The 144,179-nt window shown below is 36.2% G+C and overlaps 1 long non-coding RNA gene and 1 pseudogene across 1 annotated transcript; both read right to left on the bottom strand.

Annotated features, from left to right (window-relative positions):
• Positions 1-29,352: 29,352 nt before the first annotated feature.
• On the bottom strand, positions 29,353-124,354 carry LOC149529051 (uncharacterized). The gene is made up of 2 exons (XR_016358755.1): positions 123,778-124,354; positions 29,353-29,738 (listed from the first exon to the last, which is right to left on the bottom strand). It is a non-coding gene; the product is annotated as an uncharacterized LOC149529051 (long non-coding RNA).
• LOC149529052 (histone-lysine N-methyltransferase, H3 lysine-9 specific SUVH5-like) lies at positions 92,731-96,286 on the bottom strand (annotated as a pseudogene).
• Positions 124,355-144,179: the final 19,825 nt, after the last annotated feature.

Genomic DNA, 144,179 nt, shown 5'->3' with positions numbered 1-144,179 from the left:
GAGCCTCCTTCTATTTTGCACAAAAAATTCTCCTCTCCTGAGGATGAGGATGACATGCAAGCTGGATTAACATTAATTACATGTCATGGAATGTGTGGGGGCTAACAGACCTCCCTAGAAAATATTTTGTGCATGATACCAAGCGTCAGTTTGATCTTGATGTGCCTTGCCTCGAGGAAGTTAAAGTTTCTAGGTTTCTTCTTACCTCAACCTATCATGTTATTTGGTGAGATAGTGTTCTCAACATGAAGGTGGTCAAGGTGGTATTGTTACTCTTCTCTCCCCTCGTTTAATTTCCTTTGTTGTTTCACATGGTTCTAACCCTTTGCACAAGGTGGTTTGGATTTTGTTGTCTTTTTAGAATAATTCTTTTGGTATTGTTAACATTTATGCTCCCAATGATGTTGAACGTTCAGACCTATAGCATTGGTTGGCAGATCATTTGCCACTTGCAACATGGGTTTTTTTTGTGGGGACTTCAATATGGTTGAGCTAGCCTCTAACAAGGAGGCCTTCTGCCCTTTAGATGGGCAGCTGGTGAATGAGAGGCTTGGTTTTACATGCAAAACAAATTAGGATTTTTTGATCCTAATGTTACTCGTCGTCACCCTGATGGGATTTGGCATACTTGGTCCAATTTTTGAGCTGGATCTGATAGAGTTTTTAAAAGACTTGACAGGGCTATGATTTCTGCGTAGTCCTTTTTTTCCTTTTCTCAAAAGCATACCTTGCCTATCATTCCTCTGCCTGATGTGACATTTTCAAATCACTTCCCCATCCTCTTTTCCATCATTTGGTAGTCAACTTAGCCTCGCCTGAATAAAACCCAATTTTACCTCAACACTTCTTTGTCATCCCATCTACCAATTGTTGCTTCGTCCTACATGTCTAGAATCTTGAGCCTTGACTCTTCAATCACTATAGATGGATTAAATGGTGGAATGTCATTATCTTTCATACTATGAGACTTCTTTGCATTTATGACAGACAACTAGCTATGTATCGTAGGAGATCTTATGAAGCCACTACTCTCAATCTGCGTATGGCCTCTAAGGCTCTTGTCATTAATCCATTTGATATGGATCTCTAGGTTTAGCTTGCCAACCTTCAACACTAGAAATAGGTTATAGATAGTTATGCTATTAGGGGAGCTCAAATCAAAGCCTGTCTCCATTGGTTGGAGGTCGGCGATCATGCTTCCAAGGAATTTTTTAGTGTGTTGAGGGTTTGTCATTCTATTGTGGGTATCAAATGCATCTGAGAGGATCATCAGGTTCTCACTGACCTACCAAATATTCTCCAAGCTTTTGTGTGTCATTATGAGCAAGTTTTTACAGCTCAGGGGCCCTCTATTGTGCATGATCATGTGTTGCAATCCTACCTTGATGTTACTCCCAATAGGCTTGTGCCTAAGAAGTATGCCTTTTGTGAACAATAGCTTACTCTTGCAAACTTAAAGGAAGCTATCTTATCCATGGCTAATGACAAAGCCCTTGAATGTGATGGCTTCCCTTGTGAGTTTTACAAGATGCTTTGGGATGACATTGGCCCTGATTTTCTTCAGGTTTATTTTGAAGCTTACAATTCTAATTCATTGTGCAACTTCATCAACAAAGGGAATATTAAATTCATACCTAAAGCTAGAGATCCTGAAGAAATCTGCAATTGGAGGCCCATCACTTTGTTGAATGTCTCCTACAAAATCATTGCCAAAGCCCTTTGTCTTGAAATTTGACATTTGCTCCCTCAAATTACATTCAACCTGAACCAACTGCATTCATTAAGTCTCACTATATCTTGGACAACATCATTGTTGTTTGGGCAGGAATGGAATGGGCCAGGCAATACAAATAGTAGGCCTTTTTCCTAAAGATTGATTTCGCCAAAGCATATGACCGTATTGCATGGCCCTTTATTCTTGCTATGCTTCAAGCTCTAGGCTTTCACCTATTTTTTATCAATCAATGCAAATGCTATTTGACTATGCCTCTGCTTGCATCACTATTAATGGTCATTAGTCTAAAGCTTTTGGGCTCTTCAGATCTATCTGTCAAGGTTGTCCTCTAGCATCTTCTCTCTATGTTTTGGCAACTGTGGGCTTTGGTTATCTGTTGGCCAATGCCATCTCATGAGGTCTAGTGCATGGTATTTCTTTACCAGAGTTGACCACTCAACTGGTTAAAGGTCATTTTGCAGATGTTTCCTTCCACACGTTGATTGAGGATGAGGAAAATATTACAAATTCTTTGCAATGTTTAGATACTTTTTGTCTTGCTTCAGGGTTGGTTATCCAATAGCACAAAACCCTTTACCACTGACAATCTTTTTTGCCAGGCCCTCACTGGTTGCAGCAATATGGATGGAAACAGGTCCAACATGGGGAAATTTTTTAATTTTTGGGAATTCCCTTTTCTTTTCAAGCATCTCCTATGGAGTTGTGGAATGTTGTCCTTGATTGAATTGAGAAGAAGCTGGAATATTGGATCACTAAGCCCCTTTCACTTGTAGGAAAGTTTCAAATATGCTCCAAAGTGCTTGTTGCTTCTCGTGTTTATTATTCTTCTTGTTGGGCTCCTTCCAAAGCCTCGTACCTTAATCTCGAATGTCTTCTTAAGGACTTTCCTTGTGCCTCTGATGTTGTGCAATATGGCTTTCATAGAGTGGTTTGCAACTTCTATTGTTTACCCAAGGATTCTAGTGGTCTTGACTTGCTTTATGCTCACAAGCAGGGGATAACCCTCTATGCCAAATGGGTCATACAAGCTCTCACTAGAGATGAGGCTTGGAAAATTTTGTTACTTCAGTACATTACTTCAAGATTTCTTGGCAACTACCAAGCTTGGAAGGGGATTGGTTTTCAAACCCTTCTTATGACTTTTGAACCTCTTCAGATTCAGGGCACTTTTGTTGCTAAGAGCATTTGGAAATCTCAAGAAGCCATTAAACATTGGCTTTGTTGGGTCAGTAATGGATTCAAAGATGGGCTCTCTATGAATCATCAAAACCTTTGGTGGTCACCCTTATTTGCCACTCAAGGGGTGCCTTTAGCCAAGCCTCAAGGAACTAGTGCTTTGCATTTATTTTGCAAGGGTATCAAAAAACCTAAAGATTTATTCTCTAGGGTTACAATGAGCCTTCACTCATGGGAGAATTTGTAGGTATAGTTTAGGCTTATCTATCTAGACCGATAGACAATTGATCTTCTAGTTTCTGCAGTTCCTCCCAATTTGTTACACAAGCTTGGAATTCACTCATCCCACTCTTGGTGGAAAGATTGAAAATGGTACCCTGCCACTCTAATGGCTAGTTATAAGCCCAGACTGGGGTATCAGTGGCTGGTGCCCCATCTTCTAATGGTTGATACCCTCAATCAGTGTTGGCATTTGTATTCTTTGCATAAGACTTGGAGCCTTAGATTTGCCACTATTTGGCATACTATCATTGAGCCAAAGATAGCTTACTTCACCTGGTGTCTCCTCTTCCAAGGCTTGCCTTTGGGTCCTCGAATCTGGCATCTGGGAGTTCCTGATCCTAGATGCCCTATTTATGGCCAACATGAAAGATTTCTGTATATTTTTTGGATTTGCAAAAGAGCTCAAAATTACTAGCTCTAGATTTTTTATTTCTTCAAGCCTTTTCATCCCGAGGCCTTCACTTGGCATATGATGGTTCTAGGGTGATGCTCCCAGACTTTGTTATAGATATGCCCAAATTGGGCATGATTTCAAAATGGAGTTGTTAAAAATTTGGAAAGATCACAATGTTTTTTCATTCTCTCACAACTTTATTGATATTTATGTTGCAATGTACTCTAAAACACATATATGTAATAATGTCATGATGCAGATTCAAGTACAAACTGGTAAAGTCATGCGAGAAGTGGCTCACCTGTAGGAGCTACTTGCTCACTTGAGAAATGCCTCTTATACAGTTGCTTGAGTGCCTCTAGATGCTTTTTCTAATGACTGTACTCCTCCTCGCAGTCGCCAGAGAGGCGAAAGAAATTCTACTCACCTCTCACTGACCCCTAGGTTGCAACCTCATCACCGCTCTCCCAGTAGTGGCTCTCATGGCCATCACTGCTCGGCCTCACCTCCTCGGAGGTTAGGCTTGAGTTGGTTCTCAGGGGCTCCCCTTGTTGCCGCTAGTACGAGTTAGTCATCTGCTCACCATGACCCCACGTGGGCTTTCCCCCAGTTGGATTTAGCCATTTCTCCTCCCAGGGTACAAGAAGATACAGACAAGGATAAAGATGTTGCTGTTGTTGATGGTTGGGCTCCCCCTAAGCCAACCAATAACCCCAAAGATTTCTAGGGTTCTGATGACAAAGACCCTCCTTCAGCTAGCACTGCTCTTGTAGCCTAAAGTTTTATATTTATGTTCATATATGTTTTTTGATGAATAGTTGATCTCTGGCCTTGGGCCATTTGAACTTGCGTGGTGATCCTATATCCCTCGGCCCTTTTTTGTGAATATGTATCTTTAAAGTTTTAAATAAATGGAAAAGGTCTATTCATCCAAAAAAAACTACAAGTCTTTCTCCGCATATCAGAAATATTAATTATCAATTAAGTATTTTATAATCTCAATTCATAAGGCAAGAGCCTACAACATAATGGTAAATTGTGAGCCTCTTATCAAAGAGGTCTTCAGTTCGACTCTACACAAGTTTAATAATTAATAATAAATCACATAATAATAATGAACTTTGGCTTCGACCTCTTACCGATCCAAAAAAAAAATCTCAATTTGTAATTTTTATTAATCACATTAATATCATGTAATTACCATCTTAAAATATAATATTATTTTATTATAATTACATAAATAATATATCTTAGTATTTAGTAAATAGTGAGAACCACTGCTTATAAAAAACCTTGAAATAAAATGATGTAATAATAAAATAAAAATTATTTATGATTTTAATTATATTTCTTAATAATATAAGGATAATTTTTAAATAAATATCTAAGCATTGTTTTCATGTTATGATAATATTGGTTTATCTAATCAACAATGGGGTTCAATTTTGTGTAAAATCGAGTGAGCTTCTTTTGGGCTTTAATGTTGCTCTCACTTGTATGTCTTGAGCTAGTATAGAATCATAGTATTATGTTCATATTAGTCATAGGGTGGTAGTCTTATCAGGGTTTGGTATACTCTTTGGGTCTATGTACATTTGTATTTCAGTTGAGAAGGGAGTTTCTTCACTACTTCTTTCCTCCTGAAGCCTCATTGAAGCAGGTAAATAAATTAATAAAAAAATGATGGCACTACCTTTTTTACCAAAAAAATTAAAAGTTTAATAAATATAATTTAAACATAAACTAATTTACAAAAAATATTCATTTACACATACGACTATGGAGTTCAATTTGGAAAAAATATCAAAATTTCTAAAGGAGATGACACATTTCATCTCTAACTATATTTGGTGGAGATGATGCATGTCAACATTTGTATCTATGTTTTCAAGCTAGTCTTGACAATTACCTCACTCTTTCTAGTTTTTACTAGATAGTAAATAACTCTTATATCTCTCATATTATTCTCCAAATAAGGGTATTAGCCAACAATGTCAAGATGAGCTAGATACATGCTTGCAATTACAGAAGAAATAACCTAAATATTTGTATTTACATTCAATATAGGTATATTGTGATTTTTTTGTTATGCACAAATATGTATTTAGATATCTATAGCCAAAAAAATACAAATACCTTATTTAATGTCACAACCATCAATCGTGTGTGACTGGAAGTCAAATTTGAGAAAACCTTTCCTTCACATTTGATTGATTGTCTAGAATATGTTATGGGTTCCCCTTTTATGCTCATCCATCCCCTTAGTAGTGTTTATTTATGAATACAATAGAAAAGATGAATGATGATTTGAAGCTACTAATGATTGATTAACCACCTCAACATGACTTCGAAATTGTGTCAAAAGTGATGTAAAACTGAAGTAGAGAAAATAAAAATTAGAAACAAGGTAGCTAGAAGCAAGATATCATATGTATTTGATCTCTAGGAAGACAAGATAATTTTATCTATTAAAATTCAAACAAATGTGTTGTGACCCATTTAAGAAGAAATATGCCACCATCAAATGAACAATCAATAGCTTTGACAATAACATCATGGTAATAGTCTCTTAAACAAGAAAGATAGATTTATTGACTAAATTCAAAATAATCTAACAAATTTTCCAAATACTTTATAAAATTAATTATTAAAAAATAATTGATAATGAAACGTAATTAATATGTGTAATAAATGTAATGATTAAAACATATCAAATTATATAAACAAGTAAAAATAACAATCAATATTATAGAAATAATTAAATCAAAAAAAGTAAATTATATAATAAATTAATAAATCAAAATTTTACTATATATTGTATTATTCTTTTATTTTTGATTAAATTATATATTTTAATTAAATAATAATTTATTTTTAAATTAATAATAAATTATTATTATTATTATGTCAACTATTTTTTTAAGTCATTACATTATTATTTTGTAAATTAATTTATTTACAACATGAATTTACAATTAAAAAAAGTTGCGTGTACAATAAACTTATAATTAAAATATTTATTATTATATCAATTATATATTTTAAATCATACTAAATTATATACTATATTAGTAATAAAATGGCATTCTTTTATTCATTGTCCAACATTTGGAGATCAACCCTTAGTGCGGACTACTCCTTGATATCACTTGTTAAGGTAAGAGATTGGTGAATTAATATTTTTCATCTTTTTGTGAATTCGTTTCATTGCATTTGATATGTAAATTTAACAAGATTTTCCATGCTTCAGGAATAAGCGTGCAATGTCGATGACTAGGGCATCATGCATTGAAACAATTGTAAAATGATGTTTACAGAAGTTAATAAATCTTCTAAAATCTCTTAAAATATGTTAGTTATATATGATCGACAACAGGGGTCCAAATAAGAAATCTTATAATAAATAAAAATGGCACAACAACTGCAATATCCCCCAATTTCCAAATACAAGGAACGACAGGAGAACGTCCCCTTAACATCTCGCCATCTCAGAAACATCTAGGGCACTGGGATGTTGCTTTCAAGAAAGTGATGCATATTAGGTTCTTGTGTCAAAATTTTTGAAGACTGCATACCGGGGACTACAACTAGATTTTTGACAAAATACCAAGAAGGGAACACCAATATGACAGAGAGAAAATCACAAATAGAGTAATCGTGCTATGTGAAAGGTAGTTTTGGAATTAAGATCCAATCGATTCGATTTCCACACTGTACATATCTGCTGAATTGCCGATAATATTTCTAGCATTGAGCCACATGTTGCCTTCGTATAATACAAATGACAAGTAATTCAAATAGAAAATATAGGCCACATAATCGACCTAAAATATGAAATTGTAGTATATATGGATTTGTCACCGAATATATTAAGGGTATTCATGATGCATGAAAGAGGCTTCAGGCATCCTCATCAGTCTCCAATTACTTCAAGAATAATTCATCAATTTTGATGGAATGCGAAGAACCATAGGGATCGATTACTTCTAAAAGGAATATGGGGACTGTCCACAAACTTGGGAAAGTAATTGATGAGGCAGGTCGTCTTCCCAGGCTTCGATTTAGTGGTGAAGTTCAAAATTTGATTAAACTTTTCCCAAAAACAAGACAAATAAGGGTGTCCTCTACAACTGTTCATGCAGGGGTTGGGATATATTTCCACTTCCCACCTCGGGCTCAGGTCTAATTATCTAAATATTAGAAAAATACCAGAATCAGAACCGTAATATAACTTAGCATTTGGAGGTAACGCAAAATTCCTCAAGGACAGGCGCATTTAAAAAAAAAAAAAAAAATTCCTCAAGGTCAGCAAGCACAACAAATAGGTAGTTTGATTGGTAATTAATCATTAACAAAATCCAATTAACCACTATGGAAAATATCAGAATAATTAATAAGAATTGGTAGTTGAAAGGAATAATCATCTAAAGCAGCCCACGATAGGAATAATCATTCCATTCCTGGCACACACTCTTCTAAACAACAGTCACGGGGAGATTTAAGATCTCACGTCTTTGGATTCTCAAATGCTCCCGCACATCTTTCCTTCATGGAACGAGACATGGATGATTCTAAGGTAGAATCACCTATTTCGTAGGCTAAGCATAACAGTTTGAGTAAACAAACAATTCCAGATAATTCGTTGGATAAGTCTATTCATCGAATTTAACAAAAAGTTTGCACTTCTTCAAAGGGGATCATGAATTACAGAGAAGAAATTCTCAAGAGGAGGTCTACCAGACAGAGAATGCTTCCAGCCAAATTCTCTGATTATGAGTTATTATACTGCAGAGATGCATAACCCAAATTATTGATCTCTGATCAAATTGCAGCTTGAGGCATAAATTGTGTTCATGAATACTTCCAATTTATCAAGAAGCATACTTGAATACAATTATCTTCTCTATATTGTTCTTGCCTATGTTCCGATGCTTACTTTGTAATGAAAACAAAAGGGTACTACATCTATGAAGGATGTGGAACATCTGAAAGAAGGCTTAAACTTACAAGGATGAATTTAAGAGAATCTCGTGCTAATTTGAAACCAAAATATGATTTGTTATTAACTCAAATATCTGATTTGGGTTTTAGTCTACAAGGCACTGCACGTAGGGATAAAAGTAGGAAATCTCTTCTTTACCGTCCATTTGTGTTTCTCCTTTGCTCCTAAAGGGATACTCAGGTTTAAGAGAGGTAAGGCTTGGTCAAAACTTTAAGTCAGATATAAACAAATTATATCTTAGCGGCATGGATGTTCGAGAAGATTTTACTATCTACTTTGGTGTTTTACTCCTCGCGACGTTCAACCTCAGAACCCAATCCATTTGTGTTTTAGTCCTTAGTCCATCACATCACCCATACACATTAAAACTCACTCAGCTATGCATATATACACTGACATGAAGATCTAGATACCTAAAGTACCATTCTGGTAGAAAGCAACCTGAATTATGTTTGCTTTAAAATGTCGAACTGAATAATTGCAATTAATGCAAAACACTTTAAATGTTCTTATCCTTTGCGCTGGGTAGAGTGTATATACAGAATGATCTTTGTCAACAACCAATCTTAAGTAAATTAGAAAAATAAGAATAGAGCGTTGGCAGCCTGCCAACTATTGGAATGGCCACTACTCTGCCAAAGTATGGATATTCCATTATTAAGTCCAATTGAAACAACTCAATTATTGCTTAATTTCATTTACCGGTATAAATGATGGTATAACTGTACTCAACTCTATTCAAAGAAAGGTGTTGCGTTGAACTACCCTAATGTTTGGCTCTAGCAAGAAAATACAGATTATATCAGTTGCAAACACTGGTCAAATACGTCTGTGAGTATGTTATAAAAGAGAAGCGACAATTGATAACTGGGAATTAAAAGAATGTGCGCCTCAAGAATCAAGGATCTTCTTGGCATTACTATGAATATCTATATGTAATATTTTTTAAAATTATAGCATCTTGCTACTGTTGTTTTTAAACATTATTGTTCCCCAAGAAGCTATAGCGAGTAACCTTAAGAGTTACAACATGCTTGTAGATTGATTAAACTAAATTAACTTTGATGAGAATTTGTGGGAAGGATTATTAAGCCGAGAGGCTTCTACAATGGGAGCACATTTTGCTGTAAACAATCTAACATTTTAAAAAAATTTGACAGGTAGTTGAACAGTTATACCACGTCCTTTATTGAAATTCCATTCGGACTTGACCAGCAATGCTTAACATTGACGCTTCCCATTCCCTCATTAACCACACTGTATTTTTGGTTTGAAGGATTCGATATTTCCAAACACTAAACACGCGTCCTACGAGTACGTAATTTCAAACATCAGGTAATTGCAAACGTTAGGTGAAGTCGGGTCGTCATCAAATAACAGTTTATTGTTGACAGTGTGAAGACACATTCAAATGTTTCTAAATATATTTCTTCATCATTCACTCCAGCAAGAAGAAAGCCAATAATCTGTTATGACAAGAAAACCAAATGTCTTGCCTTATGCTTCATTTTGACGCGTTACATGTTTTCAATTCTTTGAAGTTGAACCATCACACATCAACATTAATCTGTTATGACAAGAAAACCAAACGTCTTGCCTTATGCTCAATTTTTACGCGTTACATGTTTTCAGTTCTTTGAAGTTGAACCATCATACATCAACATTATATATGGCAAGAGCCTATTTTGTTTTCTATTCAACATTGTATTGAATGACAGGATTGATATTCTGATTTCTATTCAACATTGGATTGAGTAACAGGATCAATATTCTGATTTCTATTCAACATTGGATTGAGCAACAGGATCATTATTTTGAGTATGTATGTTTATGTGTTTTGATTTCTTCTATTTAAGAAACTTTTATTGTGTTGTTTTTTCTTATTTTCAAAGCTCTATAATTTCCTTAATTTTCCTTAGAAACTTTGATAGAATAGAAATTATTCTCAATTAGAAACATTGCAGATTTGTACTTCTTCCATTTTAGAAACTTTTATTGTGTAATTTTTTCCTATTTTGAAATCTGCATAGTTTCCTTAAATTTTCTTAGAAACTTTGATAGAATAGAAATTCTTCTCAATTAGAAACATTGCAGATTTGTATTTCTTCCATTTTAGAAACTTTTATTGTGTAGTTTTTTCCTATTTTGAAATTTGCATAGTTTCCTTAAATTTCCTTAGAAACTTTGTTATATTAGAAATTCTACTCAATTGGAAAATTGCAGATTTCTTTCTATTTCTTTCTCTTCATTCAAAACATTAGATTTTTAGAATTTAGATATTATAGTATTAATTAATCTGACTTTTTCATTAGATTATTTGAATCAATGATTATATTCCTCTATCTATTATTAAAATAACATTACAAAGCTATTGGAAAATGGAAAACGCATGATAGATGATTTAGACACAGAGCTTTCAAAGTTTTAGGTTTTAACCATGGGATATATAATTAAGTTTCTAACATCCTTCTTTTAGAGCCAAAAATAGCAGGATTAATAATTTGGTTTAAGAATCTAGGAAGCGGATTAATAATGGTAATTGTTTGCAATTTTTTATAATTATATGTTTTACAATTTTAAAAAAAATTTAAATAAATAATTTGTTGTCAAGAAATATATTAGTATAAAATTATGATTTAGTTAAATTAATATTCAAAATATTTTAACAAGAATAAAAAATGTAGTAGTAGATGGGTTCAATGTTGTTTTTAGATTTGATCTTGTAAGATTTTAATTCTTTATATAAGTGATGCATTCTATGAACTATCATCATCATGTTGAAGAGCAATAGATAGATTTTAGATTAACGAATTATATAGTATGGGTCATGTGAACTATTATCATGATGTTAAATAAAAGTAGATGAGATTTATATTAGTTATAGCTCCTACAAGCTATTATTAAGATTTTCAAAAAAATAGAAGAATTTTTAATCGACTAATTATATGCTATAGGTCCTATGAACTATTATTGTACTATTAAATAAAAGTAGATGGATTTGAGATTAGCTAATTATACTATTATAGGTTTTATCAACTACTATCATGATATTAAATAGTAGTAGAATAATTTAGATAAGCTCATTATACATCATGAAGCAATTTAAATCTAATACTTTAAAGAAACTCTTTAATAAAAATAGGAGTTATTTTTTTTAAAAAATCGAAAATTGATTTGAAACCAATCCATTATATAGTTTATCAAACATCCAAGTTTAGATAAATAAACATATATACACATGTACAATTATAATTAATTTATATATTTATAATGCATGATACATTAATTTTTATTAATGAGTAGTAATCATTTTAATAGATAGATCATTTTTCATATATAAAATTTTAGATTATACTATTTTTCATGTTATATTGTTAAAATTCAGATATGCTCTCAAATTATTGATATTAGAAAACCTTTTAATTTGTTTAGATTTATTTACTATATGGAGTAGGAAGAGTTGGGGTAATTTAGTTTTTAGGGAATTCTATTATTATTTGTCATTTTGATACTAACCATTTTAAATCCTTACATTATAGATATCAGAAAAAAAATTACCTATGGATGCTCCACAAAATAATTTTGAAAACACTATCACAAGCCCACTTCTTGCAGACGACTCAGTGCAATCAAATCAAATTGCTCAAAATTATTTGGATAGATTGGGAACAATCATTTCTAAGTCTTGTAAAAAAATTACAGGTGAAATTCATACTGCGAGCTTTCATGTTCGAGGTGTTCAAGATTCTCAAATCTTACAGATGGGACAATATACAAAGGAAATTCATGAGGCATGGAAGAAATCATTTGGGTTCTTTGAATTTATGAAAGACATTCTAGAAATTCTAGAAAAGAAATTCTAGAAAAGGGAATGAATGTCAAGGACTTTTGGTGTAGATATGAATGGCAACATAGGGGGTCCCCACACATACATGGATTCATATGGATTAAAGGAGCACCTGATGTGGATAAAATTGACTGGTCAAATGAGGAGGAAAAAAGAAGTGCTGAAAGATATTTTCACTCCATTGTTCATGCATGGAACCCTAGAAATGATCCTCATCAACGAAATATATAGGCATGTTAATAAATATTTATACATATTCATGTAATGTGATATTAATTAGTGTACTTATCTTTTCTTACCTTCAATTGTAGGCATTGGTCAATTTTCAACAACATCCATGTCTCAAAAACACAAGACAACTTGCAGAGGTGGATTTGGACCGTGACTATGAGGAAATATTAAATTGTGTGGAGCGACACACAATTTGTAAGGAGGGTGCATGCCTACGAAAAAAAAGGGAAAGATGGTTTGAAAGTAATTATTTCATCCCAATGAATATTTATTAAATATATATATAAATAATTACTACAAAATGACAGGGCTTAATATAATATTTCTTACATGGAGTGTAGGTATAATACTCCCTGGCCATTAAACCTGGGGCAATCAAAATTATATGAAGACATGGAAACAAGGGAAAAGAAATTTGAACCAATGAGAAATGATGATAGAGTCAATTCACATAATCACCACATGCTACAATTATGGAGAGCAAATATAGATTGGCAACCTGTTCTTTCCAAACATGTTGTCATAAAATATATCGCCAAGTATGGAGCAAAAGCAGAGAAAAGCTCAGAAACATACCAGCAAATGTTGATGCGTCTATCCAATATGGAAAATTTAGATGATTTAGTAGCACGGTCATATAGGAGGCTTCTAACTGAGAAAATTATAGAAAGAGACATTGGTGCTCAAGAAACTTGCCATATGTTATTAGAGCTTCCATTGGTGGAGTGTAGTAGAAGATTTGTCAATCTAAATGTCTCACTTGAGATGTTCAAACCTGTAACTCTAAATAATGAAAATTAAAATGATGAAGAGAATAATGAAGAACAAACAAAATCTTTCATTGATGGTTATAAAAAAAGGCCATTATGTATGGAAGGTGTTACATTAATTGATGCAGCTAGATCATGGATATATAATCCTAAGAGAAAAAGAGACAACAAATGGGAGCCTAGGGAAAAAGCTGCAATTGTTAGAGTATTTCCTAGGTTTGTATCTATCCCTTCACATGAGTGAGGTAAATGGATCGAGTTTTGTTTATCAGAGTTACTTCTCTACAAGCCATTCCGTGATATTGAACGGGATATTGGTCATGATGATGCCTCTATCATACAAAGTTGGGAGACATTCACTTACAACCCTTGGCATGTTCAACGTACAATGTTTGTAGAAAATGTTGAAAACCCAAATGATTCTGAAATTGAAGATAATGAAGATGTTCATAGAAATACTACAGAACATGAATGGGAGATTATATCTAGGTTGCACCAGGGTCAAAATATACATTGCTCAGAAATAGACATGTTGGGGAGAAAAGATGTTGATAGACAAACAAATTGGTCCGTTGATTAAGGAGAAGAGTACACTTCCAGAGCAATCAATTTCATAAGTAACATGAAGAATCATGGGTGCCTTATCTATGATGAAATTCCTCAATGCATAAACTACATGACCCTTGGTGAGAAACAAAAAAAGGCAGTCAACATAATCATGATGCACTACCACAGAAATCAAAATGTAGAACCATTGTTTTTGATAATTCAAGGAACAAAAGGAACAGGAAAATCATATCTAATTGGTGCCATTAGTTAATCTCTTCAAAATGTTGCAATGCCCTCCCATTCTCCACTTCTATTACTTGCACCAACAGGAGTTGCAACATTCGATATAGGAGCTTTTACAATTCATTCAAAATTGAAGATACCAATAAGAGATTTTTCTGAGCTAGGAGCAAGACTCACAAGTTTTCAAGAAGAAATGTCACATATAAAATATATTTTGATTGATGAAATGAGCTTCATTTCTCAAAACATGTTGGAAAATATAGATTCACGACTAGGCCAAGCATTCCCACAATTTGCACATATAAGCTTTGGAGGTAAAGATTCTATTTTTGCATCATGAATAGCTTACTCATGTGTGAAATATACTATATTTGAATCAAATTTATGAATTAATACATATTTTTAAAAATAATTATTTTTGTCAATTGTATTTCAGGTGTATCTATAATATTGGTGGGAGATTTGGGCCAGTTGCCTCCTGTCAATGATAGAGCAGCATATGACAGTAATAAGTGTGCAAAGTTGCTATGGCAAGAATTCAAGACTATTGTCACATTAGATAAGATATTTAGACAAGATGGCGAAGATATTGACCAACAAAGATTTCGACAACTTTTGACGAATCTAAGAGATGCAAACCCACAAATTGATGATTGGAGGTTGCTAATGTCAAGGACCCCTATCAACATAGATATTGCAACAAATTTTGAATTTGATAATGATGTTCATTTGTTCTCAAAAAATGAAAATGTTCATGCTCATAATAAAAAAATGCTACATTCATTGAAGCATCCTGTTGCACGTTGTGTTGCATCAAAAGCAGGTACTATTAATACAATAGATGACTGTTCAAATGATGAGCTTGATCTAGAGTTGTTAATATGTAAGGATTCAAGGGTCATGCTAACTTCAAATGTATGGATAGAGGCTAGTCTTGTAAATGGGGCTCTTGGATACATTCGAAAAATTGTCTACAAGCAAGGCAGTGCTCCACCTGAGCCTCCAACATATGTGATGGTTGAGTTTGATGGTTATTCAGGGTTACCATTTGAAGATCATAATCCTAAGATAATTCCAATACCACCAATACAGAAGGGTAGAACACTTCAACTGCCACTGAGGTTGGCATGGGCATTAACTATTCACAAATCTCAAGGATTGACTCTTCCCAAAGCAACAATTGATATAGGATCCAGAGAAAGAGTAGGATTGACATTTGTGGCAGTTTCACGTGTAAAATTTCTCCAGTGTTTGAGAATAATGCCTCCTTTCACATATGATCGTTATGAGAAAATGAAAAAGGGTAGACAAATTTCGAAGCACAAGGATGAGGAAAATAGACTTAAGCGCCTTGGAGATAGTTGATGTGATATGTTATTCTTAAATGTTATGTCTGTAAAAATCTTTTTGGACACATTAGTATTTTGTTTGTAACACTTCCTACTATATTCCATGTTTTAAAAATGTCTCTATTATACAATGATAAATGATAAAAATAACTTTTTTCATTTTAATTTATTCCATTTTGAGAAATCCTATCTTTTTTTCATGATATTTTATTTTTATATATCTTAATTAATTGTAATGATGTATTAAGTAATAATTATATCTTAACTAATTGTACTTATGTTTTAAGTAATTATTGTACTGATTCATTCAGTGATATCACTTTATGTTTACAAATTATATTTACTTTTGCTTCAATGTCTCTTAATATTTGATGACAATATTATGGATAACTTTTCTTTATTTAAACTATTAAATAAAAGATTCATTATATAATTTGAAAGAAAAAAAACCAATGAATATAATTTACTTATTCTAATTATCATCCAATATTAATTTGATTTTGTTTTATACTTTTAAAATTAGTGAACTGAACTTTATTTGTATTGACTTTATTTGGTCTATATTTAAGTATAAGTGCTAGATTTAATTTGTGTGTTCTATATTTGATTATATCTTATTATGGTTTTATATATTTTTATATTGATATTTTAAAAAAAAAATTGCAGCATATCATCTGAGCTATGGATTCTTCTATTGGAGAGTCAAATATCATTGTTACGAGTCCTGTTGCTTCCATAACCTCCAATAATTTCTTTGAGACTGATTTAGATAAATGTAAATGAATAATCTAGGAATCGTGCTCACATATAATCAAAGCTTTGGAGAATGCTAGATTGTCAATTGATACTATTGATGAACTAGAAATAATGGAAATGGTAGATGTTGCCAAAGTTGTGCGTGACACATCTGCAAAAACAGATGCATTTCTAGAAATGATGAAAGAAGTCTTCCACAATCATTGCTCTAATAAAGGTCGCAACACCATCCTTATCACTGAGGAATATGTGATGCAACTACATCATTATGGAGAAATGTTCCTTTTTTAGTTTCTTCTCATATTTCCTATACTTCATTTGAATACTTCTACTTGGGCTTATATTTGCTATTTCATCTATGCAAGTTTTATGAACAACAACATGAATAAGTTATTTTCACTATTCAACTCATGAACACATATTTTTTTCATCTATGTGAATTTATGAACAACAAAACAAATAAATAAATTCCACTCTTCAAATGATGTTTAAAGGTATACTTACGATATTTGATGTTACATTTTCTATGCATAATCATCAACACTAATAATAATATTTATGAAATTGCTGACATTGATATGTATATTATGTATAAAATTTATGCTCTCATTCATATCTTAGATGCCATATTATCTATGCACAATTATCAAAACTAATAATAAAATGTATAAAAATATAAAATTGATACTAACCCTTTAAAAGATTAACATTTTATCAAGTTGTTCAAAATTAATTATTCAAATGCATTATTCCAAATTTTATTTTAATATTTATTAATAATTAAAGTTATTAATTCTAATAATTAAATAACCTTAATAAATTAAAATAATATTTTAAAAAATAAAAATAATAATAGAAAAATAATATAATATATTTAAACAAATAATATTATTAATTGTGTGCCGCGTTGCTACTAGCTTATATATATTTATATATATATATATATATATATATATATATATATATATATATATATATATATATATATATATATATATATATATATAAAAGCCGAGAGTTATCCTTCTCGAGGTGCCTATTTTTATAATCTAACTAAGTGCAATAGGCGCCTCGAGAAGGATAACTCGGCTTTTATATATATATAAAAATATATATAAGCTAGTTTTCACCTCAAATGCTAAGATAATGTATCTTTGTGTTTCTTCCACCATCGTTGTTGGAGAAATACTTTATTGGGATAAAATATAATATAATGTATAAGAAATTATTCTGGACATTTCGTACATAATAAGAAAAAGAGCAGCTTTGATTTAAAGACCATGTTGTTTTTACAAAAAAAAAAAAAAAAAACTGAAGAAAGTTTGCTCTTCACATATGCTTGAATATAATTGATATTGAAAACGAATACAGGAGAAACGATTATGTGTTTGCCATTTTTGATAATGACATGCTCTTCAAAGTTTGATATATGATTCAATTTTAAACACCAACCTAAAGTAAATTATTTTTTGTTTAGCAATGTTTTAGATGTTTTGATTTTGTCCTTTGTTTTTTTATGGTTTTGCTGGAGTATAATTGTATGGATGAATGACTTTATGCTCAGTTGTGTACAGGTTGAGGGCCAAGGCGAAGAGGCTATATTTGACCATTTACATGCAATTGCATTCCAGTACAGTCCTTTGGGAAGAACAATTATAGGGCCCGCAAAAAAAAATCAAGAAAATTACAAAATCTCATTTGGAGCAGTACATTTCCACACATTACACAGCTCCTAGAATGGTAAGATGGTTTTGATTTTATCATTGTCTCATGTTGTTAGTGTGGGAGAATTCACAGCTAGCTATGTTTGCATGACTTGTATAGTGGTTTAAGATTAATCTAAAAGTAACATCAAGACTTGGGCCTGAGTCTTTTAGTGATTACAATGTTTATTTTGATGGATCATATAGGTTATTTCTGTAGCTGGTGCTATGAAACATGAGGAAATTGTCGATCTAGTGAAGAAACTATTAAGTACTCTACCAACAAGTGGGATAACTTCAAATCAGCTGGTAGAGAAAGAGCCTCTCATCTTCACTGGATCATAGGTTAGTATGATTATATTGATTTGGATTTTTTTTAAACCATTTATTTCGAATGAGTGTGTTTAGATGCTAAAAGTCAAATATCAATTTCAAGGGTACATGGTAATGTGTTTGGAAGTTCTTGCCTGTTTTCTTGCACTGAGGATGTCTTGTGTCCCCAAGCCATCCCTAAAATTTTCCAAAGCATCTGGGATGTTTTTGAAATGGGGGGATGGCCTGGGGACAATTTGGGGACAGCTATGCTAGAAATATATGTTAAAAATTTATATCTCACAACCCTAACTCCAAAAATCTTTGCTCGGCACTTAAATATTTGCTCGGCACATGAAGGTGCCGAGTGCCAGTTTTGGTCGGCACCTGAAGGTGCCGAGTGCCAGAAAGAAAAATAGGTGTCGAGTGACAAATAGAAAATAGGTGCCGAGTTAGCTCGGCACAAGGAAGCCGAGTAAGCTCGACACACAAAAAGGCAATGTTCGGCCACAATGAAAATGCTTGGCACCAATGGATGCCGAGTGAGCTCGGCTCCAAATAGATTTATCACTTAGAAAATATTAACAAAAAAGAGGATGCCGAGTGTTCTATTTCAAACTGAAAATATTATAACTTAGCGAAATTCAACATGAATGCTTTCACCATTAAAATCAGAAAGCCAAAGCTTTAACCTTTCAACCAAACTTGTCGAATGCAATGAATAGAAGAGGAAGATAGATTCAAGTATGTCTACTTGCTTTCTATTCAATCTTTCATTAACTTATTACAAAATCTGGGAGCATTCGGCTTCAACCAGAAAACCCTAAAATAACCCTAAACTAGTAAAACTTCAAACAAATTTAATACCTCAAAAACTTTAAACCTGCAACTCTAATGGCTGCATACAATGGTGCCTGAAGCAATCACTACTTCAACAGGACAAGTTCAAGAATAATAAACTTATAGAGAGAATAGGGGAAACACGTGCAACTACAGGCACAAACTTCTTTTCTTCTTCCTTCTTTTGCTCTGCTTTGCAACTACTGATCTGCTTAATATGCTTGAACTCTCTAAATGAATGAATAAACATTCCTTTTTGTCACATTCCATTTTTCCCCTCTTTTTTTGATTTGAAAAATCTCACCTACCCATATTAATGTTTCTATCTGTTCTAGACGTCAAGGGGGTAAGTAAGCGTTTGGCTCTAGGGAGAAAATGTATGCTGCATTTAAATATTCCAACACTCCCCCTTTCTCCCGAGCCAAACAAACAAGGATCAGTGCTGATCCAAATCAATTACACCAAGACACTCTCTTAGGTGTACAAAAGGTCCAATGCCTAAAGGCTTAGTAAAAATGTCTGCTAGCTGCTGCTCAAACTTGCAAAAATCCATCTTGATATCCCCATTCTCCACCAGCTCTCTGATGAAGTGATATCTGATCTCTATGTGTTTGCTTCTCCCATGGAAGACAGGATTCTTAAACAATGCAATTGATGAGATGTTGTCACAATAAATTGTGGTTCCATCCTCTTGCCTTTCATTCAAATCTGTCAAGATCCTCCTTAACCAAATAGCTTGACATGCTGCTGCATTTGCTGCTATGTATTCAACTTCTGTTGTAGATTGAGCAACAATAGGTTGCTTCTTGGATGCCCATGAAATTGCACCCGATCCCATATGAAACATGTATCCGGAAGTGCTCTTTCTATCATCTATACTTCCAGCCCAATCACTATCTGTGTAACCAACCAACTTGAAATCATCATTTGCAATATACAAAATTCCAAATCCCTTGGTACCTATAACATACCTTAGGATCCTCTTTCCCGCTTGCCAATGAAAATTCTTTGGTGTTTCCATAAATTTGGAAATCAGACTTATTGCATGCATTAGGTCTAGCCGAGTTGCAGTCAAATACATTAAACTTCCAACCATACTCTTGTATATTGTTGGATCCACTCTCTTGCTAGAGTATTCCTTGCTCAATTTCAGACCTACTGCTATTGGTGTGGGAGCTGCCTTACTATTCTGCATTTTAAATCTCTCCAAGATTTTCCCTGCATACTTTTCTTGAGAGATGAAAATGTCATCATGCATTTGTTTTACTTCTATGCCTAGAAAATATTTCAAGAGACCTAGGTCTATCATTTCAAATTCACTTTTCATGGCCTCTTTAAACTCACCAATTAGAGCATTGTCATTTCCAGTAAAAATTAAGTCATCTACATACAAGACAACAATCAATACATTACCATTTGTTGCCTTGATGTAAAGAGTGGGCTCACCATTGCTTTTGCTAAATCCATTGCTCATCAAATATGAGTCAATTCTACTGTACCATGCCCATGGAGCTTGCTTGAGCCCATAAAGAGCTCTCTTCAATCTATATACTTTGTGTTCTTCACCTGCAACTTCATAACCAGGTGGTTGCTCCACATATACTTCTTCTTTTAATACACCATTAAGGAAGGCAGACTTCACATCCATTTGAAATACCTTCCACTTGTGTTGAGCTGTAATTGCTATGATAGCATGCACGGTTTCCATTCTTGCAACAGGGGCATATGTCTCATCATAGTCTTTTCCATACTGCTGTTTGTAGCCCTTGACTACCAGCCTTGCCTTATGCCTATCAATCTTGCCTTCAGCATTGCATTTGGTTTTATAGACCCATTTCACTCCAATCACTTGCTTCTTTGGAGGCAATTCAATTAGCTTCCATGTCTCATTTCTTTCTATAGCATCTATTTCCTCATCCATGGCCTTACACCATTTCTTCTCTTTGATTGCTTCTTCAAAATATATTGGATCACTATGAGAAAATAATGCAAAATTAACACTCTCATCATAATCTTCATACCTTTCATCTTGGTATATCTCCCTAAGACTCTTAGTCTTTCTTGGTAATAGGGAGGAGAGTGTGGGATCAAAGTCTTCACTGCTGCTGCATTGCCGACTAGCTCGGTATTCACTGGTACTCGGTACTAACACTCGATCATGCCTAGAGGAGCTCGGCAATGATTGAACCTGCTTTCCTTTTCTTCTATTTGCTCCTCCTTCTTGTTGTTCATCAGTGTCTTCTTCACTCATAATTGGCACTTTACTTGAAGTGCTCAGTGACTCATCGGTTGGACTATACCAAGACTAATTTTTAAGAAATTCCACATCTCTTGAAAGACTCATCTTGTTGTTCAATGGGTCATACAATCTGTATGCCTTTGATTCTAAGTTGTACCCTGTGAAGATGCACTTCACACCTTTGTCATCCAATTTCTGCCTTTGCTCTTTAGGCACATGTGCATATGCAACACATCCAAACACCCTTAGGTGTTCAACTGTCCATCTTCCTCGTGACCATGCTTCCATTGGAATTCTGTCACGAACTGCCTTTGTAGGACACCTATTAATTAGGTAAACTGTTGTTGCCACAGCCTCTCCCCAAAATTCAGTTAGGAGACCTTTCTCTTTCATCATGCTCCTTGCCATTTCAACAATGGTCCTATTCTTTCTTTCAGCCACTCCATTCTGCTGTGGTGTATAGTTGGTTGTGAGCTCTTTCTTTATGCCATGTTTCCTGCAAAAATTTACAAAAGAATTGGAGGTATACTCCCCTCCTCTATCTGACCTTAGGACCTTGATATAGTGTCCATATTCTCTTTCAGCCTGGGCTTTAAATTCTACAAATTTATCAAATGCTTCAGATTTATTCTTTAAGAAATACACCCATGTCCTACAACTGAAATCATTAATGAATGTCATGAAATAAGTACCCCCCCCAATGGAAGTAACTTGCATAGGACCGACTAGGTCGGTATGCACTAACTCTAATGGATATCTAGCCCTCCTAAAATTTTCAGAATTAAAAGGAAGCCTGTGTTGCTTACCCAAAATACAAGCCTCACACTTGTCACAAGAATTTCTTACACGTGACAAACCATCTACCATTCTTTTATTTGAAAATAAATTTAAACCAGCATAGCCAAGATGACTATACCTAAGATGCCACAACCGTGAAGGGTCTTCAATCACACTCCTTAGAGCTAATTGTGTGTGAGGTGCAGCACAAACTTGAGATGAGAAACATGTCTCTATCCTCAAGGGAAACATTTTGTTCTTTGTCATTTGAACTGCTGCAAGTAAGTACTTGCTCCCATCTTTTTCATGAATGACACAGATGTCATTCTCCATTAGTACCTTGTATCCATTTTGAATGAGCTGACCAATGCTCATCAAATTGTGCTTCATACCAGAGGCGAAATACACATTTTGTATTTCCTTCTTCTCACCTTTCTTAGTGCAGACCATAATAGATCCTTTGCCCACAACTGGTAGGGTTCCATTGTTACCCATCTTAATTTCTAATTTGAAACTCTTGTCAATGAATGAAAACAAGATCTCATTGCCACTCATGTGGTTGCTACATCCACTGTCGAGGTACCAAACCTCAGGGCTTCCTTCTTCACCAACATTACACATGATGAAGGCAGTGTTTTCACTTCCCATATTCACGTCAGCCACATTTTCTTATCTAGATTGATATTTATGCTTCTTCTAATATTCATTTGCATAATGCCCATATTTATGATAGTAGTAGCATTCTACATTACTCTTATTTGAGTTGTAGTTTTTCTTACCTCCTCTTGAAGTATTTTGTGAGCTAGTTGCTCCGTCTGCTCTTCCTGAGCTTTTTGCTGCAGCATTTCTTTGTCCTCCATTACCTCGGCCTCTACCTCTAGAGTTTCTGCCTAAGCCATTTCTTCCTCTCCCCCTTCCTCTTGGGAAGATGAAGAAGTAGATCTGTTGATTCTATGCTCATGGGTTTAAAGTGTACCCATCAACTCATCCATTGTCAAAACAATGAGGTCTTTTGCCTCTTCTATGGTCATGACCAAATTGTCATATTTATGAGATAAACTCCTCAATATCTTTTCCACTATCCTCTGCTCTTGATAGTCTTCTCCATTTGACTTCAGTTGGTTAATCACATTGGAGGTCCTTGAACTGAAGTCTGCAATTGATTCATTTTCCTTCATCTGAAGGTTCTCAAACTCCCTTCTTATATTCTGTAGCTTTATAGTGCAGACTTTATCAGTCCCCTTGAAGTTCATCTCAAGAATATAACATGCTTCTTTTGCATAATTTGCTTCTGCAATCTTTGAAAAAATTGTCTCTGTCATTGCTGCTTCAATAAGACTTAATGCCTTAGCATCCTTCCTCCTTGACTCTTTCAAATGAGTGTTCTGTGCATTTGTGAAGGCAGCATATTGAGTTGGATCAGTCACATCATTGAATCCATTAACTACAAACTCTCACAAATCATTTGCAACCATTATGGTCTTCATCTTCTTTGCCCATGTATCATAATTTTGCCCATTAAAGGATGGTGGTTGCTGCCATATCTTTCCTGCATCTCCTGCCATGTCAAATATCCCAAGAAAACAAATGCCCTAACTCACAGTGGATGTGGGGCCTCAATGCTCTGATACCATGCTAGAAATATAAGTTAAAAATTTATATCTCACAACCCTAACTCCAAAAATCTTTGCTTGGAACTTAAATATTTTCTCGGCACATGAAGGTGTCAAGTGCCAATTTTGGTCTGCACCTGAAGGTGCCGAGTGCCAGAAAGAAAAACAGGTGTCGAGTAACAAACAAAAAATAGGTGTCAAGTTAGCTTGGCACAAGGAAGCCGAGTAAGCTCGGCACACAAAAAGGCAATGCTCGGCCACAATGAAAATGCTCGACACCAATGGATGCCGAGTGAGCTCGGCTCCAACTAGATTTATAACTTAGAAAATATTAACAACAAAGAGGATGCCGAGTGTTTTGTTTCAAATTGAAAATATTATAACTTAGACAAATTCAACGTGAATGCTTTCACCATTAAAACCAGAAAGCCAAAGCTTTAACATTTCAACCAAACTTGTCGAATGCAATGAATAGAAGAGGAAGATAGATTCAAGTATGCCTGCTTTCTTTCTATTCAATCTTTCATTAACTTATTACAAAATCTGGGAGCATTCGGCTTCAACCAGAAAACCCTAAAATAACTCTAAACTGGTAAAACTTCAAACAACTTTAATACCTCAAAATCTTTAAACCTGCAACTCTAATGGCTGTATACAATGGTGCCTGGAGCAATCACTGCTTCAACAGGACAAGTTCAACAATAATAAATTTACAGAGAAAATAGGGGAAACACATGCAACTGCAAGCACAAACTTCTTTTTTTCTTCCTTCTTCTGCTCTGCTCTGCAACTACTGATCTACTGAATATGCTTGAAATCTCTAAATGAATGAATGAACATTCCTTTTTGTCACATTCCATTTTCCCCCTCTTTTTTTGATTTGAAAAATCTCAACTACCTGTATTAAAGTTTCTATCTGTTCTGGACATCAGGGGGATAGGTGAGCATTTGGCTCCAGGGAGAAAACGTACGCTAAATTTAAATATTCCAACAAGCTAGCCATTTCCAAGACATGATGGTGATGAATAAGACATCTCCAACTACTCCATTTTCTACAGTGCATAGAAAACAAAAAAATGTTTGCACCTTAAAAACATTTCCAAACTTTGATACTTAATTACATAGTCACTCAGATTCCAATTTAGGAACCAAGCCATACTACTTATGTAATACTGTGGAGAGACATAATTATATATTGGATCACTTGTTATTAGCTGAACCTTACTCTGCCATAATAATTTAAAATGTTTACTAGACCTTAGTTTTTATGTATGACAACATTTGCAATTATTATAATAGAAATGTGGAGGACTACTGCGACAAAATCAATCTAATAAGGCTTTGGATATGCTCACAATTCTCCAATTATATTACATTCCACAGTACTCAAATAAAATGACAAAAACAAAAAGTTATAGAAATCTTAGTAAAGATGAAGCAATCTTCTTTTTAATGGTAAAGGTTAAGTCTTTAATAACTCTCATGTGTGAAGAAAATCAAAATAAAAAAGTACATGTAGTTTGTAATTTGTATTTAATAATTTTTGCATAGTACCTTGAGAGTACTATGACTAGTATGTGGTTGGGACATTTGTACACAAATTCAACAAAATGCAATGTCCCCTTTTTGGATATTCCCAAAATACGATCTAAAACCACAAATGCAATTAAAAATATGACATTAAATAAATTAAGGAGTTCTAGGTTTACCAATTTAAATGCTCTTTATAAGAGAATTTATGTTCAAGGTTGAAAATACTATATTCTTTTTAGTGTTCTTTAAATACATGTCATGGCTTTCTTTTGACCTATTGTTCTAAAGCTATTTGGATAGATTGGCTATTAACTTTTATTATTATTATTAACTTTTTATTTATTTATGTAACTTGTATTTAAATATTATGTTTGGTGTCATTTAAATTGAATGTGTGTGTGTGTAACATTTGTATAAATGTCTTATAAGTTGGTACAAGGCATATATTTGTATTATAGAACTAAGTATAAGTGTGGGATCCAATAAATATTATTATGAGAGCATTTCAAAGGCATATTGTTTGTGTTGTTATATAGATTCAGCCTTATGGAATGCCATGTTTTTTTGTTTTTCCCCAACATGGACATTGTAGCAATGCTCTATAGATATTTGAGAAAATGTAACAAGTAGGTGTAAAGCCTAATCATGATGCACTAGATAAGCATGTGCATAGCGTGGAAAAGTCATCACCATTAACATTCAAAGGAGAGAGTGGTTGGTTTTTTGTTTCCTCTATTTCATTGAGTCAGAGAGATTCACGTAGCACTGCACTTGAAAAGATAAATTACATAGATGAAGGTAAGATTTTCTCATTTTCACTTCTTTAATTTTTTTTTAAAATGGTATATTCAACACTATTTAGTTCTTTTAATAAGTCGGACTTACAGTGGAATATGGAACTTAAAAAAGTGCATTTTTTAAACATTGTTTTACATTATACACCTCTTTATCTTTAGAAAGAAATCCTATTAATACATTGTTGTGCTAAATTAAAGATTTTGTGGAGGGGGCATTCACTAAATTTAGTAGTATTTAGTCTTGTCCTCTTGAGTTCCTTGAAAGGGTGTTACATTATTCCTTTCTGATGATAGTAGTTAACCCAAGATCATGTGTAGCATAGGGAAACACTTCCCTCAAGACTTAATAAAATTCAAAAATATTGAAAATGTAGAAGAAATATAGAAAGAGACCACCTTAGCTGAAGAAGGGATTAAAGACTTCATTTGGAACTTAGCATTAATGTTTCATCCAAATTCCTTCATCTCTATATCTATAAAAAAAAGACTCTAACCATCTTTTTGAGGAAGAATTTATACTAGATTTTTGACCCAATGATGTACTGTCATTACCCCTTCCTCAAACTTCACTAGTGAAATCAATTTATTCTTAAAACTCACTTCTATTATACGTATTACTTTCTTTACTTGCAAGATCCACTTGTGCAAAACAATCATCCAAACGAACACTAGTAGGTCCTTATTTTATGAACCTTCCTAATGTATTTCGCATGCCTTTTGGCTCCTTCACACCTGCTTCTCTAGTGGCACTCAATCTCATACTTGTCCTGTCATGATCTAATTCATCACTACAAAAAGCACGAACTATAAGCCCATGATTACCTAGCACAAAAAAAGTTGTTTGAAGTTCCCACCATGTTCCCTTTCCAATGCATCAATCGCCTAGCCACCCCCAAGCTAATGAACTAAAATTGCAGATAGGAGGAAAATGGCTAGAAGTTGAATATGAAGAACTCTCTCTACCAGTTGATGAAGGTTCCATATTCGATTAGGAAGAGTGCATTTCAAGAGTCACATATTGATTATGAAATGGTTTAGATTGCAGTATATATGTGCCTTCCAAAGTGAACATGAACAAAGAATTGGCACTAGAGAACTTTCTTGTTTTTGATCTAAGAGCTGGTGTATAGAATTTTGGCTTGGCTAAGTTTTGCATATGGTCCTCTCGTGAAGCAAGTTGTTGTGGAGAAACTGGCAGTGATAACGAGCTAGCAATCAAAGCTTAATTTGGAAGATCATTCTAAAGAGGAACAAATAAAGCCTCACAACTGTGGAAAGAAAAAGTAAAAGGTCTATTTTATGTTAGAGGGAATCCTCCTTGACTACTGTCGGGTCTAACTGTACTAGGCCCCAACTATTCAACTGTCGTATGGGAAAAGACTCTGTCCTCGTCCTCAAAATTAGAAACGCGGTCAATTGTGCCTAACTATAACCAAAGGTATCTATTGCAACAAAAACTATCACAAAACTAATATACAGATAAACAAATATTCTACGTCCAAACAAATTAACACAATAACCACCTGATAAACCATTCTTCCCGCAACACTAGACCTGGAACCATTTCAATCCAACGACTGCCAAATATTCAAAAAAACTCATGAAACCAATGCACATAGTCATGCACAATTCAAAGTTCTTATCCCTTGATGACTCCTTAATGAAGAAAATAACCTAGTATATCCATAAAGGTTCTTTAAACCCAATATATCATATCAACTAACTAGGAAATTTTGAAGTCTTATATTTTCAACCACCTAGAATACCGTAATTTTCGTCTAGAACATCTATTCAGTTAAAAAGACACAAGATATCTATATTTTTTTATTAGTATACAATATTCCTTGGGAAACAAATAGGAGAAGTGAATAAAATATATTAGGACAATAACATAAACATACACATGTAACTATACCGAGTAAACAAACCTATTTTTTGTATGTTAATCTGAAATGCAACAACTCCTAGCTTACATAAATTAACAAGGCATGTGCAATCCATCAAACATAGAAAACTATTCAAATAGCAATGCAAGAAGCCTAAATTCTTCCAATCCAAAATCGATGATCAAGCATATAAAGACAACGAATTATATCATCACAAGATGTTTGACATCTAAATAATTCAATTTCTACAAAACAAGGTTCGAGAAAGTCTACATGCCTTACAAAATTGAGAATAATTTTTAGGCTCGATCACTTTAATTTTGTGATTAAAAAAGAGAAAGTGAATTCAAGAAATCTAAGAAAGAAGAAAACATGGCTGAGATGAAGTGCTTTTAGCGATAATTTCTTCCTAAAAATAGCTTATTTGGCTTACTAGATTTCAACCAAATGTTATCAAATTTGGAAGATTATGTTGGAAAATGTTTATAGCTTCTTTCAAGATTCATGCCAAGGGCTTAACCACCTCCTATTTATTATAAGTTGAGTCATTGTATCACGTATTGACATATCAGTTTTTAGCTGCAACAAAAACCCCACTCTAATAAATGGTATCAAAGCAATTCAAATCCTCATACCCTCGAGTAATGTTAAGGGGGAGATTGTTGGAAAAAATATTCAGCACTCCCCTTTAGATTTGCGAAAAGCGCTTAATTGTCTCCTATGTACTATAAGTTGACTGGTTGTATCATGCATTGACAGATCAATCTTTTGATGCAACGAAAACCCCACTCTAACAATTTAGGCATTCACAATCCAGTCAGTTCTTGTACCAGTTAGTTGATAATAGATGTTTTAATAGTTATTTGATCAAAAAGTAGAATCTTCTTTCTAGGGAATTATTAGAATTTTAGTTTTGTATATGATAGTTTAGGCAATATCCTTGTCATTCATAAGAGCATCAAAAAATTATGATATTGCTATCAGAATTTGACTAGCTAGTTTTCAAGTCAAACTTATTGACCCATGTTTTATAAGTAGTGGTTCACAAGAACCCATCTTTTAGGGAATGAATGGAACACTTAAACACTTGTTAAATCGAGGTGATTGGCACAAGGGTGAAGTGTTGGGCTTTTCAAGGAGTTAACATGTTGCAATACATGTAGTTCAAATGTGCTTAGCTGTGGAGTTTCTTCCAAGGTTAAGCCCTCTTAGTTTGCTACCACAATTGCAAAATTTTCATCGAATGTTGTATCTTATGAACCATTTATATAGAGAACCTTTAACTCATCAAATGATGAGTAGGTGATAGATTCCGCAATAAGTCAAATTATGATTTTATTTTTTAGGATTCAAATGTGATTTTTGAGTCAAACTCATTGATCCATTTAGTATAATATTCACATTAATGCAACATTGAGTAGAGAGAATTAGAGGTGGATTTTTACTAGCAGCCGTGAATTGGCATGGCTTCCTTCTGGGAGGTCAATGGTTCAAATCTCGCATTGTCAAATATTAAAAGAAAAACATTGAATAGAGAGAATTAGAGGTAGATTTTTACTTAGCACATATGATAATAGCTTGTGACGTTTCTAGTCCTCTCCTTATTAAATAATCCAACATCTTCTCTCAAAACAACTTTTTGATACCTTACATGCATAGAAAATGCCTCTCTCTAGTCTGTGTCCAACAAAATCCTTCTACAAACTGTAGAAACAAAAAAAAAAAGAATTAAACTCATTAGTTCACTTACAATACCACCCAAGTCAAATTATGCCCCCCAAAAAATATGCCATCCATACTGCTATTCTAGTATAGCCATAGTGTAGAGTATACCACAAAAAATATAATTGATAACTAACTACAATTTTTTTTAATCTCAATGCATGGTAGTGAATAGACTAAATATGCAAAGTTAATGTTCATTAAGCCTAAATTTTTGGTTGTTGATGAAACAGTTACTATCACAATAACTTTGAATTACAACAATATTAGTTGCTAAAGAACTTTGATTTTTTTATGAACCCATAACAAGAGTACAAGTCTAGCTGGAAAAGAGAAGAAAAACATGGAGGAATTTTTTTTGATGAATAGTCCTTTTCTATTAATAAATTAATATACTTGTTATCAATTCACAAAAAAGAGGCAAGATCACCTCGCGAAAGTTGTAGGAAATTTGAGGAAAACATGTTAAATAAAACTGCATTGTTAGTCCCTGTCATAAAGGCAGGAGACTATAGTTTTCAATAGGCATTTGAAGCATTTGTTAGCTCTTCAAAACCTGTGCAAACTATGATATTCCTTTCTAAACAATAGTGTTAGGAAAAATTAGAAATTAACCTGACGTCATATTTGAAAATTATGTTTTTTTCTTTATTGGTTGGTGTTATTTTCTGTAGTGATCTTTTCTTTTTTCTTGTAGAATTATTAAGGAAAATGTCCAGGGCATAAGGATTACATTCTGTAGATGTGTCTTTTGTATCCAGCAAGAAGGGTGTGGCATCATTTGGAAAAGCTTCATGTGCAACGTGGCAATTTGCATGAACAATAGTCTCATGTCATTAATACATATATTCACAAATATTTTCACGTACAAATGAAAAAGAAAAGTATAGAAGTGTTGAAATACATATACCAATAGAGAGGAAAGCATTTCTTGCTTTTGATTTTAGGTTTGAGCTTCTAGACAACATCGTAGTCACATAGAGCTTAAATATCCAAGTTTTAACAAGGAAAAATGAATGTACCAGATTAGCACTTGGATGTTTAAATGGATGTCAATAACCAAATCGTCAAGATAGTAGATCGCTATGTTGGTTTTTCCTGATCAATCTTTCTCAGCACAATCTCTTCTTGTTAAAAGTATCCATTTCTTCATACCCATTCTCCATATCGCTTCAACTATCTATTTTATTCATATAAAAAATAAGCACATCACATAAATAGGCTTTGATAGCACATGTTGCACATTTATGGCTTGATAGACGGATATTTTACTTTTGAATCTTCCTATTTTATGCATCGTAAGAAGAGGAATGTGTTGAATAAAAATTTTACAATAACAAACATAATGCTTTTATTCCAGTTCCACTGATTCCTCATGTTTCAACTCTATCGTTAGTTTTTATTGAACAAAAAAATTAACTTAGAGGAAACATTGAATCAAGAATAGCATGCACACCATGTTTGCAAAAATATTGAGAGAAATTACAACCCTTTGCCCCAAGTATTGTGGTTTATCTTCTGTACGACAATTTCTATTAGCATATTTGATTACCATTGCCAAAGTTTATCCTTTGATGTATTTTTTCGTCTAGGTGAGTGCTTTCAGAACCAGAACCATCACGGACGTAAATGGCAGCAAGAGCAACAACAACGAGAGATAGCAGAGAGGGTCAGACAACTCCCTTCTCACTGCAGCGTCTCACCACATGAATGCGACAATATTCATCAATGCCGTAATCACCTCTCTTCCTTTCTTTTCTCCTTCTCCCTCTTTTACTTCTACTTCTACTTCACTTGTTGAGCAAACGTTTTGGAGTATTCTTCCTGTTTCTATTGGCAAGTATTTACATGCGGGGAAACATCATGCTCGGAAACACATCTTGTAGAGTATGTTATGGATATGGATGCAGATGTTTAGTAGTACGTATGTAAAACCATAAATAAAGTTTGAAGTTGGTAGAAATATTTTGTGTTTTTGCAGGTGAGGACGTGTGTTGTGCATAGGAGTTGGCACATCATCATATGTAGTTCCAAAATTAGAGACCTCGGTGCTTCTAGTTCCAGAAAAAGTAGTAACATCAATTTTGTCAATTCTCTGTAAAATTCAACTCCATAAAGCTTTTTTCAAGAAGTCAATTCTTTGTAACATTTGAAAGTTGTGCATGTAGTAAGACACGGTTCGGTTAAGCCTAGGAGAATTCAATTTGTAAAGGGAGTGAGACAAAGATAACTTTTTTGGCAAGAGTTTTGGGTTCAGCGAAAATTTTGCCATTAAATATGAATTCGCTTATGACATATTGTAAAATTAAATTATACTACACATGTCTAATCAATGTAGAAGACTTTTGTTTCTATCAAATTCCTATAAAGTATTTATAATGGTAATAGTAATACAAATCATACTTTTGTTATCACTTTACAATTTGTCTTCACTTTCATTAATGTTATGTGTTGTTTTAACTTTATAAATTACACAAGAGCTTTATCTCTATTATTTGAATCATTTTTATGCTAAGGCTTACATAGGTTTCTTCCTTTAAGCTTCTCCCATTGCTATGCTTTTGTCCCGAGCTGACTTGATGAAACAAGTATTGGCTACAAGCAATAATGCTCTCTAAATATTTGTATGAGACCAATTGCTACATTAAAATACTATAGCTCTAGCTTCCTCCATAGAATCTACCCAAGCTTGTACACTGGCATATATATATATATATATATATATATATATATATATATATATATATATATATATATATATATATATATATATATATTGGATCTTATTTTTTGAATTTTCTTCAACCAGAGCCCGATAAAATATTTGTTGTAATCTATTTTAGCCTAGTTATGTGAAATTGGGTTGGTGACATGGACTCTAGGAGGGAATTCAGAATTGTAGCTTAAAAAGAGAACATTTTTTTTAGTGTTGTATCTTAATAATATAGGGAATTCAGAGTTGTAGCTTAAAAAGATAACAATTTTTTTTAGCAAAAGAGAAACACATGTTCTTCATGGAAATATCAACACTCAATTCAACAAGCGTTGAGGAATATTCCAAATGAAATATGAATCATATTAATAAAATAAGATAAGATAATTTTATCAATGTCCAACAAAAGACCACAATGTGGGTTTATGGGATTGGAAGCTTACACCAAGAAGAAAGTAGACAAACGAAGCACCAAACGGTGTCCAAAAAGGAACAAGTACAACAAAAGAAGAAGAAAGCAAGAGACATCACGGAAAAGATTAGGTATTTGTCCTCACAAGGAAAAATTCCAACAACAACTAATTTGTGTCACTACCAGAGGCCTGATGATGAAGCTGAGTGCTACAAGAGGAGTGTCGTTGGCGAAGAGATCCCCTGCGGGGTCTCATAGATCTAGAATGGCCTATGTTAGAAAAACTGTATGGTCGCTTCACACCCCAAGTTGGAGCTAAGGGCAAGAAGAAGGTCATAATAAGTTGTGCCTGCGTTTGACTCTTGGGAAATGATAGTTGTGTATGGTCATGACACTATAAGGACTCACGGAGATAGAGTGCAATGCAACACTAATCTGTGTACCTGAAAAAATCTGAGAGCGATCTGCAATCTCTAAACAAACAATAAAATCTCCCTCTAATCTCATAGTGTATGGGGCATCTGAAAAGGAAATGGATCTTAGATTCTGCCTCTACTAAGGTACAAAGTCTACACACCTTATCCTCTCTAGCAATATGGTGATCAACCTATATATAGAATCTATGCGAGCCCACCCTGAAGGAGAAAAGCGAGATACGTAGGGCGTCTGTCCAAGATCTGTGTAAGTACTCAGGGCATACAATAATCCCATCCCGAATATCTACGAAGTGCTCGGGGTAGAAAGCCATCCTTGGAAATAGTCCCCCTGGAGGATCCACCCAAGTCTATATGATATACTGCCTGTAAATGTCAAGTTTGACATTCCCGTTCAACTCCTGTTGAGAGGGGAGTAGATGAGTAGGAGCGTCCAATGAGAACTAGTAGGGAGAGAGACAGTCAATGTCGATCCCAACTGAACTCAGTAGGATAGTAGCCTAAGCATACCAACAACGAGCTTTAGTGGTTGGATTGGAGTCTGCAATAGCAACTGAGTAGTAGTAGGCTAAGTAAGGGTATCTGTGTTGGCCTTCAACCAAGTCTGCAAAGCCACGAAGACGGTGGAAAAACCAAATCAGGTCAAAAATGGCTGCAAGCCTGAATGGGTGAGCTCCAAACTCAGCCAAAATAATACTGTAGGGGTAGATCTATGACATCTAATAATTTGACGGAGGAGCAGAGTCTGGGTACGTTTGATCATAGCCCAATCCGAGACTAAAAGGGAAGGACCCCAAACCATCGAACCATAGAGGGTCTTACTAAAGAATCCATGAGGGATAGCTCAGACGATGTGTCCAGAAAGTGGTGTCTAAAGCACTGTCTCTTGAGCATGGCAAGGGAACCCAACCCCTTACTAATTCAAGGTCGAATGGCTGGTCTCAAGCTGAAATGAGATTCAGAAAACTTAACCCCAAGTTATGTGTAAGATGATGTAATCTCAACTTCCTGACCCTGAAAGTGAAAATAGTGATGTGAGGACTTCAAACTATTGAAGACCATAACACAAGTCTTCTCAAGGTTTACAACCAGCTGACTCATGTTGCAAAAAGATGCAAGTCTATCCAAAAGCCTCTGAAGACCCTCAAGAGAAGAGGCAAGAAGAACCACATCATCAACAAAGAGAAGGATGGAGATCAATACCTAGTGTAGATGACAACCATCACTTAAAAGCGAGGAGTCACTAAGAAAGGCCTCAAGCTCATCAATGTAGATCCCAAACAAGGTGGACAAGAGGGGATAGCCCTGCTTCACCCCAATGGTGCTCTGGATAGGGTCGGAGAGGCCCTCTGTGGTCTTGAATCTACCAATCACTGTCTCATATAACCTCATGATAGTCGTCCATAAGATCTCAGAAATACCAATATCTCTCAATCTCTAAAAAAGGGCCACTCTAGGGATGGAATCAAAAGCCTTACAAAAATCCACAACACAGCAGTAGACTTTCTTCAAGTGGTGTCAAGCTTCCTCAATAATAGCCCATAGTGTAAAGATATGATCCATGGTTTGGTAGTTTGCACTGAATCCTGCTTGACCCTTAGCCCTGCAATTCGTCCTGTTGTAATGTCCCATTTTTTGGAGGAGTTAATTATAAAGTTATCAATTAAAAAAATATATATTACAAGGTAACTTTATATATTAAATAAAAAAATCTTCTAGAGGTTGCTGGAAGAAGCGGAGAAAAAATTAAAAAGGAGGCCGACCTATCGAGGAAAAAAGAATAAATAGGCATTGAGGGCTCATTGCCTATCATCGAGATTTATATTGATATTTCCTAATGTGCATTGTAGAGCCTAGGGTTTTTGTAGGTAGTCACAATTGGCCATTGAGAATGAAAACTCTCAATTGGTATGCAATTTTGAGGGTGTGAAAGATCACCTGAATAATTGCAGTGGTGAGAAGGATATTTCAGTCCTTTCACTTGTGCTCAATTGGTGGTTTGGAGTTTCAGTTGGAGTTGCACTTTCATCACATCATCTTCAGCATTCAGTCTCCACCATTTGATCAATCCAAGTTCTTCATTTCAATATGTAGTTGCAACAAGTTCTCAGTTGTATACAACCAATTAGGGTTCCTCTATAATGTGCCATATCATAATGTTTTGGTGCTGAAAATTGCCATATCATTTGTAAAAACATTTGGTTTTCATTGAATGAATACATTGGCACTATTATTTCTTTTATTCAACAATATACTTTCAGCAGTGTATTAAATTTAGGGTTTTTTTTAGTGGCCTATTGAAAAGGGTCATTACAGTGGTATCAAAGCAGTTTCCTGCCAGCCTGATAGGGTTACCCAGCCACCATTTAATTTAGTTTACAAAAGAACCAACATAACTGAGAATATGGCTAAGAGACATTCTCAAAGCCCATCTAGAAGTGTGCGAGATGATGAGACTTTACAACAACATGAGAGGCTTCTACAGTCAATAAAGGCAAGTACACAAGCAATGATGGTTATGATGCAACATTTGATTGGGGAAAATAAGAGAAATAATCATAATAATGACCAGGATGACAGGAGCATAGCAGGATCACAACATAGGATACGGTCTGGAACAGCTGACAGACCCACACGTCCTACATTCAAAGAAGAAACTCCAACACACACACACCTGATGCTATGGTAACAGATATTGTAGATGAACTCCGACAAGGGAGGAATGAGTGGGATTCATTACCAGAATATGTACAGGATGGATGGACATTTGACAGGTACCTAAACTATAGAGCTGCCAGGCAGAAGCAAGTAGATAAACACATTGAGTTGCAATAGGTCACCAACAAGTTGGTATTACGCACATTTGATGGCAGTGGAAAAATGACTTCTCGTGCTTGGATTCATAAGGTGGATACTTTCCTATCTCTAAAGACTATGATAGAATTTGAAGCACTCAACTATGCCACTTTACACTTAGATGGGGCAGCACATGATTGGTGGACACATGGCATGATCACATTGCAACATAATCAGGTAACCACTTATCAGGAGTTTGTGGATAGATTGATAGAAGTGTTTGATTAAAAAAATCCTGAAGTTTATTTCCGGGAGTTAGCGCAATTGAGACAATCAAGAGGCTTAGAACAATTTATCAACGACTTCCAGAAGCTTGCAGTGATGGTGCCTGACATTTCAGAAAGGAGGCTAGTCATTTTATTCATAGAGGGATTAATTGAACCACTCAAGGGGTGGGTAAAGACCTTTGATCCTCCTACATTACAAGAAGTCATGAAGAAAGCCTGTAGTATGGAACTTGCAGCTCTAGCAAACCAATTTAGTTCAAAGGGTTCTTCATTGTTTAGAGATAACAAAGGGGAATTCAGCAAGGGTAAAAAGAAGGTTAGTGACTCAAAAGGCAAGCTAGTTGCACCTTGGGATAAGGAAACACTTAATGACCTGCATAGGAAAAAACTATGCTTCTTTTGCAAAGGTCCCTATGAGTTTGGTCATGATTGTCCTATGAGGCCTAAGGGGAAGGCTAACCGAGCGATGTGGGCTTATTACGAGGGTTCAAATTCAGACAGCTCAGAGCACCATGATGAGGATCCTGATGAGGCAGAGGGTGAACAAGAGGTAGATAGTACTGAGAAAAAAGAGGCTCCAGAGATACATTTACAGGAGGCATGTCTGTCTAGTATTCAAAGAGAGGGATCTTTCAGATTTCGAGGAGTCTTGGCAGGACAGAAGGTTATTATTCTATTGGATACAAGTGCCACGCATAATTTCATTGATGCACGATTTGTGGAGAGGCATGGACTCATTACTGAGGAGTTCGAGGGACTGAGAGTTAAGGTAGCCGATGGATATACTCTTCGTTGTTATAGGATGGTGCGAGATCTACCTTTGCGCCTGAACAACTATGAGTTTAAGGCGAACTACCATGTGGTCAACATGGGTGACATGGACATAGTACTTGGGATGCAATGGCTACATTCTTTGAAGGAGGTTACCCTGAGATTGGAGGATATGGAGATACGATTCATGGTGGATGGCAGGACTCGTGCTGAAGGCTATCCGTAATGGTGATGTCAGGACTATCTCATTTAGGCAGTTGGAGAGATTAGCCAAGCATAATAATATAGAGTGGGTGGCAATATGCGCCTTGATGCCTACCCAGGGGGAGCAACATAAGACTGAATATCATCCAGATATTCAAAAATTGAGAATCAAGTATGGGAAGGTATTCAGTGAAATTCCACCAGGTAGGCCACCAAACAAAGGTATTGAGCACATTATTGAGCTGGAGGAAGGTGCTAAGCCTGTCATGATCACACCATACCAGCACCCAAAACAACTCAAAGATGAGATCGAGAGGACCATCAAGGAGTTGCTAGCGATGCGACATATCAAACCAAGTAAGTCACCTTTTGCATCTTCTATTGTTTTGGTAAAAAAGAAGGATGGAACTCTACGAATGTGTATTGATTACAGGGTGTTGAATAAGAGAACTATAAAGAACAAGTATCCCATCCCATGCATCGATGAGCTAATAGACGAATTGCATGGGGCTTGTTATTTCACAAAAATTGATTTGAGATCAGGCTATCACCAAATTAGAGTTCGAGAGCAGGATATTGAAAAAACTGCTTTCAGATGTCATTATGGGCATTTCGAGTTTGTAAGTCATGCCTTATGGTTTGACTAATGCACCTGCCACTTTTCAATCCACTATGAACAAGGTCTTCCACCATCAGTTGAGAAAATCTGTGCTAGTGCTCTTTGATGATATTTTGATCTATAGCAAAACATGGCAGGAACATTTAGAGTACTTGGAGACAGTATTGAGCATTTTATAGAGCGAGTCCTTATATGCCAAGGAGTCCAAATGCGATTTGGGGATGACAGAATTGTTGTATCTTGGACACATCATTAGTGCAAAAAGAGTGTGAATGGATCTTGAAAAGATCCATGCTATTGTTGATTGGCCACCACTAGAGAACCTTACACAGTTAAGAGGGTTCCTTGGTCTATGTGGATTCTATTGCAAGTTTGTTAGTGGCTACTCATGACATGCAGCGCCCATGACAAATTTGTTGAAGAAAGGGGCATTTGTGTGGACTCGAGAGGCACAGGAGTGTTTTATGCAGTTCAAGGAAATAATGACTACATGCCTAGTATTAGCATTGCCTGATTTCACGAAGCCATTTGAGCTTCAATGTGATGCTTCTGGAGAGGGAGTTGGTGTTGTACTCATGCAGGACAAGCATCCTATAGCTTATGAGAGTAGGAAACTTAGAGGGGCTAAGAGATCATTCAGCATATATGATAAGGAGATGTTGGCCATCATGGATGCCTTAGCCAAATTCAGATAGTATCTTGTGGGCAGCAAATTTTGTATTAAAACTTATCATAATAGTTTGAGGCACTTTTTGGGACAGTGGGACCTGAATGATCGTCAACAGAAGTGGGTAAGTTACAGGGATATGATTTTGATATCACATGTGTTAAGGGGACACAGAATATTGTTGCAGATGCTTTATCTTGTAGGCCACACCTCACTTCTATGATTCAGATATCAGAGGATTGGCGACACTTGATTGTAGCAAAGTATGCCAAAGACACATGGACCTCTACTATAGTGGAAGGAACAACAATCGACACCAGATACACTCTCATAGATAATTTGATCATTTACAAGAACAGAATTTACTTAGTCCCAGGATCGAAAGTGAAGCAGTTGATTTTGAGAGCATTCCATAATTCACCTACAGCAGGCCATCCTGGGTATTTCAAGACTTACAGGTTAGTACGGGAACGGTTCACGTGGAAGGGACTTAAGGCTAATGTTTTGCAGTGTGTGCGAGAGTGTCATGTTTGCCAGCAGAACAAACAAGAGCACACTTATCCACTAGGGCTCCTACAGCCACTTCCTATTCCTGACAGGAAGTGGGAGTGCATCTCTATGGATTTTATTACAAGCTTGCCCAGGGCCCAAGGGCGCAATTGTATCTATGTGGTGGTGGATAGGCTGACAAAATATGCTCACTTCTTCCCTATCGCTACTACATACTCAGCAACTCAAGTGGCAAAGGTCTTCTTCAGGGAGATTTTTAGATTACACAGTTTGCCTCGGAGCATTGTGAGTGACAGGGACAATTGCTTCATGAGTCACTTTTGGCAAGAGATATTTCGGTTGTGTGGCTTTGAGCCTACACCTAGTACCAGTTATCACCCACAAACTGATGGTCAAACAGAGATTGTAAACAAATGGGTGGAAGGGTATTTGAGGAATTATGTGGCAGATCAACAGTGAGCTTGCGAGCTTGGGTCAAATGGATATATCTCTGTGAGTATTGTTACAATACTACATATCATATGACTATACAAATGACAACCTTCATGGCACTTTACGGTTATGAGGCACCTAGTTTCTTAGATTTGTTGTTGGGAGATAGTTGAGTACCTCGTGCAGGTGAACTATTACAGAAAAGTAAGGATAGAGTTGCTACTCTCAGAGACAACATTACTAGAGCTCAGAACCAACAAAAGCAGTATGCAGACAAGAAGAGGACTGAGCATAGTTTTGAGGTAAATGATATGGTTTACCTCATGTTGCAGCCATATAAGCAATCCACTCTCAAGAAGAGTGGTGTAGAGAAACTCAAGCCACGCTATTATGGACCATTCAGGATCATCAAACGAGTTGGTGAGGTGGCTTATGAGTTGGAGCTTCCCACAGACAGTAGAGTGCACAATGTGTTTCATGTATCACGCCTCAAAAAGGCGTTGGGTCAGAATGTGATGCCTTCTGCAGTATTACCTCCCTTGGATGATGAGGGGAAATTGATCTTAGTGCCAGAATCCATTCTGGATAGTAGAGAGAAGCAGCTTCGCAGGAGAGTAATCAGAGAGTATCTAGTTAAGTGGAAAGATTTACCTATTGAAGATGCTACTTGGGAGGGAGAAGTGATTTTGCAACATCCAGCATTAAGATTGCTTGAGGCCAAGCAATTTTAGGAGGGGTGGACTTGTAATGTCCCATTTTTTGGAGGAGTTAATTATAAAGTTATCACTTAAAAAAATATATATTACAAGGTAACTTTATATATTAAATAAAAAAATCTTCTAGAGGTTGCTGGAAGAAGCGGAGAAAAAATTAAAAAGGAGGCCGACCTATTGAGAAAAAAAGAATAAATAGGCATTGAGGGCTCATTGCCTATCATCAAGATTTATATTGATATTTGCTGATGTGCATTGTGGAGCCTAGGGTTTCTGCAGGTAGTCACAATTGGCCATTGAGAACGAAAACTCTCAATTGGTACGCAATTTTGAGGGTGTGAAAGATCACCTAAATTATTGCAGTGGTGAGAAGGATATTTTAGTCATTTCATTTGTGCTCAATTGCTAGTTTGGAGTTTCAGTTGGAGTTGCACTTTCATCACATCATCTTCAGCATTCAGTCTCCACCATTTGATCAATCTAGGTTCTTCATTTCAATTTGTAGTTGCAACAAGTTCTCAATTGTATATAGCCAGTTAAGGTTTCTCTATAATGTGTCATGTCATAATGTTTTGGTGCTGAAAATTGCCATATCATTTGTAAAAACATTTGGTTTTCATTAAATGAATACATTGGCACTGTTATTTCTTTTATTCAGCAATATACTTTCAGCAGTGTATTAAATTTAGGGTTTTTTTTTGTGGCCTATTGAAAAGGGTCCTTACACCTGTCAAGCTCACTGGATAAGATAGTATTCAAAAAAATGTACTATGTTTGTTTTTCTTAGGGTTACAAGAAAGAAGATACTGTGTTTGTTTTTCTTAAGGCTACTCCTTTGTTGAGGTCTTGATCATTTGGGTAGGAAAGTTGTAGGGTACTTAGACTTCACCGTTCTAGTTGGTCACTCTATAAATTCAATCTTGTCATACCAAATTATCATTGGCATAAGAAGATTTGTGAACAATTTTCAAGTCCAATCTCATTAATAAAACAATAGTAGGTATTTTTAATACTTTTTCTTTGTTTACTTGCTTCCAATTATTGTCATGCTAAAATGGGTGATTCTCAAGTCCAAGCTCATTAATGAAGCTATAGTAGGCTTGTAAATACCTTTTCTTACCTCCAACTATTGTCATGCTAAAGTGATCTTTTAAGATGTACATGATACTTTATTAACTAATGGGACCATAATAATACATATGGCATACAACATGTAATCTATTACATATAAGTTCAAAGAGAGTGGTTTTTTTTTATCGTGAGGAGATATTAATTTTACATACTTCCACAATTATATTTTCTTCCTTTTAATATGTGTTCTCTCGATAGTTGAAATATGTGTCTTTGAAAAGTTATGATTGATGTTCAATTGCATGTGTTATTCCATTTAGTGTTCGACCTTCATTTTTGTGAGAAACCCATTGTTGATAAGTAGTATAAAACATATTAAATATTAAACAATATGCTTGTCCTTCAAAAATAATCAAGTGACTTTAGGTATGATTGGTTCTACAATTATTGATTTTAGTACATTGGTAATAATATTAAAGATGATTGAGAAGCTGATGTTGAGCTACAACATATGTTCTCTCAATTCCTTCTGAAGTGTATGATACTTAAATTTATAATATTGTCATTGCATACATACGAGATATTTACTACTTGTTCGGTAATTTATGAATATGGGAACAACCTATCATACTCTTAGCTTGACATTTCTTAACTAAATAATTATTTATGATAATAAGGATTGTGGGAGTTCATGTGTGGATTAAGTAATTCTACATTTCTTACTGCATTTATTTTACATACTTCCCCATTTTACATACTTTCCTCATTAGACAAGGACTGTAGCTGGACCCAGCTCTTGTTTAATATAGCTTACACATGAAGTTTTTATTCTCTTTCCTTATGTCCACTCTTAGGTTCTACTATTTTTTAAGTATAGAGTTTTTTTTCCATTAAAGCATGCAACATAGGATGGGACTTCAACGTTTTGATCTCATATTGTGATTTGCGTGATAGTTTAATTTAATAGTGTATGTGAATAAGCTTAAGTGTAAATGTTATAGTGGAGAATAGAATATCCAATAAGCAGTCAAATATGAAGGTTAAAAACACGCACTTACAATATTTTCTCACATCAATAACTTTGTGGTAAATGTTTTTAATCAGTTCGAATGAGAACATATGGTTTTTAACCACCCAAATTTTGGATCATGTTATCCTCTATAATGCATTTATCCATTTAAAGTTATGGGCAGACCCAATATCGTTTTTCATTGAACATAGACATGAAAGGTTGCATTATGGCATGTTGTGATCAAGCTCGAGTACATCTTATGCATCTTATGCCTGATGGTTGAGGCATTACACACATTGCTTTCGCTTCTCAAGAATAAATTTAGAGACAACCTTCTATACTACATCTATTAAATCCACCTTTTAGGATGGTGTGGCAGCAATAAAGCTTTTTTTTTTAAATTAGTCTTTCTAGAGATGGTGGATTCTACAAATACGAATATGGGAACTTGAAACTTTGATTCAAATGGATGGTAGTGCATTAGAGAGATCCAGTTCACTTGACTTCATCTGACTTGCCTCAAAAGCATTCAATTGATATTCGCTATTTTCCATCTTGTAGGATGCAGTATAACAGTCATCTCTTTGTAATAATATTGTCTTTATTGGATGCTAATAATATTGAAAACATAATATTGTCTTTATTGGATGCTAATAATGTTGAGAACATATTATGTTTAATATGAATATGATGACATTCAAGTAGGAACTTGGTCTACACTTGTCAATTCCTTTAAAAAAATTATATTATTAAATTATTAGTATATAGTTATAAAAAAAAAACAACTGCTAAGTTAAATACACTAAAAAAATGAAGAATCAAACATTGAAAAATAATGTTTCTTAGGAGATATAGTATACAAATGAGTATAGTTTCTATATCCAATCTGAGATATATATTCCAAATGGCTTCCTAAGGGGGTGCCTATAAGAATGCATGTAATATTGAAGCAAATTTCAAAAATAAGTAAAAAAAAAAATTTAAATAGTTCCAAGTCATTTCACAAAAATGTAGACAAGTTATTATATTCAATCTGAGATAGATTTTATCCAAATCAATTCCTTAAGAGATGCCTACAAGAATGCACATATTCTTGAAGAAAACCTCAAAAATGACTCTTAAATTATAGTTCCAAGTCATTTCACAAAAGTGGAGACACATTTCAAACCACAAATCTCAAATTTGGCCAAGGAAGTACACAAGAGAATTTCAATAGACCTTTGCAAAAAAAACATCTTGATAAGGCTTATTAAGAACTCATTTATAGAAACTATTTCACTTTCATTTTTTTTTCTTCACATATGAAATGATTACATTATATTAAGTTATGTTTACTAATGAAAAAGTACAATAGATTGACATAGAACTTATAAATATAAAAAATATAAGACTACAAAAACCATTTAACTGACATACAAATAATTATCATCAAAGGATTTTATCATTCATTATCCTAGAGTTCCCTAATACATGAATTGGATTCCCCTAAAGAAAATGAAATTTAATTATTTCTCTATATTCTGCTAGAAAATGACAAAAACATAATGAAACATTGAACAGAAGCAACAACCTACACAATAAAAGCATACCAAAATAACAAGTCTATCAAAGTCCTCATGAATACTTTGTTGGCCTAAGTTGGTATTGGTTCTCCACGTTACTTGATCCTGGATTAAAATTTCAATTACATAACACTGATGTTTCTTTTCTATTTTACCAATTACATTGTTCATTGAACTTTACTATTAAAAATATTTAATGTTGGAAATATAAACGATAATTAATTAGTGAACATTCAGAACTTACATTGTTGTTTTATTGGTTAAGTTTTAGAAAAAGAAAAAATTAAACCTAGGGTTTCTTTTATAAGTTTTACAATAATAATAGAAGAGTTACAGTTGAATTTATAATAAATAAAATGTTTAGGTCACTTTTCCACAAAATTATACTCATTAACTATTTTAGGTGATGAGTTAATAATAATGAGTTCCAGTACTGCTATTAGCATCACAATTAAATACTTTCAACAATTGATCAATGAAGCTTACATGCCACGTAATGTCTATAAACTTACTGCCCTTTAATTAGTAAGTACGACTAAGCATTTGGACAAAAATGTTTAGGCCCCAGTATCCATTTATTAATGATTTTGTTGGAAAATGATGCTTCATTTAAATTGGCTCCAAATGGACCATATTGAGATATGGCCTTCTTAGTATTTTACAAAAAATAAACCTAATCATCATCAGTTAGCATAATTTTGAAACATTTCCAAGGAAATGCTTTCCTATCGTCACACTCCAATAGCAATAGTCTGTGTGTGAGTGAATTTGAAAACACAAAAGATCTTACACTACTTTGAAATAATACTATTATATGTTGTCTCACTGGAATGAGTAGTGTCATTCCAAATGAATTTTATGTGAAAGAATACAAAATCATTGGATCTAGTTCCACATTAGACACAGTGGTGTGCCTCAGATAAATTTAGTGTATGCTACTCATAAAGTGGCCTCTATTATAAACTACTCTGAATAAGATTAAAAAATTCAAATCTTGATTCTAGTAGAAAGGACAATCAGTTGAGATTGTAACCTTTATCTGGTGCCCAAAAATAGTTTAGTTTACCTATTATTTAGACAATAAATAGGATAAATATAAATGCTACTTAATTTTAAAATATTATTCATAGGAGTCATAAAGGGGGGAAATTGTATTATATGCGGCTTTTCTGCTATCAATTTTAATTTTTTTGGTTAATTTAGTTTATGTAATATAATATAATAGTAAACACTATCCACCAAAGGTCTGTTGCATTTTCACACATCACTATAGTAGTCAGAATAGTGCACATCTCACAAACACATGTAACAGTCTCCCAGAAGCCTGTACTATACTTTTAAATATCTCTAGCAACCTCCAAGATGCTTGTAGAACACTTTCAATTGCCTGCAACAACATTCCATACATTGTAGAAGCTTGCGGATGTCTTGAAGCAACCGAATGCATGCTGGAAAATATCTTTCAGACAAAAACAACCAAAAACAAAATGAATTCTACTATCTTTTTTGGTGTCATGTTATTGCTTGTGAACTCATGTTATTGCATCAATTTTTACGTATAATTAAAGGTTGGCCGATGCCCACTACTCACACCAGGTTTCTTTTTATTTTAGTTTTTTACTAGTGATGGCTACTTTTCAGGTGTGAGGAATCCATTGCAACACTCAATCCACCTATTACAGGGTGACAAGTATCAGAGGAAGAACCTAATCAAATTGAATGATGGAAATGACAGCAAAGGTTGCTCCAACAAGAGATACATTAGTAGTTGCTTTAACTAGAGTAAAATACTTGGTCCGTGTATGTAATATCTAATGTCTTTTGTAGTGACAAACTAGGTGCGATTTTCAATCTATAGGGATTGGGATGCAAAGAATTCAGCATATTGTTGATGAGTTGGAGTGTGTTAGAAATGGACCGTTTAGTATTTTTCCATTTCCGACAATGAATAGTGTGGGAGATGTACAAATAATGATGGCTATTATTTGATGGGGAGGTGATGGCTATTATTTGATGGGGAGGATTGATCACCTCATTTGTTTATTTATTTTTTTGGACTGTCATTAGTTTTTAAGTATGCATTTTGGTGTTACGTAGTCTTATTATAAATTGGTGGGTAGTATAGTCGGTGTACACTAAAATGAAATTTGATGATATTCTGATTATAATTGTCCAATGTTTTCTAAATCATGAATCATGTAATGTCCGGAATTTATGCTTTAATCATCATTGCTAAAATTGTATAATATTTCTCCTATTTTTTAAAATCCTAATGTTCCCTTGTTGTTTCATTTACAAGTGCAACCAAGTTTCCACCTAAACTACATTTTTGCCCATCTATAGTTTGTAGAAGTTCAGTTGACTTTATGTTGGACAGGTTTATGTACATCTTCAGTGCAATACCTTTTCAGTGCATGCTGGAAAAGGAGTATAAATTGCAATCTTTATGTACTATGGTTCCCGCCTGTACAGACGATGGAAATACTTATTCTAGGCTTAGGATAATTTTAATAATCTGTTCATCTTTTCTATTTTCTAATTGGAAAATTCTTGAAGATAGACTCTATTTTCTTAATGTTGTTCCTGAAATGCATGTGCTGATGGTTTGACTCCATCGTGTGTTGAGAGATCCAGTTGGTAATCTTATTTTTATTGCGATTACTTTTATTTTTGTTGTGGCAATTCTTGAGATTTAAAAAGAGGTTTTGTTTACTCAAATGTTACATAATAAATTCAATTTAAATGGAGTATAATAAAAAATTCAATCCTTATGCAGAACTAGATGATATGGCAAGAAATTGGGCAGGAGATGATCCAACTTGCAGCTAGTCATGCACTCTATTCACATGATTTATATGAAAAGAAGATATTGCAAGATGCTTATTGTTTGATAACATTGGCTCATAAAGGAAGGAAATGGATTATGCACTAACATATGATGTGACAAAAGACTGCATTCTTGAGATTTAAAAAGAGGTTTTGTTTACTCAAATGTTACATAATAAATTCAATTTAAATGGAGTATAATAAAAAATTCAATCCTTATGCAGAACTAGATGATATGGCAAGAAATTGGGCAGGAGATGATCCAACTTGCAGCTAGTCTTGCACTCTATTCACATGATTCATATGAAAAGAAGATATTGCAAGATGCTTATTGTTTGATAACATTGGCTCATAAAGGGAAGGAAATGGATTATGCACTAACATATGATGTGACAAAAGACTGCATTCCGCATCATTGTATGTAATGTGCATATCCAAGTCTATAGAATAATAGAATCAACATTTAAAAGTAAAGAAAATGATTATATTAAGAGGGCTAGATGGGGGGATTTTACTCTTAAAAATTGGATTACATGCAATACCAATACTTCAAAATCGTAATCAAACACACGCAAGAACTAGAAAGTAAGAACACAAAAGTGCCAAATAAAAAAGGGTTGCCAAAGGAACAAATATTAGCTTATATTGAAGAAAAAGAGGATGTTGACATAAGAATTTTAAAAAAGAATCTTGCACATCCTTCAATAGTTTCAATTCACTTATTAATAGTTTCAATTCACCTATTAAGACTCTCATTATCCAGGAAGGGACGATGCTATGTTGTTCTTAGGAGGTGACGTTCAAACAATTTAGAAGCAATTTGCAATAGAAAGATTAGCTTTGCATTGAAAAATCTCAGTTGTAAATTAGTCAAGAAAAACCCACTGCATGAATTTCTCCATTAAAAAATGCCCCCTAATTAATTTCAAGTAATCACTGCAAATTTCTACTCTCTTTCTAGTGGCCACTCAAATTCTCCATCCAAATTTCATCTCTAGACTTAAAGATTGAGATCAGATTTATTCACATGCTACCATTCTGAGTGTATTTTGGGACCCCCATTACATAAATGCTAGAGTTATAGAATGCACAATGGCACCATGCCACTATGTCCTTAGTTTATGTTTTGTGTACAATGACATCACCAAGTTATCTACCTTAAATTTTCTTAGGCATTTTATACTCAATTTGTTTAACATGTCTTGATAAATTATCTATATGACATTATAGTGAGGAAAAAAAAAATCTAATAGTAAGTTCATCTTAATTTAATGGGCTTCTGGAACTGATTTTATGTTAGCCATTCTTCACTGTCAAAGTTTTACTGACGTTGAAATATTTACTGGCTCCTTTGACAGTAAAAAAATTGTACTCTAATTGAAACTTTATGCTAGTCAGACATTTTTGGTACAATCTAATTTGAAACATCTTCCTAGCTATGTTGCTTCAACATTATATATCTGTGTACATTTTTCTTGCATTGCTTCAACATTATATTCAATGAGCTATTTCTCATCTTATCTTGTGTAATTGCTTGTAACAGATACACTTGATAATATGAGATGGGCGGGATGGAACAAAAACTTCAAATAGAGATGTTCTAATATTTGTCGATATGCCCTTTCTCTGCATTTCTTTTCTGGCTTGTAAACTCTTGGAGTTTAGTGCATATTTTTGAGAATGGAGAATCTGATATACTCTAAAAGTTTGAATTAGTCTTAACATTCCATGTTAGAAAAAATTCATATCATAAGCTTTCTCTGAGTGTTTCATACATAGCAAGACTTGGTCAACCAATATCTGAATCATTTGCAATACACAGTAGGTTGCCTATCTTAAAGCTGATTGTTTCAGGCTCGTAGAATTAACCTGGTGTGGCTTGTAGTTCTTAATACATGGTTTTGAACAGTTGATTTGAGAAAATTTCTTACTGGTTTTGTGTGTTAATGTAGAATAAGTCTGTGCACATAATTTGTTCTAATTTTATTACATGAATGGAGGGTATGTGTCAAACTTTTTTAAATTATCAACATTTAAGGTTAAGACTTGAATAGTATTTCCTCTGCAAAGTCAATTATTATTTATTAACATTAGTGTAGGGGATTGACACGCTTTGATGTTGATACATTTGTGGACGAGGTGCTTGACAACTAATACAAGGATGATCCTTTTAAATTTCGAGTAGGCCTAGAAATTGCTATGCTGAAGGTTATGTGAATGTTGAAGATAATAATAGATTGTGTGAGGTTTATCTAGATTGGGGCAAAGCTCAGGGTTCATATTTGTTTCATTTTTCTCTGGATGAGTGAATGAATGACGAATTAGAATACTCAAGATTAAAAACTTGCAAGTAGTGATGGCCAAGGCCCATTCATTGGAGGTAAAACTTGGAGTCCACTTTGAAGAACGTCATCTATCTGAACAACTAGAGGCTAATGGACCCATATCAAAGTGCCTCTAGTTGTTTCAAACTCTTCCATTAGCCTCTACTTTTTCAAACTGAAGTCACTCTTCAAAGTGCACTAGCAAGACATTTGGATCACCGAAGTTCCCTATGCAAAAGAGTAGTTGTATCTACAAGAAAAGGACCCTGCATAACTGAAAAAAGATGTAGCAGTTTCACTCACAAATATAAATTTCAAAACAAACGGTTTAAATTTGCAAAAATTCTGAGTTAATTATGTCCAGAATTAGATAGCTACATTGCGTTATTACATGAATGATTTTCTAGACAAGTGCTTTGACTATGCCTCATTTGAATTTGCAAATATCTAACTGTGTTCCAATAAAATAGGTTGAAGATGTAAAAAACTCTGCACCAACCAAACTGGTTCTTTACTTTATTGGAGCCACAAATATTCTTTACACTGTTGGAGGTCATGTGGTTACAGTGTAAGTTTTTCAACACTTATCAACCTTCCACCGTTTTCATTTTGCGGCTTAATCATGTTCATTATAAGATGCTTTTTATAAATGAAGAACATAAAGTGTGTGTGAGTAGTATTGAGATTTCATATCATTTTTTTGCAGGTTCAACTGACATGCAACAAACTTATGTGGATAGTAATCAAAAGATGTCTAGCAAGGAATGCTATTTAGAAGACAAGTGTTGCATTTTGGCAACCCCAGTAACCACACTTTTGTCAAACTACTATGTTAAATTACTAATTTAGCTTGCACAGATGATCTGATTGTAATTTTGTCTTATACTAGATTACACTGACATACATATCATTATGTGACAGGGGTGTATAGCCAAAGCAGTTAGCTCTCTCAGCTGCATGCATATTTCCCATTTGTGGTAAGTGACACAATCAAATTCAGAGTATTTGTACAGTTGAGAATATTGAAATGTTTTCTTGACAATTCAAGTTTATTTAAATGCTAAGAATATTATTGAAATTTGAGCACCTTTCGTCAATGAAACCTGTCTAGCACTGATTTAGATCAGCAGAATTTCATGTACTATCTCTATAGGGTTCTACTCTAGCTGACGTAATCTATCACACAACATCAAATTCTAAATGATGCATTCTGTCACACAACATCCAATTCATCAAATTCTCTTCTTTTGTTTAATTTTCTAATGATTGATCGTATAATGTGATTGAAAGTATTGAATCAAAAATGTTGAAGAAACTTGTTCACATAATCTAATCCAAAATAATCTCAAACAAGCATATAATATATCTTTTATAATGTGAAATCTAAACTCGGGTTTACCAATATGCAAGGATTTCATAATATATCTTGTCTATTCGAGTGCCATGGGGAGGTTCCAATAACCAAATATCCCTACTTGCTTGTAATAAGCAACCCAAATGCTAGACGCAAGCTTGCCCTTAAGATCACTTTCCAAGTCACCACAATGACAACATTGGAACAACAACCATTGTCAAACCATTCCCGAAATTGTGTCAATTGAATGACAAAGAAGCAACTCTGGGGAGCCCCACATAGCAATTGGGATGTTGTATTCCACTCTTATAGAACCAATGTCATTGACTAAATTTGAAATCTGAGACTGCATCCATCTTGATCGCAAGCAATGGGTTTATTCAAGGGCCATGGGGAGCTTCCGCTAATAAAAGCTCCATTGTCACTTGTGATGAGCAGCCCAAGAGCTAGATGCAAGATTGACCTTATGATCTCCATCAACGCCACCCTGACGACACATTAGAATGACATCCACTTCCAAACCATTCCCAAAATTGAGTCATTTGAATGACAAAGAAGAAACTTTGGGGAGCCCTTGCATAACAATTAGGATGCTTTACGACCCTCTAATAGAAATGATGCTAATGGTGAAATTTAGAATCCAAAAATCATATCATTCTTCAACACCAGCACTAATTCTATTAAAGAGCCACCAAGAGTTTTCAATGTCAAGGCCCCCTAGTCGTGATGAGTATATTGCAAATTGCTAGTACTAAGCAACCTCCTAGTGCTAGACAAGTGATCTCCATTAGATTGACTTCAAAATCACTGAAAAGCACTTTGGAATCACATATTACACCAACTATGATGCGTAAACAAAATACTTGTTCTATACATAGTTAGACCTAGCTAGTGGCATATCAAAATTTATTTATTTTGTAAAATAATTGATAGTCATTGAAATTTTGAGGATTATCGTCGTACACATAGCATCCTCGTTGAAATAACTCTTTTTCGATGCTCAATCTGATAGAACTTTCAACACAATTTGGTAGAAATTTCAATGAGGATTGTCATCGAGGACATAGCTTCCTTGTCGAATCAACTCTTTTTCAACGCCCAATCTATTAGAACTTTCAATGCAATTTGGTAGAACTTTTGACAAGGATTATTATCAAGGAAATAGCATCCTCATTGAATCAACTCTTTTTCGACGCCCAATTACTATCGAATCAACTCTTTTTTAACACCTCATTTTGCAAACAAATGACCTATTTTTTGACACCAAGATGCGTCGATAAATAGATGCACAAAGACTTTGGTCAAAACTTCAACCAAAACTTAACGACAAAGACTTCGATCGAAATATCGACCAATCAGCGTCAAAAATTGAGTCCAATTTTAGTAGTGATTGGTGAATTACAATTTAAAATTGAATAATGCAAGCTTAAAATTTTAATATTGTAGAAATACAATGCATAATAAATTAAATACATAATTTTAATTAATTAAATAATTAATAATGACTTTAGAGTTACTTTAGAGAGTTGGAGGCTGGTGCAAAAGGGAATAACAAATAAAAATGTTAAATTATTTTTTCGTGCCCTCCATGATCATCATGTTAGAGCATTCGTGCCAAGGAATCAAATCCTAGAACTATTAAAGGCATAATACCAAGTTCACGGGGCTATATATGCATCATGCCTCTAAGTCAAGCACCAAATAGTACTTTCCAACAAAGGGGTAAAAGAAGAGCTCGCAATTTTACCCTCCATGCCCAAAATGCTAGCTAGAAATGTCTTTGACCAACTACCTCCACTACTTTGAGTTAGATGATGAATATCTCTATTTTCAAAATGATGGTCTACTTTTTTGAGGTCTCCGGAGATGCGAAAAGTCTCTGAAACGTGTCTCGGTCTCCGAGACGCGACCTCTAGGGGGGAGACGGGTCTCCCCATAACCATAGTTTAGAACCATGTGGGGTATTCATCTCCACAATTTCAATACACTCAAATTACCAAGGTTAGTAGAAAAATTCAATCATAGGTCTCATGTAGAAAAGGAATGGTCTATCTCATCATTCAATGTAATGTTCCCATTATAAAATAAATAATAAATTAAACATTTGTAACGGGCCGATTGATTTAATATATCTCGGACCCATTTTTATTTTGTTTCCATAGTTTGTGTCGCCGTCGGCTATCTTTGTACACCCTCGGAAAGGTTTCCCGACGGGTATTTAAGCACAGCTTGTACGAAGTCTGTAGGTATGCATTTTGGATTATCTCTTTGTACTACGAACTCCTATTTAGGGTTCTCTGTTGTTCGCCATTTCGGAAGTGAAATCTTCCCTATTTGGCTCATTGCAGTTTCGATGGGATTCAACCCTCACCCTATTCCGTTGTTGCATGTATTAATTCGCTCAGATCTAGCAAATCGGAACATCATCTTTTGGCATCTGTTGATGGGATTATTCAAGTTTTCTATTGCTGTATTCTGTCTGAATGTGTTGCATTTTATTGTGGCTCAAACACTTCCCATGCAATATAAAGGTATTCTTGTATGGCCTCCACTTCCACACCTTCCACCAACTCATCTTGGTTCTCCCCACATGCCAAACTAATCCTCATCATACGGCTTGCAAAATTCAAGTGTTCTGTTTGCTTTGTTTTCCCATCGTACGGCCCTTAAGATACCTCATATGGCCCCCAATACACACCATACGGCAAACTTACTCCTTCACACTATCTACACATCCGTTCATTTTCCTCCAGGCACACCGTACGGCCAAGTAAACTCCCCCTCCAAGCAATACGTACGGTCACCTCTACCATACAACTCCACCTACCCACCGTATGGACTCTCCTCAACACCATACGGCTTCCTTGTCATCCGTACAACCTTAACTTTCACACCGTACAGCTTAAAAATCTGAAGTGTGGCCAACTTCCTAATACTGTACGGTCTGCATTTGTCCTTGCCTTTGACACAGCATACACCCAAGCCGTGCGACCTCCATTCCCTCTGCACTCATTGAAGAAAAAAATGCCCATTCCTATTCCATCTGACGGCCACAACATTTGGAGAAGACAATTAGGGAATTTAGGAACGGGAGCGGAACATTACAGTGGTATCAGAGCGCTTTGATCTTGCCAGCTTGAGGACAATGAATGAGAGTTTATAGCCAGAAGAGGACACATTCTGTTGATCGAATGGCTGACGAACAAGAACCAACTACTGCCGAACTTGTGGCATTACTAAGGGAACTTGCCAGGAATCAGGCATAGATCACTGATATGCAGCGACTCATGGAAGAAACTCTCAAGAAGTTGGCGGAGAACAAAATGGTCACAGTATGGACTCGGTGTTGGGTAAATCAAATCCTCAACCAACACGCTCTCGACCTTCCATGCCGACTTTTCCACCACAAATAGAGGCACAACGCAAAGGGAGACAACCAACCTTTGAAGAGATGAGAGAAGACTGGAAGAATGCAAACCTTGAAGAAGATATATCCTACAAAAACTACACAAATCTACGAATGAGATATTCGGGAGGCGGAAACAGAGCATACTTTAACAATGATCTTAGAAGAAAGTTGAGTAAGGTAAATCTGTCTCCATTTGATAGATCCGGTTCCATATCTACGCAAGCGTGGGTAATGAAAGCTGATACCTACTTCCAGCTGAATCCTATGCCAGAAGAAGCAATCAAATTTGTCACGCTGCACTTGGAAGGAGTTGTGCACGAATGGTGGCATCACAACACCATCACATTAGGGCATGATCAAATAAATACTTATGCGGAATTCACGGAGAGATTGATAGAATGATTTGATGGCAAAGATCTGGAGCTCAATTTCAAAGATTTGGCACAACTGAGACAAACTGGATCGGTTGATCAGTTCATTGCAGAATTTTAGAGACTGTTTTGGTCGCGGACATTTCTGAAAGAAGACGTGTAGTGCTCTTCATGGACGAACTGACAGAACCTTTGAAAGGTTGGGTAAAGGGGTTCAATCCTGCCACCCTGTCGAAAGCAATCAATAAAGCACGGAGTATGGCATCGTCATCTACATCATCCTCTCGAAGTTACTCACATCCTAAACTGTCGACGTTTTTGAGGGACAAACCTCTGCCCAAGAAGCCGTCATTGGATGAAGCTACCAGACAGGAACTCCGAAGGAAGAAATTGTGTTTCAATTGCAAGGGACCTTGGGAGCCTAGCCACCGATGCCTCGGAAAGGGGAAGATCCATTACATTGAGGTCGTGTCTGATGATGAGGACGAACAGGAAGAAATGTCGGCCAAAGCTAAACAACTCCACAATGACACCAACATCAGTTTGAACCGTACGAAGAGAATTGCCGCATTACATTGGCTGGCAGCCCGAGGTGCACAGTTTTTCATGTGCAAGGCACCCTTCAAGGACAAAGGGTTACGGTGATGTTGCATAGCGAAGGTACTTTAAATTTCATAAACTCATCCTTGGTAAAATGAAGAAGTCTACCTACGAAGGCGCACGTAGGCTTTCAGGTCAAGGTCGTCAAAGGGACTTTTCTAACCTGCACGCACCTTGTTCCTCAACTGAGTATCACAATGGCAAATAGCACGGTGACTGAGGACTTCTTCATAGTGGACCTGGCCGACATGGAAGTAATTCTTGGCATACAATGGATGGAGACCCTGGATGAATACACTCAGAGTTTCAAACAAATGGACTTCACTTCTATGGTTGACAGAAAGAAGGTTGTCCTCTGAGGAATGGCAAATGAAGGTTCGAAGGAAGTTTCTGCGCATCGGATGGAGGCAATCTTTTGGCACGATGACGTTGCATGAGCTGTGAATTGTCTTATCTTGGCAAAACCTATAAAGGGGCATCGAACACCTTCGCAGGATGATGAAATTTAGGATATTTTAAGTAGACATGATAAAGTTTTCATGGATATTCCTCCTAACATACCACCTCATCGAGGGTTTGAACACACTATCGAATTGGAATTAGGGGCAAAGCCGGTCATAACCAAACCGTACTGCCATCCCAAGAAATTCAATAATGAGATCGAAAGGACGATTCAGGAATTGCTAGAGAAAGGATGGATCTGTCCTAGTTCTAGCCCATTCGCGTCATATGTGGTCTTAGTCAAAAAGGACGAGATGATGCGCATGTGTGTGGACTACCATGCGTTGAACAAAAAAACAATAAAGAACAGATATCCCATTCCACAGATAGATGAGATGCTAGATGAACTGCATGGCGTGATCTATTTTTTTTAAAAATAGATCTCCATTCCGGATACCATCAGATCCGCATAAGGGAAGATGTGGAGAAAATAGCTTTCTGTTGTCACTATGGACATTATGAGTTTTTGGTCATGTCATTCGGATTGACCAATGAACCTGCTACATTTCAATCATGCATGAACCACATCTTCAACAAGCAATTGCATAAGTATTTATTGGTATTCTTTGATGATCTTATTTATAGCAGGACATGGGAGGAGCACCTAAAGCATTTGAATGAAATTCAAAGTATCATGGAGGAACAGTCCTTGTTTGCCAAACAGTCCAAATGTGAATTTGGTATGACAGAAATATTGTACTTGGGGCATGCTATTAGTAAATATGGAGTTCAAGTGCATCAGGAAAAGATTCAGGCTATCCTCGATTAGCCTCCCCCAAAATCACTCACGGATTTGCAAGGATTCTTCGGACTGTGCAGTTACTACAAGAGGTTTGTTAAAGGATTCTCTTAGCTCAGCGCACCTTTAACGGATCTGACGAAGAAGGGGTCATTCCAGTGGAATGAAAAGGCACAACTTACCTTTGCTAAGCTGAAAGAGGCCATGAGCACTTGTCCCGTACTTGTACTACCTAATTTCACTCGATCGTTCATTTTAGAGTGCAACGCGTCCAAAAGGCATTGGAGCGGTACTAATGCAAGATAGACACCCCATCGCTTATGAAAGCAAGAAGCTTACGTCAGCAGAACGCCTATATTCCATCTACAAAAAAGAAATGTTGGCCACCGTACATGCTCTAACCAAGTTCCAGCAATATTTGGTAGGTGCCAAGTTTGTCGTCTGTACGGATCACAACAGTCTGAGATATTTTCTAGAGCAACAGGACTTGAACGAACGGCAACAAAAATGGGTAAGCAAAGTTCAAGCTTTTGATTTTGACATTGAGTATGTGAAAGGGAAGAACAATGTAGTTGCAAATGCCTTGTCCCGAAAACCCACCATCTACTCACTAGACCAAATTTCAGCTAACTGGAAGGCACATCTGTCAGTGGAATATTCCAAGAATACATTTGCCTATGAAATAATGGATGGCCACACTCATGATGATCGGTACAGAGTGGTGGATGACATCATCTACTATAAAGACCGAATATACTTGGTGCCAAAATCCAAATTGAAGCAAAAAATCTTGAAGGAAGTACATGACTCACCTCTGGTTGGACACCCAGGTTTCCTCAAAACTTACAGAAGTCTTCCAGAGAGGTTTTCATGGAAAGGACTTAGATGGGACGTGTTGCAATATGTAAGAGAGTGTACGGTCTGCCAACAAAACAAGTCTGAACATACTCCTCCTGTCGGGCTGCTACAACCTTTGCCAATTCCTGAACATAAGTGGGAAAGTATATCAATGGATTTCATAACAAGTCTTCCCAAGGTGAGCGGAAAGGATTGTATCTTCGTGGTGGTTAACAGATTGACAAAGTATGCACATTTCTTCGCCATCCCCTCAGACCTTCAAGCTGCACAAGTTGCCGATCTATTTTTTAGAGAATTTTTTCGTCTACACGGGTTACCCCGAAACATCGTCAGTGAACAGGATAGACGATTCGTCGGTATCTTCTGGACAAAACTGTTTCGGATGGCAGGGACAGAATTATCACCAAGTACGAGTTACCACCCGCAGACAGATGGACAAACCGAGATTGTGAACAAATGGCTCGAAGGCTACCTTCGGAACTACATTTCGGCAAAGCAACGAGCATGGGTAAAATAGATCCATCTGGGGGAATATTGCTACAATACCGCATATCACATGTCTATCGGGATGGCACCCTTCAAAGCTCTGTACGAGTACGAACCCCTCTCCTTCATCGACACAGTTCTGGGTGACAGTCATGCACCAAGGGCAAGGGACTGGCTTCAGGAGGGACAAGACATACTGAGGTGCTTGAAAGAAAACCTACAGCGGGCACAAAATCAACAAAAGATGTACGCCGACAAACACAAGATAGAGAGGAGTTTCGAAGTGGGGGATCTGGTCTATCTCCGACTCCAGCCTTACCGACAATCTTCATTTAAGGGAACAGGAAAGGAAAAATTGAAGCCTTGATTTTATGGCCCCTATCGCGTGGTCCGTCGCATTGGTGAAGTCGCGTACACACTGGAACTTCCGGAAGGGAGCCACATTCATAATGTCTTCCATGTTTCTTGTCTGAAGAAAGCCATCAGGCAAAATGTCACAATGGCTACTGACCTTCCACCACTCAATGAAGAAGGAAAGCTCATTTTAGAACCTACCGAGATCCTCGAAGTACGTGAAAAGACCCTACAAAACTGCACTCTAAAGGAATACTTGATACGCTAGCGACACCTACCGTTGGACAACGCAACGTGGGAAGGTGAGCACATTCTCCAACAACCTGCATTGCATTTGATTGAGAACAAGCAAACTTTGGGACGGGAGGACTGTAATGTTCCCGTTATAAAATAAATAATAAATTAAACATTTGTAACGGGCCGATTGATTTAATGTATCTCAGACCCATTTTTATTTTGTTTCCGTAGTTTGTATCGCTGTCGGCTATCTTTGTACACCCTTGGAAAGGTTTCCCAACGAGTATTTAAGCACGACTTGTAAGAAGCCTGTAGGTATGCATTCTAGATTATCTCTTTGTACTGCGAACTCCTATTTAGGGTTCTCTATTGTTCACCATTTCGGAAGTGAAAGATCTTCCCTATTTGGCTCATTGTGGTTTCGGTGGGATTCAACCCTCACCCTATTCCATTGCTGCATGTATTAATTCGCTCAAATCTGGCAAATCGGAGCATCATCTTTTGGCATCTGTTGATGGGATTATTCAAGTTTTCCATTGTTGTATTCTGTCTGAACGTGTTGCATTTTATTGTGGCTCAAACACTTCCCGTGCAATATCAAGGTATTCCTATATGGCCTCCACTTCCACACCTTCCACCAACTCATCTTGGTTCTCCCCACACACCAAACTAATCCTCATCGTACGGCTTGCAAAATTCAAGTGTTCTATTTGCTTTGTTTTCCCACCATATGGCCCTTAAGATACCCAATACGGCCCCCAATACACACCGTACGACAAACTTACTCCTTCACACTATCTACACATTCATTCACTCTCCTCCAGACACACCATACGGCCAAGTAAACTCCCCCTCTAGGCACTATGTATAGTCACCTCTACCATACAACACCTCCCCACCGTACGAACTCTCCTCAACACTGTACGGCTTGTCATCCGTACGGCCTTCACTTTCACACCGTACGGCTTAAAAATCTAAAGTACAGCCAACTTCCTAATACCGTACGGTCTGCATTTGTCCTTTCCTTTGACATGGCATACACCCAAGCCATACGGCCTCCATTCCCTCTGCACTCATTGAAGAAAAAAATGCCCTTTCTAATTCCATTTGATGGCCACAACGTCTAGAGAAGACAATTAGGGAATTCAGGAATGGGAGCGGAACATTACATTCAATGTCTCAATGAACACCAATCCCACATGATCCTACTCATTCCTCACTAGCATTAAACATCCATGTGCATGCAACACATTGATGTAACAAAGTTAAATGACAATAGACAACTTGCAGAGGGAGAATTTGAAGTATGTCAACTAAGATTCTAATCATCTATGTATTCCCTATTTTGTACAAAGTAGAATAGATTTGGGCATATTCTAGATAGTGGTTTAATATATAAAATTATTGTAGACTAAAATTGATCAGATGAGCAAACTTAGGTACCCAAACAGAAATCTTGATATCTTTTATACGATAACTGTTGAGACAGATCCTTAGCACAAGGCGACAAGGAAGTGATTGGATCACATAAAAATGACAGAGAAAATGAAACTGACAAAAATGAAACATTCATTGAATCGATGCTATTGGTGTGGGGGCACCCAAGCAAGAAGCTGGTCACATGAGGACACCAAGCATGCAAGGCAGTCTAAGGGCATCAATGAAGGTTCATTGAATGTCTTAAGGCCCATGATGGCCTATTGTAATTGAACATCTTGCACTAATGTGTAGATCACGAAATTCTACACCAAAACAAAAAAAAATTGCTCGAAAAAAAAAGTCCGTATGAAGGAGATATCGTTGTTTGAAAATCACCTCTGTAATTATTTTTCTTGAATTGCCGTCGTTGCACCTTCAAAAATTAAATGACACTAAATTTCACCTCAGATGTTCGATTTTGATGAAACAAAAATCGACTTGGGGGTTTTTTGACCTTTTGAATATGATGCCAATATCTAATATGCACCAGCAAGCTCCAACCTTGACCTGCAAAAAAAAAATCCCTCCAATGGCTATATAATGAAACTCTTATGACTCTGATGCCATGTAAAAATTTGGTATAGCTCTAATACCATTTAAGAATTTGCCTAAGGCAATAATTCAAGGCCAAGATCAAGAAGCTCAATAGATAGCACAAGAGAGACTAATGATGATCAAATGAGAATCTCAATAATGACCAAAATGATAATGGATATCAGATGATTGGATGAATACAGCTTAGAAGTGCCTTGTATATAAAGGCAACTAGAATGACTAGGAAACAGTAAAGAGATAAACATCACAACTAAGCACATGTCCACCAAGAGCGGATTATCCTCCATTGAGCACAGGAGTTTGTGCGATGATGAGAAGATAAGTTTACATAGGTGTATCTCATAAAGAGATGTTGTAGACACCATGTGCTCAAATAAGTTGCTAACTCCTGTGTTGTCAACAAGACAACTCATATGTCTATGCATATTCCTAAGTGTCTAAATGACAACTAATATAAAAATGCATTAGCCTAAGTAAACTTAAGTAAAGTAATTTCCCAAGCCCTGTCAGCAACTTCTTGTACAAATGCAACAATAACAACTTTAGAGCATACATCAATGTTAATTTAACTTATTTAAGACCCTTACAACTTATTTTGGTCCCATGTGGGCACTATTAGACCCCCTTACACCCATTAGATCCTAAGGTCCTTATGAGGACCTCTAGGATTCATACATATTTAAATTGTTTGATCATTACTGTTAGTGTAAATAATCACACTAATTTTATTATCCAATTCAGAAATGCTAGGCACCAGAGTATTTTTGCTTTTACATTAGCAGAATTGTTATTTCTCAAGAGTTCATAAAGTGTTGAAATCAATGTATATCGAATGTCCTCTCTTTGTTCTTGGTGTACATATTTATATATATGTAAAAGGGTGCCTTAACCGATTCTGAAGCAACAAGTTCTTTCAGAATCCTTAATCCAATGACAACCAGTAAATTACAATTTGTAATTTCAATTTCCTTAACTTATAACCTCCTATGGTTAGTGGGAACTTATAATTTTTGAAACAAAGTTTGTTCGTGAAATCTCATAGATCTGGGAGCTATTAGTAATGGTGCATGTGTCCCCCGCAGTTGCCTTCAAAAATTGACTCCTACACATTCTAAAGGATAAATGAATGGAGAAACAGTGATATGGCTCTAATTGAACTGGTGAGCATTTGTATTCTTTTATCCATGACTTGTTTTAAGAAGTTCAATCATCCTCAGTTCTTCCACCCTTAAGTAGTGTGCATGATGTATAATGATCGATGTATATCTGTGCAATATGTTTTCTCTTCAATGTGCATCTCATAGGCCATTTATGTGGCTTAGTTGCTATTATTGATGATTGTAGGTGTTAGGGTTTGATAGATCTAGAATAATATAAGAATAAACAGTTATATGCAGAAACAGAAGAAGAATACAAAATGAAAACATAACACACAAATTTAACGTGGTTCACCCCAAAACTTGGGCTACATCCACCTACACAGCCTTCAACCTTTCTATTATCCAACAAAACACGTACACCAACATTACAATGCATTATGCATCTCAGCCGCTTATAATAGCGTTTTAGGGTAACCTCTAAAATCAACCATTTTAGGGTTTTACAATGTCGGTTTTCTTTTCCGAAAAAACACAAAACAATTCTGGCATGCAGGTTCAAGGCTACTGCCTCTCACCTCTAGCAACTACATGAGCAATTGCCACAACATCAACACCCACTTCATGACCAGTGGCCACAATATCAACAGGAGGAATAACATTGAGAGTGAAAAATCTTCAATTTTGCTTGTTATGTATAAGCCACATAATTCCATGGACCTGCATCAAGCATAAAGCATCGTTAGATTATAAATCATTGAAGAAATTTTACCAACGATTCATTATAGATAATATGGCTCATGGTTTTCTCTGGACAAAGGATATTCTTTGGCAGCATTCCAAAATCACCACAATTCATTTTATTTATCTTATCAAGCCAATATGTAGAAGTGGACATAAGTGCCATGCCGTGAGTGACAAGAACATTCGAATGTCACAAATCTTAAGACACGCTTTAGGTGTGTTTCAAATGCCTTCCTTCAGAAGTTATCGCTCCTAGAAATACAGTCGCTAATCTCAAGGATAGAGGATCAACACAACCGCTTCACAATGTTAAAAAAATATACGTTATGAATTGTCTGCACTAAGACAAACATGTTATATGGCCTTCAACATTTGCTTATGGCCTTAGCACTCCACTAGTGTTTTCTAGGCTTGTTATTCTTGATTTAAAATGATTCCATGTATAGCCATGTATATAAAATTTGGGACAAACACAATCGTTTTTCTTTCTATTTCGTTGTAGAATGAATTTTCATTAAAGATTTCTTCACTCCAAGTCCTTTATTAGAGGCAGTGGCTCCCAGAGGACCACCGTAATTGCCATTCAGATGTATGACTCGAATTGTCCTATCTGCAAGTAGTTCTTCAGCCTAAGTTGCAAATACTAAGCGATCAGTCATGCTATTGCTGAGTTGCATGGTCGACAATAAATTGCTTTTCTTTAGTGATTTTGTAAATATCATGGCACCCTCTTCTTATGAACTACACGCATGCTCCATGTTGTCTATGAAATACCCAATGTCAAAAACAGGTTAAAGAAGACTTTGTTCCAAAATTTGATTGATGATGAATCTTCAGCCTTCTTTGGTATGCCTCAAAATTATCCGACCCCAAGCTTCAAACTGAAATTTTGTCAAATTTTGTGTAGACTTTCATCATCATTTATTCTGAATGTTGACATCAAAAAATGAGTTTAGTGATGTTATTCCTTAATTAGTTATATGTATTGGGTAATAAATATCTAAATATAAATGTGCTAATAGTCAAACTTATAAAAGAATAACACCAATAGCATAGATAAATGGGTAAAAGGATGCATTCAAACGGAGGTCTTGATTTGCCAAAATTTGGGCTCCATCACATCAGGCGGTGATTTTTTTGTATGTCAAAGAAGAGCCAAATGGGTATTACAATATGCTATTTTTTTTAAATACGGTTGTTGGAGGCCTAATTGGGGCTAATGGACCTGATAGGCAGGGTTCATGAGTTTTCCTTAGGATAGGTCATTGAGACTTTGTGAACTAATCAAATAGGTTGGATTGGTAGAGTTAAGACCCTTGGAATCCTTGTGGGCCATTGAGAAGGTTACGGACTTGGTTTGGACTATTTGAGCCTTAGGATTGCATTTGGAACACTGGGAAAGTGTAACATTTGTGCATTTTGATATTGAATTTCGTCAAGCCCTAGATTGCTCTGCATTAATAATGCAAAAACGATGAAGGAAACGGATGAGCTTTAAAACTTAATGTAATGACCCAAAATAGGGTTTTATTTAATCTTCTCTCAAAATTCTCAATTAGGGTTTAGATTACATTTATTTCCTTACTCTTCTCCCAACCCTAACCCTAAGATGGATGGTAGAATTACCATGACCAAGGCGCAAAAACAGTCTCCAAGAAGTTCCCTCATGAACAAAGCCCATTTTGGGAATCTTCTACTAGTCTACTAGTTGTGACCGAATTACTCTACCACTCCTCTCATGTAACTCCCTACCCGCTTAGTCATAATAATGAGTGATTAAAGAATTAAGTTAGATAAGTTCCTTAATCTTAAACACATTACAAATATTAATACATATAATTAGGGTTTAGATTACATTTATTTCCTTACTCGTCACACAAATATTAATATATATAATTAGGGTTTAGATTACATTTATTTCTTTACTCTTCTCCCAACCCTAACCCTAAGATGGATGGTAGAATTACCATGACCAAGGCGCAAAAATAGTCACCAAGAGGTTCCCTCATGAACAAAGCCCGTTTTGGGAATCTTCTACTAGTCTACTAGTTGTGACCAAATTACTCTACCACTCCTCTCTTGTAACTCCCTATCCGCTTAGTCATAATAGTGAGTGATTAAAGAATTAAGTTAGATAAGTTCATTACTCTTAAACACATTACAAATATTAATATATATAATGGTGATTTTCATTACGATTAATAGATATACATAATATATCTAACCATTAGATCATTTATATATAATTTTAATATATGCTTAAAATATATTCTTTATATAGATATATAATTCTAAATTTATTATTCGTATAATATATAATTGCTATGTAAACATATATTGGTCCATATAATTATTTCTAACTCATTATATTTTAATTACATAGAAAAGTGTCTAAACATAAAAGGAAACATCTATTAATTACCTATTCAATTTGTTTCATGTTCATTATGTAAAAGTAAAAATCTATTACTCATCATCACATAAGTACTTCATAAATTGTTTTGCCCAAATTATTTCTAAAGAGTCTTAGAAAATATACATTAATGATATAAATCTAAAGAAAATGAGTTACATACCTTTTACAAGGAAGAAGATTAGATTTATTCTAATCTATTTCACTTGATGTCCTACTTTCCAAATGGGCTGCTCTCTCCCTTATTTCCTTAAGGTTTACTGCTTTTATTCTTATATCCTATATGTATTATGGTATTTGTCCACACGTGCTTTACACTACTCCTATGGTCTTTTGCTATTAAAAAAATCTGCCATTTTAGTTCTCTTTTTTGCAATGTTATTTTTCCTCCATGTATTTAATTTACTTTGTAACTTTTATGCATACCATCTATATTTCTGCATCCCTTTTATCATGCAATTCCCTTCCTTATTAAGCCGATAGGCTTTTTCCCTAGCAGACTTGCATCAGAATTTTCTGATTTTCTGGCGTTGTCGAACGCCTGAGGAGGAGATATCGGACACTGCAAATGATATTTGGAAATCCATGTGTCAATTACATCACCCTTCATTCTTTATGTATTTGAATCTCTTTGCCACCTGTAATTTATGTTTGATATGATAAAAACATGAGCAGAGGTGGCAAAAACGACTCTTTGTAGAGCAACGAACGCGGCAAACCAAATAGGTCAGTGGACATTAAAAAAATATATCAATATTGACTATATTTGATGGACTAACTTTGTGGGTTGGCTGAGGGAAAGGAGCGCGTTCATTAAATAGGCCGGCGTGACTGTAGATTTTGGAGAATAACACTATTAATGGAATTTTTTCATTTTGTGGTAATTTTTTAAATAGTTAAATTTGGTATAGAGATTATTCGAAGCAGTGAATTGCAATAATCTTCATCAATATTGCAATATTTTTATTATAGAGATTCATTAAAGCTTGCTCCCCGAATGTTCTGACTCCTAGGCATTGTCAGACGCCACTGCTTGCGTTGAGCAGATTCAAACAAAAATATATTGATTTAAAAGTCTGCCTGTCGTGTGCATCCTTTTTGCAGTAACACTTGGACTTTGTGTCAATTTCCCAAGGTGTCAACAAATAGTCATCATCCTTCCAAGGAAATGAAATTGGAGTAAGGCAAAAGGGCCAACCAAGGAGCAACTTCGAATATAACACGCCATTTTTCACTTCATGATTCTCCAAAGTTGCATCTTCTGAGACCACTGGTCCGTGATGTCTATGTTGTCTAAAATCACAGCTTTTCCAATATTTGCTCCCAAAAGCCTGTACTGCCATAGAATCAAACTAGTACCACCATTTTACAAAATCCACAGACCAAATACACACCTTGGGTTTTGATGTATAATTCACTTGCAAAAACATCATACCAAATATAAAGAGAGAAATGGCCGTCATAACTATGTAGAAAATCCATGTTGTTGGACTAGCAAGCAATAGCAACATAATGAGATCTAATTTGAGTAGCTCAGCAATAGGCAACAGGCAAAGCGATAGTTAAGGGATTTGAAGGCAATAAACATTGGGTATATGAATTAACATTCTCTGCCTTTGTAATGTGTTGCCCCAATAATTTTATGAGAGAGAATTAATTAATTAAGTTAATTAATGGAGAGACGGAGAGAGAAAAAAATTATTTTCCACTATTCCAATACATTCTCTCTCCCCGTACTTCTTTAACTTCTAGAGAGAAGTTCGAGTTTGAGTTTAGATTTCTTTCTCTCAACAATTTTCTCTCCCCGTACTACCTCTCTCTACGTACTCAAACTTTTCAACCTAATCCTAACCCGAACTTTCCAACCCAAACTCCAACTTTAAAACAACTGCTGGCTGGAAATAAAATTCACAGATATAATCTTGAAGCCTGGTTTTAGCTGTAGGGAAATGCCAAATGATTCTTTGAGCAATGATGAACAGGAAATTTTAAAGCTGACCTCCTTCAATCTAAGCACCAATATCCTACATACTCGTGCAATGGATTCAAATATCTATTCTATTATTTGCTTATTCTGGCAGGCAAATGAATGACAGAGGGATCTAGGGAAACACTAAGGGCTGCTCTGCGACACTACAATCCGGCTTCATCTCATGGCTGCCTTCTTGGTCATTTTAATTCACATGTTTTACCCGTAGCCCCTCATATTGGTTCTCCAGCTTCTTTCAGTTTCAGTTACAACATCTTCATCAATATACGCATACAGTTTGAAGAGAACAATTTGACAAAATATCCGGATGTGAAAATGAAGTACAGAGCATAGACGAAGTACGTAAACTGTCTGACATAATACCTCATTGGAGGGACAATATGCCTCAGAAAATGACTTTGAATCAGGATTCATGCCTCCATCATGTTTCCTTTGCAACTTCAAGCAGAATTCAGTGGCATCAAGCAAAAGTAATTTTGCTGCAAAGTAATGTGATAATGACTTGGAAAGTGTTTGAAGGTAGGATTCTGCAGGTCCAAAAAGTAAAATTGCATGGCTTGCAAGTCACAGATTACACATATATTTGGAAAATTGTTCCTGTTTTAAATAAACAAACATTGCACTTGTTAGTTCAGTGCTTTGGTCTGCTCAATTGAATGAGCCAAAAACATAGATGTGAACTATCTAACATGATACGCCAGAGATGAAAGTTCCTAGAGCATATTGATGGGCAAGTTTGAATTTTTGAGAAGCATGGGAGTATCCTACGTGCACCTTCCAATCTGCAGGTAATTACATTGGTCTGAGAAGTTTGGTGAGTCATTCTTACCAAATTTGGTATCCCACGTGAGTTTGAAGGAATTAAATCATTGGCATGATGCTTGGTAATACTCAATGTAACAGAGATCGTCATAATAATGGTCTCTTTCCAGCCCAAGTGGATTACATGGTTGTGAAAAAACTGATATCTCTATTCTGCATTGATCTACACATATCATTAAGCCCCATAGCACATTCGATGGTCTTACGCAATTAATTCTCAATGACTTGGATAACCCATGTGAGGATGGTGTTTTAATGTCAATATGATGAAGCAAACATCCTGCATCGTATCCAACCGCTCAAGCCAAACTAGGCATGTAAACTATTTGACATAATTATCTCAACCCAATGCAGCCATAGGCAAGGCGCAAGAGCTATCTGATAAAGGTCCTCCCTACAAATCTATGACTTTGACAAAACTTAGCCAAAACACATGGACTGTCAGAAAAGCCTCTTTCTCTCATTCCTTAAGCCGCAACATCTAATGGAAGCATAGGCAAGACACGTGAACTGTTTAACCAAATGTTTTCAAGTCAATAAAAGCCACAGGTATAAAGTTTTGAAATGATAGCATTGGCAGGCACACAAAATATTTGATAATACACCAGTGCAGAGTTTGGAGTGCACAATATGCCCAGTGCAAAGTTTTAAGTGCCTTACTTGGAGATGTAATGCAGAATTATCATGAGGTGTAGGAGGGAGATTTCCTTGCGTTCAAGTACATTTCAAACTTATGTTTTATAGTAAAGATATTTGATAGAACAGTGTGTCAGAAAAATCAAAGAGCAAATGGGAAGTCCCCTTCCATTGCAATTCATCCACGAACTATGGACATTCTCAGAGGGACACCAAAATGGAGTCAAATGGTGCATTTAAAGCTGATAAACCCTCTTGTGCAGTGGATGTACGATATAATCATGGGCATAGTTTAAATCAAAGAACAAAAAGGAAGTCCTCATTCCTTTGAAATTCATGTTCTCATAAGTAAATGTAAATGGATTCTAGTGGCCTTTTTAAAATCAAATAAGCCGGCCTCTTGTACAAATGGGCATGAAATCATGGAACGAGGATAATTTTGTTGAGGAAGAGAATGATGAGGCAAGGGGTACTGTTAATGAAGATGATAATGTTAATGAAGAAAATGGTGTGTCTGCGAGTGAGGCTGATAAAGATGATGCTGGTGATGACAATGATAATGGCAATGGCTACTTTCGAGAAGACTTTCAAAGGATTATCAAAAGAAAGGCATATAGTTATAAAAATCAGCATCAACAAGATCAATGATGTTGTTCTCCTCTAAGGTCACAGTTTTCAAATTATCTTGTTGTAAAAATGAGTTATGTCATTTCTTGTATCTCATAAGTTATGATCTTAGCTCTCTTTTGGTTAAGGTTAACCTTTAGAAGTAAAAATTTGCATGAGTTAGAGTGGGAGTTGGTTTTCAAATGCATTCCAAATTCCAAACTCAACTTTTTGAGTGGTTACGAACCCAAAAAGTTAGTTAAGCTAGAACGGCTATAAATTCACAAATCTTAATGCAAGAAGGGACTTTTTGGACTTGGAGACAGGGAACACTTATGTTTTGATAACAAGGCAATTTTTGAAAAGTGTGTACAATTGTTGTTCTTGTAATCAGTCATTTCTTATGTTCTTGGTGCAAAGGAATAAAGAAAGTACACTCTGCGTTCTCTCTTTCTACATATCTAAAATGTTGAAATAATGATTCTTTCTTTGTAATGGGTGTTTTTACAGTATTATGTGTAATGTCTCCATCTTTTATCAACTAAGTGGAGTTCTTAGCCTTCACATTCGCCAAAGGCTAAGTGGAGCATAAGAGGAAATTAAATTGATTTCTTATAAAGTCATTAAATAAATTAAAAATTAAAAGGTGATTTTATATTTAATTAATTTAATTAATTATTGTATTACAAGGGAGAAGCTTCTAGAGTGTGTATTAATTATTGAAAAGGGGGAAGCCTCTAGTAATTTAATTTTCTAGAAGCACAATTAATTATTGTATTGCAAGGGAGGAGTTTCTAGAGAGTGCATTAATTATTGGAAGGGGGAAGCTTCTAGTACTTGCAATTAATTAATATTTGATTTCCTTCTAGAAGGGAGTAGGGAAAGCATAAATAGAGGTGAGAGCCTCATTGTTTAGCATCGGATGATGGTGAATTGCATTTGATAGGAACTTGGGTGTAGAGTTTTGTCTTGGCATTAGAGGACGTTCACCCTCTCTTGTGACATTCTAGACGTCATTCCCTTGGAGTTTGGCCTTTGGAATTCATTTCTATCAACTCATTAATAGGCAGCTTGGACGCATTTCCAGCCACAGGCTGATTGGATATAATTAGTGAGTTGAACAGTTTGTTATGTATTTGATGAAGCTAGAGTAATTAAGGAGTTGCTATGTATTTAATTTTATTAATATTTCAGCAGTAGTTCAATTTTCCGTTTGCATGAATTCCTTTGTTTATGTTCATGTTATGTGGTTTAAATCTATGCAAAGACATTAAAATCTCTATTAGTAGTTGGTTCAGTTATTGGGCATTACCAGGGTATCCATTACAATGGTATCAGAGCTATAAGTCCTACCATCCTGTAGAGATCTTAAGCATTTATGTTTGAGCATGCGACAAGGGCTTTATAATTTCCGCAATACCAAAGCAAGACAAAGTAGGAGTTTAGACTTGCAAAACGAACAGGGTAGTTCATCCGTGTAGAGGGACATACAATGCAGTCACACAGACACAGGAGATATTCTTTGAACAAGATAGCAGTATGGGTGACCAAGATGATAGGAATACAGGATTAGATGGAGGCAGGAATACCAGTCCAAATCAGAAAAATGTAATGTTCAGGTTACTAGGTACATTAGAGGGGGGGCAGCATATGCAACAAGAGTAAAATAGGTGAATGGATATGATGTTGCAGCTTATGGCTAGATAGATGGGCATCTGGGCATCAATATTAATCCAGGTGATGCCAACAATGGAAAAAACAATAATAGGGGCAATGATAATGGAGGCCGAGGCAACATTAATGGTAATAATGGACATGACAACAATGGGAATGAGGCTGATAACTTTAGACATGTTGCGCGCCCAGCTCGAACAGCCAGCTCGAGACCTCTTCTACCCACCTTCCCACCCAGAGATCCAGTTCAACTGATTAATGAACCGCAAATTACGGAGTTACAGGATCAGTTCAGGAGGGATTGGGAGGCTAGTGGACTGGAGTTTCAAGCAGACATTTCTCTACGAGATTACATGGACTTGAGGATGAGACATGCCCAAATCAGGAGGAAGAAGTCAAAACCTTGAGCTGAGAAAGAAAGTTGGGAAACTTTCTTTACCTTATTATGATGCTTCAAGGAAGATGACTGCACGAGCTTGGGTGCAAAAGATGGATACATACTTGCCGCTAAATCCTATGCCTAAGGAGGAGGCTATAAAGTATGTGACTATTCACTTGGATGGACCCGCACGAGTGGTGGCACCATGGCATGGTAACCTTGGGACATAATCAGATCACATCTTATAGGAGTTTGCTGAGAAGCTCATAGAGAGATTTGATCCCAGGGATCCCGAATTCCAGTTTAAGGAGTTGGCACAACTCAAGCAGTGGGGATCAGTTGGGACGTATATCAGTGAGTTTTAGAGGTTAGTTGTGTTGGTCACAAATATTTCAGAGAGAAGGTTAGTAGTGTTGTTTATCGATCGACTCTCAAAACCCTTGTGAGGTTGGGTCAAGGGGCATGACCTAGCTACGTTACAAGAAGCTACTAAGAAGGCTCATGACTTAGCACCTTCTTCATTTAGGAGCAGATTTCAGCATAGGGATTCTTATATGAAAAAGGGCAAGGAGAAGGACAAAAAATCTTTTCACAAGGATGCTCAGCCAAAAAGAGATAAGTTGGATAATGACACCTTGAATGATTTGAGAAAGAAGAAGTTATGTTTTCATTGCAGAGAGCCTTGGGATTTATCTCATAAGTGTCCTCTCAAGGCTAAGGCAAATCAAATGGAGTATTTCTCAGCAGAGGAGTCACAATCAGAGAGGGAGGATCAGTACTCTGATTCAAATGAGGATAGCACTATAGAGGAGAGCAGCATTCCTGAGGATGAGAAGTCATTAGCACGATTAACAGGGGCTCAGAAGGCAATCACATTTAAGGTCAGGGGTACTATCCAAGGGTAGAAAGTGATCTCACTCATTGACACTGGGGCTACACATAATTTTATAGATGTACAATTGGTAGCCAAGAGAAGTCTACAGACCAAGGAGCACGCCGGGATTAGTCATGGTAGCTAATGGTGACAAACTATTATGCACTCGGAAGATATCTAATCTTCACATCAGGTTTGGAGATGGCTATGAGTTGGAGGATGAGTTCTATGTGGTAGACATGGGAGACTATGATGTCATCCTCATGGATGGCCTCGCTAGTAGAGTTCACACTTAACCTAGCAAAATTGCAGATGAGGTTTCAGCATGAGGGAAGAACTGTTGTACTTAGAGGACTTTCAAATGGGAGTTGCAAAGTAGTTTCCCTGAGGAGAATGCAGAGACTTTTTTGGCAAAATAACATGGAGTGGGCAGCAGAATGTTTCACTATGCCAACTTCACAAGAGCCACGGGTGAAGAGTCATCAACCAGATATCTAGGAGATACTTGATAGGCACACTAAGGTATTTGGCAAGATTTCGCATGGGGTTCCTCCTAATAGGGGGATAGAGCATGTTATTGAGCTCAAGGAGGGAGCCAAACCAGTTATGATTACTCCCTATCGTCATCCTAAGAAACATAAGGATGAGATAGAGAAGGCAATTAAGGAGTTGTTGGAAATAGGGCATATTAGGCCTAGTAAGAGCCCCTTTGCTTCAGCAGTAGTGTTGGTAAGGAAAGATGGGACAATGCGCATGTGCATCGATTACAGGGCATTAAATAAGAAGACCATTAAGAACAAATATACCATCCCACGGATAGATGAGCTAATTGATGAGTTGCATGGTACATGCTTTTTTACGAAGATTGATTTACGGTTAGGGTATCATCAAAGCGGGATGAGGGAGGACATTGAGAAGACAACTTTTCAGTGTCATTATGGCCACTTTGAGTTTTTGGTTATGCCATTTGGGCTAACCAATGCCCCTGCTACTTTCCAAAGTTGCATGAATCAGGTATTCAGGGAGCAGCTTAGGAGATTTGTCTTGATTTTCTTTGATGACATTTTAGTCTTCAGTAAGACTTGGGAGGAGCATTTACAACATCTTGAGATGGTGTTGTCCACTTTGGAGAAAGAGTCATTGTATGCCAAGGAATCTAAGTGCAAGTTTGGGATGACTGAGCTACTATGCCTTGGGCATATCATCAACATAGATGGAGTTCGGGTAGATCCTGAAAAGATTAGGGCTATTGTTGATTGGCCTACTCCTACGAATCTTACACAGCTTAAGGGATTCCTTGGTCTCTGCGGGTTTTATAGGAGATTTGTTAAGGGATTTTCACAGATCACTACACCCTTGATAGACCTTACCAGGAAAGGGGCCTTCGCATGGACAGGGCAGCTCAGAGAAGCTTTGATCATTTCAAGGTGATGTCATCATGTCCAGTACTAGCTTTAACAAATTTCACAAAGCCATTTGAGCTTCATTGTGATGCGCTAGGAGATGGGATTGGGGCAGTCTTGTTTTTGAGAGCAGGAAGCTCCGTGGAGTGGAGAGGAGCTATTCCATCTATGATCGAGAGATGTTGGCTATTATGCATGCATTGGCTAAGTTTCGATCCTACCTAGTTCGGGGAAAGTTTGTTATCAAAATTGATCACAACAGCATCAAATACTTCATGAGCCAACATGATTTGAATGATAGACAACAAAAGTGGATTATGAAGTTACAGGCCTATGACTTTGACATTGAGTTTGTCAAAGGTAAGAAGAATGTGGTGGCAGATGCTTTATCCAAGAGACCTCATATTTGTGCTCTAGCTGAGATTACAAGAGATTGGAGAAATAAGATCACAAAAGAGTATGCAAGGGACACTTGGGCTTCTGGAGTAATTGCAGGCACCATACATGATGATCATCACTTGGTGATGGACGGATTGATTAAGTTCCAAGGTAGGATATATTTGATTCCTTCATCACAGTTTAGGGAAGTAATACTGAAGGCATTTCACAATGCACCTACAACTCGACATTCAGGGGTCTTTAAGACCTATAGGCAGATCCATAAGCGGTTCACATGGAAAGGGCTCAAGGATGATGTTCAGAAGCATGTCAGGAGTGTGTAGTTTGTCAGCAGAATAAGGGAGAACACACATATCCTGCAGGGTTGTTACAACCTTTGCCCATTCCGGATAGGAAATGGGAAAGTATTTCTATGGATTTCATCACCAGGTTACCACGAGTATAGGGGAAAGATTGCATCTATGTGATAGTTGACCGGCTGACGAAGTTTGCTCACTTCTTTGCTATTCCATCCACTTACACAGCAGCATAGGTGGCCGATCTTTTCTTCAGAGAGATATTCAGGTTACATAGGCTACCTAGTTTTATTGTCAGTGATCGAGATAGTAAATTTATGAGTACTTTTTGGCAGGAATTGTTTAGGTTGTGTGGTATAGATCTTACAGCTAGCACTAGTTATCATCCACAGACAGATGGGCAAACAGAGATTGTGAATAAATGGGTGGAAGGATATCTGAGAAACTATGTGACTGCACAACAGAGGGCTTAGGTCAAGTGGCTACATATGGGAGAGTATTGTTATAACACCACTTATCATATGTCCATCAAGATGACTCCATTCATGGCACTGTACGGTTATGAAGCACCTAGTTTCATGGATCTAGTTTTGGGGGATAGTAGAGTGCCCAAAGCAAAACACTTATTGTAGGATAGTCAGGATATTTTGAGGGTGCTCAAGGAGAATATACAGCAAGCCAAAAATCAGCAGAAATTGTATGCTGACCAGCACCGGATAGAGCGCAGCTTCGAGGTTGGGGATATGGTTTACCTAAGGCTACAACCATACAGAAAATCATCACTCAAAAAGAGCAGAGCAGAGAAGTTGAAGCCTAAGTTTTATGGCCCCTATAGAGTGATTCGCAAGGTGGGCGAGGTTGCTTACGAGATTGAGCTTCCAGAGGGCAGTCGGGTGCATAATGTGTTTCATGTGTCAAGGCTTAAGAAAGCCATCGATCAAAGAGTTGTGCCTTCTATAGAATTGCCACCATTAGATGAGGAGGGAAAGCTCGTATTGATGCCTGAGGCTATTCTGGATATTAGGGAAAGGACTCTAAGAAACAGGTTGATTAAAGAATATTTAGTCAAATGGAGATATCTACCAGAGGAAAATGCTACTTGGGAGAGTGAGTAGGTGCTACAGCAAACAAGACTGAGATTGCTTGAGGACAAGCAATTTCAAGGAGGGCAGATTGTAATGTCCCCATCTTATAGCAACTAAGTGGAGTTCTTAGCCTTCACATTCTCCAAAGGCTAAGTGGAGCATAAGAGGAAATTAAATTAATTTCTTATAAAGTCATTAAATAAATTATAAATTAAATGGTGACTTTATATTTAATTAATTTAATTAATTATTGTATTACAAGGGAGAAGCTTCTAGAGTGTATTAATTATTGGAAAGGGGGAAGCCTCTAGTAATTTAATTTTCTCGAAGCACAATTAATTATTGTATTGCAAGGGAGGAGTTTCTAGAGAGTGCATTAATTATTGGAAGGGGGAAGCTTCTAGTACTTGCAATTAATTAATATTTGATTTCCTTCTAGAAGGGTGTAGGGAAAGAATAAATAGAGATGAGAGCCTCATTGTTTAGCATCGGATGATGGTGAATTGCATTTGATAGGAACTTGGGTGTAGAGTTTTGTCTTGGCATTAGAGGACGTTCATCCTCTCTTGTGACATTCTAGACGTCATTCCCTTGGGGTTTGGCCTTTGGAATTCATTTCTATCAACTCATTAACAGACAGCTTGGATGCATTTCCAGCCACAGGCCGATTGGATGTAATTAGTGAGTTGAACAATTTGTTATGTATTTGATGAAGCTGGAGTAATTAGTGAGTTGCTATGTATTTAATTTTATTAATATTTCAGCAGTAGTTCAATTTTCCATTTGCATGAATTCCTTTGTTTATGTTCATGTTATGTGGTTTAAATCTATGCAAAGACGTTAAAATCTCTATTAGTAGTTGGTTCAGTTATTGGTGAGTGATAGCTCTCAAGCGTAGTTCTTGATTGTTTTCATTAACAATTTACATTGATTTTATGGAAACATTGAAGTCGTGTGGTGCATTCACTATCAAAGTTTTCCTTTTTATATTCTAAGTTCTAATCATCTTTATTGAAAAATCAAAAATTTTATCTTATAAGGGAGCTGCCCCTCTAAACGCGGAGGAACGCCGGATATCAAGGACCTATCCAACTGTTGTGAACGGTTTGCCACATACACTCCGTTGAGCCATTTCTGCAGTGACAAATCTGTTTACCAACATAATGTTTGTGGTTATTTTTCCTTCTTGCCGTAGAAGTCCCTCTGTAAATGTTGCCAATTTTTAAATATCATTTGCTATGAAATTGTCAATAGCAAAAAGTTGTAAGTTGAAAGCTTCTGAGCTGCCTTTTTAAGGGTGCTCACTTCCCCTAGTTAATAATTGTATTATTTTAGCAAATTATATTATTGGATAAAACTTATTTATTATATTTAATAATAAAAAAATTAATTGCGAATAAATATTTTTCATTTATAATGTTTAATTATTTATTTAAATATTTTATTTTTCAAATATATTAGATGTAGAATTATTATTTTATAATAAAGTAAATCTATTAGTAAAATAATATTAAAATTATATATGATTATATATTTACATTTTGTAAGAAAGATCAATTTGAACAATTAATAAATAAATATTTGTTGTTTTGAATTTAAAATTTAATCATAATTTACAAGCATTTGAAGGGTTATTATATTTTAGGCAAGAGCTTACAACACAACGGTAACTTGTGAGCTTCTGGGCTTCGGCCATTTACTGATAATAATAATAAAAAGTTATTATATTTTAGTATTATTATTTTTAAATATTAATAAAGATATGTGAAATCATATAATTCTTTTAAGATGAGAGTATTTATATTAATAATAAAAGTGTAATATATTCATAAAAATAATAATAACAATAATAATAAAGGTGCAATATGATATAAATGTGTACGTATATATGATATGAAAGAAAATAAAATAAGATAGTACATTGATTGAGGTGGAATAAAGTAAGTTAAATATATTTGGAGGGATTTTCTACAATTGGATTTTAACAAAGAATGCATTTAAGATAATAATGCAGTTTTAGAATACAAATTATTTCCTAACAAAGGTGTAATAGATTTTCTTCTCACTTAGTGATTTTGAATGGGCTCTCTTGTTTTCCTGGATCTGAACTCTTCACTTGTTGGCCACATGGTGGTGGTGCTAGTGTTGTTGACTATGTTCTCTCTACTACCTCCTTCATCCCTTTCATTTGCCACTTTACCACATCTCGCCTTCCTTTAGCTGATCATACCCTCCTTAGCATCACCCTTCGGGGACCCCTGACATCTTCTCCCCCTTGCTTATCCGCTTCTTCTCACCCCCCTCTTCCCTCCCCCCATGCTCGCACCTCTTTTTGCTTCTCCAATGGTGACGCAGAGCTCTTCATCCACCACCTCAAACGACTTCTCCCCTAGGACCCCTTCCCCAACTCTGGGGACTTCACCTCCATGTTCCACTCACTTGCGTCTACCTTGTGAGAGCCTGCCCTTCTCTCCATTCCCCACTGCACCTCCTCGCTCACCCCTCACCCCACTCGCAAGTCTTGCCCCATGAACTAGTGGTTTGACGAGGACTGCAAATACTTTCATCGCAAGCTTCGCTCTGCTCCATCCACTACTTCTTCCTCCTCTTCCTCTCAGTTGAGGCTCGACTACCGCCACTTTCTTCACCATAAGAAAAAGAAGTTCACTTTCTTGCAGTGTAAGTCTCTTTGTGCCATGTTTTTCCAGTTTCCAAAGCTCTTTTGGCGCACCATGTTTCCTCACCACCCCTCGCCTCCCTCTACTTTGGACCTTCACTCCCTTGCCTCCCACACCTCCACTCCCTATGATATTCCTGACTAGCCCCCTCTCCATCTCATCCTCCCCCTTACCCGTTGTCACCTCTTCTCCTTTTCCCACATTTGTGAAGTAGTTAGAGTGATGAACAATAGTAGAACTCCAGATGAGGAAGGGTTTCAAGTAGAATTTTTCAAGTTGAGTATCTCTGTCTTGGGTCCCTTTCTTATAGTGCTCTTTAATCAAGTGGTTTGTGTCAGCTTCCCTAACTCTTGGTCATGACATATTATCTATCCGATCCATAAATCTGGGCGAGCTTCGGACCTCGGAAACTACAGGACCATCATGGTTGGGCATACCTTCGCCAAACTCTATGCAACTGTGTTGAACAGTATCCTATCCAATGAGCTCGATCAGCGACATTGTCGGGCTAGGGGTCACACTGGGTTTGGTTCAGACTTTTAGAGCACTGATCACATTTTGACTTTATGGGCCATCATTGAGGAGGCTCGCCACCGCTTGGCGAAAGTTTATTGTTGCTTTGTTGACTTCCGCAGAGCCTTTAACTCTATTCCTCGGGCGGCTCTCTTTCAGCGTCTTAGGGATATTGGGATCTCAGAGATTCTTCTTACAGCTATTATGAGGTTATATGAGTGCCTCGAGGGCAGATTCAGGACTCCACAAGGCTTCTCTGATCCTATCTAGAGTACTATCGAGGTGAAGCAGGGATGAAACAAGGATGTCCTCTCTCCCCCACTCTTTTTGGCATCTACATTGACGAGCTTGAGGCATTTCTCCGTGATTGTTCACTCTGTGGCGACGGTTGTTATTTACATCAAGTATTGATCTCTATTCTCTTATTTGCTGATGATGTGATTCTCCTAGCATCTTCTCCCAATGGTCTTCAGTGGCTCCTTGATGGCTTGGCCTCTTTCTGCGACTCGCGTGAGATAGTTGTAAATCTGGGCAAGACTCAGGTTATGGTCTTCAATTGTTTGAGGACATCTCATCTCCATTTTTACTTCCAGGGTACCGAGATCGAGATTGCATCTTCATTTACTTGGGGGTTAAGTTTTCTGGACCTCGTTTCAGCTTGAGACCAGCCATGCAGCCCAAAGTCAACAAGGGGCTTGACTCCCTCGCCATTCTTGAGAGACAATGTTATCGACACCACTTCCAAGACACCACGACTAAGATGTCTCTTCTTGACTCCCTGGTCAAGCTAACTATCCTCTATGCCTCTACTATTTGGGACCCCACCCTCTTGGAGTCCGATTGGGCCTCTGTTGAGAAAGTCCAAACTCTTTTCCTTTGGCGCATTATCAAATTTCACCGGTTCACACCACACAACATTGTTCTAGCTAAGTTTGGTGCTCACCCTTTCAGATTGGGAACCATCTTTGATTTAGTTTGGCTTCTTCACCGCCTCCGGAGCTTTGTTGATACCTCTGATGATCGTCACAGATATCCCTACCTAGCTTACTGTTCTTCTATGGAGGTTACAGATTCAGACTCTGGTCACAAGTCTCATTGTTAGTACACCTAGGTCTCTTCTCTCTTGGGCTTGATTGGTATTAGCTTGGATCGTCTTCCCCCCTTCCAATTTTCTCTGGACGCTCCAACCCATCTTCTTCCACCTTAGCGGGAGTTGAATGAGCATGTTAGACTTGACATCTACAGACAATATGTTATCACGACCTAGAAGAATCCTCCAGGTGGGCTCCGTCCGTGCATGGCCTTCTATGCCAAGCACTTTCTTGATATCTAGGATGGGATCATCTTATGTCCCTAATATCTCACTCGTCATTGGACTCATGCTCTTCACATCTCCTTGGGATCTTTTAGGGTGGGATCTCACTAGCTACGTATTCAGACTGATCACCAGATTGGTAGGGAAGACAGGATCTGTCAGCTTTGTCACCTTGGGGAGCTCAAGACCAAGTCTCACTTTATTTTTCGTTGTCCCATTTACCATGAGATCCGAGGGAGATTCTACTGTTTGTTCAGAGAGTGTCGGTCTCTTCCCTCATTCTTCAGATGTATTGATCAGCACTGTCTTGCACTCTACCTTCAGGAGACCATGCAACTTTGTGAGCATGCTATATAGATCCAGTTTTGCTCGACTTCGACCCCTACATAGCTCATCACCTCTTTCTTCAGTCCTACAGTTCTTGCCCGAGGATCGAAGTGGCCTCTCTGCACTATTTCTGTTCACACCAGATCTGTGAGACCCTGCAGAGATTATACTTGGCAACCTCCCTCTAGTAGACCTCAGAGGCGACCTTCCATAGTATCTGATTGTCCTAATGTCCACCTTTCCATTCTGGACTACTTCTTGCCTGTGAGAAGTTCTTAGCTGTTGTTATTTCTCTTTCTTAGTTCTTTTGTTGTTTTGCTTTCACGTTCTTTCTGCAGACACCGTTTGGTGCTCCCCCTGCTGGCATTTGCCCTTTGCACTATTTCTAGTCCCTTAGACCTTTGTTGGTCTCTTGTTGGACATTAATAAATTTATCTTATCTTATCATCAAAATTTAGGCAATGCAAGATGAGGAGAGATAGAGATGATGTGAGAGAAACAATTTTGAATTATGGATTCCAAATAGCTATGTTGTCCATTTCGTATGGGAAATAATAATTAGAGGAAGAGATAAATATGATGAAGGAGAAAGAGAGTGAGGCAAGGGAAGTGAGTAAGATGAATAATATAAGAGAAAAAGAGAGATAGAGAGGTGAAAAAGGATATGGAAATGTAGGAATAGATAATGTATAGAAGAAATAGAGTATCAATACATAGGAGTAAAACGTAAAAAGGTGTAAGATAAGATAGAGACAAAAAGATGGGACAGGAAAGTAGATAGGGACATTGTATGAATATAAATTTAAGAACACAATAAAAAGTATACAATGCTATCGACTTAACCCTTGCACCGACTGATGTCAAAATGTAATATCCTCCCCTGATTCGAACTTTGACTTGCAGAAATTTAACTTAAGGAATATTGTCAAACACTTTGTATGCAAACTCATAAAGCTGATTTCCTCAATAAATTGCTTTCCAATGAGTAGATTTACGAACAACTATGAAGTGACATTAAAATGCATAATACACATCATAACATTTTCACAAACACTTGGCACACATTCAATAGTATATGAAAAATCCGGAAACTCTTTCAATATGCTAATAAAGGGTGATTTTTAAATGTAGATGTGCACTTACAGCTGCCTTAAAGGCTGCAACAACTATTCAGACTTGTATTCAACAATTATTATGCAAAATATCAAAATTTGACAGAAGAAACCTGGAATTAGTTGCCGTAGTATTTTGCAGATGTAGTCGGCCAGCCCTCCAAACTTCTAATTAGCCGGAAAAACAAGTAAACTTGATACCAACACTGTTCACGCCGTACTGTAGCAAAATACTGTTCATGCCGACTATAGCAAAATACTGTTCATGCGGCACTATAGCAATAACTAACTTCAGATCTACACCTCAAACCCTTGTAAATTTCTTTATGCAAACGCCCCAAATGAAACCCAGTGTCTTTCCTGAAGTGAAAACACCCTTGATCCTCCTGACTGTGTCTTCCAACAGCGAAGAGAATGCTAGCAAAGAGGGATTCCGTCCTCCAAGCCCGTTAATCAGATATCCAGCAACATAACATTAATCTTCATCCAAGCATACAGAAAAAAAGCTCTTCCATTTCTTTTATAGTATTCTCACAAGAGCTCAATCCTTCGTTTTCTCAATGTGGGATAAAACATAACTCCCTTTATGTACCTTATGTCTCCAATGTGTTATAAAAATAAAGGGAAATCTTTTAATTTAAATATTTCCCACAAACTATAGTCTATGCATTAATAAAGTTAAATATTTAAATTTAACTTTATTAAATGGCTTTATCAATGCATAACAAATCTTATCAATGATAAATAAGTCTTCCTGTCGATTTTAAACAATTACCATCGACATACCACTGTGACTGAATGTTCGGTCATGTCCAAGATGACTTACTATAAATAGTAAGTATGCCCAAAGTTGCCTCAAAACCCCTCAAAAAGACCTGCAACTGAAACTGTCTAGGCCAAATGGCCTCTAAGCCCCTTTAATGTCCTAGTTAGCCTACGGGACTGTGGGGAAATAGGCTAACGACAACATCATGCTATGAATGCTAAAAAGGGGACATTACAGTCTGCCCTTCCCAAAATTGCTTGTCCTCAAGCAATTTCAGCTCTGGATGCTGCAATATCTGCTCATTTTCCCAAGTAGCATCCTCGACAGGTAGGTTCCTCCACTTCACTAGATACTCCCTGATAGTCCTCCTGTGAAGCACCCTCTCCCTGAAGTCAAGTATGGCCCCGGGAACCAAGATAAGCTTTCCCTCATCATCAAGAGGTGGCAATACTACTGAAGGCACCACATTGTGACCCAAGGCCTTCTTAAGGCGTGACACATGGAACACATTATGCACTTTACTGTCTGCAGGCAACTCCAACTCATAAGCTCCTTCGCCCACTCTCCTGATTACTTTGAACGGTCCATAGTAGCGTGGTTTCAATTTCTCTGCTCCACTCTTCTTGAGAGAGGACTGTCTATATGGCTGTAACATGAGGTACACCATATCTCCCACCTCAAAAGACCTCTCAACCCTGTGCTGATCAGCATATTGCTTCTGCTGATTTTGTGCCTTTTGCAAATTTTCCTTCAAGGATCGCATAATGTCCTGACACTCCTGCAAAGTATCCTTGGCCTTAGGCACCCTACTATCCCCAAATAACAAATCCAAAAAATTAAGAGCATCATACCCGTACAGTGCCATAAAAGGGGACATTTGAATAGACATTTGGAAAGAGGTATTATAGCAGTACTCCCCTAGATGTAGCCACTTCACCCAAGCCTTCTGCTCTCCTGCAATGTAGTTTCGAAGGTACTCCTCAACCCATTTGTTCACTATCTCTGTCTGCCCATCAGTTTGGGGGTGGTAGCTAGTACTCGGAGTGAGCTTTGTTCCACATAACCTGAACAACTCCTGCCAAAAGTGGCTCATAAATCTATTGTCTCTGTCACTGACTATGCTCCGTGGTATCCCATGTAGTCTGAATACCTCTCGAAAAAATAGTTCTGCTGTTTGTGTTGCTGAATATGTAGACGAAATTGCAAAGAAATGTGCAAATTTCGTCAATCTGTCTACCACAACAAAGATACAATCCCGACCCTGTGCCTTGGGGAGGCCTGTGATAAAATCCATGGAAATGTTATCCCACTTCTTCTCTGGTATGGGTAGGGGCTGTAGTAAACCACCCGGAAAAGAATGTTCCTGTTTGTTCTGCTAACACACAGGGCATTCCCTCACAAACTGAAGCACCTCTGATTTGAGTCCTTTCCAAGTGAAGCGCTCTCTCACCTGCCGATATGTCTTAAAGAATCCGAGATGTCCTGCCATTGGTGAATCATGAAATGCCCTCAAAATCTTCTGCTTCATAGCAGACCCGAGTACTAAATAAATCCTTTCCTTGTAGATGATCAGATCATTTACGACAGTGTATTGACTATCTTGAATAGCTCCCTCAATAATGCTAGATGCCCAACTATCCTTAGCATATTCTGCCAAGATCATCTCTCTCCAATCATCCATGACTATCCCAACAGCAAGCAAATGAGGCCTTCTAGATAAAGCATCTGCAACAATATTTTTTTTTCCCTTTGACATAGGCTATGTTGAAATCATAGGCCTGTAATTTACTCACCCATTTCTGTTGCGTGTCATTAAGGTCCTTCTGTCCAAGGAAATGTTTCAAGCTATTATGATATGTTTTTACTGTGAACCGGCTTCCCACTAAGTACTGCCTGAACTTAGCTAGCGCATGCATGATTGCTAGCATCTCTTTGTCGTAGATGTTGTAGGTTCTCTCCACACCTCGTAATTTTCTACTCTCATATGCGATGGGATGTTTGTCTTGCATGAGAACAGCTCCTATGCCCTCTCCCGAGGCATCACACTGCAGCTCAAAGGGCCTAGTGAAATCTGGAATGGCTAAAACAGGACATGTACTCATCAGCTCCTTAAACCTGTCAAAACAATCCTGAGCCCTCTCTGACCACTTGAAACTATCTTTCCATGTCAAATCTGTAAGTGGTGTTGCTATCTGTGAAAATCCCTTCACAAATCTGCGGTAGAACCCACAAAGCCCGAGAAATCCCTTGAGTTGTGAAGTGTTCCTCGGTGGTGGCCAATTCAGAATGGCCCTGATCTTGTTTGGGTCAACCCGAACACTTCCTGCACTAATAATATGCCCTAGATAGAGCAACTCTGTCATCCCAAACTCACATTTACTCATCTTGGCATATAATGACTCCCTCTCTAGAATACTGAGCACTGTATCAATATGCATCAAATGTTCCTCCCAAGTACGGCTGTATATCAGTATATCATCAAAAAATATCAACACAAACTTCCTCAACTGATCTCTAAACACTTTATTCATACAGGACTGGAAAGTGGCAGGGGCATTTGTCAACCCAAAGGGCATGACTAAGAACTCAAAATGTCCATAGTGGCATCTAAAAGTTGTCTTCTCCACATCCACCTCTCTAACCCGTATCTAATGGTAGCCGGATCTCAAATCAATCTTGGAGAAGTAGCATGCACCATGCAATTCATCAATAAGCTCATCGATGTGCGGGATAGGGTATCGGTTCTTGATTGTCTTCTTGTTTAGCTCCCTATAATCAATGCACATCCTCATTGTACCATTCTTCTTCTTCACCAATACTACTGAAGAAGTGAAAGGACTTTTGCTTGGCCGTATGTGCCCCATGTCAATCAACTCCTTAATTGCCTTTTCTATTTCATCCTTATATCTCTTCGGATGGCGGTAAGGTGTGATGATAATTGGCTTAGCCCCTTCCTCTAATTCAATAACATGCTCGATTCCCCTATCCGGGGGTCTCCCTGGAGGTATCTCACCAAACACCTTAGTATGTTTGGTTATTATTTTTTGTACATCAGGTGGATACTCTAGTTTATGCTGCTCTGTCATCTCAGGCATTACTCTAAACTCTGCTGCCCACTGCACCTGATCATGTCTAAAGAAACTCTGCATCCGCTTGAGTGACACCACTCGAAGTCTCCCATCTGACAAACCTCTGAGCACTATCTTCTTACCATTTGCCTCAAACCTCATTTCCATTTTCTCAAGGTTAAATGTAAACTCTACCAGAGACTTCATCCAGTTCATCCCAAGCACCATATCCTGATCACCAATGTTGACCACAAAGAAATCTCCTGTCATGTCATAATCTCCCAAACGAAGCTGCAAATTGGAGATTTTCTTGGTACATTCAATTTTGAAGCCATCGGCAACCATCACCTTAAATACCCTATGCTCCTCTGTATGTAGCCCTCTGCGTGTCACAAACTTCTCATCAATGAAGTTATGTGTCGCCCCTGTATCAATGAGTGCCACAACTCTCTGTCCATCCAAGGTTCCCCTAACTCTGAAAGTGACGGCCTCCTATATACTTGACAACTGAGCTATCGTGCTATCACCGCGTGCTTCCTCCTATGAAAAACTATCATCATCTCCATCTGATTCGGATGACTGCTCTGAATCTCCATCTACTGACTCTTCGGCTGAAAAGTACTCCATCTGCTTAGCTTTTGCTTTCAATGGACACTTATGTGACAAATCCCAAGGCTCCCTGCAATGAAAACAAAGCTTCTTCTTCCTGAGATCATTAAGTGTCTCATTGTCCAACCTCTTACTTTCCTCCTTAGTTGGCTGAACCTCTTTATGAAAAGGTTTCCTGTCCTTATCTTTCCTTGAAGGGAAACTCTTTGCCTGGAATTTATTTTTTGAAGATGAAGAGGAATCCATGTCACGAGCTTTCTTAATGGCTTCCTGCAAAGTGGGAGGGTTGAGAGCTTTAATCCACCCTCTCAACGGATCAGCTAACCCATCCATAAATAGAACTAGTATCCTCCGTTCAGATACATCTGTTACTAACACTGCAAGTTTCTAAAACTCTGAAATGTATGTTTCCAATGATCCCCACTGTTTAAGCTGAGCTAACTCCTTGAAATGGAGTTCTGGATCCTTCCTATCAAAACGTTCAATCAGCCTCTCTGTAAACTCCACATATGAGGTAATGTGTGCATGTCCCATAGTGACCATACCATGATGCCACCACTCGTGTGCTAACCCATCCAGATGAATTGCTGCATACTTAATAGCTTCTTCCTCGGGCATAGGGTTCAATTGAAAGTATGTGTCAAGCTTTTGAACCCAAGCTCTCGCTGTAGACTTTCCTGAGCCATCATAATATGGTAACTCAAGTCTCCCTACTTTCTTCCGTAGCTCATAGCTCTGGTTCCTGTCATGTCCACGTGGCATATGTTTCATCCGCACATCCATATACTCCCTAAAGGTAATTGCAGCAGTAAAATCTGGCCCTCCGGCTTCCCAATCTCTCCTCAACTAGTCCTGTATATCAGTAATCTGGGGCTCTGGTACGAGCTGCTCTGGAGCTCTAGGAGGAAATGTAGGAATCATGGGCCTTGAACTCACTGTCCTAGCTCGCTGGGGTGCATGACCGAAATTGTTCCCAACTTGTTCATCTCCATTATGTGTCCCATCCTGATCATTTCCATTCTGATTGTTACCATTCTGATTATTTCCTCCACCCATGTTAGCATTCAACCCCATTTGACGAGCCATAATCTGCATCATAAGATCCAATCTCTGATTCTGTTCCTGTGCCCTTTGTTCTGCTACTCGCTGACCCTGTACCAAGGTCTCTAATAACTGCAAGAATCTTTCCTCTCCAGGCTTTGGACCGGCATTCCCGCCTCCACCTAATCTTGTATTCCTGTCATCTCGGTCACCCATATTGCTGTCTTGATCAAAGAATACCTCCGCTGTGTCTGTATGACTAGATTCTATACCCCCCTGTACGGATGAACTAGACTGTTTGCTTTGCAAGTCTGAACTCCTATTTTGTCTTGCTCTGGTATTGCGGAAATTATAAGGCCCCTGTCGCATGCTCAAACATAAATGCTCTAATTTTAGTGTTTTGACATTTCATCAAACACTTTCCCTTCTATCCGCCAGTTCCAAATTTCCTATAAGACCTCCACAGGATGGCAGGACTTATAGCTCTGATACCACTGTAATATCCTCCCCTGATTCGAACTTTGACTTGCAGAAATTTAACTTAAGGAATATTGTCAAACACTTTGTATGCAAACTCATAAAGCTAATTTCCTCAATAAATTGCTTTCCAATGAGTAGATTTACGAACAACTATGAAGTGACATTAAAATGCATAATACGCATCATAACATTTTCACAAACACTTGGCACACATTCAATAGTATATGAAAAATCCGGAAACTCTTTCAATCTGCTAATAAAGGGTGATTTTTAAATGTAGATGTGCACTTACAGCTGCCTTAAAGGCTGCAACAACTATTCAGACTTGTATTCAACAATTATTATTCAGACTTCTAATTAGCCGGAAAAACAAGTAAACTTGATACCAACACTGTTCACGCCGTACTGTAGCAAAATACTGTTCATGCCGACTGTAGCAAAATACTGTTCATGCGGCACTATAGCAATAACTAACTTCAGATCTACACCTCAAACCCTTGTAAATTTCTTTATGCAAACGCCCCAAATGAAACCCAGTGTGTTTCCTAAAGTGAAAACACCCTTGATCCTCCTGACTGTGTCTTCCAATAGCGAAGAGAATGCTAGCAAAAAGGGATTCTGTCCTCCAAGCCCATTAATCAAATATCCAGCAACATAACATTAATCTTCATCCAAGCATACAAAAAAAAAAGCTCTTCAATTTCTTTTATAGTGTTCTCACAAGAGCTCAATCCTTCGTTTTCTCAATGTGGGATAAAACATAACTCCCTTTATGTACCTTATGTCTCCAATGTGTTATAAAAATAAAGGGAACTCTTTTAATTTAAATATTTCCCACAAACTATAGTCTATGCATTAATAAAGTTAAATATTTAAATTTAACTTTATTAAATGGCTTTATCAATGCATAACAAATCTTATCAATGATAAATAAGTCTTCCTGTCGATTTTAAACAATTACCATCGACATACCACTGTGACTGAATGTCCGGCCATGTCCAAGATGACTTACTATAAATAGTAAGTATGCCCAAAGTTGCCTCAAAACCCCTCAGAAAGACCTGCAACTAAAACTGTCTAGGCCAAATGGCCTCTAAGCCCCTTTAATGTCCTAGTTAGCCTACGGGACTGTGGGGAAATAGGCTAACGACAACATCATGCTATGAATGCTAAAAAGGGGACATTACACAAAATAATCTTTAAATATGCAAATACTTACTTTGGATTAAATCCAAATTGATCAAGAAACTCTTTTTCATTCTTCAACATAATTTTAAGTGTACTATCTCAATTTGACTTGATCAACTCAATAGTCTTATTCTCTATCATTAGTGTGGTTGTGATATTTGTCATGTGATCAATGATTGATAGGATCCAGATGGCTTTGAGATCCTTGGAAATCTTGATATGATCTTTCATAACCTCAAGATGAGGTAATAGATATCCTTGTATTCATTGATCTCAACTCTCAAATTACTCTCTTCTTGTAATAGTTCATGTTGAAATCCTTTGAGAAATCTCACTCAAGAATAGTGTAGTGATGATGTTCTTGGATATGTTTTCAATTCATTTGCACTAGCCTTCATATCATCACTTACCTTTTGCAATTTTTTCTTAACTTCACTCGTAAGCATGGGAATATCACACAATTTTTAAAATAATATTTAAACATACTTCACAATTTTCTCCAACTCAGTAATTGTAGACAATGTCACTTGTTGTATAGCAATTTCACTAGAAATTTTCTCCAAAACTCTTCGCTCAAATTCTTCTCTTCTCTCTCCATAAGCTTTGATTGGGTGTGAATTTCTAGTGCATTGAGTTTACCAATAATTTGTACTAGTTGCTCTAAAATTGGTGATCATGTGGATGTAATGAACACATCCAAGCGGCTTTAGAAGCTTTATGTTATTTTTGGAGGAGATAGAAAAACAGTTTTACGCATGAACAAGAGTTCTTTTATGCATAGAGGAACACATTTTGAATCTGCAGAAAATAGTAATTTCAATCATGGATTTATGGGTGAGTATTTGAAGTGTGTTGGAGAAAAGTATAGCAACCTTGAGATTGTGTCAAGGCCTTATTTTCTGAAATTTGGAAAAGTGAGCAGGGGTGCATGGCAGTGCCGATTGGACTTCATGTCGAAGATTGTTGGGATATGAAGTCCAACGGTTTCACTAACTGTTCAGCTTCTGTACCTGTTCACTTAAGGCTATATGAAAGTATATAAATAGATATATGTTATCATTTACTGTATCAGATCGGTTATTTGATCAATATAATAGTTATCTTCTCAAGTGTGGACGTAGCCACAATTGTGGTGAACCATTATAAATATCTGTGTTCCAATATTTTGTCTTCTAAGCTTTTGTGTTCATCTTTTCTTTGCTCGCTTTCATATTTATAAACATTATGTTATCAAATCATTGTTAGCGATATCAAATGATAAAATTTTGAATTGTAAAATAATGTTTTTTCAGTATGTAACAGCTCTTAAAATCTGGAGAAGAGTGAAACTTGAGATTACTATGAAGCAAATGCAAGGTGTATGACGAACAATTGGAAAAAAATGTGCTCCTTTGTATAGGACAGCGCATCATGCTTACAACAAACATTTGGATAGAAGCAGAACTCGTCAATGGAGAAATTGGTGAAATCACAGATATTGTCTACAAAATGAGCACCAAGCCACTAGACATGCCCATGTATGTTGTTATACATTTTGAAAACTACAATGGAACACCATGGAATCAAGATGAACCAAAATGTGTTCCAATAGTGCCGATCACATTAGGCAGCCGAAGACAACTACCACTCACCATGTCATGGGCTATCATAATACACAAATCCCAGGGAATCACACTATAGAAAGCAATGGTTGATATCGGTGGAATTGAAAGACAAGGACTCAATTTTACAGCTATATCTAGAGTAAAAATAATAGATGGTCTCTGTATCTAACCTACTTTCACTTTTGAAAGATACTAAAAAATGAAAAGCAATCCATATACAATTATACGCAAAAAGGAGGAGGACCGCCTATAGCAGATAGCTCTTCAAACAAAGCATTTGTATTCTAAGTGTGACAAAAAATTAAAATGACACAATTGAATCAAATATATTAGATAAAATACATACTCAAGAAAATACTTAATAGTAAATAAGTCTATCGGTGTAATCCCTTGCACCATCAAAGGTGCAAGTGCTAGTTTATATGTTGGCAAATGGGATAGAGAATGGGTCGCTTCCCATCGATAAGATAAGATAGATATTAGATGAATTTGGGTAGGTTCATTTAATTGTACTTTGAGTGATAAATCTAGTTATTCTAAACAATTAATAAATATTATATATCTCTTTGGCTAATTGGGTGTTTATTGACTTGAAATTAATATTAATATATAATATATTATTAGTGATTAATAATTTATGGAATGACCGTATATATTATTTAACTAATACCTATTAATTGAATTACATTCATTTTTAGTATTTATAAATATATCTAAATATTATTGAAAAATATCTAAACAAAGATTACATTCAATAAACAAAGTTTGTGAGATATGTGAACATAATTAGGTAGTCAATAATTAATCAATGTAAACATGTATAAGAATGAGATGATATATTTGTATATACATTAGTGATATATTTGTATATTCTTCTTCTTCTTTATATATATATATAACTAATACTAGTAATATATTATATCATTAGACTAAGGATAGATCATATTAGTTTATATCTTATAGTCATTGTTTAATGGTGCTATGCCATGTATAATGTTCAACAAGATAATCTCATACTTATCATGCACATCCATTGGAGACATCAAAAGAAAATGTATAGGCCTTGAGATAACCAAGAAGAGATGCTCACAAAGATCCTTATGAAGTGATGAGGCTTATCCATTCGTCTTGTTTCTGTGCATAAGTCACTCCTCTTCAAGCATTTTGAACCCGTGATGACTTGCCATGCCTCGTGTGTCAATATGAAGCAATTTGATAAAGGAAGAAAAAAATGAAGTGGAACAAGGAAGAATTAGCAAGACTTGGCATCGCCAAAATGACAAGGATTCATAACAGGTAATTACGAAAGATAATATGGTGGATTATGACAAGACAAATAAACAACAAAGATAAATGATAAAATCACCGTTGGAAATAAATTTGTTTACGAGACTCAATTTTTCCTTTCTTGACAAGGCAACCTGGCATGGTGATGATTACCTTACCCATAGTTGCCATGGACTCTTTCACAATGCACATGTCCAAATTTGCCTCTTTCTACTATGATTGCACAGACCAAACAACCAAAAAATTATAACTTCAAAGGTTGTTAAAACAATTTACCACCCAGCACATCCTGCCATGATGAACAATAGATCGCCCAGTGGAATTACTCCATTCCTCTTTCTCTTTATTGCTAGATACAATCAAGCACATTGTCTCCTTGATTGTGGAGAGCTCGAATACAAACGACTTGTTCAAAACATCTTCAGCGACCTTGACGGTTAGGCAAGTGTTAACAAAGACGATGTCACAGCACTTCTACTCACTAGTGATGTAATTTTCTTTGAACCGAAAAAAAACCTATCTTTCTTCAATACAAGCCATCTATGCCTCCATGTTCTTGTGTACTTGCCCTGCTTTATCAGCCATCTTCATCTTTCTGATGTGTTCCAAAAGTCTAATGTTTGCTCCACTTTACTAGTTCTTGCACTTCTCTATAAGATAGCTAAGCTGGTCATTCTAGGGGAAACACTAATGGATTTATGAGGAGACAATGGCTTGCTGATTGAATCCCCCAATAAAGATCTCAAGATACAATAAAAACGAAGACAAGAACCCTTATATATTGTTCTCTAACCTTGCTCTGATACCATGTTAAGTTTTGCCCAAAAAATAAAGAGAAACAGTGATAAGGAAGAACTAAAACAGACACAATAAACACCGGAAATTACCCTTGGAAAACCCTTCCAAAATGAAGGGAAAACTCAGCCACACAACAAAAGAGCACTTTATTGATGATAAAAATTCAAGTGCACAATGTCTTTCACTTGATGTGATATTTATAACATATAGAGACTCTTCAAATTACAACCAAAGGTCTTTTCAATTTCCCAAAACATGACTCTTTAATTTCAAATACAACTCTTCATATTTCCATGTCTCAACGCACGTCGGATGACACGTCTTTATATCTAATAATACAATTATTATCATAAATGTCCTCTTCAATTAAAGATGACTATAACGATAAGAATGTCCATGTTTGTAGAGATAAAGATCTCTATCGCAACTACAATCTCCAACATGGAAAAGGGTGTGAACATCCATCAAAGCATAAAGGATAAAGAAATTTATCTTATATTGTTGTACCTGCACTGATAGACATGTACGCAAAATGCGGAAGCATAGACAAGGCATGTGAACTTTATAAAATGCATTAAAGAAATGTGGTATTGTAGGATATGTACAAAATGGATTTTTTGAAAAGACTTTGGAAACTTTCAAGCGAGTTTAAATGGAAACATTAAACTAAATCCACAGCCTTTACCAACATCCTCCCTACCTATGCTAATATGGGAGTTCTGGAACACGGTATCAAAAGATTGGTTCAAAAATCATACTCTATTTAAATGCCAAACAAACGATGACCAAAATCTAGCAACATTCACTGAGGTATTTGATTTGAGTATACATATTTACAATCAGTCTTCCTCTTTGAGATAGAAATTAATCATTTGAAAACAGAAATAGAATTAGGGTTATAGTACCTAAAAATATTAAAGAAAAATAAAACCCTTAATAAATGATACATGTCAGCATAATAGATGACTTAAGGTTTTCCATCCTAAGTGAACAAGAAAAGGAAAATCTGTATTAGTACTAACTTCACAAGCAGTTCTGTAAGTTTCTTGGTAGTTCATATGTGAAGCATGTATATAAAGGTATGCATCATTTTTTAGAAATACAAATGAAAAAGGGACTATCATGATAGGTTATAGGGAAACTTATTATTCTGATGAATCTTCCAATGTCTTTGGTTACATTCATGTTTAAAGTTGTCTATCAATAGCTGACCTCTTTATGTAAACTCTAGTGTCTACATGCATTTCACATGTATCTTCCTATATTAAAGAGATACTCATCATTATTAATCCTCTTCTCAACTTCCATATCTGAAAGAAGCTCACTTGTGTACTCACAGATGAAGCTACTAGAAGGTATAGGCTCTTATGATCTGACTCTCCACAAATCTTCCAATGTCTTTGGTTACATTCATGTTTAAAGTCGTCTATCAATTGCTGACCTCTTTATGTAAACTCTAGTGTCTACATGTATTTCACATGTATCTTCCTATATTAAAGAGATACTCGTCATTATTAATCCTCTTCTCAACTTCCATATCTGAAAGAAGCTCACTTGTGTACTCACAAATGAAGCTACTAGAAGGTATAGGCTCTTATGATCTGACTCTCCAACCTCTCTTACCAGTTTTAAACACCTCAAGCTGAAATTGAATACCACATTGACTTATACTATTGTAGCAATTTAAAGAGCAACTACAAGATGAACCACATTCATTTACAATTAATTGGCTTAGGAAATACAATAGCACCATCAAAGTAAATGGAAATTGCCACCATTTTTCAAAGCACAAAGGCATTTAGTGTCATCTGTGCATCCATTTCTATAATCATAACCTCTTTGAGGAAGAGGATAACAACTTGAGTAAAGCACTTCAATTGTGTACACAAATGGTGGTTGACCATTTTCTTCATCGCTAGTATTAAAACACAAATGGCTTTTCTCTCTTTGCCTTCTGAAATGCCCTTAATACAAAGACCACCTTGAATTGTATATTGTGATGGCTTTCCAACATATTACACTAGCATTACAACACAAATGGCTATTCTCTCTTTGCCTTCTGAAATGCCCTTAATACAAAGACCACCTTGAGTTGTATAATGTGATGGCTTTGCAACAAATTGCACAAACTCAAATGCCAGCTTTGGCTGACCTAATTGTCTTCTTATAAGGAATTTAAATATAGAGTATCCATCTATTATAGGCATATAGGACACTTAGCTTATCCATTTCACTTTGTTTCCTTCATTTCTAAAATGTTTTTTATTTATTCCTCAAATTACTCATATGGGTATTTTCAGCTCTATGTTGTTCTTCATAGCCAAATTCCCATGCTCAAGTTTCTTATCCTTAGTTTGTCATTTGTCTCCATGGTAGTTATTTCCACCCTATCTTACATAAATCATTACATCCCCACTTTCAAGATCATCTTCATAGCCTCTTGATGCCACAATTCTTGTAGCCACCTTCACATTTCCTTGCTTCAAGAAATCAATTCCAACTTGTATCTAGCGATGAAGACCCACAATACTATTACGAAGTAATTGGAAAATACTTGCTTGATATTAACAATGATCAAGAGATCAAATTATACAAGAGAATGAATGATGTTTCCTTAGGAAACCATCGTAAAGAATAGAAACATTCTATTCTAGAAACAGGAAACTAAATATTATAAACATTCTAATATTTATAGGAGATTACAATAGATAATAATTAGATACTAAACAAAGATAATAGAAACTATCTATTATTGTAATACCCTACCTTAATGGTTAATCTATCCAGAGCATGAAGCTGTCAAAAGGTGTAAAAGGCAGATTCTGTCTGCTCAGTGTGCTTTGCACTATTTGTTGTGGGTTGTGAACTAGATTGCTTAGATAGGGCATCTAAGTGCTTCTGACATTCAACCTTCATGTGCCCATACTTGTGGCAATAGTTGCATTGAATGTTCTTTTTCCTAGACCCTTTTGAAGCTCGAGTAGAGGACCTTTGCTAAGAAGACTATTGTGAATGAGACTTGCCCTTATCCTTCTGAAAGGATTTAGCAACAAAGGCTTGCTCATTGGAGGGAGAGATGGAACTGCTACCGAACTGTTGTTTCCACTGATTTTGTTGAAGCAAAAGTATGCAAAGATTTGCGAACTTCAAATCAATACCATTAGAAGTGATGTTGAGAATTTTCATAAAATGCTCGTAGGACTTGGGTAAAGTCTTGAGGGTTATAACCACAATGTCCTCTTCCTTCATCTTGCATCCAATGGCAAGCAACTAATCATGGATTTTCTGAATCCTATTTAGGTGATCCTGGAGCGATTGTTGCTCATCCATGATAATAGAAAATAGAGTGTTCTTGAGAATCAAGACATTGCTTTTGTACGAAGTCTCGTGAAGTGTCTTGAAATGCTCCCATATCTCAAGCACTATCTTCCCAGATGGAATCTAAGGGAGTTGATCATCAGTTATGGATAATTTGAGCAGCATAACTAGCTCCCAATTATGGTGATCATATGTAATCTGATAAGAACCAGCTTGAGTAGGTCGAGTTGTAGTACACAAAACCACCTGATCGCTTTCGCGATATTCAAAGATGATTAGAAGTCATTATTTCCACGTGCTATAATTACGACCGTTGAACTTCTGATTCCCCTCAAGCAAACTATTAGTCGAAGATGTCGTAGCATGTTTTTCAATAAAAAGCGTGAAAATTTGTGATGGCATGTACTTTGAGGCAAAAAGCAAAGAACCTAGAAAAAATGAAGAGGTATCCAGAAGAGACCTCGAAAATTCCAAAAAGAGTTATTTGTTAGATTTTGGATCCACTAGCTTGAAAATGAGGCACAAAAATCAAGGCACCAAGAAAAAATGGATGACAACCCAATTGAGCTCTAAGAAAACCAAACAAGAATCTACAAAAATCAAAAAGGATCTGGAACAGGAAAATTAGGGTTTTGACCAAAAACAGCCCTGGATGCGAAAGCCCCCAAAATTATGGCAGATTCGTAGAAAGAAAATTGATTCTGGGTTGAATCAAGACTAGAGGTTTGTAAAAACCTTCGACACGTCCACGCACTGCAAAAAATGACAACATTTCTTTTTAACATGTGTTAAAATGGGCCACAAAACAGAAGCATGATTTTCAAAGAAATTTGGATGCGAGTAGCAGAAAAATCTGGGCGTGAGTTGCAAAGAAATGGTGCCCAACAAACCTCCATATGAATAGTAGAGAATAACCCTCGATTGGCAGAGGATTCAGTCGTGCTAGTTGCAGATAGAAGGGCGCGAGTTTGCAGACCAAAAAATAAGCATAAGTTATAGACAAAATGGTGCAACTTTTTTGGCAAAAAACCCTAGACGAACTAGATGTTTTGGAAGCAAATATGCATGAAAAATAATTTGAAAATAAAAGGTAAATAATTTTGACCAAGAAATATAATTATTTTCGAAAAAAATTAGAGTATTGGCTCTAATACTATATTACGAAGTAACTAGAAAATATTTACTTGATATTAATAGCGATCAAGAGATAAGTAGGAGATATTCTCCACAAGAAGTCAAGTTTTGATATTGCTATCAGGATTTAACTATGTAGTTTTTGAGTCAAACTCATTGACCCATGTTTCATGAGTAGTGATTCACATGAATCCATCTCTCATGAGAATGAATGGAACACTTAACACTCATTGGATCTAGGGATCAAGAGATCAATTTATACAAGAGACTAAACAATGTTTCCTTAGAAAATAATCGTAAAGAATAGAAACATTTTATTCCAGAAACAGGAAACTAAATATTAGAAACATATTTATAGGAAATTACAATAGATAACCATTAGATGCTAAACAAAGATAATAGAAACTATTTATTATCGTAATAAATACAAAACTCAATCTTATAATGGAACTGATCTCCAATTTCCAACCCTAGGACCATACCCACAATCCTCTATTAACATACAAGTTTTTATCCTTCAAAATCTTGGCAGCTCTTAGATCTGCACGAAAATGAGTTCCATGTATAAGTTTGACGATGAGTATTAAAAATATTCAATAATTCATAATTCAATTCCTATGATTTCTTCATGGAATGAGCCTATTTTAATTTTTATATATATACATATATATAGAAGACTCCAGTGGATTTTTTAATGGAATGAGCCTGTTTTAAATGAAATTGGGTTGTTTAAACTTACATATATAAATCAGACTGAGTTGGGCCGGTCAAAAAGGCAAATTGGAGCAGCTTCACTACTTTTCAATCCACCACAGAACATAAAATCTATGGATTGTGGAGGTTTCACATCATGCTAGAATGAACTGTCAGGTTGAAGATCAAGAAAATCAATAGAAAAATATTTTGGTTTAGTGAATTACACCACACAACGTGACTACCCTTGACCATCCTCATTGTGAACCTACTCATATTCATTTTGCTTTTGCTTTTCTGTTGTGTAGTGTATTCCATTTTCCATGCAGCATTGGCCATCAATCCAGTCATCCCTTTTGACAATCAAAGAGAGTGGAGTTATTGGGGTAGAAACTGGAATGTATGACATTTCAGCTTCACTTCCCACAGAGTTTAATGGACTCGGCACTGAGATTTTTCGACTTTCATTTCTGTCAATTCAAGAAATCTAAAGTAGATTAGATTCAATCGTTTAGTTGGGTTCAGAAGAGAATCTCAATCTTTGCAGTGTCTTCTTCCTCTTAGGCATGGTAAAGAGGCTATTAAGTTCAGTGTTGCTTGTAACTACTTTGAGGTCTCCATCATCTCCTACAACCCTTATAGTAAAAACATGAGAAAGTTTGGAAAGATTGGAAAGCAATGTGGTCATTGGATTGGCAAGCAGGCAAGGTCGTCCTTTCAAATTGCCTGGGATGGGTGTTGTTTCCATTGTCTTTCATTTCAACAGTGGTGAGATTTTCAATGGGAATGCAGAAGAGGTCCACATATCCGCCAGCAAATGGAGAAGAGTAGGAGCCATTGTGGATTGTGGATGTCATGGTCGTTTAGATGTTGTTTACTTTGTGGATATGATGGTTCTCCCATTTTCACTAAATATGTTATTTCTGACTTTAAGAACCACTTATTTCCCACCATTGGAGCCGACTCTGATGTTATTGTGGTTGTCAACAAGGAACAACAAACATTTCAATACAATCCTATTATTTCTGACTTTAAGAACCACTTATTTCCCACCATTGGAGTCAACTCTGATGTTATTTTGGTTGTCAACATGGAACAACAAAGATTTCAATACAATTCTATACCTTGACTTGATTTGGTAATTAGTGTGGCTAAGGCTGAGAGCAGATCTATGGAGAATACAGTGGATTACAAGATCATGCTAGCAAGGAATGCAGAGGTTGTGTTGATGTTTGGTAGCTTCAGTTGGATAAACTATGAGACTAAAGTGCAGAAATATATATGTGTGTGTGTGTGTGATATATATATATGATAGATTATATAATTAAATAATCATTTGTTATTATATTAATTAGATAATAATGGATAGACATGTCTCTTCCTTATATTATAAATTTATGAGTGAAATCGTTGCCATTGGAAAACATATACCTCAAAGGGCAATGCAACATTTGCAGCGATCCACAAACCCAACATGGTATCAAAGCCTAACTGCAGATGTAATGGAATAGAAGATGATTCAGAATAGAATGCATGTGCCTGTGAAACCTGCAAAAAATATAATAGTGATTGGTCTGGAGGGCATTGAAGAATTGAACGTCGTCTTCTATATCTACTTGTAACAAGGTACCAAGGATGCTACAGCATTGATAAGTGTGGGCCTTGTTCTTATCTTTTGAAACTAAAAGATGTTGGAGACCATCCTTGAAGAATGGATTGATTCCAAAATCACCCTACCTGTGATTCATAAGATAGTAATCGGAGTTTGAGAATTGCGCATGCAGGGATTATGGTTATCCCCACTCTGATGGTGTGGTTTGAGAACTAATGGATCAACATAAATTAATGTGTATATTCGGAGTTTATTAGCATTCAATCTGAAATGAAGTACAAAGGAATCGCCAACATATCTTGGACCTTTGAATTTCTGCTACATTGGAAAAAAAGTTATATAACTGTCAGCAAGGATTCATTACTACGAAGGATTTATACAGTTGGACATCTTTAAAATGTATTTCCATTATAACTACTGTGAATATATTGTGTTGGCACGAGACATTCATCTGTGGTATGTGAGATCAGCGAATTCAGTTCTAGTGGCTCCAATGCAAGAACTCTTTCAAAACTACACGGTATAGTGCATAGTAAAGTTTTGAGGAAGACATTTATTCCGTAATAATCAAGAGACATGTATTTGAAAAGATTTTCTGTGAATTTACAAAAACCAAAGTAAAGAACACATCAAACAAGGCATCGAGTGGAATAGCAACATGGCTCTCACATACAATATAAGATTAAGAGTCAACTCAAGTCCTTGAAGTTGTTCTCACAAATGCAGCATAATCAGCGATGAAGTAGGAAAACAACATGTATCATATCAAGACCATGGAAAGAAAATGAAAAATTGGTGCAAACCTCTTGTGCATGAATGACTTGACAGTCAACTCACCCAAGTCTCCAAGCAATGGCATCTAGGATAAATTTTGGGAAGAATATATCAGTCAAACCTACTTGTGCAACTCATCCCCCGCCGATGACAATAAATAAATATTAGTTAATCTTAATGAAAGTTAGCATCGATTAGTGTCGGAGATCAATATTAAGGGAGTTAGCAATAGATATGATCAAACAATTCAAGAAGTCTAACTGGTCACTGATATTATTGTCAGCGATTGAGGAAGCCTTTCAATTAATTATGTCACAATTACTGTTAAAAGCAAGGATTGATAATCAGTAAGAGACTCAGATAATCTTTAATGCCACGTAAATTTGCAGAGGCCTAATCATATAAATTAAACAATTAACATAAGTAATCATTAGTTAAGAAATATGTCTCTTTTGACTCGAGAATTAGAGAAATTTATAAACACACTATATGTTATAATGTTTAAAGTGTACGGGGACGAAGATTCTCCTTTGAAGGTTATGCATCTATGTTAGTGGGAGAAACTGAAGAATCTTGTTTAATTCATTTCCTTTGACTACATAAGATAAGTATTCTTTTAAGTACAACTTCTAGTATTATATTCCTAATATGGTAAATCTCTCTTGTTTTTATACACATATTATAAGATGTATTTGCCTTGATCTTTCATTTTCTCTCCAGGTATGTTCTTGCAGGAAAAAGAAGATTGATATCAGATTCAGAGGGAGTCTAACACTTCTTCAAAGGCAAGGGAGCTTAGAAGATTGATGTTCAAAAGGAGTCTAACATATCCATCTGAAGGAGCGGATAAAAGATACGTTTCAGCTGATCCTTGAAGATTTTGATCATATTAGAATCAGAGGAAGTTTTGACTTCATGTAAACTTTTGGTATCATGTGTGTGACTGCATGATTTATTGGGCCTACACCCTATGTAGATCATGAGGAAGTGACGACTTCCAAATGATTATCACTTGTATTTGCAGAAGTTATTGAAAGGTGACATCTTACAATAACTTGATTTTTATTATGATGGATATCTTACGATGTCTATGTAGAACATGACAGATTATACGTTGCATGGTGGATGTTCATATGGTAAGCATTATGAGAATGTGTATGCACATACCTTATGAACATTTTGAGTACATGGTGAATGTTATGCAAATTGATATTCAAGAGGCCATTACACAAAGTACTTTGTGAATATCATATGAGATGACATTTAGGAGGCCATTACTCACAATACTTGGTGAATAACTTGTAACTCGACATTGAAAACAAGAAATTCATGGGGAACTTTCTATCATAGTAAAAAAGAGAAAATATGGATTGCAAAATTTCTCAGTGTTTTTGTAAGAAACCCTAAAGATTCCACTCAAAGGGCATTGTTTATGGTTTCAAGCCGTTTACCTTGCCAGATTCTAAAGAATAACATGCACTTTTAATTATAAACAAAAAGTTTGATTGAACAACAAATCGAAATGTAGCAGGTCAAGTTCGAATGCATTGAGCTATTTTTGGCAAATCAAGGTTGTTAAGAAGGCATCCAAATATAACAGCAAGTACATTTCGGAGTTAGCGACATCAAAGGATCCTGATCGTACATTGTAATAAGCCCCAAAATTCATCCCAATAAATCAGGCCCAAACATTCCAAGTATCTTTGGAAATAATCTGGACTCGATTTATCTGAAATAGCTATACCTAGCAAAAGACAAGATCGCATACAAAAAAAAAATTGTTTCATCTTCCATACCGATTTTCATCTTGATAATTTATGCACAGCAGAATAAAGAATAAACATGGTCCTTTTACAAAGCATTCAAGACCAATTAATAGGAATTCGAACGGAACTCTGGTAATTCGGACGAAACCCTGATAAATTCGAACGAAACTCTGGTATTTAGTTACACACAAGTTTTGCAGAAACAAAATTTGTTTTCACTTCAAGGCAAAGGTTCTCGCACAAAAAATCAATACTGTAAACCCTAATGAAATACGCACTTGTTTCCCTGATTTAATGAGATTCCGCCATTAACAAAATTATATCACAACCTCTGCGATTTTATTATGCTTTGCTTGTAAACAATTTACGCCTTCATTCATTGGCTTTCAAAGTGAGTTTGGGTCGATCTGCCAGCAAAAAATTAGCAATTTCTCAGTGTAAAGGCTGCAAATTCTTAAGGTTTTACCAGAAATTTATCGATGAAGTTTGGGTTATAATTCGGTGTAGCGTTGGGATTCCTAAGCAGTAATCGTGATAGGATTTATTTTCATACGTTTGATATGCTTTGAAGTTTAATTGTACTGCAAAAAGGTTTTCTTCGTTCAAGTAATTAGCCATGAAGTTCAAGAAGAGAAGGGGCACGGAAGATGACAAGAATCTCAATCACAAGATCATCAATAATACATCGGGTGCCACTAATCAAAATTGTCCGAAGAAATACGCAGAGAAGATAGGGGTTTGGTTAGTGATCAATCCAAATGGGTAGATTAGCACGGTTCAAAGTTTTTCGAACCAAAATGCCCTGGTTGTGAATAAGGAAAGCTATCGATCTAATAGCATTTTTTCTATTGATAGCCTTGACAATCAATTTCTGTTTTTTAATCATACAAAATATACTTACCACAAGAGATGGCCTTTGTATTCCCAACAGACAGGTCCCGTTGATAAACCTTATGCGAATTCCCCCAAAACCCTTGAAACACATCTTTGTAAGCCTGAATCCTCAAAGTTCAAACCCTCACATAACCTTCCAAAAACATATATTCCCCTACATCGCAAGAATATTTTGCCCAATTCTCCCTCTCAATACCCTGGTCAACTTCAAAAGATGGCTCAATCCAATATTAAAGCTAAAGAACGAATATTGATCATCAGCAATCTAGACAATGAAGAGCGGTGGCATGAATGTAAGAATCTCGGTGTTTTTGCAATATGGAACAGATCAAAACAAGATACGATCAATCTAATTAACTAGCTCTAAGATTTCTGTCAAAACCAAGTAGGGGAGAGGACCTAGTAGTTGAACACCCTCACTTCACGCTTATCAAAACCGTACGTAAAAATTTCAAATCGCTCCTAGTTTTTTACAGTAGCTTACTTGGCGATTCGCCTACTTATAACTAAGGTTTCAAGTCCACGTCACTTGTTATGATGCCAAATCAGCATGCTTTTTGCCAAGTTGTCCAAAACAAGCCAAAAAAAAAGTGAGACCAATAATAGCGCATAAAGGGTACCCATAGTTGAACAGCTGATGTGGTATCACATCATTGGTTACTTTTTAAAACAAAGGGTACATTTTCATTCAATTTTGGGTAATCATCATTGTACTAACAACTTTAAAGTCACAAGTATTGGTACAATATTTTCAAAAAAATTGGACATTAAGTGAACAATTACTATCACAACAATTGGAACCCGTTCAACTACTAGGTCCTCTCCCCTAAGTATATCTCACTATTCTAAAAGAGTTATGTTCATTCAGTGTAGGGATGAAAATGTCAAAAAAGATTCTATTTACCTCTGTTTCCTATTTTAATGGTTATGCTGTTAAATTCTTGGAATGGATACCAGATTTTAAGGAAGAATTGTTAAACTTTTCCATTCCAACTTGGGTTTCAATTCATTCACTCCCACCAAAACTTTTGCATATAGAGATTCTCAAGAATATAGGTTCATCAATGGGGAACCTGATAGGAATAGACGCTTCATGCAAATACTGTAATAACATTAAAATTTTTATTAACTGCGAGATTAACACTACAGAACTCCAACCTATTAAGGTAATAACCAACAAATCTATCTATAACTTAAATCCTCATAGATTTGAAGGCAAAATCTCTGAAATAATCAGATTGAATAATGAAAGAAAGATCATATTTAAATCTATGCAACCAACCTCTGAGCTTAAAGACATCTTACCTATGATGTGTATAAGGAATAGAAAAGAATTTTAGGGGAAGTGCAGTCATTTTATAGCAAGGAATATAGTTGCAGAGTTGGAAGTTGGTAAAACAAGTAAAGAAAAACAACAATCATAACTAAAACCACAAATATCATAGACAAAAATCAAAAAGAAACTATAAAAAATCTACAAGAAATGGAAGAAAATGAAGCGCAAAATAAAGAAAAGGAAAAGTCTTCAATATCAGATAACAGTAAAGAAATGATTGACCTGTCAAATATAAAACAAAATAAAGGCACTAATCCACAGCGAGGAAATGAACCAACCTATGAAGATCAAAGTAATAAAGGTATCAACAGAAGAGATGGAGTAAAAACAGAACTTAAGACAGCTTATATTAGGATGCAAAAGATAGCAAACAGATATAGAAGGAATAAAAAGAAACAAAAGAAAGCTCAAACAGTGAAAGTTACAGAAGAAATGGGTTGGAAAGAAAAAGCATCAGGGAAAGAACCCAGGTCCCAAGAAAAAAATATTTTGGATAACTTTACCAACACTCTTGAAGAAATTGAAAACGAAGGTCTCTTCTTTGTTGCATCACCTAAGAGTAGTAAGGATAAACACACAAAAGAAGTATTAGAGACCCTATTGCTACAGAAAGCAGATTCTATAAAGGAAACCATAGAACCCAACAAAAAGGTAGTCAAGAAGTGTACCAAATTTTGGCAAACACCAAATACAACACAAGAATCTCCAAATAATAATCTCAGTGGGCACATTGTAAGAAAGAATGATCAAAGTAAGATAAAAAGGAATACCAATACAAGATTTTCATGACTTCTTGAATAATGAGCTATCAGAGAATGACAATCTAGAAATGTCAATGTCAGATAAAGCTCAGAAAGAAAACTTGGAACAATTAACAGATGAATTGATACAAGTTTTTAACCACGATAATATTGATAAAAGCAGTGATGTAAAAAAAGAGGAACTAATTCAGCAAGTTTTGAAACTAGGAGGAGATAAATACACTTTTGAAGATTTAAGAAGAGATTTGTTAATCATTGATGATGTTACAGATGTGGGCAGAAAAGGGAATACACTGGACTTAGCAGTTAATATGAGTACAGATGATCAAATAAATCTTGCTGATCAAATAATGATAGAATTAGAAAACGAAGAGATAGATATGAAAGAACGTAAGCAATCAGAAAGTGTACGAAATGTACAGAAGAAATAGAACATTTAGGTATTTTGATGAATCAAAAGGGATAAGCACCCCTAAATATGGCAGTCAGAAAGCTAAGAAAGGAAGGAAGTCCCTGAAAGAACTAAGAGAAGCAAATGGGCAGGCAAAAGAAAAGCAAAAGATAAGTCAGTTACTTAAACCTCGGAAGGGGAAGAACCTTCCCATAGCAGCATGAAAATCACTACCGAGCACGCTAGGGGCTTAAATGCACCTAGCAAGAAACGTTTACTAAAACATAATTTAAAACAATTTGATTCTGAAATTATAATGTTACAAAAAACAAAACTAAATAAGGAAGAAGGAATTAAAAATAAGGTAGCTAGGACATCAACTTACATGAATCTAGAGGAGCATCAAGGGGATTAGGAATGATTTGGAATCCTAGGAAAGTAAATATAAATATGATAAATTCAAACAATTCATGGATGAGCAGCAGAATTAAAAGCATAAAGACTAACTTACAATTAATTATAATAAACATCTATGGCCCGGATCCAAAACAGAGATAAAAAATTGTTATGGGAAGAAATAAGTCTATTTATAAAAAATCACAGCAACGAACTTATTCTAATAGGTGGAGATTTCAATACTATCACGAATATAGATGAAAAATTTGGAGGTATCCAGCAAATTCCCCAAGCATCTTTGGAATTTATAAAATAGATAGACCTTAATAACCTAGTTGATATCCATATTAATAATGGTAAGTACACTTGGAATAATAGAAGGAAAGATTTCTCATATATCGCTGAGAAATTAAATAGGTTCTTCCTCAAAGGAAGGTTACAAACGTAAATGGCAGAATACTTGACATATTAATCAGAGATCAAATGATCTATATATACAAAGAGGAGAGTAGAATATAATAGAAACATTCTATTCTAGACTACACCTAAATATTAGAAATATTCTATTATTTACAGAGATACAATAAGATACAATAGAAAGCATTAAAAAGAAACATAAATATTATTCTAATACCCCCCCTTAATGCTCAATCTATTTACTACACCAATAGATCCCCTGAATTTAACAAACTTGTTATGACCAAGGGGTTTTGTGAAACTATCTATTGGTTGCTCTGAGGTAGAGACATAGAGTAACTGAATAGATCCATCTTCTACTAACTGTCGGATGTAATGGCAATGAAGCTCTATATGCTTGGTTTGTTCATGAAACACTGGGTTCTTGGCAAGTTTGAGTACTCCCTGATTGTTTGAAAACAAAGAAGTTGGACCTACTTGAGGAATATGCATATCTGCAAGCATCTGACGGAGCCAAACTGCTTCACAAGCTGCCTTGACAGCTCCTCTATATTCTACTTTTGTAGAGGAGAGTGCCCATGCCTATTGCTTCTTACTAGTCCAAGTAATTGTTGTAGATTTGATACTGAACACATAGCCAGAAGTAGATTTCCTATCATCAACTAAGCCGGCCCAATCAGAATCGGTGAATCCACTGAGCTAAGGAGTAGCACTCTGTGTGTAAAGAAGACCATAGTCTGAAGTACCATGTACATAGCACAGCACATGTTTCACTGCAATCCAATGATCAATCTTGGGGTTCGTCATGAACCGTGAGATGTAGCTGACTACAAAACTAAGATCAGGTCTAGTAGTAAGGTAGATGAGACTACCTACTAGTTGCCTGAAGAGTGTTTCATCTACAAGAGGAGAATCAGATTGTGCAGACAATTTCAGACCAGTCTCCATAGGAGTGGAGGCAGGTTTGCAATCCTACATTCGAAACCTGTCAAGCAAATTTTTGGCATACTTGGACTGAGACAAAAAAATACTGTTGTCAGTCTGCCAAACCTCAATACCTAAACAATAATGAAGCAATCCAAGATCTGTCATATCAAAAGTTCTGCACAGATCATGTTTGATTTCTGAAATCAAATGTTTTGAACTCCCAGCAATGATCAAATCATCCACATAGACAACAAGGAAAAGAATATCATTACCAGAGTGTTTAGTATACAAATTACTGTCTAATGGGCTACGCTGAAATCCCTAAGCAACCAAGTACTGATCAATCTTTATGTACCAAGCCCAAGGGGCCTGTTTAAGACCATAGAGGGCCTTCTGGAGTCTATATACTTTTGGTTCTGAACCGGAACCTTGAAACCTGGGGGCTTCGTCATGTAGACTTCTTGTAATTCACCATTGAGAAAAGCACTCTTCACATCCATCTGATGAACTTTCCAACCATACTGAGCTATAATGGCAAGAAGAAGGCGAATAGTGCTCATCTTGGTTGTCGGGGCAAAGGTCTCCTCATAGTCAATGCCTTCGCGCTGGGTGAATCCTTGAGCAACAAGTCTGGCTTTGTATTTGTCCAAGGTACCATCTGCATGGTACTTGACCTTATAAACCCATTTACAGCTAATGGGTTTCTTCCCAGGAGGGAGATTTGAAAGAACCTAGGTGTGGTTCTTTTGAAGACTCTGAAGCTCAACATCCATTGCCTATTCCCATGCTAGAATTTCTTTGGCCTCTACATATGTCTAGGGCTTAGGGATACTGTGGTTGTTGGCCATAAGAGCAACATTAACTGTGTTGTCCTGAATGCTCTTATTTTTGGAGGTTCTACCCTCAATGAGTTCATTAGGACGAAGATCACTAATCGTTTGAGCCCACCATTTTGTCTGAAGAGTAGAGGAGCCAATATCAGATGCTGTCGGAATAACTGAAGCAGGAGTAGGAGCTATATTATCTGGAGGTGGCTGAGGTGGTGTATCAATAGCATCAGATGACTCATAAAAAATAGGACCCAAGTCAGAGATTGTTGAAGATTGAATCTCGGAATGTGGCGGGGAGGCAGAGAGCTAAAATGGTTTGAGTTCCTCATCAACACAACATCACGACTGAAGATTAAACAATTAGTGTTTACATCAATCAGTCTGTAGGCCTTATGTGTGTGACTATATCCTATAAGCATGAGTTTATGGCTTTTGGAATCCAACTTAGTGCGTTTGGCATCAGGAATCCATTCATATGCTAGAGAGCCAAAAAATTTCAAATGGTTGATCCTAGGTTTGCAACCAGACCAGGCTTCCTCAAGAGTCTTATGTTTAACTGCAAGGGTGGGCGACCGGTTAAGAAGGTAGACAGCTGTGGATACTGCTTCTGCCCAATATTTTCTGGGAACACTTCTATGTTCTAGCATAGCCCTAGCCATTTCTGTGATGGTACAGTTTCGACGCTCTTTACACCATTTTGCTGAGGGGTGTGAGGTCTGGTGAACTAAAGTCTAATGCCATGAGTAGTACAGAAGGCAGAGAAAGCAGAAGAACAGAATTCCCCCCATTATCGGTCCTAAGAGTACGGATGGGGGAACCAGACTCTTTCTACTAGGGCTTTAAACTGCTGAAATACAAGATAAGCATCTGATTTTTGCTTAAGAAAATATACCCACATTTTGCGATTGAAATCATCCCCAAAGAGTAAGAAGTACCTGTTTCCAGTAACAGGAGTATTCCTAGGACCACATACATCAGCGTGGACCAGCTGGAGTACTTTAGATGCCCGCCATGATTCACCATCCTTAAATGGCGTCCTATGTTGCTTCCCTACTTGGCAAGCTCAGCAAATGCGATGGTTCTGGGTCTAGATATCAGGTAGGCCATGGACCAAATCATCCAAGAGCAAGTTGTGCTAGATATTGAATGTTCAGGTGACCGTATCGCTAATGCCAGAGGCTACTGAAAGCGGATGATTTAGCGATGAAGGCACGCTCAAGAGAATCGCCTGAATCTACAAGGCTATAAATACCATGATCCTCAAGACCGACAACAAGTGTAGTGCGAGAAGCACAATCAATAATCGAACACTTATTTCCACTAAAAACGACATCCAACTAAGAGGAGTGCTTCATAATCTGACTAACAGACAGAAGATTATGTTTCATGCGAGGAACATAACATACATTGAGGAACATGAGTCTTCTTCCTCCGGATTGAATCTGAACATGGCCCTTGCCGACAATATTGTATTCCTCGCCGCCTCCAAAGATTACTGAGTCAGAATAGGGAGTGAATTCAACAAACCAATCACGCCTATGAGTGAAATGTCGGGAGGCACCGAAATCTATGTACCAGGCAAAAGATTTCACATGATTTACAGGTATGCTAGCCATAAAGGCATGGTAGCTAGATTCTTTCTGCTCATATTCTTTATTAGCTCCATAGAAAAAATCTTATCCATTGCATTTAGACTATTAAGATTATTTTGACTTTTGAACACCTAAAGAGATAGTTGCATGAGAAATTCAGTATGTGGCAACTATTATAAAGTAATTGGAAAATATTTGCTTGTTATTAACGGTGATCAAGAGATCAATTTATACAAGAGACCGAACGATGTTTCCTTAAGAAACAATCATAAAGAATAGAAACATTTTATTCTAGAAACAAAAACTAAATATTAGAAACATTCTAATATTTACAAGAAGATTACAATAGATAACCATTAAATACTAAACAGAGATAATAAAAACTATCTATTATCATATACCCTCCCTTAATGATTAATCTATCCAGAGCACGAAGCTGTCAAAAAGCATAGAAAGGCAGATTTTGTCTACTCAAGGTGCTCTGCACTGTTCGTTGTGGGCTGCTAACTAGATTGCTTAGATAGAGCAACTAAGCACTTCCGGCATTCAACCTTCATGTGCCCAAACTTGCGACAATAGTTGCATTGAATGTTTTTCTTCTAGGAGCCTTTTGAATCTAAAGAAGGGGATGTCTGTTAAGAAGACTATTGAAACTGGCCTATATCCTTCTAAAAGAATTTGGCAACAAAGGCTTGCTCTATGGAGGTGGAGTTGGAACTGCTACCAAACTATTGTTTCCACTAATCTTGTTGAAGCAAAAGTGTGCAAAGATCGGTGAACTTCATATCAACACAAGAAGACGTGATGTTGAGTCTCGAAAAAATGCTCGTAAGAATTTGGTAAACTTGAGAAAGTGATAACCACAATGTCCTCTTCCTCCATCTTGTGACCGATGGCAAGCAACTGATTACGGATTTCCTAAATCCTATTCAGGTGAGCCTAGAGCGAGGTTCGCTCATCCATGATAATAGAAAATAGAGTTTTCTTCAAGAAGAAAGCTCTACTTTTGTCAGAAGTCTCATGAAGACCTTTGAGATGTGCCCATATCTCGATAGTTGTCTTGCAGGATGGAATCTGAGAGAGCTGATCATCGGCCATAGATAACTTGAGAAGCATCACCACCTCTCAATTATTCAAATCCCATGAATCTTGATTAGTACCAAGGGCAATCGAACGTTGTGTAACACCCAGAACAATTTGATCAGTATTCTAATATTAAAAAATTGCTATGATCTGTTGCTTCCAAGTGCCATAATTTCGAACATTGAATTTTGAATTGCTCTCAAGCAAAATATTGGTCAATAATGCCATAGCACGTTTTTCAATGAAAAAGCGAAAAGTTTGTGATGACACGTTCTTCAAGGCAAAAAATGGAAGACCCAAAAAAATTGAAGGGTGGCCCAAAACCCATAAAGAATATGTAGTCGGTTTTTGGATCGGCTAGCTTGAAAATTGAGGCATGAAAATCGAAGCACCCATAAAAAACAAACAACCCAGTTGAGATCACAAAAACTCACAAGAATCTATAAACAAAATTTGATCCAATACAAAAAAATTAGGGTTTTGAACACAAAATGCCGTGCTGCAAAAAAACCACAAAAAATGGCGAAAATGTGCAAAAAAAACAAACGGATCTGGACAGAAATAAGTTGTAGAACTGAACCAGAAGTCCCCAGATTTAGATCTCTCAAAACAAAAACCCTAGTCAGATTATAAAGAGAGTTGGAAGCAAATATGCATGTTAAATAATTTTGAAAATAAAAGGCAGATAATTTCAACCAAGAAATTATAATTATTTTCGAAAAAATATAGAGTATTGGCTTTGATACCATATTACGAAGTAATTGGAAAATATTTGTTTGTTATTAATAGTGATCAAGAGATCAATTTATATAAGAGATTGAACGATGTTTGCTTAAGAAACAATCGTAAAGAATAGAAACATTCTATTCTAGAAACAGAAAACTAAATATTAGAAACATTCTAATATCTACAGAAGACTACAATAGATAACGATTAGATACTAAACAAAGATAATAAAAACTATCTATTATTGTAATATATATTATTATTATATATATTAACAAAGATAATAGAAACTATCTACTATAATAGCAAGGCTGCAAACGTAAAGAAGTAACACTATTGAGCCAAAAAGAATAAATTACCCGCGGTTATTGAAAGGATATATTCAGCATCATTCATCTCATCCATGCTATTGAAGAGGTTGTCCGTAGACTATACTTAATTCATAAATCAGAGTCGATGGTCGAACTTAGTAGTCAAGAAATATACATGTATATCCTTGGAATTGATGATTGATAAGTCATGTACAAGAATTGGCCAAGTTTTCTGACTGAGCAGTAGGGATAATCATCTTCACGGGAAAATATAAGACACATCATCTTTGCAGGAAGACATAAGACACTAGAATTCAAAGAGGCATCGAACAGCCATGAGACCTAGATACTCTCAGCAAGCAATCACACAATCCGCACCTGGTATCTAACTTATTTAGTGTGGTAAAGAACATATAACATAATTATCAAATAAAATTTAATGCACATAATTCATGGTTGCTATTGTGTAAATAATGACATTTCATGGGATGGCAGAAATGGTGTGAACCGATTGATATTCTTGATATATACAGTAGCATCTTGGATCCTATATATGCTCATCACTCGTGTGACAGCCATTGTGCAACAATCATTCTACTAAGATGTAATTATTCAACCTGGTGTCTATTGAGACTCTTAGATATCCCTTGGAAGTAACCACTGAATTGATAATTCAATAAAGGCAAAAAAAAAAACTCAAAAAATTCGGTCTACCTAAACATAATCCAATTAAGGAAATACAAGCACTCGTAACTTCTAATAATGAGATACATTGAAGGAGGATGTCAGGAAGTCCAGTTTCTGGAAATATTGTTTTTTTGGCATCGAATATTAGTAAGAGAAATCTGTTGTGAGGTTTTCACACCATCACCCTAAAAAAATTTGGGGACCCCCTTTTTCAGGCAAGCCTTGGCAATTTTCGCAGGTGTTGGGAATTTTTTTGGTTGCCTTAGCAAAATTTGGAGTTGTCCAGAGGTTTTTGAATTGGCAATTTTACACCTTGGACGCTTTCGGGCTAGGAAGGGATTTGGTTTGTTTTCACCTCGTGCAAAACTAGATTTTCTGAAACATGTAATTTTGTCTTTAGGCCTAACAAGTTTCAAAAGCAACATTTTTTTCATGGCTAAAGCAATACTTGGCAGGATAAAATTGCAAATTTTGGACTTAGATGCATTTTGAAATTTTGATTTTATTGAACAAGCTTGAACATTTTCAAAATGAATTTTAGATTTAGTCATTTTGGAAAATCTTGAATTTTTTCAGTGAAAAGATTTTTTGATAGTGAAATTGAATTTAGAGCTTGAATTTCGATTGCCAGGAAAAGGATTTATTTTTTTTTTAAAATGAAATTATATTGCAAAATTGAAATTGGATTGAATTGCAAAATCTTATTAATTTGGTTGAAATTTTGCCTAGAGGATTTTAGAAATGTTAAAGGAAATTGGTAATTTGGAATTGAACATTGATTTTTGGCTTGCTAGATTCGATTTTAATGATATTTTTAATTGTCAAAATGTTGTTAAATGAAAATTTTGACATCTCCTAAACTTACCTTATTTCTATTTTGCAATTTTGGGTCAAACTGGCAATTAAAAGAGTCAATTTCGCTATGGGGCTTAGTTATTTTCATGTTTTATTCAAAATTGGGCCATTTTGGGGGGTTTAACTTAAGTTTTGTTTCCCTCCAGGTAGCTCAGCCCACTCTGGAGGTCAACAAGAAGATATAAGAAGGGGCTTCCCCCCTCTTATTTCCTCATTCCATTTCCACTCCTCTTGCTTGGTGTTGAGCGATTTCTTCTAGCTGGGCAAATTTCTCCTTTCACAGTGATTTTGGCTTGAGGATTTCCATTTTTGGTCAGCGAATTTCTTCCTAGAGGCTGGGTGATTTCTGCCCTAAGGCAAATTTGTGGGGAAGATCTGATTTTAGGCAAGATTGTACGATTTTGGAGGTCTGATTTTCCTCCTAGGGCAACGAATTTTTCCTTCAGCTGGGGCGATTTTGTTTGGTGGAGAGACGAGGTGCTTTGACGTCTAATTTTTGCCAAGTGTGGGCGAATTTAAAAGGACAAAATTCTGATTTGGAGCAAACTTTTCTGCCCTAGGGCAGCGATTTTCCTTCTAGTTGGGCGATTTTGGTAAGGAGGTCAAAATTTGGTGAAAGAAGCTGATTTTTTTGCAAGTAATCCACTTGCTAGGGCATCACATTTTGGAGGAGGATTGAAATTTCTGAGATCAGATCTGAATTTGACGAGACCTGATTGTTGGTAGAAGGCAGATTAAAGGTAAGATTTTTATTCATTTTTAGAGGTGAAGATTGGTTTTAAAGGCAGATTTTATTCCTTGCTCTTGTTTGGTTCGTTTCCCTTATCTTCTTTTTACACTTTTCATCCACCACTTCATCATCTCCATTGATAGGCTGAAGTTGGGAGATATAAGTGTAGATTTCATGATAGGACACTTGGAGAGGCAAAAATAAGCTAGACCACCCTAGGATTGAAGTTGGGAGATATAAATGTAGTCCATCCTAAGGTAACGAAGAGGCTGAAATAAGTGGTAGTCCCACCCCTAGGCTGGAGAGGCGATTATAAGTGTAGAGATAGAACTTTTGGAGAGGTAGAAATAAGCTACATTCCATCGATAAAAAGATGTTGGGAGATTTATAAGTGTAGTCCATATCATTTAGAAAGAAGAGGTAGAAATAAGTGTTTAGGATGGTGGATGTTAGTACAAGCAAGAACCCAAAGGGAACGAATACCAAAAACGACAAGGAAGACATGATGCCTAAGACCACCTTCTTCTCAAAAGTGAGGCGAATAAGCAACACCAATATCAGCACGGTGAACATGGTACAGTTGAAAGATAGATTGAAGAAAGGACATTCCCCCATGGTGAAGAAGATCTACAAGAGCGGAATTGTACACGCGGTGGCTTTCCCTCCTACCTTGCCTTGTCCAGAATTGGCAATGGAGTGTGAATCTTGGTTTGATATTATGATCAAGTCCATCATTTTTGATGAAGGGAAGAGAGTGTTGGCTAACATCAACGGACAAGTGGTCGAAGAAGTATTCAATGTTCCCCAGCATAAAGGTATGACAGTGGTAACGATGGATCAAACAGCCAAGTTCTTTCAAGATAATCAGGATGCCTACTTCATTCATCTAAAGCAGAATTGGTCACAAGAGGGCAAGAAGAGAGTTACCAAGTCGTCAAAGCTCACCAGGTCGGATTTCAAATCAAAGTATGGCGACCTTATTATGCTTCTCAGTCGAATCATGGGCGTGGCTCAAGGACCTTAGGAGTGATTGGCAATGGGTCGAGGCAATGTTTGGTGCATGAGTGCTATCCACAACTTCATTTGCACAACACCAAAGATTATAAGATGTTTTATAATGCCTTTGCGATGAAGACGGTAAGAATATTACAAGGGACACCTGCTAGAAGGCTCTCATCGGAAGCAAAAGAAAAAGTTAAGAAGTATGGGAGTTGGTTCATCCAATTTTCACAATTCACATATATTACAGTGGCAAGAAGTGCAGTTTGTCCCAAGAGACTTCCAAGGTACCCACCTAACAGAATAGTTTTGATAGAGTTGGCCAGGCAACTTGAGCATTATGACAAGATGATGAAACTTAAAGGTGAGACAGGGATTACCTTCTCATTTGGAATAGGCAATGATACTTGCCCCAATCCTATCGTCTTTGCAGCTGCGGAGGAGTTAGAACGGTATCATCTAGGATGGTATAGAGCAAGACAGGGATTCAATCCTAATGGTCTTATCAAGGCATCTCACGAGAACTCATACAAACATATTCCTACTATAGAAGATTTTTTGGCCAATGCACAGGATGACTTTTATGTGAGGAAGCTAGCTTTCTCAAGGTTGTCAGTGGGCATGATGAGGGCAATCAGATGGAGAGGCCTTGATGTTCCCGATCAGTTGGAAGATGATGAAAATGTGCTAAGGGAAGATTATGATATAGTGGATGGAACAGAATTGGGTCCAGTGGATTGGGATGATCATCAAAATCCTTCCTTAGAGGCAGTTACAAGGACAATTGATCTATACACTAAGTCATGGTACAATGAGAAGTTAAGGCAATTACAAAGTCGAAAGGTACGCCATACTTACAAGAAGATGAAACCAGAGGAAGGAGGTCCAACGGAGTTAGTCAGACAAAAAGGTGGGGGCAGTAGCCAGCAACAAAGAGCAGTTAAGAGCAAGAAGAGAAATTTGGGGGTTCAGAAAAGTAAATGACATCACAAGCCTCCAACAAAGAGATAGAATGCAGCACCATCAAGGGAAAGCATAATTGAGGCTAGGAGCCAAGAGGTTAATACAAGTGGACAAAGGGTCACGACAAAGGTGAGCTCTGATTCGGAATCAAGTAGTTATAGTAACAATACCGAATACTCTCCTCTCTCGGAGAACCAGCATGGAGATGATATGATAGTCACTAGTGAAGAAGAGGATATGCCAATTGATATTGAGGAAGTAAGCCAGGCGCCTAAGGCTATTGGTGATGCTTTGCTAGTCGAACCGAATCCAAATTTGGGGAGATGCACTACACCACTATGGTTAAGGCAAATGCTTATGCCAAGAGGCGAGGTGGTGACTATCCGAACAATTAAAGATATTCAAGAGTTAATGGAAAAGGATGATAGTGAGAAACAGAAACAAATTGTAGAAATGGTAGTGGATGAGATTGTAGCCCAGGAGTATAAGATAGTAGCACATGACTTGGGAAGAATCACAGATGACATGGAGTGTAAGGAGATCTGGGAAGGCATGGTTTCAATTAGAGAAAGGTTGAGGAAAGCAAATGAGAGGATTGTAAAGTTAGAAGCTGAAAACAAGTATTGGAGAGATTACCAACCTATCCAACAGTTGCATCAGGCAGCCCTTCCGCAAGACAGCGGGAGCAACATAAAAGAGATAAAGGCTCAGCTGCATGAAATCAAAGAGTGGATCAGTGATATAATTCATGATGGGTGAAATTTCTTGCCTTTCTTTATCTCGACATTCAGGTCATTGGTGGCTATTAGAGACAAATTCAAAACATTTGAAGGGGAGTGGAAGGATTTCCTTCAAGTCAAAGACTTAGCCATTCCCAAGCTATGGGCAATTATTGGGCTACCGGAGAGATATTTGGAGAGAACCAAGATGGCGGATAAAGGAGGAATGAGTACGATGGAGTCTTGGTATGTTGCCTTGACCATCAGATTGAGGATACTTGAAGAGATACAGAATGAGATTGCACAGCACAGCCCAGGTGTTGACACTTCCATTTCAACCATGATGAGTGATGTTGGGGTTGCACTTGGATTTTAGAGATATCAAAGAGGAGAACGTCAATGAGACAGCATATGGATCAAGATTGGATGAGTTGGGGAAGGTTGCCATTAGGAAGAAGCATTTGGACACCATTGCCTCCCTCAGTGCCTTTATCGGATATGTGAAAGAATATGAGAAGGATCATGAGAAGACACTGCAAGCAGCGAGCAACATGATGAATTCAGCTGAGCTCAAAATGAAGCACATGCCTTGCCCTCCCATGAAGGAAGTCAACAACAGGCTAGCCAAGTTCATTCCCTTAGCTAGGAAGATGAAAGAAAACGATAGAGTTATATTAGAGGATCATTTGATGTAAGCCCAAGTGGCAAATTCCCCATTCTTCTTGGGTAGGATAGGTGTTTGATTCTGATTGGCTACCTTTTTGGTGCCTTCTCATTGGTTGCAACTTTTCTTTTTTTTCATTGGTCCATTGATGAGGTGGCGTCTTCTCATTGGCCAATGGGATGGCAACCCTAGTTAGGGTTTCTAGGATTTGATCTGGATCATTGATTTTGCCTCTTAATCTCTACCGTTGATTGTATTTTTGGCCCCTATATAAGGCCATTTGCCCTCATTTGTAAAAGCTTGAAGAAAATTTTTGCTTATACAATACCAAAATTGCTTCTCTTATCATTGTTGTGTCTTGCATGGTGATTAAGAACACTTGGTGTTATTGCATGGTTTCTACTTCCAATAGTTAAACTTAAATTCCATTTAAGTTGTTAAAGTAGATTTTATTTTAAGAAAGTTGTTAAGAAAGAGTAAGAATAGATGGATAGTTGTATGGTGATATTAGTGGATATCTGATAGGGATCCATAAACTAGGCCACTAGCATCCTAGCGGCTTGTTGGGAAGCCTTGCGTGGTAATTTTAGTCTTTTCCCCTTTGAATCATTGCATCTATGGAGTAGCACCGCTGGCAAGCTTTCATCAGATTTGATCCCCATCTATCTGCTAATCTTCCCATTCATAGGAGTAGAAGTAAAGCAACAAGTAGTTTAGTAGTTGGAGTCTTGAAGAGCAAAGTTGGAAGTGAGATAAATTGGAAAAGTAAATTGAGAAAGTCAAGTCAGTATACGTTGCAAAGCTAGATTTCATCACCATCACAACAAAAAGTTCGACATCCTTGAAAGAACAACGTAAGCCTGCCTACATGATTAACCAGCAAATCACATTAATATAACTAAGTTAGTATCCACAAGTGTAAGGAACCTTGGAGTTTTCTCATGTTCTTCATGAGTATTTACTTTTCAAGAGAGGGTTTGAGTGTTTGGTATTCTATATCAAGTATTCAATTGCTATATGTTATGTAGTGGTACAAAACTGACATCAACAAAACATCGATCACATCTGCAGTTCATTGCCGTTGGATACATTCACCAATGCAAAATGGAAGGAGTTCAAATGGATCAGACAGAGTGTTGAATGTAAAGAAATAAGATACGAAGATATTACATTGGAACCGTATATGGAATAGGGTTTTGAAGACAGCTGAGTGATACTTGGGTGAAATGCAACATCTACAATGGGATATGTGGCGATAAAGGGATTTGAGAAAGACAATATTTATTAGACATTTGTATCAAGGAAGATACTATGAGTAATGATCGATTTATACATAGCTAAATTATCTCCAAGAATTGAAGACTAATAATCAAATCAATTGTATGTATGGCAAGAATAGATTAGAGGGTCTGAGATAACAAATAATATTATCACTTGCAAAATAGAGGCCGAACATATTGTTATGAAGAGGTGTGATCTTTGCAAGATGAAGGCTATAAGAAGGAATAGTCATGTGGATAAAAATTAAGATATTTGGCATCAACATAAATAATAAATAATAATAATAATGAATAAGGAAAGAGCTAATAATTATATATGAAGATATATCAAACATAAATACTTTCCATGACCACATGCATTGAGAAAGTAATACTCAGGTAAGTACTATTTGTCTATTTTATTATCAGGAATATGTTATTTAAATGAATTCTAGACTATTAAATATATTTGGTAATGATAAAAAGATTATATATTTGAAAACATAGATTAAAATTCACATAAATTTATAGTAGGCTGAATATATGTGTATATATTCAAAGCATACATTTAAATTATATATTTATCTATATCACATTGGAATGATCTTATATTATTATGCAAAATTATTTATCATCCTTGATTATTTTATTTAACTAATCAATGAAGTCTCTCTCTTATCTGTATTTTTTGTATCTACCATAAGAGCTATGTGCCTTTGTCTTTTCCTCTGAGAATGTTATTTCAGGAAGAAAAAGATTGAAATTCAGAGGAAGACTGACAATTGAGGCAACCTTAAAAAAAGAGGGAGCATACAGAGGATATAATTCAGTCGGCCTTTGGTGATCTTGATAATATTAATTCAGAGGGAGTAAACCACGTTCACTAATGATATAAATTTGGAATACATAGATTGCAAGATGTGCATAATATAGGTTTAATCAAAAGATCAAACAAATACCTTTGCATGAACAAAGGAAATTTGAGTTGTTAATGAAGCTTTTAAGAATTCATTTGAGCCATCTACGAATCTCTCTTTGATGAGTAAAACTCAACGTATGAGTTGTAGATTCATTCGTGCGGCACAATTATACTCAATCAAGATATTGGCATGTTGTGGACAAATTTGAGAAAATGGAAGGACATGTTTGCTTCTACTGTTAAGCTAAATGAATGTTTGAACCTTCAATGGATGAAAATAGCAAGTTGGAACTTAGAAAGGAATTGTCATATTTGATACAAAATTGTTCAACAATATAAGAATGAGTGAAAATTTTACATTGTGGGGGGAATAATAGTCAATGTTCCATTCCCACTTGAACCTTATTTAGAGGGGAGATGTTCCATTCTCAAATAATCTAAGAAGACAATTTATGAATCTTCATGTGCTGATAAGTATTCTTATCTTTTACATTTATCTACTCTTTATAGTCTCTCTCTTATTTGTAATTCTATACATACTATAAGAGTTGTTTGCCTTGATCTTTTCCTTTATGTTGAAGATATTCTTACAGGAAAAGAAGATTGCTGCTTTACATATGCTACCAAATTTTGTACAGACTCAATCTAATGATAGTAACTCCAAAGACCCTAATGATCAAGATGGATAAAGTAAGGCTCTTAAAGAAAACATCTTTGATGATTGAGATTATGAGATTCTTCTACATTAAGAGGGAGAATTACACTTCTTCGAAAGCAACGCAACAGCTTAGAAGATTGATACTCAGGGGGAGTCTAGAAATACCTGTGTGTGACTGCATGATTTTGATGTGCTTACTCTTGAGTGAATCATGAACAAGTATTGACTTACCACTAGAAAATCAGAAGATTGATATCAAATTCAAAGTGAGTTTGACAGGCATCTTTGGGTGAAGAGAGCTTCTGAGGAAGTAACTAGAGGACCTAACTTCCCAGGATCGATGTTCAAAGGGAGAATTTCGAGGTGCAATCCTTTGTAAATGATATCTTCTCTATGAGGAGAAATTCTTAAGTAAAATTTATTGTAATGTATTCTTCTCTATGATATAGAATTGAGGTGAAAGCCTTTGTACCATCCTCTGACTTGGTTCATGGTGGTTACTATTTCACATATGACATGTAATGAAAGGTGACAATCTTTCATTGACATATATAAATAGAAGGTAACCATTGTAAGATGACGATCTTATAAATGGTAGACCTGTTATCATGATAGACTTCATCAAGTTGTTGTCCCAGAGTGTTGGAATTCATGATAACAAACGTATCAACCATAAGGTAACCATTGTAAGGTGACGACCTTATCAATAGTTGGCCTATCTCCTAACACCAAAATGAGTTGGAGCAAGTGTTATCATGGTTCTTCAGGCCGGATTTTGTCGGACACCATGAAAATTAATTTGTTATGGTTCTTCGGGCCAAATCTTGCCAAGCCACCTTATCAATAGTTGGCCTATCTCCTAACACCAAAATGAGTTGGAGCAAGTGTTATCATGGTTCTTCAGGCCGGATTTTGTCGGACACCATGAAAATTAATTTGTTATGGTTCTTCGGGCCAAATCTTGCCAAGCACCATAGCTTAAATCTATCATAGGTCACACTTAAGGTGGTATTCAAATTTTGTATTATAATTGCTGAAATTCTCTCCTTGCTAAAGAGGGAGTGTTGAGAAATTTAGTCTCATAATGAATTGAAGCAAATTCCATATGTAATATGTGTGTGTGTGTGTTGATGTTGATATCCTTATATATGTCATTCCAGGAATATCATACTGAGACAATATCTCTTCATATACTTGAGAGCACAAGGTGTTCTACAAATCCTCCCTAGCTAAGAGGGAGTGTTCAAGTTGTAGCTTCAGTCAGATAAAGTCGATCTGAGATACCTTGTTGTTATTGGGAAATCATCATTTTGATATATGCGTATTCATGTAATAATAATATATATTATTATATATATTATAGTATATAATATATATATATATATTTTACTATTTATTATTATGAAATATATGTATTAATTAAATGATGATTAAACCTTGGATGAGACATGTCTCCTCATCTCATTTTTATATGAGATCCAAATCTGCATTTGGAACATATCAATCACAATGGACATATTATTACATTTACAAAAAAGATCCATGTTACTCAACATTTGGCCTTTATGGATAGATTTGGTTTACCTGCTTGGCAATCTAGGGCAACATGGGCTACTGGGAAGCATTTATCTGAATGCTATATGCTCATAGTCCACAAGTTATTTCCACGCGTGGTCCTCTGACTTGTGCCAATGTCATCTGACACATTTTTGGAGATGTTTATCTCTACTTCAATCCAGACTGAAGCAATTAGTTTTTGGGTCTAAGGCTAAGTATTACCTAAGAAATCCTCAATAACTTGTAGGCAAGGGTCACCTAGAAGTTAGAACTAGAGCAAGAGATATGGCAGCTGCACCCAAAGTGGCATAATTGGAAAACTTTTGTCATAGGGTTACGGCTGGGAATCATAGGTTGACCAGCAAATCATGCTTATCAGTTATCCCAGAACCTCAACACTTTCTACAGAATTAAAAAAAATCCCTAAGGACTCGGAAATATCTCCACCAGATCCTGAGGCTAGAAAATCATGTTTTACAAATTAAACTCTAGAAGCTTAGGATGAATACTTAAAATATACACCTGAACATTCGACACTGGCCATAGATGAAACATGCAGTTTGATGCATCATTAGCATGACCAGGCTATTAAAATGAATAAGATCCAAAATTGTGCCTCATTTCTACAGTGTGAATTAAATCCTGTGATGATAGCTGAAATGTTATGTAGTTCTCAGTAATTAGTTGTTGACGGATCTCCCCCGCAAAGGTGACTCTTCTATGGTCTGTCACTACCTTCTATGGAATAGTATTTTAGAGTTGCCATCAAATGAACTTTTATGACTACTTTCTAGGATCAGATACCATCTATGGAATAGTATTTTAGAGCTTCCATCAAATTAACTTTTATGACTACTTTCCAGGATGAATGAAGTGAAAAACTCTAAATCAATTATCGTCCATCACTACCTTCTATGGAATAGTATTTTAGAGCTGCCATCAAATGACCTTTTATGACTACTTTCTATGATCAGATACTTTATATGGAAGAGTATTCTAGAGCTTCCATCAAACGAACTTTTATGACTACTTTCCAAGGTGAATGAAATTAAAAACTTAAAATGTATTAGGGTAACCGCCTTTAGCTGACTCTTAAAGTGATTAATTTATAGCTTTCATTATAATGGACATACCAGGTCAGACTGTAAAGACACTGATTTCTAGTGTCTAACAAATATCTTAATTAACTTACATTACGTAGCAAGTTTGTTTAGTAAATCCCAGATGTAAGGATAGATGCTACGCAAATTTCTTGGAGATAGTCTGAACAACAAATTAAATTCACAAACATTTTTGGTGTGTTACAACATATAAATACCTTACTCGAAGGAGTTATATTATGAGCATTTTCTTTTCTGTTATTTTCAATTCACTTGTTCACAATTGTGAACCACTGGTTGCATGTCATTAATTACAGTTTACCCTTTACAGCGAGGAGACTAATTTTATCTCTACATAGATTCCCTTAAATCTGTTATACAGTCTTCTAAAACCCCTGTTTTATCTTCCTCTTCCTGTACTAGGTTTCTTGGGTTCTGATCCTGAACTTCCTGTCAATAGCTAACTCATGCTTTGAATGCTTCATTAATGAGCTATCGATCTGTAGTTTGTGCCTCCAATGTCCCTACTCTGATGTGGCCAAGTGAAGTAAGATTTTACAATTGACTGAATTTGGGAAGCAATTTTCTTTCCAGACCTATTACCTATGTCTTTTGTTTTTTATCTTTCTTGAAGTTGTTGTAGTGCCACCTACATTCCCTGTTACCATCATTTTCATTGTACATTTGCAGTCTAATAGGCCAAGTTTAGCCTTTCGTCGACATTAATATCGTCAACATCATCAGTACATTCTTATGTGTTAACATGGTTTGCTCTACCAAATGATTTCGTTACCCTTTGATGATGCTTTGAGATTGATTTCCCCCTGTACTTTCTGTCTTAAATTTCAAATTCAGTCAAACATTATTATCTTCCTATTTGTTGACATTATGTGCTATGTCATATAATTCAGTCTTTTGCCACAAAGCATTCAGTACAATGTCATCAAAGTTTCAAACAAATATCAATTGCTTTTTTTTGGGCGTAAGGAAAAAGATGTGATCATTTAGGATCATTCAATCTCACAATGTTCATCGGCACACCAGCCATCATAAATATCGTAAAGTCTTTCATAATCCATCACACTCAAATTGCAAGGCATACTGGTTTCCTTACAAATGTATTGCCAACCATTCTAATCTTTTGAGGTCAAGCACCATACTTTCCATTGCCTATTGATGGTCTTACTACAGGACACATGTATACAAACATGCACAAGCAAGATGCGAAAGCACCAGATAACATTTGGTATTAACATGCTAAAACTTATACAGTTGCCTTTGAAGTTCTTAACCCACAACCCACATAAGAGAAGGGAATAAGTGAGCCACCCAAGAGAGTGGAGATTTAAGAGGATAATAGATGGCAATTACTATTTATGAAAAGATGAGGCCAATGAAAAAAATTAATTTTCATATGGTGAAGATATACTTAAATGCAGATAGAAACACTAAGCACCATCTTTAAATGCAGGCTTATCATAACTTCATTTAGCAGTGATTCTTGCAGATACTTCATTGCCCTTTTCCGAATTTTAGAAAATCATTAAAAAAAAAAATTCATTATAAATATGCGCACAACCCTTTTAGAGTTTATTGCGAGAAATTCAATTGGCCTCCTTACCATTGCACCAATCTAGTCTGCCAGTATAAATATCATGTATGCATCCCTTCTCACAAAGTCTTAAAAGTACTCAATTTAAAGCAGATCATGCAAAGTAGAAAGGCTCACCCCAAAACAAATAATATACAAATATCACAGTAGCGCGATTTGCTAGTTAATCATAATTAAATATGTTTCTCCAAGCGGAAAGGTAATAAAACAGTCAAATCAGAGTCAGTAGTTAATTGTTATTAAAAATGTTCGGAGAGCCTCACACTTTTACTATGCTGGATTGTCTCACCAAATGGCAGTCAGTCAACATTTAATTGAAACACTCAGGGAGTAAATCAATAGCTCTCACTTTTAATGCAGGATCTTAATTACACAAGATAAATGAGGGAAGACTCTTTTTCCCCTTTTTTTTTTAATTATCATTTCAAAAAAAGGAACATTTTTCTCATTATTATTTCAAATGCATAAATAATGAAATGCTTGGTTTGATTTTGAAGGCAAAAGACTCACGCCTAAAAAGCTAAATCCCAGATTTCCTCTTTGCTGTAAATCTAGTACAAGCTCACAGGACATAAAATGGACTCCATCTAAAATCAATCTATAGATGGAAAATACATCTAATATTTTGAATTCTACCAATTTGCTGCAGTACTTTAATATGCATAGATAGATTTTGTGTGACAGACATTTGCATAAGGAGATTAAATAATATGTTCTCAGGAATTAATCAATCCATGGGGGAAACAAAGAATTTGTAATATTTATCTTCAAGTTATTTTAACTAAATTTTAACTCAATGAATTTTTCAATTTGAATGCCAAAAAACAAGGTTCGATACCTTATTCTCCTATTGGCGGTTATGTATCTGAAACCCTTGTTCCTGAATTCCAAGGATTCAACGTCTTTGGCATCTGAATGAGATAGTTCTGTTTTATTTTTCCACGTGACCTCTTTGGAAGAACAATTTTCTTAATTTTGCAAGAGCTATTGCAGAGGCACACTTCATTGTAAGCTTCCCATGTTGCTGCAGGATGTGCAAAGCGGGTTTAACAGGCGCCCAGATATTGGGCGGTGTTGAAAATCTGTCAAATCAAAAACTGGAATAATAATTGATAACACGGTTGTTGAGGCATTGCTTGTGCAAATGTTAGGCACAACTATCCCTGGAATGCAACCTGATCATCCCCTCGCTAGAAGATTCTATAAGAGTCGTAGAGCTCATGCTCGAAGCGAAGAAATTTATCTCCGAAAGGTTGGAAAGGAATGCATTCCACGTTAACATTCATAGTGGCGAGATGAAAAAACAATCAGAAAAATACACTAAAGTCACAAGATGCGTCTTCTCCGTTGGAAATTCTTGTCAAAATTCACCAAATATATTAGTGAGATAAGTCAACTGGCAAAACAAGAAATTAACTAGTTCAGCTAATTATTATTATGAATATAACAAAGTTAATAAACAAAAGCTCTCTTTGAACACGAGTCCCTCCCAATTCAAAAGAAGTGTAATAAAATGGTATGTATTATTAATTAGAAATATAATATGTGAATATGTAAAATTAATATTTTAATATTGGTTCTAGATATTATATATATTTAGTTGAATTTTTATTTTTTAAAGATTAATGTGTATGTATTATGAAATATATTTGATTATAATTATATAAGAATATTAAGTTAATTTTTATGAATTTATAACTATATTAAAATTAAGTTTATAAAAATATTGTCAATCATATGATTAACGCTTATATATTAAATTTTCAATGATTTGGATGAATGCATCTATGATAGGGATATTGGAAAAAATATAAATACAACAGAAATTTTGAATGGTTTGAAAGATATAATATTTTAGTTTTTTAATTTTATTATCTATATACTTTTTAAAGACTATTTAATGAATAGACAAAAATGAATATTTATCTTACTAAAACTTTAAAATTATTATCTACAAATAAATTTTTTGAATTATAAAAAATAAGATTAGACTATAGTTATATTATATTAAGTGTATTTATTTTGTTAAAAAAATAATATAATTAAGTTAATAAATTTTAGGAAAACTATTAATTATAATTTTAAAATTATGATTTTTTAATTTTTTTTTTTATATTACCAATAAGGGTATCAACAATCAAAAAAGGAACAATAAGAATTCAAGTTTGAAAGTTAATTACAGAGCATAGAAAGTAACAAATTATGCTAGAGCATCATTATTGTCATCAACCCAAGAGGTCTAGCCCCAGGACCTTCCATCCTATTGCCCTGGTATTTATCATACCCAAATTTCAAAATTTTCGATCAAAACGTGCAGGAGACATAAAAATTCAATTTTTTTAAAGTTTTGAAGACTTATCCAACTCTTGGCAGTCTCATGATTTTAATATCTTCAACTCGTTCTCAGCTCTGCCAAGCACTTCGAATTTTCAAAATCCACCTTCCAAGCCAAAAGTTGTCGCAGGTTAATGAAGGAACCAAAAATGTGTATTTTCAATTGAATCATTAACCATTAACCTCTCTTTCAAAAAAAAAAAAAGAGGTTAAGAAAAGCTTGCAAGATTAACCTTCTAAAAAGAGGTTAAGATAAGCGGGCAAAATTAACCTTTTAAAAAGGTTAATGTTTGGGGGTGAAAACATGTTTTCCAAACTAAATCATTAACCATTAACCTTTTTAAAAGAGGTTAATGTTTGAGTCCAAACTACATATTTCTAAGATAGTTATTAACCTGGTGAAGGATTGTGCATGTGAATGGCTCGTGATTGGCGATAATGAAAACTCATGTATATGCGAGCAAAGAGATATTTATACAGAATTGAGCATCTCATTCCTCATGCATATCAAAGTATGGGAGCACGAAACAATGAAATTTGCAAGTCTAAGAGAAAGAACGCTATGACAGGTTGATAAATGTTCGCAACTTGAGAAAATTAGAGCATATCATTTTATGCAATCTGTAGAGAGGAGTACTTGATAGATAGAGTATGAAATGAGTTATTGGCTCCTTACTGTTGATGCGAGTTTTGTATCACTTACATAACATATTAGGATTTGGATATTCGATATGGGATATCAAACATACAACTCCTCTCTTGAAAAGTTATTGCTTATGAGACATGAGTATAACTCCAATGTTCCTTACACTTGTGGATACTCACTCAGTTTTATTGATATGATTCATTGTTAATCACGTAGGCCGCCTTACACAAATTGTTAAGGATGACTTGCACTTTGGTGGGATGAAGGTGATGGTGGCTCGGTTTGTGAAATGTACGGAGGCAGATAATGTTGATGGTGATGATGATGGAAGATGTGTCTGCCGAGGATGATGTTGGTAGGAAAGTGATGGTGGTGGAAGGTGAATGGATTTATTCTAATACTTGACATACTCCTCTAACTTCATTCTCTAAACTTCAACTACCCAGCTACTCACTATTCTACTCCTATGAATGGAAGGTTAGCAAATGGATGGGGATCGAACCTAATGAGAGCTGACTAGCGGCCTCACTTCCACAAGTGCAATGATTCGAAGGAATTTAATAAACTAGTTTGCCACACAAAGCTTCCCAACCAGCCCCTAGGATGCTAGTGGTCTAGTATTGATCCCTATCAAACATTTACCAATGCTACCATACAACTATCCATCTACTTTACTCTTGCTTAAACAACTTGAAATGAAATTTGCTTCAACAACTTGAAAAGAAATCTAACTGTGTGGAAGTAGAAAACATGCAATAACCCCAAATGTTCTTAATCAACATGCAAATCACAACAATGAAGAAGAGAGCAATTTTGGTATTGTCTTCACAACAATTTCTCCAACACTTTACAAATGAGAGCAAATGGCCTTATATAGGGACCAGAAATACAATGGACGGTGGAGATCAAAACAAGATCAACGATCCAGATTGGATACTAAAAACCCTAATTAGGGTTGCCACCCCATCAGCTAATGATAAGTTGCCACCTCATCAATGGACCAATGAAAAAAGTGTAAAAAGTGGCAACAAATGAGAAGGCACCAAAATGGTGGCCAATCATAAATAGACACTTGTCCTATTCTAGAAGAAAGAGGAAATTTTCCACTTGGGCTTACATCAAATGATCTTCTAATATAACTCTTCCCTTTTCTTTCATTTTCTTAGCTAAGGCAATGAACTTAGCTAGCCTTTCGTTAACTTCTTCCATAGGAGGACAAGGTGTGTGCTTCATCCCAAGTTTCGCTGATTTCACCATGTTGCTTGGTGCTTGTAGTATCCTTTCATGATCCTTCTCATATTCTTTCGCAAATCCAATAAAAGCATTGAGAGAGGAAAGGGTGCCCAAATTCTTCTTTTTGATAGCAACCTTTCCTAACTCAACCAACCTCAATCCAAAATCTATCTTGTTGACATCCTCCTCTTTGATATCCTCAAAATCAAGTGCCACCCCAACGTCGCTCATCATGGTTGAAATGGAAGTGTCAACACTTGGGTTGTGCCATGCAATCTCATTATGTACTTCTTCAAGTGTTCTAAATCTGGTAGTTAGTGCAATAAACCAAGATTCAACTATACTCAATCCTCTCTCATCAACCAACATGGCCCTTTGCAAATATGCCTCTGGTAACCCAATGAACACTTGTAGCCTAGGAATAGCCAAATCTTTGATGTGAAGGAAATATTTCCACTCCTCTTTGAATAATCTAAACCTGTCTCTAATAGCCACTAATGACTGAAATGTTGAGATGAAGGAAGGCAAGAAATTTTGCCCATCTTGGATTGTATCATGGATCCAATCCCTGACTTCATGTAGCTAAGCCAATATCTCTTCTAAGTTGCTCCCGCTGCTTTGAGGAAGGGCTACCTAGTGCAACTCTTGGATGGGCTGGCAATCTCTCCAATATTTGTTCTCGGCCTCCAACTTTACTATTCTTTCATTTGCCTTCCTCAACCTTTCTCTAATTGATGCTATACCTTCCTAAACCTCCTCACACTCCATATCATTTATATTCCTTCCCAAGTTGTGTTCCACTATCTCATATTTCTGGGTCACAATCTCATCCACTGCCTTGTTGATTGTTGTAATAGCAATCTGAACCCTTTGGTGACCATCACTGTCGCTCCTGATTACCCTTGCCACCATTTTTGCCATTTGTTTTTGGTTCTCGCTATCACCATTTTCCATTAACCTCTAGATGTCTTCAACTATGTGGGCAGTTACCACCTCACCTCTCGGCATAAGCATTCACCTTTACTACTGTGGTGCAATGCATCTCCCCAAATCTAGGTTCGATTCGACTAACAAAGAATCACTAATGGCCTCAGGTGCCTGACTTGTTGCCTCAATGTCGATTGGCCCATCTTCTTCTCTACTAGTTTCTACCATATCGTTTCCTTGTTAGTTCTTCGAGAGAGGGGAGTACTTAGTGCTCTCACTATAGCCACTTGATTCTAAATCAGAACTCACCTCCACCGTGGCCCCTTTATCACTTGAATTGGCCTCTTGGCTTCTAGCCTCAATTATACTCTCTTGATGGCGCTGCATGTTGTCTCTTGGCTGGAGGCTCAGGATGTTCTTTGCCCTTCTCTACCTCCAAAATTTTCTTCTTACCGCTCCTAATCATTTCCTGTTGCCGGTTGCTTCCTTCATTCTTCTGCCCGACTGATTTTGGTTGTCTCTCTTTTGGCTTCATCATCTCATAGGTAAGGGGAATCCTTTGACTTTGTAGCTTCCCTAGTTTTTCATTATACCACGACTCGGTATGCAATTCCACTATCCTTGTGACTACCTCCAAGGAAGGATCCTGATGATCATCCCAATCCACTAGATTCAGTTCTATTCCTTCTATTGTATCATAATCTTCTCTTAGCACATTTCCATCATCCTCTAGTTGATCTAGAATATTGAGGCCTCTCCATTTGATAGCCCTCATCATGTTCACCAACAACCTCAAGAGAAAGCTAGCTTTCTTACATAAAAGTCATCTTTGGCCTTGGCCCAAAAGTCTTATATGGTGGGAACATGCTTGAATTCATTTCCATGAGATACCTTGATAAGACCATTAGGATCAAATCCTTGCCTTGCTCTGTACCATCCTAGATGATACCATTCCAATTCCTTCTCCATAGCTTCAAAGGAGGCCCAATTTGGGCAACTATCATTGCCAATTATAATTGAGAATGTAACACGTTTTTTCCCTTCGTTTCTCATTATTCTATCATAGTGCTCAAGTTGCCTAGCCAATTCCATTAAAACTACCTTGTCGAGTGGGTATCTTGGAAGACTCTTAAGAAAAACTATACTTCCTACCACTCTAATGTATGTAAACTATGGAAATTGGATGAAACAACTCCCATACTTCTGAATTCTTGCTTCTGCTTTTGGCGAAAGTCTCTTAGCAAGTGTCCCTTGTAGTACCTTTACTGTCTTCATGGCAAAGGCATCACAAAATATCTTGTAATCCATGTTGTTATGCAAATGGAGCTGTGGATAGAATTCATGTACCAAATATTGCCCTGGTTCGCTACCAACTTCTCTTAAGGCCTTAAGTCCTTGACTCTTGTACAATCTAGCAATTAGGTAGAACAGATAGGAGCCCATGTAGAATTCCCTTTGGTGTTGTATGGTTCTGAGTTGCAATTCTAAGTTCTTGCTTATGATCTTGGCCCAGCAAACCTTCTTTTCCCCTTTTCAATCTCATCAATGAAGAAGTACATCTAGTTTTCAAATTGCATTCCTTGAGCTAGGCCCATGATCCAGCTAAGAAGAACAATGAGATCACCATATTCTGGTTTGAAATCTGCCATTGTGAACCTTGATGATCTACTAACACCTTTCTTTCCCTCATGAATTCAATTCTTCTTTAGGTGCATGAAATAGGCCTCTTGGTTATCTTGAAATTATTTGGTTGCCTGGTCCATCATCATAACCATCATGCCTTTATATTGGGGAATGTTGAATGCTTCTTCGATTTCTTGTTCATCGATGTTGGTCAACATTCTCTTCCCTTCACCAAAAATGATGGATTTACTATTTAGATCAAATCTGGATGCACATTCTATAATCAATTCTAGACACGACAATGTAGGAGGAAAAGTTGTTGCATGTATGATTCCACTTTTGTATATCCTTTTTGCAAAGAGGGATTGTCTTTCCTTCAGTCTTTCCTTCATCTATATCATGTCCACTATACCAATATTGGTGTCGGTTATTCTCTTCATTTTCGAGAAGAAGGGTGTTTTGGACATCATATCCTCTTTGTCTTTCTTAGTGTTTGTCCGCTTGGGATTCTTACTTGCACTAACGTCCTCCATGCTTGTTGCCCTATTATAGGATGGTAGAGTGGTGGACCAGAAGGTAAGTAGAACCAAGGGAAGCAATCCTTAGACTAGAACGAAAGAAGGATGCCAGCTTAAGGACCCCTTGCAACTCTAGATGGTGAAAATTCACCTTAACCAATAATTGTACAATGACTTTTCAGAATTAGGACTAGACCTCAAGAACTTCAAATCCACTTGCAAATCAAAAATTTATCATTTAATTCACCTCCAAATAAAATTACCCAACCTAGGGCCAAAAATCGCAACATCTTGCAAAAATCAGAATTTTATCTTCCACAAATTTCAGCTCCCACAAATTTCGGCTCCCACAAAATTCGGCTCCCACAAATTTCAGCTCCCACAAAATTTGGCTCTCACACATTTTGGCCCCCACAAAATTTGGCTCCCACAAAATTCGGCCCCCACAGAATCTGCCAAGCAAGAAGAGTGCAGATCTACTCTTGCAAAATCACCAACACCTTGAGAAGGAGAAGTGAGAAGTGAGGAGGAAATGGGAGAGAGGCCTTCTTTTATACCCAACTTTCATACTCCCCCCAAGCTGGCCAACTTGGACCCTGGGAGAAAGAAAAAGAATAATTAATGCAAAATTATGGCCCACAATTAAATACTCAACCAAAATTAATTTTGCCATGATGAAAATTGCCTTTTAAATTGCCATTTAGCTCCAATTTGCAAAAAGAAATTAAATGGTGCCTTAGAGATGTTAAATATTTCCATTTAACGAGGATTTAATGATTAATACATCATTAAAATTGGATTTTGGCTAACCAAAAGCTATTTTTCAATATTAAATTACCAATTTCATTAAAGGCAAAAAGTTTTCAAGGCAATTTAAATCTATTAAAACCAATTTTTTGCAATTTTTACCCAAATCGATTTTGCTATGCCAATTAGAATTTTTTTTGACAAAAATAAAATAAAATTGCATCTAGAGCCAAAAATCAATTTTTTTGCAATTTAGCCCAAATTCCACAAAATTAAAATTTTCACCAAAGAAAAATTTAAAATTTCCCAAAACACAAGTCTAGCAAAATTTTCCCTTTTGAAAGATTATTCAAATTTTCATAGTTATATCCAAATTTTCGAAAGAAAATGTCTAAGTACAAATTTACAGTTTTATCCTGCCAAATATTGCTCTTTAAAATTGTTCGGCCCAAGGATGAAATTGGTGGCTCTAGAAAAATCAAGTTAAAAAAAATGGGTGAAAATAAGCTAAGTCTCTCCCACTGGCCTGAAAGTGTCCAAGGCATGAAATCTTCAAATTTGAAACCTCTAGACCAAAAATTGCTAAGGCAATCGAAAAAAAGGGGGGGGGGGGGGGGGGGGGGGGCAAAGAATTTGGGGTGATGGTGTGAAAACCTCACAACATCTGGCGACTCCACGAGTGAAATGTTCCTAAACATTTCAAGAAATAAATAACTTAGAGCCTAAACCTCAAGATGGCCTATCCGCAAATCCACTTAAGGATGAGCAATTGACAAGGGCAAAACTCTCAAGTTGAACTTAAGCATCCTGACCATAAGTTACCCGCGTGTGTGCAAATGATTTATTCTCCACTCGACAAGAACTTGATAATCTCTCAGATCCTTTGAATATAGCTATTATAATATCCTTACTTCAAAAGCAACCTGGATAGAGCCTCGCTACCAGTTAGGCATCTATAGCCTCGACGAAGTTATCATTGTAGCCCCATAATCACAGTTCCACCTTTATTGATTATTTTTATAGCACTAGTAGAGATGATTGCACACCCTTGAACCAAATTTATCTTTATTTTCTCTTTGATACTACCTTTTCTCTTTTCTCATGATATTTTCTCTTTTTCTTTCTTTTCTTTTCAATCTTTTGTTTGGTTTGCAGGCAACGAAGCTTGCTGAGGGTTTGGAAGACCACAGTGGCACTAAAGCAGGTGTATGATTTTTACCAAGTCCAATTTCACTTCGAAACATCAAGAACTTAGAGCAATTAAGTGTGAGTAGAATGTTGTAACCATGCCAAAGATAACTCAAGAAACTCTATCAAGTTAAACCCAAATTTAATGCAAGTCCTATCATAGACCAATGACTAAACACATCCTTTAATCTCTGAACCTTGTTAAATGTATTTGAGAAATGAATAAGATGGACTCCGTTTTGTCACAAAAAATGTAAAATCTACACACCTTGCCCACAAGTGATAACATGGACCCCCCTTTGCACTTGCAAAGGCCCAAAACCAAAACTCTCTCTAACTAAGGAAGCTAACAAATTTCAAGTCAAATGACTTTATGCAAACTAGACTTGAGCTCCCTCACAACATCTAAACTAAGCAGCTGAAAGAAAACTACTCTAAACAACTAAAAGGGAACTTACTATAAACCCTTGGGCCAAATGGTCCAAGACTAACTCTACTCTAAAGAACTAAAAGTAAACTAAACTACTAACTAAAAGAAAACCTATTCTAACTATGTACAAAAGGGCTTCGGGTGGAGTCCTAGGCTTGGAAATAATGCTTAAGGAATTTCCCATTAACAGGCAATGGGACATCCTCACCGGTGAGTGTCTTTAGTCTAAATGCATTGTCTTCAAGGATCTCGGATATCTAGAAAGGACCCTTCCATAGTTTATCAAATTTGTCATGTTGTCCTTTTCTCTCATGGGCTTTGTCCCAATATAAGACCAAGTCTGAAATCTTGAAGGCCTTATTTTCCACTCTTTTATTGAACCAACGTTTCACTACCCCTTAATGTTTCACAAATTTATTTAGGGCTTCATCTCTTTTCTCATCCAATTGCATCAATTGAGTCAACCTAACTTGGACTCAATCTTCATTCTCATCATAGTATTCTTGTATGCATCTCAAAGTTGGAATTTTCAATTGAATCAAGAATACAAGATCTTGTCCCTAAACCAAATGATAAGGTGTGATTCCTATTGACTCTTTCACTCTAGTTCTATTTGCCCACAAGGCGTATCTCAATTGTGTGTGCCAATCTCTTGGGTTCCTATCTAAAAAATTTCCAATCATGGTCAAAAGGTTCTTATTTGTAGATTCTGCTAGGCCATTTCCCTGGGGATAGTATCCTGATGAAAATTTTAGTACAATCCCATGGTCAAATGCCCAAGTATGAAATTTTAAAGAAGTAAAAGGAGAACCATTATCACATACAAAAGTAGAAGGACAACCAAACCTAGTAGTAACCTTTTCTTCTAAGAACTTAATGACAACCTCAGCAATGCAATTCTTAAAAGCCTCGGCTTCTGACCACTGAGTATAGTAGTCAGTTGTGGTTAGAATATACCTGTGGTGCAATGAGGAAGGTGGATTGATGGGACTAATGAAGTCAAGTCACCGCATCGTGAAAGGCCTCACCTCAATGATTGGCTGCAAAGGCATTGCTGGGTTCCTTTGTCTCTTCGCCACAGTTTGGAAAACATGAAAAGTCTTCACATGCTCGTGAGTGTCTTTGAACAAAGTTGGCCAATAGTATCTGGCTCTTAGTATCCAATGTGTTGTGGCCAAATCTGATCCATGTCTTGTTCCCTATTTGTCGTGAAAATGTTCCAATAAGTTCCTGGCTTCTTCCTTTCCTACGCATTGTAAATATACCCCTTCATGATTTTGCTTGTACAACACTGCTCCTTGTACCATATATCTCCTGCTCTTGAATCTCAATGGTCATTTCTGCATTGGGTTCAAATGTGAAGGGCATCAGTGATTTAACAAATAATTGATTATGTCTTGATGTCATTCGTCGGGATGTACCTCTTCCAATTCATAAACTTGTTGTACAAGTCCAGGTCCTTCTGATGCCATGGTTTGCGCCAATTGTTTTCCTCTGACCAATTTCATCAATTGGATCTCTATGTCATATTCCTGAATAGTGGTGACCCACTTGCCTCATCTTTCTCCAAGCTCGCTTTGCATCAAGAGAGTCTTTACGACTATGTCAGGCACAATTGCATGCACTTTGCTTCTCAAGATATAATGCCTGAATTTCTTTACTGCTTTCACCAAGGCATAGGCTTATTTTTCCACATCTGGGTAGTTCAATTCAACCACCCTGAAAGGTGCACTCATGAACGCAATCGAATTCTCTTCACCTTCCTTATTTGTTTGTGTTAAAATGACCTCACATGCGTCATTAGAGGCAAAAGAATATGTGTTGAATGGCCTCTCATAATTTGGTCTTACCAGGACTGGTGCATTGATAATAGCATGTTTTATTTCCTCAAATGCCTTTTTTGCTACTGGAGTCCAATCTACTTTTACATCCTTCTTTAGCATGTCATTCACTAGTTTTACAATCTTAGCAAATGCAGATATGAACTTCCTCATGAAGTTGATCTTTCCAAAGAAAGATTTGAGCTCTTTCTTGCTACCCGGCACACCAAGTTTGGAAATTGCTTCCACCCTCTTTGGATCTATCATTATAACCCTCATTGAAATCAAATGTCCCAAAAGCTTCCCTTCGGTAACTCCAAACATGCACTTCTTTGGATTCAAGGAGATTCCAAACCTTCTACATCTTGTGAAAACTTTCCTCAAGTCCATGATGTGATCCTCCCTATTCTTTGAAAATATCATTATGTCATCCATGTAAATGATAATGCATTTATCTTTTAAGTCCTTGAAGGCATAGTCCATGGCCCTTTGAAATTTTGTGCCTACATTGATCAAGCCAAAAGGCATCCTTCTATATGCAAAAGTTCCCCACTTCATGGTGAAAGTCGTCTTTAATCTATCCTCCTCTTCAACTATCACTTGATTGTATCTCAAGTATCCATCCAAAAATGACATCATTTTAGCTCCATTCACAATTTGAAAACCTTGTCTAGCAATGGCAATGGGTAATTGTCCTTTTCTGATGCTCTATTTAGATTTCTAAAGTCCACACACAACCTTATTTCTCTGTTTTTCTTCCCGATTGGGACAAGATTGGTGACCCACATTGAATGCGTCACTGGGAAGATGATTTGTGCATCAAGCAACTTCTTCACTTCTTGATATATCAATGGTTCCAACAAAGGGTTGACTAGCCTTTGCCACTGCCTGAATGGCTTACTCCCTTCCTTTAGTGGAATTTTTTATGTAATGATGGTGGGATCATATGTCTTCAAATCTTCATATCCCCAAGCAATCACGTTAGGGAATTCCCTCATCAAATTCAATATATTTGTCTTCTCTTTAGGTGTGTAAACTTTCCCAAAATGGACAATCTTGGAACAATCCTCTGTTCCCAAATTAACTTTTTCACATTCATTGCCTCCTGTTGGTTAATACTGCATTTTGTGGAATTGGTCCATGTCAAATATTCTCTCCAATTCAATCATGCCTTTTGTAATAGTGTTGGTCTTTAGGCTCATAATTCCTTCTGTGTCAATCTCTGCTTCTTCATCCACTTTGCCATCTATGATTTGTGCAGTGAAAATATCTAAATTGGTCAAGAATTTAAGAATATTTCTATCATCTTTGAACACCTGAAAATTCTTGATGTTGTCTAGTACTGATGGAACCGATGCCAATTCAACTCTAAACTTCTTCAAGCCATCCAACTTGGTGCTACGAGCTTGTAGTCTGTGCGAGGGCATTTTCCACCTGCTTGTATGCTCTATAGCTAAACTTGATATTAAAGGCATCAAAGCTTTCTATCAAATCCCAGACTCAATTTCTATAATTTTTCAACGTTCTATCATGGCAAGCGAATTTTTGCTTTATCTGTTCAATTATCAGATATGAGTCCCCAAGTACATGAAGTATTTTGGCACCTTTCTTAATAGCACACAACAAGCCTAGAATCAAAGCCTCATATTTTGCCATGTTGTTGGTGCATGGGAATTGTAATTTGTGTGCCTCCAAATATGTTGCCCTTGTTGGGCTAACTAACTCGAATCCAGCTCTAGCTCCTTGCTTGGTTTTGGAGCCATTGAACCTTAGAGTCCAAACTCCATTTCTTTCTAAATACTTCCTTTGTATATTCTTCAACTCATTTGCTTCATCATCTTCTTTTATTTCTTCATTGGGTGGTGTAATTTGGCTCTTTGTTTCACTCATCATGCTGCTTTTAGCTTCCTCAACTTGTCAACTCTCAACCTTCTGTTTTCCATGTTGATTTTCATGTTTTAGGGCCCCTGGGATCCACTTTTCCACTTGTTCTAAGGCCATTGTACACAAGGAGCAAGACAATTTTGAGTGGAATGCATTGTGGATTCTACACCAGTTGGGTAATAATAAGTCTCTTACCGGCATTTGGTTACCCAACTCCATCCCTTGTTGCACAGTTCTAGTCACAAAATTCTTGAAGTTTTCAAACATGCCTTCACCCTCATCAAACGAAGCATCTAGATCTAACTCAATCAGGATCTTGGTGGAATCCCTTACATCACTTATGATGTTCATAGTCAATACTTCCACTTTCTTTGGTCTGTAGGTTCTCATATTCATTTCCATGAACAATATTTCATTTGGTTCGTCCTTTTCTGTGACTGTCAGTCTCAACCTCAGGGTACTATCAATTCTAATTTGGTTGGCCAATCCTTTCCAGGGGAGCCACATGTGAGAGAAGTTTTTTTCCATCTTCCTAATTATTTGATTCATCTATTATGTTTTGAAATAGGTTAGATGCTCTCTTGAATTCTACACACCCTAACTCCGAATGTAAATCAGTCTCATGAAATTTGCAATACTTGGACATGGAGGACTCAGCCAAGAATATTCAGTCCACTGGTCTATTATTTGTTGAAGCCTAATTATCAAGTGACGACACCACATTTCCATTGTTTGGACCCATATTCCAAGTTCTCCTCTGGTTAAACTGATTGTTGTATCCTTGGTCTTGTGACTGGTTGTTACCTTGATAGTTATTGTTTTGATAGTTCCTTTGGTAACTACCACCTTGGTTATTCCTTTGGTAGTCTCTGTCTTGATAATTCCTTTGGTATCCTCCTTGTTGATGGTTTCTTTGATATCCTCCACCTTGATTCTGGTAATTATTTCCTTGATTATTTCTTTGGGAACTTTGGAGTTGATTGTTTTGGTTTCTCAAATAGGTGACTTCTGTAGATAGCTTCTTGACTTGGTCAATCAACTCTTTCATCTCATCATTTTCTTCTTGCATCCTTGTGGAGGAACTTGCACCCTATAGATAAATTGGCATTGATGGTAGTGCTTGAGATAATGGGGACCCCGGGTGTACTACTAACTGATTTGCAGGTGCTTGGTAGGTGAGCTGTGGAACTAGACTGTTTAGATATCTTGCACCTTGGGGTTCCATTCCTTGTTAGCCTAATTTCCTTCCTATCTCAATTTATTTAGTGTAGGTCTCAATCAACGTTGTGGGAGCAGGATTCACCATTCTTGTGAACATAGCCATCTGGTTGTCTAAGGCACTATAGTATGCTTCCAATGCACCAACTTCCATCGTTGTGTAAGGGGCTTGCAATCTCATGTAAGCCTTATGGAAACAATCATTGAAGGGACTTATCATCTCTCTATCATGCCTCCTTATGTCCATAAACCTTCTATGTAACTCCAATGGTGTGATGGGCATACCAAACTTTGCAAGAAAGGCTTCTTTGAGCTAAACCCATCCTGTTATCGATGATGTTGGTAAATTGACAAACCAGTAATAAGGTTCTTCACTTAGTGAATAAGGGAAAATCCTACACATGACATCTTCCTCTTGAATTCTTCTATTGCACAATGCCTCTTGGAATACCTTGATATGCTCATCCATTGTACGATTAGGATCATTGACAAAAAACTTGGAGCAGAATACCGCCAGATTCTTTGGTAGATCATGGTATTGTTGGAATAAGAGGGGTGAGGCATTGTTTTGGATCCATGGTGGTTGAGCCATCGTCGGTGGATTGATCTGAGCTTAAATTGGTCAATTGACTAGGGTCTAAACTGGTGTACTACTTGAGGGGCTAGCTAAGTTTGAGGTAGCAGGTACCCGATGATTCCTTGGTTTCTTGGGAGATTCTAACACAAGTAAGTCCTCTTCTTGGTGTGGTGTATTTGTCAATATCCTCTACCTCTTATTAGATATCAGTCTCTCAAATCGTTCGGAGGGAAAAGACCCAATCTTTCTATCTAGCTTGAAAATAATCCCAACTTGATTGACTCTCTAATTTGAGTTCTCTTCAACAATAGCTTGAGCTTGTCTTTGTGCTTTCCTTTCTCTCTCAAGCTTCCTTTCCAATTCTCTTTGATGTTCTAATCTCCTTTGAATTCTCCTTTCAATAGCTTTTTTTTCTTTCCTCTTGATTTAGCATGTCAACAGTGTCTAGGTACTCTCTAGTGTTCTCACTTTCCTCCCAAGCAATTGAGCACACACTTGCTACAATGTGATCTTGAAGTGTTCCCCAAGTTGCTCTAGGCTAATTTGATCTAGGAAGCACCATTCCTCTTCATAATGCCAATAAATCCTCAAAATGAAAATTTTAGGCCCTCCTTGTAGCGCCAGATAATGTTGTTGTGAGTTTTGTATCACTTACATAACATATTAGGATTTGGATATTCGATATGGGATATCAAACATACAATTCCTCTCTTGAAAATTTATTGCTCATGAGACATGAGTATAACTCTAATGTTCCTTACACTTGTGGATACTCACTTAGTTTTATCGATGTGATTCACTATTAATTAGGTAGGCAGCCTTATGTAAATTATTGAGGATGACTTGGACTTTGGTGGGATGAAGGTGATGGTGGCTTGGTTTGTGAAATGTGTAGAGGTAGATAATGTTGATGGTGGTGATGATGGAAGATGTGTCTACCGAGGATGATGTTGGTAGGAAAGTGATGGTGGTGGAAGGTGAATGGATGTATTCTAATACTTGACCTACTCCTCTAACTTCCTTCTCTAAACTTCAACTACCCAGCTACTCACTATTCTACTCCTATGAATGGAAGGTTAGCAAATGGACGGGGATCAAACCTAATGAGAGCTGACTAGTGGCCTCACTTCCACAGATGCAATGATTTGAAAGAATAATAAACTAGTTTTCCACGCAAATCTTCCCAACCAACCCCTAGGATGTTAGTGGTCTAGTATTGACCCCTATCAAACATTTACCAATGTTACCATACAACTATCAATCTAATTTACTCTTGCTTAAACAACTTGAAATGAAATTTTCTTCAACAACTTGAAAAGAAATCTAACTATGTGGAAGTAGAAAACATGCAATAACACCAAATGTTCTTAATCAACATGCAAAGCACAATAATGAAGAAGAGAGCAATTTTGGTATTGTCTTCGCAAAAATTTCTCCAACACTTTACAAATGAGAGCAAATGGCCTTATATAGGGGTTAGAAATACAACAAACAATGGAGATCAAAACAAGATCAACGATCCAGATTGGATCCTAAAAACCCTAATTAGGGCTGCCACCCCATCGGCCAATGAGAAGCTGCTACCTCATCAATTGACCAATGAAAAAAGTGCAAAAAGTGGCAACCAATGAGAAGGCACCAAAATGGTGGCCAATCAGAAATAGACACTTGTCCTATTCTAGAAGAAAGAGGAAATTTGCCACTTGGGCTTACATCAAATGATCTTCTAATATAACTCTTCCCTTTTCTTTCATTTTCTTAGCTAAGGCAATGAACTTAGCTAGCCTTTTGTTAACTTCTTCCATAGGAGGACAAGGTGTGTGCTTCGTCCCGAGTTCTGTTGATTTCAACACATTGCTTGCTACTTGTAGTATCCTTTCATGATCCTTCTCATATTCTTTCACAAATCCAATAAAAGCATTGAGAGAGGAAAGGGTGCCCAAATGCTTCTTCTTGATAGCAACCTTTCCTAAGTCACCCAACCTCAATCCAAAATTTGTCTCGTTGACATCCTCCTCTTTGATATCCTCAAAATCAAGTGCCACCCCAACGCCATTCATCATGGTTGAAATGGAAGTGTCGACACTTGGGTTGTGCTGTGCAATCTCATTATGTACTTCTTCAAGTGTTCTAAATCTAGTAGTCAATGTAGCAAACCAAGATTCAACTATACTCAATACTCTCTCATCAACCAACCTGGCCCTTTGCAAATATGCCTCTGGTAACCCAATGAACACCTGTAGCTTAGGAATAGCCAAATCTTTGATGGGAAGGAAATCTTTCCACTCCTCTTTGAATAATCTGAACTAGTCTCTAATAGCCACTAATGACTGGAATGTTGAGATGAATGAAGGCAATAAATTTCTAGGATAGGATTTGACATGAACCCAAGTAGCCATTGACAAGCTATAATTTCTAGATAACTGAAAACCCACGTGTAAGATAGTCCCAAAATACCATTACTAATCTGAATGATGATTCTAGGCTCTATGTGACATTGTTGATGAAGGGCTTGATTGATGATCATATCTTAAGGAATATGACAAAGACCAAGGAAAAACAAAAAAAATCGATTAGCAGTTGGAAACGTGAAGTGAAAATAGTTCTATGAGGATTCCACTATTTGAAAAAAAAAGAGACAAGCCCTTCAAAGTGAAATGAGTGATTGAAATGCAATTGATTATAAAGAGAAGAGAATAGACCCGAGATAATTGTAAGTAAATCTTTCATGTGATATTAGTGCAAGTCAATTATTCTTTTCTAACTCCTAGAAGATTCTTTAGATGAATTACTTCTGCTCAATGCTAAATAATCAAAATATTACTTCATGGATTAGATTTTATCTCATTAAATTTATAAGATGGGTACCTTGGGTTGGATTAAGCTTCACCTAACATTAAAAAAGAAAACAGTAGTGAGATTGGGTCATTACTACATGTTCTTAGTGCAGATTAACCTCACTGATCATTTGGAGTAGACTAGTCTTTGCCATCATTTCCACTAATGATCAAAGACTTTGGCTTTGTTGCTTTTATTTCTTACGTGGCTTGCTGCTAGAGAAATTAACTAGTAAACTATTCTCTAAGCTAGTTGTTGCTTCTCACCCTAAAAATTAAAACCTTTGTTGGTGCTCTAGCCTACTCTCGAATGCAACTCATTAAGTGAGATTGAATCCAATGGTAAGGTGGACTGCAGATTTCTACATGAAGCATACAGATGGTTTCTTTTATTAGTTTCCCTGGTGCTTGTCTTGCCCATGAAAATGGGACCCTCATCCCCTTTATTATATGAAGAATCTTGTATCGGTGTTGGCTCTAACCAACTTTGCAACCATATACAAATGTCTTTTAGGTTCAGAAAGACAGTTTGGTGATAGCGGTGTATTTTTCAGTTCTAACAATGTGGTGTTAGTTTTTGGTTATCAATTTTTAGTTCAGTTTATTATTTCAGTTCCAACACAGTTTATTATTTCAATTTCAGCAGTGTGGTTGTAGTTTTTAGTTATCAATTGACCTAAAAGATGAGCTGAAGGGTGATGTATTTGACATTGATGGACCTAATGGATTGGAAGATGAACACTTACAACCTTACAAGGTATGAAATTGAATATAAAGGGTACTCATCAGTTACCACTCATTAAAAATTCAATTCAAATCTTAGATGGCATTTATGGTCTCTGTGCAGGAAAAATAATCCATTTTTCTTTAACACAGTTTTGTTTTGAAATTCAGTAGGAAAGCTTCCAGTTGTATGGTTTCACATGTCTATTTAATTTATTCTAAAGTTTCTGGTCAAGATGTGGTCTCACAAGACCTATTCCATGCCAGATTTAAATAAAATAGGCTTATTGAGAAAATACTACAGATTTTCAGTAGGGATATAACACACCATGCTTATGCTTGGTTTAGTGACCAAAGTCAGATCCACTTCAGTGACTTCAATGAATGTTTGGAATGTTAGATGTTTTACTTTGTTTGAAATGTTCTTTCTTGGCACTCCATGTTTAGACCTAAGATAATTGTCTTTAAATCTTTGATGTGATATCAATGCAAGTCAATTATTGTCATGTCAGTCAAAACTATCCAAAGTTGCAATGTCTATGGTTGTTCCCTTGTGTTGGTTTTGGGAATGCATCTACGAGCCTCTTGGGAATGATAACTAATAGATTAAAATTGATGTGTCTTTTTTATTCTCATTCTTCTTTATTGATCTACATAATTTTCTCTATCATGCTAGAGAAACTTTTATGTATAAGTTCAGATTCTCTTGGGAATGATAAATAATAGATTAAAATTACTCTGTCTTTTTTTATTCTCATTCTTCTTCATTGATCTACATAATTTGCTCTATCATACTATAGCAACCTGTATGTATAAGTTCAGATTTTTATCAAAGATTGAAAAAATTTCTAAAATTATGATTTAGGGCTTCCTAAGTCTGATTTAGACCTAAAACATTTGTTTCGTTAGAGTAACAACAATACATACATGCCAGCACAAATGCTCAATTTTCATCTAAGAAAAAGTAGGTGCAGGCTGTAGGTAAATATCATAACATAGTATATTTAATAGAATACTTTCACATTAGAGATTGACTTTGTAATACTAAGTCAGACTTCTGATTCTTAGACATGCAACAAATCTGAAGCACAGATAATAAATTATGACTAAGTTAAAGGGGTGATCCCAATGTAGTTTTAACACATACAAAAAGCAAAGCCAAACACCATTTTTGAAACACACCTAGACATTAAGTTTTTAATTTTTCTATCCCTAAGTGGATTTGGACACCTTTTTCTCTGAACTCCTCCATTTGGTCTGAAATCCACACTCCACAATTTTCATGCTCTTACAAATTACGTGGAATTTCAGCAATCAACAATTTCATCACCCAAGAAGATATGCAATTCCTTAAATATTTATATGACTGGCATTTGAATTTCCTTATAAGTTTTTTTTTGTTAACTAAACCACAACTTCTTCAACATCTTGATGAGTTTCTTTATGCTAATTAGTCCATAGCTTCTGAGCTTGTGAGTATATGTACTCAATAATGACTAGGAATAAAATGGTCAATATAATTACAATGAACCAATTTTTATGCTCTTGCCAATAATGTAGAATTTTGTCCATTTTCCAAAGAAGGGGTCTAGGCAATCAGCAATTACATCACCCAAGCAGATATGCAACTCATCCACCAATTCCTTAATGTTCGTATGACTCTAGCATTTGAGTTTCTTGCATACTCTATACAAATACACCCACCTACGTTTTCCACACCTTGATGAGTTTCTTAATGTGTACTAAATAATGACATATTGAGGCTGTGAAGCATGACACAAAAGCCATGGTTTGTATGAAGTTATAGAGACTAGGAGTGAAATTGTGTTCTTGCCACCAAGAAAATAGAGTTCGATGCAATGAGCCAATTTTTTATTCCAAGATTATGTTGCCATTGATAAAAGAATAAATAAACATGATAATAATCCACCTTTTGTTTTGGTATTAGTTTCTGACCTTGTGTACATGGATGAATATTACAATCATAAACAAAAGGTGATTGATAAAGTTGTCTGTTGAAAGGTTGTGATATGGGAGACTTGATCACAATCATAATCACCTTTTATTTTGGAATCAATCAACAACGAGAGTGTATTAAAATTGCAGATGTCATAGATCTCCATGTAGGTTAAAATTTCATTATGTTCATGGATTTGTATGCTTTTTCTTTCTTTGAGTATTACAGTATAATTATATTTTGGGTTTTGGTTACGTAATTATTCATTCTACTTTATCACTTACTTTGTTTGACTGTTAACTGTGATTGATGTTTTCTCCAATGACCATGAAATGCTTCCTATAACTCATAGTAATCTTATTTTAAATTTCATCATTTTTTATCTTAATTGTAAGAATATTTTTATTTGTTTTCATGTTTAATGGATTTACTTGTACTTATTTTTATGTTCTTGCAAGAAAAGTTCCCAACAAGACGCTCAGAGGTAACTTACACTAGTTTTTATTTATTAATTAAATTTCTCTCCTTTTCTAAGTCTTATATATTTGTTAAGTTGTACAATTAATTTATATCACAAA

Source organism: Cupressus sempervirens, chromosome 11 (assembly GCF_028749045.1).
Source record: "Cupressus sempervirens isolate cs-2001-9-10 chromosome 11, ASM2874904v1, whole genome shotgun sequence".
NCBI classification, from domain to species: Eukaryota; Viridiplantae; Streptophyta; class Pinopsida; order Cupressales; family Cupressaceae; genus Cupressus; species Cupressus sempervirens.
The sequence above is the reverse complement of the archived record's forward strand: the minus strand, read 5'-3'. Positions and strand labels throughout refer to the sequence as shown.